Source organism: Scyliorhinus torazame, chromosome 12 (assembly GCF_047496885.1).
Source record: "Scyliorhinus torazame isolate Kashiwa2021f chromosome 12, sScyTor2.1, whole genome shotgun sequence".
Classification (NCBI taxonomy): Eukaryota; Metazoa; Chordata; class Chondrichthyes; order Carcharhiniformes; family Scyliorhinidae; genus Scyliorhinus; species Scyliorhinus torazame.
The window spans coordinates 183,788,864-183,908,209 of NC_092718.1; the positions used below are offsets into that span (position 1 = coordinate 183,788,864).

Consider the following 119,346-nt stretch of genomic DNA (forward strand, 5'->3'; position numbering starts at 1 on the left):
TGCATCCTTATTTGCATGGCACAATTAATAAAGCCACGCCTCGAACTGCATTGTTCCCGAATAATAGATTGTTCATCAGGCTTTGTCCTGCCCTGAAGTGCTCTCCAGTAGATTCAGCTGTAAGATCCTGGCCTGTTTGTGTCTCAGGCTCTCTCTTCCTTACTACAAAATGACCCATCTACAATACTTCACACAGTCTTGTTTCTTGCTTGCTGGCAGCTAGAAAATGGAGGAATCGCTCTGCCATGATTTTGCGCCGAGAGTACTTGACGTCCGAGTGCATGACTTGCTCTCTGCCGCTGTTTCTGGCGGGAAGACTGCATTAATTTTTTAAAATATCTTTTTTCTGGTGGGAAGACTGCCTTAATTTTAAAAAAAAATACCTAGTTCTGGGACCTGCTGAGCCTACAGGCTTGCGGACTGCTAGATCTTGCTGAGGGGACAGGCATAGCGGGATGGCCGGCATGCTTGAAAGCCGGTTATGACCGTTGGACAGTCCTGCGATCAGGAACACCGCAGCCGATTGCTCCATGACCCTCCTGACACCCACCCACCGGTCGTAACCCTGAGTTTGAAAATGACCCGGGCTAGGGTACTGCCCCCACCCAAATATAGCATGTACAATATTACACTTGGTGCACAATGGAAGGAATGCTGCACCGTTGGAGGGGGAGGTCTTTCAGCTAAAAGTTTAATCCTACTTAAGTGGATGTAAACAACAACAAAATTGAATAGTGACCTATTTGTAATGTTAATAACCAGGGAATATAGGTTTAAATTAATGGTGGAAGGATTGGAGGAAAGTTGTTTGTTTTCTTTTTGGGTGGTGAGTGAGATGGTAACGGAGGCAAAAACCTCCACATTTCTTTTTAAAAAGCTCTTGGATATCCACTTAATCTTACAGGGCTGCAGATCAAGAGCTAGAAGGTGGGATTAGACCGGGGTAACATTTTTTTCTGCTGGAAGGACACCGATGAAAGACCTGTGTTACAAATGTCAAAAGAAACTGTCATGAAAGCTCTTGATCTTGCACTCGTTAGGATAAATTTCAATGATTGGCAGTGCAGTAGCATTGTGGATAGCACAATTGCTTCACAGCTCCAGGGTCCCAGGTTGATTCCAGCTTGGTCACTGTCTGCGGAATCTGCACATCCTCCCTGTGTGTGGGTGGGTTTCCTCCGGGTGCTCCGGTTTCTTCCCACAGTCCAAAGATGTGCAGGTTATGTTGGATTGGCCATGATAAATTGCCCTTGGTGTCCAAAATTGCCCTTAGTGTTGGGTGTGGTTACTGGGTTATGGGGATAGGGTGGAGGCGTTGACCTTGGGTAGCATGCTCTTTCCAGAGCCGGTGCAGACTCAATGGGCTGAATGGCCTCCTGCACTGTAAATTCTATGATCATCTAGACTCTGGTTGAAGGCATTGGTGTGGGAAATGTCCCATGGAAACATTGTCCCCTGAGCTGAAGAGGGAGGTGGGATGAGGTCTTGCAACAAGAATTCAGGAAGTTGGGTAGTAGATTAAAAAGCAGGACCTCTGATTGTAATCTCTGGATTGTTCCCAATGCTACTGCTGGCGAATACCGAAGTAGAATAGCGCAGATGAATGCGTGGCTTAAGAGTTGGTGCAGGGAGGAGGATTTCAGATTCATGGACCGTTTCTGGGGAAGATGGGACCTGTACAAGCGGGACAGTCTACATCTGAACCAGAGTAGAACTTAATATCCTGGCAGATTTGCTAGTGATGGGAGGAGTTTAAACTAATTCAGCAGGGGGAGGAGACAAATTTAGCAGCATAGGGACACCGCATAACACAGAAAAGCATCGAGTTAGAGGGGATACAGTGTAGTAAGTTTCAAGGGAGTAAGGTGAGGCTGGATAGTGTCTAATGCCAGGTCAAACAGATGCATTGAGGGTGAGGATGACACATGGAATTGTGATACAGTAACCATCACAGACGAGGTTGAGGGGCAGGATTGACATCTCCACATTTCGGGATCTAGAATCTTCAGGCAACATATAGTGGGTAAAACAGGAGGAAGCATTGCATTATTAATTAGGCTGTCAGTTATTGCAGCAAGGAGTGATACCTTGAGGGGGATGTCAAATGAAGCGTGGGTATATCTTAGAAATAGAAAGCCACATTGCTAGGTGTTTTATTACAGACCCCCAGATAGCAGGAAATTGCGCAAAATGTGTACGATTCCGAGGTGTAAAAATTATAGGGTGATTATATTAGGTAATTTCAACTTTCCCAACATTAATTGGGTTATTCACTGTTAAGGGCTTAGATGGAGTGGAGTTCTTAAAATGTACAGGAGACCCTTTACCTCATATGTTGAGGATCCAACAAGGGACAGTGCAGTGCTGGACCTATATCTGGGAAATGAAGCCAGACAGGTGGTTGGTGTTGGGGGAGAATGTTGGTGATGGCGATGCCAACATGGTACAATTTTAAGTTTGTTATGGACAAGTTGCAAAAAAAGGTTGGGCATTTTTTTTTTGGTTGGGGAGGGAGAGGGAGAGGGGAGGGAGAGAGGGAGAGAGGGGAGGGAGAGAGGGAGAGGGGAGGAGAGAGGGAGAGAGGGAGAGGGGAGGGAGAGAGGGAGAGGGGAGGGAGAGAGAGGGGGAGGGAGAGGGAGAGGGGAGGGAGAGGGAGAGAGGGGAGGGAGAGGGAGAGGGGAGGGAGAGGAGAGAGGGGAGGGAGAGGGAGAGGGGGGGGAGGGAGAGAGGGGGGGGGAGGGAGAGGGGGGGGGGAGGGAGAGAGGGGGGGGGGAGGGAGAGAGGGGGGGGGAGGGAGAGAGAGGAGAGGGGGGGGAGGGAGAGAGAGGAGAGGGGGGGGGAGGGAGAGAGAGGAGAGGGGGGGGGGAGGGAGAGAGGGAGAGGGGGGGAGGGGGGGGGGGGAGAAAGGAAAGAGTGGATTTTAGTAAAACAAGGCAGGATCGGGCCAAAATAGACTGGAAAGAGTTACTTGTGGGGAAATCTGCGGGTGCGGGGGCGGGGGGATCAAAAAGGAAATGGTGAGGTGTAACAAACCCAGAGAACCATGGATGACCAAAGACATTCAGGATACGATAAGAAGGAAAAGAGGCTTTTCGCAAGTGGGGAGCAAATCAACAGGAGCATTAATGGAGCACAATGTGCAGGATGGCGTTTTAAGAAGCAATTAGGAGAGGAAAGGGGATATGAGAAAGCTCTGGCTGGTAAAAGTAGACAAAGTCCCAGGTAGTCTAGAAGTATATCAATTGGAAGAGGATAACCAAGAAAACAGTAGGGCCCAAAGGGGAAATCTGTGGTGGAGCCAGAGGACATTGGTAGGGTGTTGAATAAATATTTTGTATCTGTCCTGCCCAAGAGAATGAGGTAGATATAGAACTCTGGGGGAGAGAGACTAGTTTATGAGAAAATTGGCATAGGAGTGACTAGGTGTTGGCAGGCTTAAAAGTGGACAAATCTCCAGGTTGGGATGAATTGTGTCCTAGGATGCTGTGGGAAGCAAGGGAGGGAATTGCAGGGGTCTGACCCAACTTTTAACTGGGGAGGTGTCAGAACTGGAGACTAGCTAATGTGGTCCCACTATTTAATAAAGATAGAAATAAGCCACGAAATTACAGACCAGTGAGTCACACGCTGAGGAACAAAGGGACTTTGGCGTGTTTGTCCATAGATCTCTGAAGACAGGCAGGTTAAGGGTGGTGAAAATGCATATGGGACACTTGCCTTTATCAATCGAGGCATAAATACAAAAGGGGGGAGGTCATGTGAGGGGTGATCTGATCAAGGTGTACAAGATTGAGGGGCATGGACAGCGTAGATGGGGGGCAACTGTTCCTCTTAGTTGAAGGGTCAGTTACGAGGAGACCCAAGTTCAAGGTCCGGTTTAGGTGGGGATTTGAGGAAAATCTTTTTACCCAGAGGGTAGTGATGCTCTGGAATGCACTGCCTGGGATGGTGATAGAGGTGAGTTGCCTCATCCTTTAAAAATATACCTGGATGAGCACTTAGCACATAACATCCAAGGCTATGAGCCCAGTGCTGGCAAATGGGATTAGGTAGGCAGGTCAAGTGTTTCTCGGGAGTCGGTGGAGACTATGGGTTGAAGGGCCTCTTCTGTGCTGTGTTAGTCTGTGATTCTGAGCTTCAGTTAAAAGACAATGCTGGACCTGTTCTTTTTGTTTACGGAGCACAGGTGTGTGTGTGTAACTTCGAGGATGTATAAACGAAGTGCTGCCTAATCACATCTGACGTTCAACCCTGTGTTCTGAGCTTTGCAAGCACTGGCTGTTTAAGTGTGGTCCATATTCTAGCAAACCACCAAAAGGATGTGCTATGAGCACTGGTGAGTGTGCAACTTCTAGGATGTGCTGCTTCATCTGCCTGTTGGGACATGAGGCCTACATACCTATACCAGCACTGAAATTCATACACTCTTGTTTGTGTGGTAGGCAGATGTCTTTTTGTATTAACTGCAGCATTCTGTTGGTGCAAGATACCACTTGTGTTGCTGCTGCATAGTAACAGTGTGAAATGGCTAGCTTCATCCTTCGCTCAAATCTTTTGAGATATCTTAGCCTTCTAGGGTAATCTACGACTGGACACTTTTGTGACCGTGGATTTTGCACGATACAAGGCAAGTAGTTATCTGATCAGTTTGGCTGTTTGAAAGCAAGTTACAAAAACATTTATGTTCTATCTTATCTATGACTGGTTCTACATAATATGAATTGGTTAAATGAGTGGCTTTAACCAGTTCAGAATTTTACAGGTACACTGAAGGATTCCTTCATCTGATTATGATACAAGATGGGTGTATCAAGTTTCTTCAGGTGGCTGCTCGAGGTTAATCAAATTCCAATTGAATTATGCCAGCCACAATATGATGTAATACACTTTTGTAAAAGGCCAGCATTGATCCTGTCTGCTGAAATCCAATTGGGATCTCCACACTAGCACAGCTCCCCTGGTGGCTGTAACCGATGAGCCTGATGCACTGATCCATGTTGGTGAAGGGCATTGATAAAACTACTGGATAGCATGAAGATGTTTCCCATTTGCTGCTAAAGGGCTGAATATCACTTGATAAAATGTATGAGCCTGCAAGGAAATTCTCCTGGAACTTAAAAGCAGTGTCCATGTGCTTGCTCAACATTGCTAGCCCATTCGCTCAATATTGCTGGTCCATTCGCTACAAAAGGAGCCATTCATCACTATCATGGCAATCTACATGTGCTACTGTTATCTGAATCTATTGAACTTATGAATATAGCAACTTTGCACGGTTGAGTTCAGCTTTAACAACCCAATGTATATGGTGTTGCCACAGGCTCCCCCAAGTCCAGCCCTACCTTTTGTTGGTTTCCACAAGAAACAATCTTTGATGGCATGCTCACTAACTGTACTTGGAAGATACATGTCCAATTTTAGAAGACAGCAGGCAAATAAAACTCTTGCTTTTTTTGTATATTAAAAAATTCTTTACAATGTAGATTTTCCCCCCCCAGACACGACTTGCTGCCTGGGGCAAATCAGCTCCAAACGCCAATGGTCATGGTGATCTCAGTTTAAAAACCTATGAATTGATCTTGATGTTTGTAAGTCTACTTACTAATTTTGATCTGACCTCAAATGTTTGTAAACGTACTTGCTAATTTTGATCTTTGCTAATAAAGTATCGGCCTTGCTTGGTAATAAAATACTTCACACCCCGGATTCCTTTTATCAAGAGCCCTGGTGGTTTCATTACTAGCAGAATATGCTGCTAATGAAAATGAGACTATTTGCAGAAAACCATTTTAATTTTATAGTAAGCATTGTTTTACTGTGCAGTAGGAGTGGAGTCGCTTTTACACATTTAGGTTCCAAACATTTACATTTTAAAATTTTTTGAAATGTCATGTATTTTATGCTGTCTTGCAAATTTTTACTCAAGCCATTTGATTTTATTTTCTGTACTGAAACAACAATTTTTGAAGTTTATTGCTTTGCGAGGTGGGGGCATAGGATTGGTGTAATTGGTCAGTCTATAGGGGAAAACTTCAATCAAAATGTCAGTTATTCACTGCTATGCTGCAATCACTGGAAAATGGAGGTTGGATAAGTAATGATGTAAGATTCCAGGTCAATTATAATTAGACTGATTTGGGAGAGTGTGGTAAACCACTGTTGCACCAATATTAGGTGATGTATGGTAGGACCTGTACTACAGGTATGACAGTAGTCCCTGCCTGCTGGCTCCACCCAGTAGGCGGAGTATAAATGTGTGTCCTCCATGCACCAGCCATTTTGCCAGTTGCTGTGGGAGGACACACATCTTAGAGTAATAAAGCCTCAGTTGTATTCAACTCTCGTCTTTGTACAATTGATCGTGCATCAATTTATTGCTCTAAGATTTTCAGAAGATAGACCTCTGTATCAAGCCAGATCGCCTGCAGCTGGATCCGCAATCAAGCGACGCCAAAAAGGACTTTCAGCACTGGCTAGCTTGTTTCGAGGTTACATCAGCTCGGCGCCAAGCCCTGTTCCGGAGGCTCAGAAAATACTGATACTGTACTCTAGGTTGAGCTCCAACGTCTTTCCGCTAATCCAGGACGCGCCAAACTGACGCTACTCAAAGAAAATTACGCCCGGAAGACGAACACACTCTTCGCCAGGCATTACTCGCCACTCGCTCTCCACTCTCTGGTGAGTCCATAGAAGACTTCTGGCCCTAATCCCACTAATCCGGGACTGTGACTGTCAGGCCATTACGGCCACGGAACATTCAAACCTCCTTCTGCGGGACGCTTTTGTTACGGGGATTGGGTCGGACATCATGCCAGCGACTTCTAGAGGGGGCCACGCTCGATCTCACAGAGACAAAAGCTAGTGCTCTCTGACGGTCACCTCGTGCAATATCCAGGCCTACACCCCCAGCCGCGCGGCCCACCCCTCCTACGCATCGTGGACCCCACAGACGGCTGCCCCAGTGGGGGCCTTACTCAGCCAATATGCCTGCGCCACACGCCAGCCAGCGAACCCCCGGGGTCCCCGATGTTACTTTTGCGGGCAGCAGGAACACCCGGGCCAATGCTGCCTGGCCCGCACTGCCTTCTTTAAGGCTTGCGGTAAGAAGGGGCACTTCGCCACGGTGTGCCAGGCCCGCGCAGACGCCGCTATCGCCCCCACCCCCCTCGTTTACGGCCCATGGGCGTGGCCATCTTTTTCAACCCCCGCCACGTGCGGCCCATGGGCGCCGCCATTTTGTCCTCCACAAGATCTTCAGTTGCCGCCATCTTGTCTCCCCCACGGCACATGGGCACCACCAGCGTTCCAGGATCTGTGCCCCCCGGGCATCCCATCATCCGACACCAGCGACGACCAACCACGACTCGCCTCCGTGACCATCAACCAGTCTCGTCCGCACAACCTGGCTACCGCATCGACCAGCGTCAAAATCGATGGACACGTGACCTCTTACCTGCTGGACTCCGGGAGCACCGAAAGCTTCATCCACCCGGATACGGTAAGGCGCTGCTCCCTCGCGGTACACCCCGCCACTCAAAGAATCTCCCTGGCCTCCGGATCCCATTGCGTGGCGGTCCGGGGGTACTGTACGGTCACACTCACGGTCCAGGGCGTAGAATTCAGCGGCTTCCGCCTCTACGTCTTCCCTAATAGCTGCGCTGCCCTACTAGGCCTCGATTTCCAGTGTAACCTCCAGAGCCTAACCCTGAAATTTGGCGGGCCCATACCACCCATTACTGTGTGCGGCCTCGCGACCCTAAAGGTCGATCCACCTTCCCTCTTCGCAAATCTAACCCCGGATTGCAAATCCGTCGCCACCAGGAGCAGATGGTACAGCACCCAGGACAGGACCTTCATCAGGTCCGAGGTCCAGCGGCTGCTTCGCGAAGGCATCATCGAGGCCAGCAACAGCCCCTGGAGAGCCCAAGTGGTAGTAGTTAAAACTGGGGAAAAACATAGAATGGTCGTGGACTACAGCCAGACCATCAATCGGTACACGCAGCTCGACGCGTACCCCCTCCCACGCATATCTGATTTGGTCAATCAGATTGCACAGTACCGGGTCTTCTCAACGGTAGACCTCAAATCCACCTACCACCAGCTCCCCATCCGTAAAGCGGACCGTCCATACACTACCTTCGAGGCAGACGGTCGCCTCTATCACTTCCTCACGGTTCCCTTCGGCATTACGCACATCAGGGCCCCGGACCGGTTGAATCTCTAACTGGTCCACTGGACTTCAAAAGACATTTTCTTTCTCACAAAAATTGTACATGTAAAATTCAGTTGTTGTATATAATTCTCTACCACCCCCGCCAGACTCAATTTTAACAGGGGGTGAATGTGGTAAACCACTGCTGCACCTATATTAGGTGATGTATGGTAGGACCTGTACTACAGGTACGGCGGTAGTCCCTGCCTGCTGGCTCCGCCCCATAGGCGGAGTATAAATATGTGTGCCCTCCGTGCAGCAGCCATTTCGCCAGCTGCTGTGGGAGGCCACACATCTTAGAGCAATAAAGCCTCAGTTGTATTCAGCTCTCGTCTTTGTGCAATTGATCGTGCATCAGAGAGCTGATCTTAAAAGGGTTCAGACTATCTATACACCATACTGGGTACAAGATTGTTGTCACAGAATATTAAGTTAATTTAAAATAAATACAAAAACTGGATACTTAACAAAATGCAATGATATTACACTCTGGAGCATAGCCAGTTCACTATGGTGCTGTCTCTTGCTGTAGTCTATCTTCTTCGAGAAGCACATTGGAAGGTCCCAAGAGATCTTTCTTTATACTCGTACAGACCCAGTCCATGTGCATGATCAGTGCTGTTCCTGTGTTCTCATTGGTTCAGGAATAGTGCCAGAAGATTGGAGGATAGCAAATGTTGTCCCCTTGTTCAAGAAGGGGAGTAGAGACAACCCTGGTAACTATAGACCAGTGAGCCTTACTTCTGTTGTGGGCAAAATTTGGAAAGGTTTATGAGAGATAGGATGTATAATCATCTGGAAAGGAATAATTTGATTAGAGATAGTCAACACGGTTTTGTGAAGGGTAGGTTGTGCCTCACAAACCTTATTGAGTTCTTTGAGAAGGTGACCAAACAGGTGGATGAGGGTAAAGCAGTTGATGTGTATATGGATTTCAGTAAAGCGTCTGATAAGGTTCCCCATGGTAGGCTACTGCAGAAAATACGGAGGCATGGGAATCAGGGTGATTTAGCAATTTGGATCAGAAATTGGCTAGCTGGAAGAAGACAAAGGGTGGTGGTTGATGGGAAATATTCAGACTGGAGTCCAGTTACTAGTGGTGTCCCACAAGGATCTGTTTTGGGGCCACTGCTGTTTGTCATTTTTATAAATGACCTGGAGGAGGGCGTAGAAGGATGGATGAGTAAATTTGCAGATGACACTAAAGTCGGTGGAGTTGTGGACAGTGCGGAAGGATGTTGCAGGTTACAGAGGGACATAGATAAGCTGCAGCGCTGGGCTGAGAGGTGGCAAATGGAGTTTAATGCAGAAAAGTGTGAGGTGATTCATTTTGGAAGGAATAACAGGAAGACAGAGTACTGGGCTAATGGTAAGATTCTTGGCAGTGTGGATGAGCAGAGAGATCTCGGTGTCCATGTAGATAGATCCCTGAAAGTTGCCACCCAGGTTGAGAGGGTTGTTAAGAAGGCATACGGTGTGTTAGCTTTTATTGGTAGAGGGATTGAGTTTCAGAGCCATGAGGTCATGTTGCAGCTGTACAAAACTGGTGCGGCCGCATTTGGAGTATTGCGTGCAATTCTGGTCGCCCTATTATAGGAAGGATGTGGAAGCATTGGAAAGGGTGCAGAGGAGATTTACCAGAATGTTGCCTGGTATGGAGGGAAGATCTTGTGAGGAAAGGCTGAGGGACTTGAGGCTGTTTTCATTAGAGAGAAGAAGGTTAAGAAGTGACTTAATTGAGGCATACAAGATGACCAGAGGATTGGATAGGGTGGACAGTGAAAGCCTTTTTCCTCGGATAGTGATGTCTAGCACGAGGGGACATAGCTTTAAATTGAGGGGAGATAGATATAAGACAGATGTCAGAGGTAGGTTCTTTACTCGGAGAGTTGTAAGGGCATGGAATGCCCTGCCTGCAACAGTAGTGGACTCACCAACATTAAGGGCATTTAAATGGTCATTGGATAAACATATGGATGATAATGGAATAGTGTAGATGGGCTTTAGAGTGGTTTCACAGGTCGGCGCAACATCGAGGGCTGAAGGGCCTGTACTGCGCTTCTGTGTTCCATGTTCTATGATCAGTCTCCGAGTGATCTCCTGATGTCACTTCCTTTTATCTCCTGACAGATTCCCTAAGGAACTAGATATCCAAGGTGTCCTCATAGTTTTTAAAAAAATGTTATTTCACTACGTGTTCTGGTTTCTTCTACGATAACAGGGTGCCTCGACATATTTTTGGTATTTGCTTATTTGAGATGAGAGACTCTAGATGTCAATGAATAAATGATTCATTTCTGGGTCCATCACGCCAAATATCTGTGGGGGTTTCCATTAAGACAGGTGCTTATCAATGTTGCTAATGTGTGCTCTCATGGTGACTGCTCGTGCTTGGAGCAAAGCTAATTAAAATGGCATAACGTGACACACAGTCTTGACCTGATTCAGAGATTGAAAGTCATTACTTCATAACTGAAATCTAAACAAAAAAATACCTATTAGTGCATGGGGAAAGTGTGTTACAGCTAAAATTGCAGGGGTACGTAAACTTGTTATACATTTTGAAAGAAAATAATTACTTTATTTTAAGGTTGCACATTAGAACGGAAATACAGCTTGCACCAGCCATGGATCATGTGTATTTTCATTTGTCAGATGAGAATGCCTCTTATAATGTAATAGTATCTACATTGACCATGATTACACAAAATGTACTAGCTTCTGCTATGGCCTGGGCCTCCTTTTCGACTGAGGAGTGGCGGATTTCGGAAGCATGGAGTGTACGAGAGAAGAAGGCCACTGGTCTGCCCGCTTGGTTGAGGGTGGCCACCAGAGCTACATCGGACACCTTGCTCTCGACCTGGAAGGGGAGGGACTCGTCAATGGCGTGCATCGTGGCCTTTGCAATGTCTGCTTTGATGCAGCTGAAGGCCTGGCGGGCCTCTATCGACAGGGAAAAAGCTGTGGATTGGATCAGGGGACGGGCCTTGTCCGCATAGTTGGGGACCCATTGGGCGTAGTAGCTAAAAAAGCGTAGGCAACTTTTCAGGGCCTTGGAGCAGTGAGGGAGGGGAAACTCCATAAGGGGGCGCTTGCGTTCAGGGTCGGGGCCTATAACTCCATTTCGCACTACGTAGCCGAGGATGGCTAGGCGGTCGGTGCTAAACACGCATTTATCCTTGTTGTATGTAAGGTTAAGGATTTTAGCGGTCTGGAGAAATTTTCGGAGGTTGGTGTCGTGGTCCTGCTGGTTATGGCTGCAGATGGTGACATTATTGAGATACGGGAATGATGACCATCCTATGCTTCTCTCCGGTCTTTACAACCACTACTTGGGCTCTCCAGGGCCTGTTACTGGCTTCAATGACCCCTTCCCTCAGTAGCCTTTGGACCTCTGACCTAATAAAGATCCGGTCCTGGGCACTGTAGCGTCTGCTCCTGGTGGTGACGGGTTTGCAATCCGGGGTGAGGTTCGCAAACAGGGAAGGCGGGTCGACCTTAAGGGTCGCGAGGCCGCAGACAGTAAGGGGGGGGTATAGGGCCGCCGAATTTGAAGGTCCGACTTTGAAGGTTACACTGGAAGTCTAAACCCATGAGTGTAGCTGCGCAGAGGTGGGGGAAGGACGTAGAGACGGAAATATTTGAACTCCCTTCCCTGGACTGTGAGGTTTGCTACACAAAACCCCTTTATCTTCACTGAGTGTGAACCGGAAGCCAGGGAGATTTTTTGATTAATGGGGTGGATGAGGAGAGAAGAGCGCCTTACCGTGTCAGGGTGTATGAAGCTCTCCATGCTCCCAGAGTCGATTAGGCAGGACGGGCCGTGCCCGTTGATGAATACGGTCGTCGTAGCAGTTGAGAGTGTTCGAGGCCGAGACTGATCCAGAGTCACCGAGGCTAATCGCAGCAGTTGAGAGTTCTCTTCGGGCAGTGAGTGGTCAGCCGAGCTGGGGTCCTGGAGGTTCATCCAAGATGGCGGCTCCCACTGGTCGCACATGGCTGGGGGTGCACAAAATGGCGACGCCCATCCCTCCAACGTGGGGTCCGCGGAACAAGATGGCGGCGACCGGGGTCCGCACATGGCCCTGGTATATGAAGATGGCGGCGACCACCGCGTGGGGCCCGTGGAGAAGTTTGTGGTTGTGGTCCACATTCGCCGCCGGAGACCGCGGCAACTGCACGGGCCTGGCATACCCCCACGAAATGGCCCTTTTTGCCACATCCCTTGCAGGTGGATGCCCGGGCCGGGCAGCGTGGTGGAGGTGCTTGGCCTGCCCGCAAAAGTAACAGCGGGGCCCCTCGGGGTTGCCAGGCCGCCTTGCAGCGCAGGCCTGTGGGGGAATGGGGGAAGTCTCGGGGTCGGCCACGGAGGGGTTCCACGCTGTGGATGTAAGCGCGGGCGTTCCTGGAGGCCACACCCAGGGAGCCTGCAAGGGCCCGTGCCTCCGAGACCCAGGGTGTCCTTTTCTCACAGACGCTGGCGGATTTGTGAAGATAGCATACCTGCCACGAAAGCGTCCCGGCTTAAGAGTTCCGTGTGTTCGCTCGCCGAAACTTGCGGGCAGCTGCAGCTTCTTCCCAACACCAGGAGTGCACGGTAGAAATCCTCCACCAATTCCCCAGGGGTTTGTCGCCTTGTTCCAAGCAGGTGCCGGGCGTAGACCTGGTTTACCGGGCGAATATAGTGTCCTTTTAGCACCTCTATTGCTGCATCGAAGTCTTCCGCTTCCTCGATGTGGGTGTAAATCTCTGGGCTCACCCTTGAGTGCAGGACGTGCAGTTTCTGCTCTCCCTTGGGTGCTTTGTCGGCCGTCTCGAGATACCCTTTAAAGCATGCCAGCCAGTGCTTAAAGATTGCCGCTGAGTTCGCCGCGTGGGGGCTAATTTGCAGACACTCCGGCTTGATTCAGAGCTCCATCCTTTCTTCTTAAATGAAAAAACTAGCTTATTAAATTAATGCACGAACAATGACCACTAAAGTGAGGTTGTAGTCCTACTGAAGGCTTTAATAAGCTAGATGTTTCCCCCAGCAGCTCAGGTACAGAATGAAGGCTGCTGGGGCGGCACTGGTTCTTATACCCCGCCTAGCAGGGCGGAGCTATCATACATTTGGATCCCAGGATCATCCAGCAGCAGCCGCCGACCGAGGAAGTGAGGGAAACGCGGCGGTCTGCAGGTTAGACTGAAGCAACGTGGTTTCAAGACCCCTCTCCCCAGCATACTCCTGGCAAACGTCCAAGCGATTGAAAACAAGCTGGATGAACTTAACTCCAAACTTACCTCTCAGAGGGAAGTAAGAGACTGCTGTGTGCTCTGATTCACAGAGACATGGCTCACCCCCCGCCTCACCGGACTGTGCCATACAACCTGAAGGCTTCTCAATTCACCGGGCGGACCGCACGGCATCATCAGGCAAAGCGAAGGGTGGAGGGGTTTGCCTCCTCATCTACTCCTCCTGGTGCTTGGATGTGGCGACTCTGGCGACCTACTGCTCCCCAGACCTGGAATACCTGACAGTGAAGTGCCGCCCATATTATCTTCCACGTGAGTTCACTTCAGCCATTATCACAGCGGTCTACATCCCACCCCAGGCAGAAGTGAGGAAGGCGCTGGACGAACTATACACAGTAATAAACAACTACGAAACAGAACACCCGGAGGCATTGTTCATCGTGGCCGGAGACTTCAACAAGGCCAACCACAAGAGTGTACTGCCAAAATTCCACCAGCACATCTCCTGTCCCACCAGGGGCGACAACACTCTTGACCACTGCTACTCAAAACTCAAAGGTGCCTACCGTTCCATCCCCTGACCGCACTTTGGGAAATCAGACCATAAGACGGTGCTCCTTCTCCCGGCATACAAGCAGAAACTCAAGCGGGAGAATCCAGCTAAGAAGGTTGTGCAGTGCTGGTCCGAGGAGACAGAAGAGCTCTTACGTGACTGCTTAGAGACAGTGGACTGGTCCATATTTAAGAACTCAGCGACCAACTTAAATGAGTATGCCACCACCATCACAGACTTCATCAGCAAATGTGTGGACGACTGCGTGCCAAAGAAAGCAGTACGTGCGTTCCCCAACTGGAAACCATGGCTCAATCGTGAGATTGACTCCCTACTGAAGGACAGATCTGAGGTGTTCAAGGCAGACGACCCTGACCTATACAAGAAATCCAGGTACGACCTCCGCAAAGCCATCAGAGATGCCAAGAGAGAATATCAAACCAAGCTATAGGTCCCCACCTGCTTCAAGAAGACCACCATCATACCGGTACCAAAGAAGAACCAGGCAACGTGCCTCAATGACTACCGACCGCGGCCCTGACTTCAGTCGTAATGAAGTGCTTCGAGAGGTTGATCATGAAGCGCATCACCTCCATACTCCCAGAACGCCTTGATCCACTGCAATTCGCACACCACCGCAACCAGTCCACAGCAGACGCCATTTCCCTGGCCCTACACTCATCCCTAGAGCATCTCGAAAACAAGGACTTAGACTCCTATTTATTGACTACAGCTCCCCCTTCAACACCATAAACCCAGCCAAGCTCATATCAAAGCTCCAAAACCTAGGCCAACAGACCACAATCGGTAATAATGAACAACAACACCTCCTCCACAATAGTCCTCAACACCGGCGCCCCGCAAGGCTGCGTACTTAGCCCCCTACTCTACTCCCTGTACACACACGACTGCGTGGCAAAACTTGGTTCCAACTCCATCTCCAAGTTTGCTGACGATACAACCATAGTGGGCCGGTACTCGAATAACTACGAGTCCGAATACAGGAGGGAGATAGAGAATCTAGTGGAGTGGTGTAGCGACAACAATCTCTCCCTCAATGCCAGCAAAACTAAAGAGCTGGTAATTGACTTCAAGAAGCAAAGTACTGTACACACCCCTGTCAGCATCAACGGGGCCGAGGTGGAGAGGGTTAGCAGTTTCAAATTCCTAGGGGTGCACATCTCCAAAAATCTGTCCTGGTCCACCCACGTCGACGCTACCACCAGGAAACTAAGGAAATTTGGCATGTCCACATTAACCCGTACCAACTTTTACAGATGCACCATAGAAAGCATCCTTTCGGGCTGCATCACAGCCTGGTATGGCAACTGCCCGGCCCAGGACCGCAAGGAACTTCAGAGAGTCGTGAACACCGCCCAGTCCATCACACAAACCTGCCTCCCATCCATTTACTCCATCTACACCTCCCGCTGCCTGGGGAAAGCGGGCAGCATGATCAAAAGATCCCTCCCACCCGGCTTACTCACTCTTCCAACTTCTTCCATCGGGCAGGAGATACAGAAGTCTGAGAACACACACGAACAGACTTAAAAACAGCTTCTTCCCCACTGTCACCAGACTCCTAAATGACCCTCTTATGGACTGACCTCATTAACACTACACCCTGTATGCTTCATCCGATGCCAGTGCTTATGTAGTTACATTGTCTATGTTGTGTTGCCCTATTATGTATTTTCTTTTATTCCCTTTTCTTCTCATGTACTTAATGATCTGTTGAGCTGCTGGCAGAAAAATACTTTTCACTGTACCTTGGTACACGTGACATAAACACATCTAATCCAATCCAACATTCTAACCAATAGAAAGCAGTTTCCAATGGCGCTTTAGCCTATCAGGTACCGTAATACCTATAATACCACACACGTTCATGCTGGTTCTCTGTTGCGCGCAGTGGCCTGTTTTGTGGCACTGTTAGGGAGAAGGCCGACAGTGGATCCACGCGCTGTGTGTGTCACCGTGGAAGATGGCGGGGGAAGAAGCTGCCCTGGCATCCGCAGTGAATACCCAAAACTTTAATGCCAGTTTAGTTTCAAGGGCGACGTTGCTGAAAATAAAGCGACGTCTAAAAAGGTAGTTATTTGAATCCAGTGGGCGGCTGAGTTTCTGTGCTGCAATTCATGCAACTCTATATCATCTCTCCACCCCAGCTATTTGTTGCAGCCTCTCGGTGCAATAAGTTTGTAAGGGGCTCGAAGCCATTTAACAGATTGAGTTTTTTTTTTACAAAATACAATAACGTACGCTTTCTTTTCCGGAACCACACATTGTGAAAATAGGCCAACGACACGGGCGTATCTGACCGGAACCCTGCCGCAATTCAGCGTCCACCTGATCGCCGTGGTGGTGGGGGAGGAGGAAAGCAACTGGCGATCAGCGCGCGCCGCGCCGCCTTCTGGCAACTGTCGTCCTTTCCGCGCGGCGATGCCCCCGGAGGACCAGGCGGGGACGGACTACAGATCCCAGCATGCACGGCCCCGTCTCCAGCGGGACTAAGTAGTAGTGGTGGTTGTTGGGGGCGGGGACGGTGGAAGTTGTCTTCCCCCCCCCCCTGAAGGAAGGGGTGTGTAAAGGAACGGGCGGGGGGGGGGGGGGGGGGGGAGATTTATTTCGTCGGATTGCATCTCCCGGTCTTCCTCCAGCCGATCTCTGTGAGCGGACCGAGTGAGGGGGAAGGGAGTGAGTGTGTGTGTAGTGGTGGGGGGGGGGGAGGAGGCGTTTTCTAGGCGACATGGAGCGCTGGAAGGGACGTGTGGCCCTGGTAACCGGAGCCTCGGTGGGGATCGGCGCGGCCATCGCCCGGGCACTGGTTCAACATGGCATGAAGGTGGTGGGCTGTGCCCGCAATGTGGACAAAATCGAGGTAGGAGGGACAGTGTGAGTGAGAGAGAGCAGCCAGGCCCCGCGGTGCTGAACCCACTGCCCCCCCCTTCCCTATACTCGCCACTGTACCCATTCATCTGCAGCTGAGACAAATCATTTCGGTTAGCCCGTCTGTCAGTCTGCAACCATCTTGCTGCCGGCCGGGTTCTCGGGTGCAGCAAACCAGGTTATTTATTTCTGCAGAAACTAAATGGCCAAACGTGGACCGGGGAAGTTCCCCCGCAGCCCTGCTTGGCCCCTGCCGCCAATTTTAACGGAGTGGGGTCAACAATCCTGTGTTTTCAAAACAAAATCTCGTATTGTGTGCGTGTTTTTTTTTGTCTGGCAGATTTCTAACGGAGGAAAGAAAGCTGTCGCCTGGCAGCGTTCCTGCTTTCGTGGAACCTGTTGGTTTTCTCTCTCGCTTTCCCCGTCGATTCACGTTTCACCCCACCCCTCGCCCTCTGTTTCACCGGCTGTTGCTTTCATTAGATTGCTTGGCTTCTCACCCCGGCAACCCGCCCTGCGTCTGAAAGTGGTTTAATTCTGTGCGAGACCTTTCGAAGGCGTTCCAACCCACTTGCAAGCGTTGGGGGAGATGATACATATATTGGTTTGCGTTTGATGGCATTTCTGGTTGGCATAAAATTGCGTAACCTGGGCTGTCCATTTTCAGAGAGTTTTTTTTTTAGCTTGCCATTGGAAAACACAGGGCTATTCGTGACATTATAACGTACCCCGAAGCTAGGAATGCCGATCAACAGTTGTAGATAATGGCGACATTTGTTTGTTTCCTCATGCACTTCAATTTCATTTTATAATTGATCGTCTGCATTGATTTGTTAAGACACATGGGTCGCATCATGAAAGGGCGTTGAGCACTCCGCTGCTATAGTAATAAGTTTAAATTTAATTGCTCTATTACCCTTTTGTCAATTATTTTCCCAGCGCGTCCAATGGCTAATTCTAAAATCTCAGGAGACACTTGCCCTTTTGCCTCATGGAGTTTTGCTCTGCAGTTGGGTCCTGAGAAGCACTCCAAACTGTCGGTTGAAGTGCCTCCTGATTTGTCTTGACTGTCAGACTGAGATCTGTGTACAATATTATGCGAGACATAGATGGAGGACAGATGGGAAAAAACGTTTCCCCTTAGTAGAGGGGTCAAAGATGTAAGGTGCAGGTGATTTTGAGAAGATTTGAGGAAAAATCTTTTCACCCAGAGGATGGTGGGAATCTGGAACTCGCTTCCTGAAGGGGCAGTAAAAGTGGGAACCCTCAGACCATTTAAGAAGCATTTAGATGAGCATTAAAAATGCTATCACCTACAAGGCTATGGACCAAGTGCTGGAAAATGGGATTGTTGCTCTTTTTAGCCTTAGTTTTATTAGCTCTGATTATGTCACCTTTGCTCACGAGTCGCCAGGTATCTTTCTGATACCGCCACGTGGTTCAAGCTCGAGTTATGATTAATAAATCAGCACACCGCTTAGTAAGATTGAAATCAACGGTCATTTATTATGTACAGCAATCAATACTTACACAATAATCCTACTATCTATATCAAAATCTACCACTACTGGCCAATACTTAACTTTAGGAGATGGCCCACCAGGTCAGGGAAACAAATAGTTTATCAAATTGGATCTGGCCTGCGGGATTCAAAAGGCTGATACGGGTCGATGGCTAGGAATCTCTATCCGGTAGCGATCGCTGGAGTCAGACTTACGGTTCTTTGTCGAAGGTTCTTGCGAAGGTTGCGAGCAGGTGAAGAAGGGAGAGAGATCTGAACTTGGCCCCTCACACTATAGGGCCCAGGGGCTTCCCGCCTCTCGGGGCGGCCCTTGACCCCGAGTCCCAAGTGATTGGACTTGTTCCCAATCACTGGGTTCGATATGCTCCAATAATGGGGCGATTCCTCGATCGGGGGGTGGTAGTTCACCTGTCTTTGTTTCGGCCACTGCAGGCGCCGAAAGGTCTGGCCCGGCATTCAATTGCTAATATGTTGCAATTGTTCCCGGGGATAGCCGATTAAACGGCAGATGTCTGTGTTGATGTGCTGCGAATAGTCTTGGGTATCGATCTGGGCCGACTTCCCCAGATCCGAATACGCTTTTGTGTCCTGTTGGCTGCTTTTCCCATCAGCCTTTTCGGTTAGCCATTTTAAATCGGGTTTTGGCCAAATTAATAGGGAATCAGCCATTTTAGGTGGCTACAGATTAAAATAGATAGGTGCGTGATGGCCATGTGGAATCCATAATATCCTGTTCCTTAGTGAAGGACATAAGTTAGTGTGGAAACCATAATATCCTGTTTCTTAGTGAATGACGTAAGTCTGTGGAGACAGGCTAATGGAGATAACGTTCCCAGGAATATGCTTTTCTGTAAACTACTGTAACCTCCAAGGGCAAAGAGGAGATAATTACGTAAAAGAAAGATTGAAAGACCTTGCTTTTCTACTGGTCCATTTGCTATGTTTTCTATTGGCTAGAATTATTGTCCTTTCATTGGCCTAAGATGAAAGTTTAACTGTGATATTATTGGTGTGTGCCATGCAAATGAAGGATTAGACTGCATCTGCAATTCTATTACAGTCAGAATGGTAGCATAGTGGCTTCACAGCGCCAGGGTCCCCGGTTCGATTTCCGGCTGGGTCACTGTGCGGAGTCTGCACGTTCTCCCTGTGTCTGCATGGGTTTACTCCGGGTGTTCCGGTTTCCTCCCACAAGTCCCGAAAGACGTGCAGTTAGGTAATTTGGACATTCTGAATTCTCCCTCTGTGTACCCGAACAGGCGCCGGATGTGGTAACATGGGCTTTTCACAGTAACTTCATTGCAATGTAAGCCTACTTGTGACAATAAAGATTATTATTCTTAGTTAATAAAGCTATAACTGTTTTCGCTTCGCTAGACTCGGGCAGAGTGATGCCGTGAACCTCATTGCGTTGATCTCCTTGTGCACAAGTCAATAAAGATTGACCAAAGAATACTCCCGTGTAAGCCTTGCAATAATTTTGACACCGACACGATGGGCCAAAGGACCTTTTTCTGTGCTCTCAGACACTGACTTTATGGCAGTTATATTAAGAGTTGAAGAAGCAGTATCTTGCCACAGGTAGTTTTCTTGTTTATAACTCAGTGTTTCAGAATTATTGAGTGATTAAATGTCTCTTTCGTTGTACCAATAGAAGCTATAACGTGACTGCTACCGAAAAAGAGCTCTCCAGTATCGTGTATTGTAAAAATTCAAGCTTCCATTTAGAGGTCAGGGGCCGTTGTATTTTGCTGCTCGACGTTTTGCTTGTTGAGTTCGTACTAATCACAACCAGGAGTCAGGGTTAGAGATCAGCATTGTGTATACACAAATATACTAATTCTCAGAATTGATCTCTGTTGCTTATTGGTTTCATATTGGGTGGACTTTCAAAGACTGCTCTGATCTCTATCTGAGTAACTGGTGGATTATTTTAACAGCTGGGGAGCATTTCAGCTTTAATTTGAGAAGTGTCAGTTTTTGTTAAGCTGCTTTTTAAAAAAATTAAATGAAACGCCTGGCAGCGTTCCTGCTTTCGTGGAACCTGTTTGTTTACTCTCTCTCTTTCCCTGTCGATTCACGTTTCACCCCACCCCTCGCCCTCTGGTTCACCGGCTGTTGCTTTCATTAGATTGCTTGGCTTCTCACCCCGGCAACCCGCCCTGCGTCTGAAAGTTGTTTAATTCTGTGCGAGACCTTTCAAAGGCGTTCCAACCCACTTGCAAGCATTGGGGGAGATGATACATATATTTGTTTGCGTTTGATGGCATTTCTGGTTGGCATAAAATTGCGTAACCTGGGCTATCCATTTTCAGAGAGTTTTATTTTTAGCTTGCCATTGGAAAACACAGGGCTATTCGTGACATTATAACGTACCCCGAAGCTAGGAATGCCGATCAACAGTTGTAGATAATGGCGGCAACATTTGTCTGTTTCCTCATGCACTTCAATTTCATTTTATAATTGATCGTCTGCATTGATTTGTTAAGACACATGGGTCGCATCATGAAGGGGCGTTGAGCACTCCGCTGCTATAGTAATAAGTTTAAATTTAATTGCTCTATTACCCTTTTGCCAATTATTTTCCCAGCGCGTCCAATGGCTAATTCTAAAATCTCAGGAGACACTTGCCCTTTTGCCTCATGGAAACACTGCTCTGCAGTTGGGTCCTGAGAAGCACTCCAAACTGTCGGTTGAAGTGCCTCCTGATTTGTCTTGACTGTCAGACCTGAGATCTGTGTACAATATTATGCGAGACATAGATGGAGGACAGATTGGAAAAAACTTTTCCCCTTAGTAGAGGGGTCAAAGATGTAAGGTGCAGGTGATTTTGAGAAGATTTGAGGAAAAATCTTTTCACCCAAAGGATGGTGGGAATCTGGAACTCGCTTTCTGAGGGGGCAGTAAAAGTGGGAACCCTCAGAACATTTAAGAAGCATTTAGATGAGCATTAAAAATGCTATCGCCTACAAGGTTATGGACCAAGTGCTGGAAAATGGGATTAGAATAGATAGGTGCGTGATGGCTATGTGGAATCCATAATATCCTGTTCCTTAGTGAAGGACATAAGTAAGTGTGGAAACCATAATATCCTGTTTCTTAGTGAATGACGTAAGTCTGTGGAGACAGGCTAATGGAAATAACTTTCCCAGGAATATGCTTTTCTGTAAACTACTGTAACCTCCAAGGGCAAAGAGGAGATAATTGCGTAACCATTTGCTATGTTTTCTATTGGCTAGAATTACTGTCCTTTCATTGGCCTAAGATGAAAGTTTTGGTGTGTGCCATGCAAATGAAGGATTAGACTGCATCTGCAATTCTATTACAGTCAGAACGGTAGCATAGTGGCTTCACAGCGCCAGGGTCCCCGGTTCGATTTCCGGCTGGGTCACTGTGCGTAGTCTGCACGTTCTCCCTGTGTCTGCATGGGTGTTCCGGTTTCCTCCCACAAGTCCCGAAAGACGTGCAGTTAGGTAATTTGGACATTCTGATATTCTCCCTCTGTGTACCCGAACAGGCGCCGGATGTGGTAACATGGGCTTTTCACAGTAACTTCATTGCAATGTAAGCCTACTTGTGACAATGAAGATTATTATTCTTAGTTAATAAAGCTATAACTGTTTTCGCTTCACTGGACTCGGGCAGAGTGATGCCGTGAACCTCATTGCGTTGATCTCCTTGTGCACAAGTCAATAAAGATTGACCAAAGAATACTCCCGTGTAAGCCTTGCAATAATTTTGACACCGACATGATGGGCCAAAGGGCCTTTTTCTGTGCTCTCAGACACTGACTTTATGGCAGTTATATTAAGAGTTGAAGAAGCAGTATCTTGCCACAGGTAGTTTTCTTGTTTATAACTCAGTGTTTCAGAATTATTGAGTGATTAAATGTCTCTTTCGTTGTACCAATAGAAGCTATAACGTGACTGCTACCGAAAAAGAGCTCTCCAGTATCGTGTATTGTAAAAATTCAAGCTTCCATTTAGAGGTCAGGGGCCGTTGTATTTTGCTGCTCGACGTTTTGCTTGTTGAGTTCGTACTAATCACAACCAGGAGTCAGGGTTAGAGATCAGCATTGTGTATACACAAATATACTAATTCTCAGAATTGATCTCTGTTGCTTATTGGTTTCATATTGGGTGGACTTTCAAAGACTGCTCTGATCTCTATTTGAGTAACTGGTGGATTATTTTAACAGCTGGGGAGCTTTAATTTGAGAAGTGTAAGTTTTTGTTAAGCTGCTTTTAAAAAAAAAAAAAAAAATTAAATGAAAGGAATTCCTTCATTGAGCAAGTAATTGAATGATACAGTCTCGTCTATGTCTAGTAAAGTACCTGTGCTTCTACATGAAGTGGGGGGTGGAGAAGTATTGCCTATAAAGGCCTTCAGGGTGTCCATCTCAAAGACAGCAATGTGGCAAATTCTCGCAGCAAGTGGTGCTCAGTCCTGCTACATTATCTGCTAGACCCAAGTATTGCGTGCAGAAGACAGCATATTTAAGTATTATCGCAAGGTTGAGACTACCTGATGATAGTGTACTGGATGGATAATCCAAGATTGGCATGCCAATTTGCTCACCTGTGCCAAACCCTCCTAAGCTTACAGCATTGAGCTTTGTGCATTTCCATACCATAAAACTGCAGCAATTCAAGATGCAACCTGCAGTTGAAAATCTTATCAAATGCTTCTATTCCACGGCATACCAGATGTCTTAACAGAACTTGGCTGCATAATGCCTAGTTGTCTGATTGGTATGTATGATGAATGCACATCTGTTACTATCAATGTACTCCTTCAGCTTGCAATGTCCCATGACAAGTTTTCTGCTTGCATACCAAGGTAGCACATTGTAAAATATACAAAACATTTCTGGTAAACCTATATTGATTGTTACTTCACTTTGCTCGGTGCACTTAATTCATTAGATTAAATTGCAAACAGATCAGCTCTGACTACATTTCTTTTTGTTAATGATGAACCCCCCCTTGCCCGTCGAATGTTGAAATCACATTCTTTGTGCAAATCAAGTTCATTATTCAACCGTGTTTGTAAGGATAACTAATACTGAATAATTTAATGATTTTTAACCAATAGTACATTGATTTAAAAATTGTACTGATAGACTGATTCATCCTCTTATTTCAATGTGTCCTTTGCCAGGAACATTCATTTTTCAAACTGTCCAGTTTGTAGTTGGGGCTGCAAAAATGGATGCAGGTTGACAAAACAAATTTCGGTTGATTTATGGATTTTAGAATCAAACAGAGGCAGATTATCTTTGCTACATCCAAATATTTTGATTTCCCAAAGTGCTCATGATCTTTTAATTTAAAATTTTTCAAGATGGTTGTAATCTTGAAGTGTTAGAAATGTAATGGCAGACTAACTGATTTCAATTTGTGTTCATTTATGTTCTGTGACCAAATGTGACATTTACAAGCTTCAATTTCATGTTGTAGTTACTTATTTGCAAGATGTGAAGTTCTGCAATCCACATTGCATGAGGGATGTGATAGCACTGGAAAAGGTGCAGTGGAGGAGATGAAGAGGGGACATGATTGAAATATATAAAATTATGAAGGGCATAGATAAGAGTGGACAGGAATCACCCCTTGATGGAGTGATTCCTGAGCATAGATTTAAGGCAAGGGGCAGGAGGTTTAGAGGGGATGTGAGGATTATCTTTTTCACCCCGAGGGTGATGGGAGTCTGGAACGTATTGTCTGAACGGGTGGTAGAGGTAGAGACCTTCATAACACCTATGAAGTATTTAATAATCTTTATTGTCACAAGTAGGCTTACATTAACACTGCAATGAAGTTAATGTGAAAAGCCCCTAGTCACCACATTCCGGCACCTGTTCGGGTACACGGAGTGAGAATTCAGAATGTCCAAATTACCTAACAGTACGTCTTTCGGGACTTGTGGGAGGAAACCCACGCAGACACGGGCCACGCAGACACGGGGAGAACGTGTAAACTCCGCACATACAGTGACCCAAGCCAGGAATGGAACCTGGGACTCCTGGAGCTGTGAAGCAACAGTGCTACCAACTGTGCTACCATGCTGCCCATTTAGATATGCACTTACAATGTCAAGACATAAGGCTATGGGTCAAGTGCTGGAAAATGATATTAGAATAGTTAGTTGGTTGTTTTTGACCAGTGGAAACGTGATGGGCCGAATGGCCTTTTCTGTGCTGTAGACCTCTGTGGCTCTGTTTTCTATTCCATGCTGGGGCTGGTTTAGCACAGAGCTAAATTTTCTGGCTTTTAAAGCAGACCAAGGCAGGCCAGCAGCACAGTTCAATTCCTGTACCAGTCTCCCCGAACAGGCACCGGAATGTGGCGACTTGGGGCTTTTCACAGTAACTTCATTTGAAGCCTACTTGTGACAATAAGCGATTTTCATTTCATTCAAACCCCCAGGCAAAGTTCCTGCAATCACTAGTGCACTGTAGGTTTCAGAGTGAACTTCCAACACAGTATTTGAGAATACCTAGAATATATACATATATATATATATATATATATTTAAAAGCACCCACTGCAGTTACTGGTCCTGGCTAGTTTGAATTTCAGCCAGGCAGAAACCTGTTTCCACTTATTGCCTTCTGCCTGACTAGACATTTTATCTGACCTGTTTAGAAGAGAAATGTGAGAGAAATGCCTGGACATGTGCAAAATGATCTGCTGAAAGTTAGAAATCTTAATATTTTAATGAACATGGAAGAAATAATCAATTGTTTTAACATTAAAATTAAATTCAGTATCCAGGGGGCCAACAGACCTCCAGCCCTCCCCACCCCAAACAGCTGGCAAACATGATTTGCATTCCAGGTCGTGTCAGTCAGACCAACCAGTTTGCTCTGTCCAGAGTTTCTCTCCTTGCTCTAGAAACAGTCATACCCCAACTCTCTGTTCATTCTGGCAGTTTGGCATTGTTAAGCTGAAATTGCTTTGCATTCGCTCAGTGGAAGTACACTTTTGCATTGAGTATATGATAGGTACATAGTCTTCAAGATCCTGACAATCTTTAATTCAAGGGCTTCAGACAGAATTAAAGACTTGTATTTTTGATATGCTTACTTTTGGAGTTCAATTTGCGTATTGTGATGTGCAATACTGAATGGATCCGCAGACCTGCTTGGCACATAATATGGCATAGTTGGGGGAAGGACTGTCCATGTGTGGGTGAAAGAAAGGCTTGTATTTATACAGCACCTTTTAAAGAAATCTAATGCTTCATAGCCATTGCATTAACTTTTGTAGTGTAGTAATGTAGGAAAGGTGGTGGACATCTTGTGCACAGCAAGCTCCCATAAACAGTAATGTCAGAATTACAAGCTAATCACTTTTTATTAGGGATATTGGTCGTGGGATAAATGTTGACCAGGACATATCCGTGCTACTGTTCAAAATAGCGTCCTGCAATATTTTATGTCCACCTGAGGAGACGGGTAGGGTCTCAGTTTAAAGTCTAATCAAAAAGATGCACCTCTTGACAGTTCTGGGTGTTTCAGCCTAGATTGCATGCTTAAATTTCCAAAGTTAGTTTTGTATGTTCTACTTTCTGACCTGGAGCTGAGGGTGTCTTAAACTGAACCACAGCTCAGAACTTTAGAGATGGCACATTTCCAATTCAGCCAGAGTCAGTAGTAACAGCCAAAGTTGGACAGTGCCACAGCAGTGGTGTTTAGAGGGGTCTTGAGTGGTTGATGCTGTAGAGAGGTGATGGAGGATGAAGATGGACAGTGCATTATGGCGGCAGTCAAGAAGAATGGATGGTCTTGGTGCAGCAACCTAATTACAAGGATTAAAAATCATTTATCAAGTTGCGTGGAGATGATGTACTTGAGAGCAAGTGCTGGAAATAAGATAGTATTCTTCGACAATCATCCCACAAAATTGTAATATGCTAAAGACACTAAATTGCAAGTTTGCTCTTGTTCTAACTCTGACTACAAAAAGTTCATTTTTTGTTCAACAGTAAACATTGCTCTGAAAATCATAAACCTATTCACAATGTAACTACGCTGCCAAAGTTTATACAATGATAGTGACCTTGTGCATCACTGTTACGATCCCAGTTGATATAACTGGACAGGAAGATCCCTGAATGGAACCCTGGCTCAAAAAATCATAACTTTTATTTTTTTTACAAAATGTGGAGGGGGGAACCGTTCCGTAATAATTTTTTTTTTCTTGTGTTAAAACTATTAAACATGGAAAATTTGGATGATACAATAAGCCTTTACTCCCCCCCCCACCTTAGCTTAGCAATTACACACCGGTTTTAGGATGAACACGGATTACAAAGTATATCTTAATCTACAATGGTCTCATTAACAAACAGCCTCTTCTAAGCACACAAGATGATTGTGGACAAATACATATTCCATTCTGAACCCCAAGTGAATGTTTGTGGATGCCCCCTCGGAATTCTCCCCAGGTGATGGGGAGCACGGTAGCATAGTGATTAGCACAATTGCTTCACAGCTCCAGGGTCCCAGGTTTGATTCCCGGCTTGGATCACTGTCTGTGCGGAGTCTGCACATTCTCCCCGTGTGTGCGTAGGTTTCCTCCAAAGATGTACAGGTTAGGTGGATTGTCCATGCTAAATTGCCCTTAGTGTCCAAAATTGCCCTTGGTGTTGGACTGGGTTATGGGGATAGGGTGGTGGTATGGGCTTGGGTAGGATGCTCTTTCCAAGAACCGGTGCAGACTCGATGGGCCAAATGGCCTCCTTCCGCAGTGTTGATTCTATGATTGTCATGTGAGAATTTCCTAACTCCACTCCCAAAAACGCACTTTTAAAATCTTCTCATTATGCTTTCCCTTTTTTTGTAATCCAGAACAGGTTTTCCAAATGATACGTTTAAACAAAGCTTCAGCTCCACTTTTAACAGCAAATCCAGTCTAAAATTTTACACCAACCCCATTAAGATTTCTTATCTTGGCTACTGTGCAAACTGCTCACAATTGCTTTAAGTTTTGATTCCCAGACTGTACTAAAATGGTATCAGACATTTTATTTACCTTTGAAGGCTGTCAGACTTTAAATCTGGTTACTGCAATTGTCTTTTTTAATTCCGAATGCTTTCCTTGAATTCTTCTGACCAATACCTTGGTCTCTGTTCACTTAACTCCAGTCACCTTAAACATTCTTTCTCTCCTAATTCCCTGGTTATCTGGACTGTAACTTGTACTTTAGGAAGCCTGCCTCTTTGCAGCTCCCATCTTGTCCATTCTTACTTCTGGCAGAATTGAGAAATATTCACTCCCTGAGGTTGTGTCTTTAACTGTCCACAAATTCAGCTAAAACTAAAACTTAAAAAAGTTTTTTAATCCTTACAAGGGCCTCCAGTTGCTTTGCAGCCCTTACTAGTTCCTGGTTAGCACTGTTGCTTGACAGCACAAGGGTCTCGGGTTCAATTCCTGGCTTGGGTCACTGTCTGTGTAGAGTCTACACGTTCTCCCTGTGTCTGCGTGGGTTTCTTCCGGGTGCTCCGGTTTCCTCCCACAAGTCCCAAAAGATGGGTTGTTAGGTAATTTGGACATTCTGAACTCTCCCTCTGTGTACCCGAACAGGTGCCGGAATGTGGCGACTAGGGGCTTTTCACAGTAACTTCATTGCAGTGTTAATTTAAGCCTACTTATGGCAATAAAGATTATTATATTGATCTTCACGTCATACTCCTCTTTCAGCACAATTAGATCATAGTTGGAATTGAAACAAACACCTTTGTCCAACATTAATCTAACTATAGATTTTACCCTTCCAGGCACGAAAACATTAAATTAAGCCCACATAAAACTATACATTATTTCTAATGCTATCAATACAAATATAAATTTCTTAAAATTATCTTTGTTTTTCTAACATCGCACAAATTTGCATCAAAGAGCGACAATAGTGAATAAGGAATTAACTATGATAATGGCATCTGTCTGTTACTGATTTGTATTTTTTTATATGAATTGGAGAAATTTTTGATTCTGTTTTCCAGATTCTTGATCTTTAATACCTCTCTCTAATCTAAATGAAAGTATCTGGTTCATCAGTTGAGTTGAGCAGTGACCTTTCACCTCTCGGATCATGATTCAAACCCAGTTAAGAAAATGGATGAGCGTCTCCTCTGACTGCTACCTATGAAGTTCTATGTTTGAGAAATCTCAGTCTGGTAGTTTGCGCGCGCATATGTTTTGACACCCTTTCACCTGGAAGTAGTACAGCACGAGAACTTTGTAATTTCGTTAAAATATCTATAGAATTTGTAATTGGCTTTCCAAATGTGTGAAAGGTACTTTTACGAGTTTGCATCAATTGTAAATGGATTAATTGTTGCTGTCTTGAATAATAAGAAACACTGGTGACCCTTGATCGGGCAACAGTGAAAGGAAGTTTAGATACAAAAATGTCATGTGGCCAGATACAAAGAGCTGCAGAAGAGGGAGGAATTGAGAAGGCACATCTGTGTGCGCGCATGCTGCTGCATCTCTGCACTGAGTGATATTTGGTTGTATATGAGGTATCTTTGTTGTATTGACTGTTTACTGCGAAACTTACTTTTATTGGAGTATAATTTGCCTCTTAATATTTGTCTGTTAATTCCTGTTTAATTTGCATTGGTTCTGATTCATGTTAAAGTTAAAAATGAAATCTTGTTTGTAATTTCTTCATTTGGGGTTATTCAGTCAGTTTGGTTATTCATTGTGGCAAGGTCTAATTTTTAAAAAGCAGTAAAATTGGCAAAGTGACTAGTATGAGAAATAAAAGTCACACTGGTGACTGCATTAAGGTGCTACTCCTGACTTTGAGGCATGGTAGAGGGACCTTTTTATTCCAAATCTGGCTGTGCTCAACCTGGCTGTCACTTGGAGCCTGAAATGGAGATAATTCCTTCGCTTAGCTTAGTGCAAACATTCTTGAAATTCAGCTCACAAAAATATGTCCCAATCATCATAGCAAGAAATCTGCAGTGAGTGGAGGTATTATAGTTTTTCTTTTTTTTTTAATAAATATTTTATTGAAAATTTTTGTCAACCAACACAGTACATTGTGCATCCTTTACACAACATTATAACAATACAGATAATAATGACCTTTTTTATTTAAACAAGAACAAAAAAAAACAACAACAAATAAATAAATATTAAATAACAAAAATAAAAACTAGCCCTAATTGGCAACTGCCTTGTCTCAGGCCCCCCCCCCCCCCCAAGTCCTGGGCTGCTGCTGCTGCCTTCTTTTTCCCCCATCTATCTTTCCGCAAGATATTCGACGAACGGTTGCCACCGCCTGGTGAACCCTTGAGCCGACCCCCTTAGGACGAACTTAATCCGCTCTAACTTTATGAACCCCGCCATATCATTTATCCAGGTCTCCACCCCCGGGGGCTTGGCTTCTTTCCACATTAGCAATATCCTGCGCCGGGCTACTAGGGACGCAAAGGCCAAAACATCGGCCTCTCTCGCCTCCTGCACTCCCGGCTCTTGTGCAACCCCAAATATAGCCAACCCCCAGCTTGGTTCGACCCGGACTCCTACTACTTTCGAAAGCACCTTTGTCACCCCCATCCAAAACCCCTGTAGTGCCGGGCATGACCAAAACATATGGGTATGATTCGCTGGGCTTCTCGAGCACCTCGCACACCTATCCTCCACCCCAAAAAATTTACTGAGCCGTGTTCCAGTCATATGTGCCCTGTGTAATACCTTAAACTGAATCAGGCTTAGCCTGGCGCACGAGGACGACGAGTTTACCCTGTTTAGGGCATCTGCCCACAGCCCCTCCTCGATCTCCTCCCCTAGCTCTTCTTCCCATTTCACTTTTAGTTCGTCCACCATAGTCTCCCCTTCGTCCCTCATTTCCCTATATATATCCGACACCTTACCATCCCCCACCCATTTCTTTGAGATGACTCTGTCCTGCACCTCTTGTGTCGGGAGCTGCGGGAATTCCCTCACCTGTTGCCTCGCAAAAGCCCTCAATTGCATGTACCTGAATGCATTCCCTTGGGGCAACCCATATTTCTCGGTCAGCGCTCCCAGACTCGCGAACTTCCCATCCACAAATAGATCTTTCAATTGCGTTATTCCTGCTCTTTGCCACATTCCATATCCCCCATCCATTCCCCCCGGGGCAAACCTATGGTTGTTTCTTATTGGGGACCCCCCCAATGCTCCGGTCTTTCCCCTATGTCGTCTCCACTGTCCCCAAATCTTCAGTGTAGCTACCACCACCGGACTCGTGGTATAGTTCCTTGGTGAGAACGGCAATGGGGCTGTCACCATAGCCTGCAGGCTGGTCCCCCTACAGGACGCCCTCTCTAATCTCTTCCACGCCGCTCCTTCCTCCTCTCCCATCCACTTACTCACCATTGAAATATTAGCGGCCCAATAATACTCACTTAGGCTCGGTAGTGCCAGCCCCCCCCCTATCCCTACTACGCTGTAAGAATCCCTTCCTCACTCTCGGAGTCTTCCCGGCCCAAACAAAACCCATGATACTCTTTTCTATCCTTTTGAAAAAAAGCCTTCGTGATCACCACCGGGAGGCACTGAAACACAAAGAGGAATCTCGGGAGGACCACCATCTTAACCGCCTGCACCCTCCCTGCCATTGACAATGCTACCATATCCCATCTCTTGAAATCTTCCTCCATCTGTTCCACCAACCGCGTCAAACTTAGCCTGTGCAATGTGCCCCAATTCTTAGCTATCTGGATCCCCAGGTAACGAAAGTCTCTTGTTACCTTCCTCAACGGTAGGTCTTCTATTTCTCTACTCTGCTCCCCTGGATGCACCACAAACAGCTCACTCTTCCCCATGTTCAATTTATACCCTGAAAAATCCCCAAACTCCCCAACTATCCGCATTATTTCTGACATCCCCTCCGCTGGATCCGCCACATATAGTAGCAGATCATCCGCATATAAAGATACCCGGTGTTCTTCTCCTCCCCTAAGTATTCCCCTCCATCTCTTGGAACCTCTCAGTGCTATCGCCAGGGGCTCAATCGCCAGTGCAAACAGTAATGGGGACAGAGGACATCCCTGCCTTGTCCCTCTATGGAGCCGAAAATATGCCGATCCCCGTCCATTCGTGACCACACTCGCCACTGGGGCCCTATACAACAGCTGCACCCATCTAACATACCCCTCTCCAAAACCAAATCTCCTCAACACCTCCCACAGATAATCCCATTCCACTCTATCAAATGCTTTCTCGGCATCCATCGCCACTACTATCTCCGTTTCACCCTCTGGTGGGGCCATCATCATTACCCCTAACAGCCTCCGTATATTCGTGTTCAGCTGTCTCCCCTTCACAAACCCAGTTTGGTCCTCATGAACCACCCCCGGGACACATTTCTCTATTCTCATTGCCATTACCTTGGCCAGGACCTTGGCATCCACATTTAGGAGGGAAATTGGTCTGTAGGACCCGCATTGTAGCGGATCCTTTTCCTTCTTTAAGAGAAGCGATATCGTTGCTTCTGACATAGTCGGGGGCAGTTGTCCCCTTTCCTTTGCCTCGTTAAAGGTCCTCGTCAGTAGCGGGGCGAGCAAGTCCAAATATTTTCTGTAAAATTCAACTGGGAATCCGTCCGGTCCCGGGGCCTTTCCCGTCTGCATGTTCCTAATTCCTTTCACCACTTCTTCTACCGTGATCTGTGCTCCCAGTCCCACCCTTTCCTGCTCTTCCACCTTGGGAATTTCCAGCCGATCCAAAAAATCCATCATTCTCTCCCTCCCATCCGGGGGTTGAGCTTCATACAATTTTTTATAAAATGTCTTGAACACTTCATTCACTCTCTCCGCTCCCCGCTCCGTCTCTCCTTCCTCGTCCCTCACCCCCCATATTTCCCTCGCTGCTCCCCTTTTCCTCAATTGGTGTGCCAGCAATCTGCTCGCCTTCTCTCCATATTCATACTGTACACCCTGCGCCTTCCTCCATTGTGCCTCTGCAGTGCCTGTAGTCAGCAAGTCAAATTCCACATGCAGCCTTTGCCTTTCCCTGTACAGTCCCTCCTCCGGTGCTTCCGCATATTGTCTGTCCACCCTCAAAAGTTCTTGCAGCAACCGCTCCCGTTCCTTACTCTCCTGCTTCCCTTTATGTGTCCTTATTGATATCAGCTCCCCCCTCACCACCGCCTTCAACGCCTCCCAGACCACTCCCACCTGAACCTCCCCATTGTCATTGAGTTCCAAGTACTTTTCAATGCATCCCCTCACCCTTAGGCACACCCCCTCATCTGCCATTAGTCCCATGTCCATTCTCCAGGGTGGGCGCCCTCTTGTTTCCTCCCCTATCTCCAAGTCTACCCAGTGTGGGGCATGATCCGAAATGGCTATAGCCGTATATTCCGTTCCCCTCACCCTCGGGATCAATGCCCTACCCAACACAAAAAAGTCTATGCGTGAATAGACTTTATGGACATAGGAGAAAAACGAGAACTCCTTACTCCTAGGTCTACTGAATCTCCACGGGTCCACCCCTCCCATCTGCTCCATAAAATCCTTAAGCACCTTGGCTGCTGCCGACCTCCTACCAGTCCTGGACTTCGACCTATCCAGCCTTGGTTCCAGCACCGTGTTAAAGTCTCCCCCCATTATCAGCTTTCCCGTCTCTAGGTCCGGGATGCGTCCTAGCATTCGCCTCATAAAGTTGGCATCGTCCCAGTTCGGGGCATACACGTTTACCAAAACCACCATCTCTCCCTGTAATTTGCCACTCACCATCACGTATCTGCCCCCGTTATCCGCCACTATAGTCTTTGCCTCGAACATTACCCGCTTCCCCACTAATATAGCCACCCCCCTGTTTTTCGCATCCAGCCCCGAATGGAACACCTGCCCCACCCATCCTTTGCGCAGCCTAACCTGGTCTATCAGTTTCAGGTGCGTTTCCTGTAACATAACCACATCTGCTTTAAGTTCCTTAAGGTGTGCAAGTACTCGTGCCCTCTTTATCGGCCCGTTAAGCCCCCTCACGTTCCACGTGATCAGCCGAGTTGGGGGGCTTCCCACCCCCCCCCCCCCCCCCCCCCCCCCCTTGCCGGTTAGCCATCATCTTTTTCCAGCTTCTCACCCAGTTCCCACGTAGCTGTATCTCTCCCAGGCGGTGCCCCCCCGCCCATCCTTTCCCGTACCCACTCCCCCCTTTCCCCAGCAGCAGCAACCCAGTAATTCCCCCCTTCCCCCCCCCCCCCCCCCCCCGCTAGACCCCCCGCTAGCGTAATTACTCCCCCCATGTTGCTCCCAGAAGTCAGCAAACTCTGGCTGACCTCGGCTTCCCCCCGTGATCACGGCTCGCACCGTGCGACGCCCCCTCCTTCCTGCTTCTCTATTCCCGCCATAATTATCATAGCGCGGGAACCAAGCCCGCGCCTCTCCCTCGGCCCCGCCTCCCATGGCCAACGCCCCATCTCCTCTCCCTCCCCACCTCCCCCCATCACCACCTGTGGGAGAAAGAAAAGTTACCATACCGCAGGATTAAAACATAAAACCCCTCTTCGCCCCCCCCCCCCCATTCGCCCCACCACTTTGTCCAAACGTTCATTTTCATAATCCACTCATTCCAATTTTTCTTCTACAATAAATGTCCACGCTTCATCCGCCGTCTCAAAGTAGTGGTGCCTCCCTTGATATGTGACCCACAGTCTTGCCGGTTGCAGCATTCCAAATTTTATCTTCTTTTTGTGAAGTACCGCTTTGGCCCGATTAAAGCTCGCCCTCCTTCTCGCCACCTCCGCACTCCAATCTTGATAAACGTGGATCACCGCGTTCTCCCATTTACTGCACCGAGTTTTCTTCGCCCATCTAAGGACCATTTCTCTATCCTTAAAACGGAGGAATCTCACCACTATGGCTCTGGGAGTTTCTCCTGCTCTCGATCCTCGCACCATCACTCGGTATGCTCCCTCCACCTCCAACGGGCCCGTCGGGGCCTCCGCTCCCATTAACGAGTGCAGCATCGTGCTCACATATGCCCCGACGTCCGCCCCCTCCACACCTTCAGGAAGGCCAAGAATCCTCAAGTTGTTCCTCCTTGCGTTGTTTTCCAGTGCCTCCAACCTCTCCACACATCGTTTCTGGTGTGCCTCCTGTATCTCCGACTTCACCACCAGGCCCTGTATATCGTTCTCATTCTCTGCTGCTTTCGCCTTCACGACCCGAAGCTCCTGCTCCTGGGTCTTTTGTTCCTCTTTCAGCCCTTCAATCGCCTGTAATATCGGGGCCAACAACTCTTTCTTCATTTCCTTTTTTATCTCCTCCACGCAGCGTTTCAAGAACTCTTGTTGTTCAGGGCCCCATATGAAACTGCCACCTTCCGACGCCATCTTGGTTTCTGCTTGCCTTCCTTGCCGTTGTTCCAAAGGATCCGCTGCAATCCGGCCACTTTCCTCTCCTTTTTCCATCCGTGTCCAGGGGGAACACCCTTCTGGTTTACCGCACGGTGTTTTTAGCCGTTAAAATTGCCGTTGGGGCTCCTATCAAGAGCCCAAAAGTCCGTTCCACCGGGAGCTGCCGAAACGTGCGACTTAGCTGGTCATCGCCTCACCCGGAAGTCATAGTTTTTCAATTTCTACCGGAATAAGTATTTTAAAAATACATCTTAGAGTATCCAATTATTTTTTGTTCTAATTAAGGGGCAATTTAGTGTGGCCAATCCATATACCCTGCACATCTTTTGAGTTGTGGGGGTGAGACCCAAGCAGACATGGGGAGAATGTGCAAACTCCACATGGACAGTGACCTGGGGCTGGGATCGAACCTGGGGGCTCGGTGTCCTGAGGCAGCAGTGCTAATCACTATGCCGCCATGGATCAGTATTGTCCTTTTCCAGTGACTCGCAAAGTTGAATATTGATCCCTGTTTGTTAAGGAGAGTGCTGTCAATGCATCGTGTGGTAGTATTAAAACATACTGACCAAAATGTTCCCTCTCCATTCCTAATCTGTAAGATGATTGCAGTTGGTTTCTGTGTACTAAAACTGTGAAGGATAAAATCACCCAGAGCTCCTGTTTTTGATTGCTGTTCTGTAAACCCTTTTGGAGTGAGCATTAGAAGACATCTGGTGAAGGCAGGAACAAGCTACTTGTCAAGCTATGATCAAAAAAGCCTGCCAACATTCAATATGTGGGTTTTCACCTGAATGACCGAGGTACTTGAAAGCATCAAGGACTGTGGTTGAATAGAGTCAAGAGATCAAGGAGAAAAGATGCCAAGTTCATATTTTTATATCTCCATACATGTGACTGTTCAAACTATCAAACCCGTGTTATTTTTTCTCCCTCTGTACAATTTCTGATCCAAATGTAAAATGTTGTGTTTTGATAAAAAGCAAATGGTGAATCTGCCAAATATAAGCAGGCAGCAGATGTTTTATGTAGAACATAGGTTTTATTTTCTTCAACTAAATTGGTTAGTTTAATTGATTTCAAGTGCCAATTGTCCAGAGTTTATGAAAATACTGTTTGAGAAACAGCTTCTTTATAAACTGGGAATTTACAACCACTCGACTGCTTGTAGGTTAGGTTTCAGTATACCTTTATTCCTTTGGAAAATATGATGTTTAAACTTTTGTTGAATTAATAAATAAATTGTTTGGGGGAGGTGCACCTTTCTCATTCTTTCCTTATGGGATTAAATAATGAAGATAAAGTCTGCTGTGTCTGTCACTGGGCCACATGTTTCCTGAGAGGTCATGTTAGACCACAGATTTATAGGAGTGCAGAAGCCACAGCTTCTTGACGCTTACAAATAAAGCTCTTTATCCCAGTCCCTGGTGAATGAGTAAAGACAAAACTGGCCACAAATCGGCTCTAAACAATTTGTTTGCAAAGGCAATGACAATGTTTGGTGTGAGAAGTGCAATTTCTGGTGTCGGGGATAGCATATTGGCAATATGAAGATTGGATCAACAATAGAAGATTGGCTAGTTAACATGAAACAGATGGTAGGCATCTGGTTGATAAGATTTAACACGTGATCTGCCACACAGATCAGTGCTGGGGCCTCAACTTTTTACATTTTGTATGAATTGCTTGGTTGAAGGGACTGAAGGTGTGGTTGCTAAATTTGCTGATAACACAAAGATAGCTAGGAAAGTAAGATGTGAAGAGGTCATAAGGGGGCGACAGGCATGGATAGGTTGAGAGTGGGCAGTGACCTGGCAAATGGCGAACAATGTGGGCAAATGTAAAATTGCCCATTTTGACAGGAAAAATAAAAACAGCAGCATGCTAAATGAGGAGAGATGGCAGAGCATTGAGACTTAGAGGGATCGGGTGTCTTGGTGCTTGAATCTTGGTGTCTTGATGCAGGTACAGCAAGTGATTAGGAAAGCGAATAGAATTATTTATTGCGAGGGGAATTGTGTACAAAAAATAGGAAGGTCATTCTTCAGTTATACAAGGCACTAGTGAGACCACATTTAGAGCATTGTGTACAGTATTGGTCTCATTATTTAAGGAAGAATGTAAATGCATCGGACGCAGTTTACTAGATTAATACTTGGTCTTATGAGGGCGGCACGATAGCACAGTGGTTAGCACTGTTGCTTCACAGCACCAGGGACCCAGGTTGGGTCACTGTCTATGTGGAGTCTGCACGTTCTCCCCGTGTCTGTGGGTTTCCTCCAGGTGCTCCGGTTTCCTCCCACAAGTTCCGAAAGACGTGCTTGTGAGGTGAATTGGACAATCTGAATTCTCCCTCCGTGTACCCGGACAGGCAGCGAAGTGTGGTGACTAGGAGATTTTCACAGTAACTTCATTGCCGTGTTAATGTAAGCCTACTTGTGACACTAATAAAGATTATTATTGTGAAGAAAGGCTGGACAGGCTAGGCTGATATCTGCTGGAGTTTGAGATTAAGAGGGACTTGATTGAAACCTACAAGATCCTGAGGGGTCTTGATAAGGTGGATGTGGGGAGGATGTTTCCTCAAGTGGGAAAACCTAGAACTAGGGGTCACTGTTTAAAAGTAAGATGTTGCCCATTTGGGACAGATGAGGAGAATTTTTTTCTCTGAAGGCTGTGAGTATTTGAAACTCCTTTCCTGAAAAGGCAGTGGAAGCAGTCTTTGAATATTTTTAAGGCAGAGGTAGATAGATTTTTGATAAGCAAGGGGGTGAGAGGTTATTGGGGAAGATGGGAATGTAGAGTTGAGGTTACAATCCGATCAGCCACGATCTCATTGAATAGCGAAGCAGGCTCGAATGGCTAAGTGGCCTACTCCTGCCCCAATTCGTATGTTTGTATGTTCACACCAATGTAATTGCACTTTTTTCATTCTGTCTCTATTCACCACTTCATCTTGTGTGGAAGTTGAATTTGACCATGAACCGATAAATAATTCTATCTTGACTGACATCCTACACATTTATGAACACAAAAGTCACTAGCATAATATTACAAGTATGTCTAAAGTATGCATCTTTAATACAGTAACATCTCATTAAACAGATAGCGAGTGAAAATAATATGCTTTGGTGCATTCCAAGCAACATAGTGAGCCAAAGCATCTCCATTCACAGTCACTAATTAGACAGCAAAATAGCTTCCAAAGTGTTTTTTATTACCACTGGCAGCATGGAGATGGTTGCTGTGTTTTGATCACCTAGTAACTGGATTAAATTTTTTGTAAGGAAACTTTCAGCAATTTCCTTGTGTAAATATTCTGATGTTGACTAACTGCTCCACTGTACAGTTGCTGAAGGATTTATTTTCAATATAATATGCTTGCATTACATAACATCACAGTAATCAATAGCTGTCGGTTGATGCAACTGGTGTGAATTCCCTTCATCTGCTAGTAGTGTCCATTTCATAGCTTGAGTGCGGTGTGTCATCTAGTCTTTCCAGGCAGACTCTTTACCCTTTCACTAAAGTTTATTATTGAGAGAAGGATGTAGAGAGGTGGAAGGATGGTGCTGCTTGCTAATGTGTATCATAGGATGCCTAGAACAATAATTCCAACACCTAATTTCTCTGGGTATCAAATTACTGATCTTGGCTGTGCTGCCAAAGGCTGGTGTCCATGAAAAATTAGACATTTCCCCACAATGAAGGAAGAAAAATCACCAGATGAGCCATCTTGACTGATGCTAGCACCTGGATGAGATTCAGCAGGTGCTGTTGAAATAATTCTGTAATAGATCATTTCCCGTTGTCTTGCCTGTAGAGTGCAGAACTAAAGAGAAAGGGAAAAATAGAAACATAATATTTAAAATGAAAAGCCTCAAATGCTTGAAACTTAAAATACTGTAAATATGATTCTTTAAATGGATGGCATCTGGTGCACTGCTGCCTCACAGCACCAGGGACTCAGGTTCAATTCCGGCCTTGGATGACTGAGTGTGCACGTTCTCACTCTGTCTCCATGGGTTTCCTCTGGTTTCCTCCCAAATGCAATCTCCGTATAGGGAAAGAAAACCATACTCGTTGCAACCCAAAGCAAACTGATTAAAATGTATATAAGTATTTTATTTCTTGCATAAGAAAACACTAGGGGCTGGTTTAGCACAGTGGGCTAAACGGCTGGCTTGTAATGTAGAACAAGGCCAGCAGCACTGGTTCAATTCCCGTACCGGCCTCCCCGAACAGGTGCCGGAATGTAGCGACCAGGGGCTTTTCACAGTAACTTCTTTGAAGCCTACTTGTGACAATAAATGATTATTATTATGTTGCCTGAGGGGAGTGGGAAGATGTACAGGTTAAGTGGTTACCAAAATAGGGCAGGGGAGTGGGTCCAGGTAGGATGCTCTTTCAGAGAGTCAGTGCTGACCCAATGGACCAACTGGCCTCCTGCATTGTAGGGATTATGTAGAACATTATAAAAGTTAATAAGTGAACGAGTTGAACATGGGTGGAAAATATAATTCTCATACAGTGTTTTGTATTCTTAAAGTAGACATGGAGCACTAAATTGCTCGTAATCTTAATGTTTGTTAAAAGGGGACATTAAATGTCACAGTAGTCACCTTATAATTACATTTTTACACCTCAGAACCATTGGGGAAAAGGCTGCTTGGGAGCAAGAACTTTCTGTATCACAGTCTGAAGCAAAAGTCAGCTTTCAGACTGTTTCACTTCGTTTTCAATTACCAGCAACAACCTGCATTTATGTAGCACCTTTAACATTTTGAAACATAAAGAGCATCACAAGCATTATAAAGCAGCATTTAGTACTCAACCACTCGCGATATTAGGGCAGATGACAAGCTTGGTTAGAAGTAGTGTTTAAGGAGTGTCTTTTATGGAGGAAAGAGATTTAGAGAGGAAGTGTGAGAATTTGGGCTTAGGCAATTGAAGGTGTCAATGTTGGAGTAATTGAAATTGGAAATACTCAAGAGGTTGTGGGATTAGAAGGGATTACAGAAATAGGGAGCGGTGATGCCATGGAGAGATTTGAAAACCAGAATAGGAATTTTAAAATAGAGGCATTTGCTTGACTGGGGTTAAGTGTAGATTACTGAGCATGAGGGTGATGGGTAGGTACAGACATGGGCAACAGGATTTTGAATGGCAACAAGTATAGAGGATGGACTGGCCAAGGCAGGCCAGCCAGGAGTGCTTTGAAATAGTCATTTAACAAAGGCTTGAATGAGGGTTTCAGCATCAGATGGGCTGATGCAGGGGTGTAGTTGTGCGAGACTATGGAAACGGACAGTCTTGGCCATGGTGTAGATATGTGGATGGAAGCTCGGCTTGGGGTCAAATATGATGTCATGGTTATACACATGGTGAAAGAGCTTCATAGTCCATCAAAAATAATTTACAAGTAATTGCGAAAGAATAACTACTTCTAAAATGCAACCTCTATATAGGGAAAGAAAACCATATCTCGTTGCAAACCAAAGCAAACTGATTAAAATGGATATAAATTTAAAAAAAAAAATTAATTTACCGTACCCAATTATGTTTTTCCGATTAAGGGGCAATTTTTTTGAACCATGGCCAGTCCATCTACCCTGTACATCTTTGGGTTGTGGGGGAGAATGTGCAAACTCTACACGCACAGTGACCTGGGGTCAGGATTGAACCTGGGTCCTTGTTGCCGTGAGGCAGCAGTGCTAACCACGGTGCCGCCCGGGAACAAGTATTTTATTTATTGTAAGAAGAAACATGTTGCCTGAGGAGGGGGTGGGAAGATTTAAAAAGATAGCTAACGCCAGAAATTACTTGTATTGGAAGCAGTTCAGAGAAGGTTCACTGGACTGAATCCTGGGGTGAAGGGGTTGTCTTATCAGAAAAGATTGAGTAGGTTGGCCTGTACTCGCTGAAGTTGAGAAGGATGAGAGGTGATCTCATTGAAACGTGTGTAAAGTCCTGAGGGGGATTGATAGGGTGGATGGAAGGTGGATGTTTCCTCTTGTGGAGAAATTTAGAACTGGGGCATGGTTTAAAAATAAGGGGTTTCCCATTTAAGATGATGTATGGATGAATTTCTTCTTTGAGACTTAAGTCTTTCAAATTAACTTCCAATTAGAGCAGTGTAGGCTGAGACATTGAATATATTCCAGGCTGAATGAGATAGATTTTTGATTGACAGAAGAGTCAAGGATCATGGGCACAGCAGGGCCAGGGTGCTAAACCATGGATCATTGTGCTTCTGTTGGCTCCAGGCCTCTTATCCTTCCCCGTCTCATCCTCCAGGTGGCCAGAATTGATAACCCTGGTCACAGTGGGGTTGAACTATTTCATATAGGTTTTGCAAAATGTTGTCCTCCATGCCTCTATTATAAAACCCATTGAAAGCTCAGGTTTCAGCACAGAGTACTTACGCTTTGTCAGACAATTACACACAACCTGGTTGTTATTATGCAACCAGCTCTGTTTCTTTGAACCTGGGCTTATCCAATATCCAGACAGCAACATCCAAAAGAATTGGGCACTACAAACAACTATCCCATGTACAAATGAGAATATCTTGAACTAACAATGACTCCTATATTCACTTCCAAGTTTTAAAAAGGCAAAACATCTAATAAATTAGACCAACTAATTCATCTGTAATTAAGGGCGGCATGGTGGTGCAGTGGTTAGCACTGCTGCCTCAAGCACCAGGGACCCGGGTTCAATTCCGGCCTCGGGTGACTGTGTGGAGTTTGCACTTTGTTTCTCCCTGTAACTGTTGGTTCCTCTTGAGTGCTCCAGTTCTTCCCACAGTCCAAAGACGTGCAGGTTAGGTGGATTGGCCATGCTAAATTGTCAAAGGGTTGGGTGGGGTTACTGGGTTACAGGCATAGGGTGCAGGTGTGGGCTTAGGTAGGGTGCTCTTTCCAGGGGTCAGTGCAGACTCAATAGGCCGATTGGCCTCTTTCTGCACTGTAGAAATTCTATGAACAACGAGTAGGAGTAGGCCACTCAGCCCATCGAGCCTGCTCCACCATTCAATCAGATCATGACTGATCTGATTGTAATGTCAATTTCACATTTCCACTGACTCAGATAACCTTTCACCCCCTTGCTAATCAAAAATCTATCTGCCTCGGTGTTAAAAATTCAAGGACTCTCTCTCCGTGCTTTTGAGAAAAAGAAAATTCTCCTCATAAATGCGTGTCCAGTGATCTCTACTTCTAGATTCAACCACAAGAGCAAACATCCTTTCGTGATTTCTAACAACACAAGTGAACTTTGTTAAAGAAGAATTGCACTTTGCATTAAATAATAAAATGCCCCTTAGTGTCCAAAAGGTTGGGTGGGGTTGCTGGGTTATGGGGATAGGGTGGAAGTTAAGTGGGGTGCTCTTTCCAAGGACCGGTGCAGACTCTATGGGCCAAATGGTCTCCTGCACTGTAAATTCTATGAAATGATTTCTTACTTTAAATTGAAACAAACTGCAGTTAGAAATAACTAGCGTACGATAGGATCACAAATCCAGGAAACCTGAAATATAAGCAGAAAATGCTTGGGATACCCAGCAGCTGGGAAGCATCTGTGGAGCGAAAAATGGAGTCAATGCTTCAGACCCTTAAGGTTTATGATCTGCACTGGTTCTGCTGAAGGGTCACTGGCTTCTGTTTCTTTCTTCACAGATGATGCCAGACATGCTGAACATTTCCAACACTTCTCATTTCTATTGGAGCAAAAATAACCCCTTCTGTCAGACCTCCAAAAAGCTATTCAACTCATTGTGAGCTTCTCATTCTCCTTTAGAAAGAAACCCAGCAGCAGCTGCCTGAAATCTGGTTTTGCGCAACATTAAACATGAATTTCAAAACAAAAAATTAAGATATGAAGAAAACATAAATAACTTGCTGAGCAAAAGAAAAATGTCAAGGCAATAAATTGATTTTTTAAAAAATTAATAAAAATTAGCATTCAAAGGTGCCAGGCAGCAGAGCTAGCAGGAGGGAAGGGCAGGGTGTCTGTTTGTCACCGCACCGAGCAACCTTCATGTTCAGCCCATTTTCAGTCTCTGGGTGCTCCTACTCTGTTAATGTGACTTGGAGATTATTATCACTGAGGAGGAGTTCAGGATGGCTTTTGAGGTGACAAAATGTGCTTGCTCTCTGCCCTGTCCAACACACTATCTTCATAATCCAACCGCCATCCTCCCTGGCCCTCTCTGTCATCTTGATGGCGTTGGAGGGCAAGGGCATGACTACGGGTGAACTGCATCATCCTGGATGTCAAAACAAATGGCTGCAGAGGCTTGGGCTCTCGATCTAGGACATTCAGATATTGAGCGTTTAAACTTTGTCCTGGGGTGATTTCCCAATGTGTGCTTGTGTACGAGGACATCGAGGTGTGAGGTGGCCACTTGAAAGAAGGGAGTGGCGCTGCCGGCAAAGGCAAACGATGCGAGTTGAGCTTCGGCCTCCTGAAGGCATGGGCACCGAAGCTTTGCAACCATCTCTGCCCCTGCTTTGGGGATGAGCAGTAAAGTGGAGTTAAGGCCACAATTGGATCAGCCATGACCTTATTGAATGTTGGAGCAGGCTCAATGGGTAAGCTTTTTAGTTTTTGTTGAGGTAACGTAAGAGCAGTTGGAGCCAGGTCACTGAGAGGTGAACAGCTCTTGACTCTGCCAGGAGAAGCTGAACAGGGCAAGGGAGTTGCAAAGATACAGGCTTCCTCCGGAACAAGATACAGTTCAGATAACCAGGGGATTGGGACAGAGAATGTCTAAGAAGTCTGGACTTAAGTGAACAGAGACCAAAGTATTGTTCAGAAGAACTCGCGGAAGAGTATACAAGGTGTTCTGAGTTAAAGAGACAATTGCAGTAACCAGATTTGATGTGAGACAGCAGACATCAGAGGTAGATGAAGCGCTTGATGTCATGTTAATACTATCTGAGAATCCAGAGTTAAAGCAATTTGCAGAAGTTAGGTGGATTGACCATGCCAAATTGCCCCTTAGTGTCCAGGGTTGTGCAGGTTAGTTGGGGTTACGCAGTTGCAGTGATAGGGCAGGTAACCCCAACTAACCCGCACAACCCTGGACACTAAGGGGCAATTTGGCATGGTCAATCCACCTAACCTGCACCCCTTTGGACCGGAGCACCCGGAGGAAACTCACGCAGATACTTGGAGAACGTGCATACTCCACACGGTCACCCAAGGCTGGAATTTAACCCAGGTCACTGGTGCTGTGAGGCAGCAGTGCTAATCACTGTGCTACCATGCTACCCCATGTGGCAATCGCTTGGGGGGGATTCTGAGAAGAAAAAACACTGACATTGACTTTTATTCAAGCAGAGTGTGCATTTGACCATAGTCATCTTGTGTGCTTAAAAGGGACTTTTTGTGTTAATGAGACCATTGTAGCTCAGTGTTGCGACCCACGGGTGGGTCGTGATGCGTGTCAGGAGGGTTGCGGAGCGATTGGTCGCACGTTCCCGATCGCGGGAGAAACACCCAATGGCCGCGACCGGCTTTTCAGAGAATTCTGGCTGTGACTGGCCTTTAAATACAAACAATGCAGTGTTCCCGCCAGACACTGCGGCGGAGAGCAGGCCATGTGCCCGGCACGTACACTGACATCACGCGCACTCTATGTCTGTGCTTTGCAGCAAAATCACTGAGGAGAGATTCTTCCATTTTCTAGCTGCCAGCAAACCAGCAGCAGCACAGTGTGAAGAACTGAAGATGGATCATTTTGTAATAAGGAAGAGCAGGCCAGAGACCGAAAGAGGCTAGTCTTCTGGAGAGAGCTTTTCCCGAGAGTCCACAGGAGGACAAAGCAGTGCTGGTGTGAGCTGTATACAGAGCTCCTGGGCCTCGAGTGAACAACCCATTAAGAAGAAACTGAAATCGGGAACAAAGCAGTATAAATTTCTTATGGTGTGGCTTTGTTAATTTGTGCCAGTGCAAATCGGGATGCAAAGGCCATATGTGTTATATGCAGGGAAGTACTGGCAAATGAAAGTTCAAAACTTCAAAGGCATTTACATACTAAGCATGGCGAGTTCGAGGACAAACCTCTTGATTTTTTTCAAAAGGTGCAGTGAGAACGGAAATTATTAGCAGAAATGCACCATTGAATGACGAAGCAAGTGAGATAGTGAGGACCAAGCAGGCTCACCTATCTCATTAAAGGTATACAATAATGGTGTGTCGTGACGTTTGGCCTGCGTGGGTCGCAAAGGTCGGTTGGCTGGTAAAAATGAGTCCAGGGAAACAAAATTGAAAAACACTACCTTAGGTTATGGCCCTGGAACAACAGGGTGGTTGTGTTGTAGTACCCCCAATCTGCAGCCAAGAAGGCAGACCACCCCCTCCCAGGTAATGTCACTTCTAAATTTGACACTACTTGTACAGAAAGGAAGTCTAAGAATTTTTATATCCCTCTCTGCAAGGAACTATGCAGTCCCTGATATAGGGTGCACTGAGTAGTCTGGCCAGATTACAGTCCAAGACATAAACGCAAATGCCAACGTTTCAAAGAATAGCACATTGGTGAATTCATTTAATGCTGTGTTGCATTTTCTTAATGGGTATCCTTTTTAATGTGAGATGTTTTATCTTGCTGTAGTAAATGAAACATCAAACTTTGTACTGATACAAAGCCTTAATGCTTCAAAATATACATAAAATGCCATCGGGTATTTTAAATGTTCACTACAACTATTATCAGGAATGAGGTTCTAATGATGGGGCTGAAGGTTGAGAGCTGATAGAGATTTTCAGAATTGACTGGTTTTGAGAAGGTGGATAGTGAAACATGTTGACGTATATTGACAGGGCAATGGTAAAGACTTCGAATGAAGATTGGATGAATAAAAGGGGAAATTAGAAGAAATATTTTTACTGTGAAGCGTTATTGATCATGGGATGTGTTATGTATTAGGTGGTATATTGGTATATATTATATTGGGGCTGCAGTCTTTTTGAAGTGAGTCACTTGAGCATTGGTGACATCATCAGTCAGGTGTACAGGTTTTAGGCCCAGTCTTGTATTTAAACCTGTGAGAGTACACAGCACAAAATAATAAAACCTACCTGTTGAGTTACTGCAATCCACGAGTTCCATGTCCTTTGGTTCTGACTGCAGCTTAGTAAATGGCCCATACCAGAACAACTGGCGATGAGGGTGAATTTCGACAGCCAGCATAGAGAGAGAGAGAGAGCATTTTATTTTTTAATTTACTCACCCACGTACCCCAACTTCAACTAACAAGAGGAACTGCACCTGGCTTCAGCACCCGGTAAGAAAGAGCGAGGAGAAGGACGGCAGATTAATTTGCTCACTAACAAAACAATAAAAAACGGCTGACCAATTTGGTGCCATTGGATCTTTTGAACAATTGGAAGGCTTACACTGAAAGATGCAACTGTAATATTACGGCAAATAAAATTGCAGATGAATTGGTGTTCCTCAGCACCATAAGCCGCAAAGCCTTTAATTTGCTCCGAAGCCTGCTCCAGCTGGACAAACCTGGAGACAAAACATACCAGGAATTAGTTGCTATTTTGGAGGACCATATTCCCCCAAACCCGTACTAATCGCTGAGAGGTTCAAAATCCACAAGAGGAATCAATTGGAAGGGGAATTTGTGGCTCAATTCATCGCGACCCCTAAGCGCCTCGCAGAACACTGCGAGTTTTGAAATGATGCTTTAAGAGACAAACTTGGGTGCGATCTGCGAAATGAGACCATTCAATGACTGAGAAAAATGCTATGTCTATGGAATTAGCTGCCAAAGAAGCTACACAGCTAGGGGCCAGCACCTGATACATAAAATGGCAAATATGCAAAAGAAACCCGCGCAGCAGCTGGAGTATCACAGGTGTAGCGGATCTGGACACTCTGAAACTGCTGGTACAGGAGGCCCAGTGCAAGACTGTAACCGAGTAGGCCACATTGCTCATTCTGAGCCAGGTAATGGACCTGTTCCTGAAAGGGAAGGCCGGGTAGGAACCATCGGATTTGAAGCCATATATGCCCCGGTGATGGGAGTTGTCGGTTCAGAATGACTGCTTACTATGAGGGATGCGGGTGATTATTCCTCCGAAGTTGAGATACATAGTGCTGGAGTGATTTCACTAGGAGCATCCAGGGGTGGTGAGGATGAAGGAGCTCACCAGGAACTGTTTCTGATGGCCGGGTTAGGATGTTCAGATGAGGAAAAAGCCGGTTTGGGCCGTGCTTCCACCAAAATCAGGAATGCACTGTCATTGTCGTCGTTACACCTCTGGCAATGGCCCATGATGCTGTGGCTAAGTGTCCACATTTATTTTTGCCGTGACCCTTAAGTGTCAAATGCTGGTGATGGTGGTTAATGCCCATTCCAAGTGGATGAGGTGGCGCTAATGGAAGTGTTCTTCAGCTGACCTGATCATTGCGAAACTGGATGAAGTGTTTGTCAGGTTCGGAAACCCTGAACAGATTGTTAGCGACAATGGTTCCTTACACAGGAATTCATGGACTACATGGAATGGAATGACATTTGGTACATTAAGTCGACACCTTATCATCCCTCAACCAATGGTCTTGCAGAACCACTTGCCCACTCACTGAAAGCTTCAATGGGGAAGGGGGGTCACTAGTTTGCCATATCAATTACTTCCTGGCCATGTACTGAAACACACCTCATGACATGACCCAGAACTCACCATGCTGTTATGAAGGAAGCTGCGAACCACGTGTGGCAGTGTTTTTCAAACTTTTTTTCCGGGGACCCATTTTTACCAACCGGCCAACCTTTGGGACCCACGCCGGCCGACCTTCGGGACCCACCATTTTCTGTTACATTGTTTGCTGCTGACAAAATGGAGGACAATCGCGCCAAAAGCACGTGACGTCGACATTCGGGGGGCGTGATCTGCTCTCTGCCTCCCTTCAGGCAGGAAGATGACATTGTATATTAAAAAATCAACTTCTGCTTCTCCGATTGCGCAAACCTACCTTGGCTAATAAATGGAAGGGTTCCAGATGCCTTCTTAACCACCTTAACAACTTGTCCTGCTACCTTCAGAGATCTGTGGACATTCACTCCAAGGTCCCTCCCTTCCTCTACACTTCTCAGTATCGTCCCATTTATTGTGTAATTCTTTGCCTTGCTTGACCTCCCCAAATGCATCACCTCACACTTCCCTGGGTTGTATTCCATTTGCTGCTTTTCTGTCCACCAGGATAGACCAGTAGCTGCTTCATATTTTGAAAGACACGAGGGATAAAGTATTTGCTCCTGTATCAATTTGCATTTCATTCAATTCCGAGTTGTGGGCTGGTTGGCTGGCCAGAATGTTCTTTTGTTTCTCCACTTGTTTTCTCTCCCGTATGAATAGTGCCTTATGCTCAATTGTGTTCCGAATGAAGCAAAAATGTGGACATGGGCTGGTTGGCCGAATGTGTTGGTATAATGAAATTTGCTTATTGTCACAAGTAGGCTTCAAATGAAGATACTGTGAAAAGCCCCCAGCCGCCACATTCCGGCACCTATTCGGGGAGGCTGGTACGGGAATTGAACTGTGCTGCTGGCCTGCCTTGATCTGTTTTAAGAGCCAATGATTAGTGTGCTAAACCAGCCAATGTCATTCAGTATAACACAGGACTTGGCTACTTAGGTGCTGGTAGCTCAGTCGGTTTTGGGATCAGAAATAGAAAAGAAATTCATAACAGAATTAGAAAAAAAGTATGTTCACATTTTGCCTTCAAATGCTAGCTGATCAGTTTTCCTTATTGGAGCGGTGCGCCCGCATTTTTTAATATGTTCGTGGCTGTCATTTTGAAGGCCACTTGAAGCCGGCATTGTTAAAAGCCGGTTGCTGCGGCTGTTGCGCACAAATTTGCGCAATCGGGAGCGTCGCGACCCCGATGGCCTCCTGCTACCTGAAGAAACTCACAAGATTGTCGAAAGGAACTAATTAGCCCAGATGTCCAGAAGGGAAATCAACTCTAAGAAGCATTGTTTATGTCTTGGTGAGCAAATACTGGCCTGGAGCTACAACACGACTGACAACTGGGTACCTCTGGGAACATACCTCTGGGAACTGGGAACATACCTCTTCATTCACCTGAGGAAGGAGCAGCGCTCCGAAAGCTAGTGACATCAAAACAAACCTGTTGGACTTTAACCTGGTGTTGTAAGACTTCGAACTGGGCACCTGCCACCGCTTTGGCCCAGACAGTTCCCATATTTAACGGTCAAGACCAGGGACGAGATTGTGTGGCAATTGGCAGGCTGACCAGCTTCTTTGGTTCCGACTGCAGCCTAGTAAATGGTCCAGCACAGAACAATGCTTCATCATGAGTGGCTTTTAAGGCGGTGCTTATAATCTAAAATAGCATTGATAATTATTTGAATGACCAAGAGTAAACTTGGTGGAGCAGTTCGTTACACACTGGCCTTTCATCACTGAGACTGTCCTGGTTGATACTTTTTGTCCGTTTAAAGGGAGATGAACTAATCTTTTTTAATACCAAAGTTAACTAAGGTTAGACTCTGTAGTTTCATGTTGGTGGAATATTTCCTTTTCAAAAATACCAGTTTGGATCAGTTACAGGCAAATTTAGACAGGTCAACCTGCCCAGCTGGTATGAACTGGTATCCATTAAAATTCAGAGCAGTCTCTTACACACATGCGCGCACACCGACACACACAGAACGTAGCTCTGTGTATGGCACTACATGACATTTGTTTATGCATTAATAGCAGGCTGTAGTAAGTAATTCAATAAATGTCTTAAGAAAATTCCTCAATCTATACCTTTGCTTCAGAAACAAATATTTGCAGAGTGTGATCTCATACAAACAAGCCATTATTTATAAATATATTTTTTCCATGTCGATATCAGATGACCTTTGTTGCCACGCTGACTTCATACTTTGTCACCCGACCTGATGCACAAAAAATCTGATTGGTGTGCCCACTTGTTAAAAATGGATTTTCAGCTCTATAGTTGGATGGTTGTTGTAATCTTTATTAGTGTCACAAGTAGGCTTACATTAACACTGCAATGAAGTTACTGTGAAAATCTCCTAGTCGCCATACTACGGCGCCTGTTTGGGCCTGAGAGCGAATTCTGAATGTCCAATTTGATGACTCCTAACACCTCTGATGTTATTTGATGGAATCATGCCTGTGAAGGGACAGAAATAGTACAATGTGACAATTCTGTTTGGGAACTTTAATATTTCAACATTTAATTAGATAACTGAAATGTAAAGTTTTTTTTATTTTGTAGATTTTTTTATTAGTAGAGTGAATATTGGAACAATTTTGCACCTCGAGCCTTTTGGCCATTCTATCAAATCAGGCTCGTTAACAAGCAGGAGTCCATCGCTTTTCCGGCCGCAGACCCAAACAGCAAGCCGGCCCAACAATATAGCCCCCCCAAGATCGCACGTGCCTGCCGATCTGAGGCCCCCGATCGGAACCCTGGCCGTCCTGGAGGCCCCCACCCTGGTGACGGATCCCCCGCCCCCCACCAGGGCGGCCGCGGCAGCTGCCACTCTGAGTGCCTGCCGGGTGGAACCTTGTTAGAGCCACGCCGGCGGGAACTCGGCCAGCTGCCGGCGGAGAATCGCCACGGGGGCCTCTTTCAATAGCCTCTGACCGGCGCCGCGTCGACCATGCTCACGCGACTGGCGGCGATTCTCCGGTCCGTGGACAATCTCTAAAAGGCATCTGACCCGATCGTGGGTCTGACGCCCCATTCTCCGCCCCCGCGCCGAGTGCGATTCCGGCACGGAGGCTCGGAGAATCCCGCCCCTTTCTCCAGAGATGGCAAAAGTGGAGTCTTTGAATATATTTAAGGCAGAAGTAGATGGACTTTAAAAAATATATGTTTTTATTCAGAAAATATTTCATTATAACATAGTAAAACCACAACACATAACAAATACTCCCAATCCCACCCCGCAAAACAAAATCAAAACTTAGCCAACTCAAAAGAAAACGGCTGACAGTGACTAGCTCCTCGAAATAGGAAATGACTTGCTGCCAACCCGAGTAGAAGTTTTCTATTTACCTCCCTCATGATGTACTTGACCTTATTCTCGAAGTACAAAAACTCAAATGTCATTCAACCAGGGTGAGGCACTGGACGGAGCCGGAGTCCTCTACCCAAACAGAACTCCCTTCCGGGCTATCAGTGAGGCGAAGCAAAGGTGAGGGCATCCCCCACCCTCCCACCACCACCATCTGCAGCTCCAGCGAGTCTGAGACCCCGAAAATGGCTACCAGCGTACATGGGCAGCGTGATAGCACTGTGGCTTCACAGCGCCTGGGTCCAAAGTTTGATTCCGCGCTGGGTCACTGTCTGTGCGGAGTCTGCACGTTCTCCCCGTGTCTGCGTGGGTTTGCTCCGGTTTCCTCCCACAGTCCAAAGACGTGCAGGTTAGGTTGATAGGCCATACTAAATTGCCCTTAAGTGTCCAAAAAGGTTAGGAGGGGTTATTGGGTTATGGGGATAGCGTGGAAGTGAGGGCTTAAGTGGGTCGGTGCAGACTCGATGGGCCGAATGGCCTCTTTCTGCACTGTATGTACTATGTATCTATGTAAGACATCAGTTCAATCCCAAGAATCTCTGATGTGGTGTTGAAGAATGCAACCCACAAGTTTGGGACATGATCAGAATATGTGCATATGTTTCGCCGGCCCCTGAGAACATCAATTGTACTGGTCCTCCACCCAGGGAAAAACCCACTCATTGATTCCTGGTCAAACTGAATCAAGCTGAACCTAGCACACGTGGAGTTGACTCCGTGAAGAGCCTCACACCACACTCCCATTGAAAACTAGGCTCAGTTTCCCCCCTCCCAATTTTTTTACCTCCTCTAACGCAGCCTGCTCTGTCGTCACGATCCAACCATAAATATCAGATCTTTCCCTCCCCCAACTCAGTTATCAAAAGGACCCTATCCAAAAGAGAGGACAAGGGTGCCAGGGTAAAGGAAGGAATCTCCTTGTGCAAGAAGTCGTGGACCTGAAAAAAACTAAATGTGTTATCCTTCAGGAGTTGAATTTATCCAACAGTTCCTCAAAGCAGTCAAACTTCCCCTCCATAAACATGTACCCGAGCCCCTCCCTCCCCCATGACCTGAACGACCAGTCCAAACCCGCCAGCACACAAATGATTTCCGCAGATTGGGACTGACATCGACATGGAGCCCAGTTTAAAATGTTGCCTTAACCTCCTCCAAATCTTCAGTGGCCACCACTATCGGACTTGAAGTAAATTCTGTGGGGGCAAACGGAAGTAGAGCAGTAGCCAAGGCCCTCAAACTGGTCCCTCTTAAAGAGCTTGTCTCCATCCGCCCCAATTTGGACTTTGGATCCTTAAGCCACCCCTGTACTTTTTTCAATGTTCATAACCCAATAATAAAATAACAGATTAGTCATTGCTAGACCCCCCAACTGCCTCTCCCTCTGCAGAAATGTCCTAAGAATCCATGGGGTCTTGCCCGCCTAAATAAAGGAAGATATCATCTTATTACCCTCTACAAAGAAAGATTTGGGGAGAAAAATGGGGAGACACTGAAACAAAATTAAAAATCTCGGGAGGATATTCATTGATACCGCCTGAACCCTGCCCACCAAGAATTGCGGGAGGTTATCCCACCTCTTCAAGTCTGACTTAACCCCATTCACCAGGCTAGCAAAGTTCAATCTATGGAGCGAGGCCCCGTCATGGGCCACCCGATTCCCAGATAATGAAAGCTTAACTTGGCCAAGCGAAATTTATAGAGGCCTCAAAAGCAGCATTTTTTTTAATTTTATTTCAAATTTTTTTTATTGAAGGCATTTTCAATATAAACATCCCACCCTAAAGAAAAATAAAACAAAACCCACCCCCTCCCTAGCTGACAACTCCATACTCCTTAAAGAAGTCGATGAACAGCTTCCACCACGAGAAGAGCCCCTCCTCAGTGCCTCGAATGGTGACCGTGATCTTCTCCAGATGCAGGAACTCTGCCAAATCACTCACGCATTCCTCCAACAGCTCCATGTCCCGCCAATAAAATGAGCTATCAGGTAGGCAAAGGCCAACACACTGACCTCTCTCCCTAACTACTCCCGGATCTTCTGACACTACTACCCCCAGACTCGGGGCTACCTCTACTCCCAAAATCTTTGACATTATGTCTGACATTTCCTAACAAGACGCCCTCAACCTCGGAAGTACCCAAAACATAGCCCCCCCCCCCCCCCCCCCCCCCCCCCCCGCTCAACACCCTCACTTATCCACCGCTGGAAAGAAGCAACTCATCCTGGACGCTGTCATATGGGCCCTGGACACCACCTTAAATTGGATGAGGCCTGGTCTTGCGCACAACGAGGATGTATTCGCCCTCCGAAGAGCTTCACCTCATACTCCGGCCCTGACACAACTCCTGCTCCCACTTGCGCCTAACCTCCTTCATTCTTCCTCTTCATCAACTCCCTATATATATCTGCAACCTTGCCCTCCCCTATATCCTCGGACAGAGCTTAACCTGCAACAGTGGGGGCAGCAGCATCGGAAACTACGGCATCTCCTTTCTCATGAAGTCTATAACCTGCAGATATCTGAACCCATTCCCCATTGGCAACTGATATGTCACCTCCAGACCTGCAAAGTTCCCTCCCACAAACCAATCCCTAAAATGTTTTATCCCCACTTGCTTTCAATCCCCAGAATCTTCCATCCATAACCGCTGGTGCAAACCTATGGTTATCACAAATCGGCATCCATACAGACTTGCTTCCAATCCAAAGTGTTGCTGACACTGGTTCCAAATCCTCAGTGCTGATATCACCACTGAGCCTGTAGAGTAGAGTAAAGGGGCTGGTTTAGCACACTGGGCTAAATTGCTGGCTTTTAAAGCAGCCCAAGGCAGGCCAACAGCACGGTTCGATTCCCATAACAGCCTCCCCGAACAGGTGCCGGAATGTGGCGACTAGGGGCTTTTCACAGTAACTTCATTTGAAGCCTACTTGTGACAATAAGCGATTTTCATTTTCATTTTCATTTCATTTCATTTTCAGAGTACCTGACTGGTGGGAAGGGAAGAAGCGCCAACAATGGTGCCTCCAGGCTGGTCCCCTTGCTCGAGGCCAACTCCACTTGCCCCCCACACCGACCGCTCCTCCACTGACCATTTCCTAACCATTACAATATTAGTTGCTTAGTAGTAGTTCAACAAGCTCGGCAACGCTAATCAAAAGCAGCATTGACCTTCGCTGGCGCTAACAGGCTATTGGCCTCCCCACATTGATAAAAAGTCCTTTTCGAGCGTCGCAGCTGGCGCACGGCTTGGCCCGTTGAGAGCAGCTCAAATTCCACTTGCTTATTCTCTCTGAAAAGTGAAGTTCTAATCTTGTCTGACCATTTCCACAAGCCCATTGTCAAATACTTCACACTGCACTTGATGACAGTGTGGCCACAGTAGACTGTGACTGAAACTTTTAAGCTGTATTATGCAGCAAACAAGTTTGACATTTGGTAAATGCCACTGCTTCAATCCAACTCTAGTACTTGCAGAGGTTATTGCACAGAAAAAATGAACTAAACTGTGTGGATTACAGAGATGTTAGATTAGTGGTGTCTGGGACATTTTATGAAATTAAACTGGTAAATGAACTTTGGAATTGTACTTTGGGAGCAGACTTAAATAAAGCAGTTTTACTTAATTGTTTTTTGAAAGATTTTTTTCAATATACTTTGCCGGTGTGAAAATGGTTATGTGTCAGAAATTGAGAATCCATTTGTTACCTTCAGTTACATCTAGTCCTGATGTTCAGCTCTAGATTGGATACTTCCTCATGAAAAGATACTGCAGCTTCGTAAATGGAAAATGCTTGACGTCTAAGTGGATTTTGTTCACTTCAGCTGAGGCTGATTGAATTGGAGCACATGCGATTGTGGTTATTGCTACATTTTTGTCAATAGTAACCACATTGTGTTGAAAGCCGATGACTTGCAATGTCAATTTTATTTAATTATTCAGCATAAATAAATGTGAAAATTTGACCGGTGTCTAGCTGAACCAGTAAATATGAATTAATGAGGGCATCTAAAAGTGAGGTACTTGAGGTGCGTTTTTATTTCAGTTTGATTTGAAAGGAATTGAAAATACATTAATGATTGGTATTTTGGTCTGTAATTGAGATTTCATTGCAAGGCCTCCAAGTTCTCTAACACTTACAAATTAAATTAAAATCTTCTTGGTTTCAGTAGTATAATGGTGTTGCGGAAGATTTATCAGAAATTAAAATGTGCTTAGCCTGAAATTACACATGAGAGAAGAACCAATCCATAGTAGGGGCTGGTTTAGCACAGTGGGCTAAACAGCTGACTTGTAATGCAGAACAAGGAAGCAGCGCAAGTTCAATTCCCGTACCGGCCTCCCTGAACAGGAGATGGAATGTGGCGACTAGCGGCTTTTCACAGTAACTTCATTGAAGCCTACTTGTGACAATAAGCTATTATTATTTATTTGCTTAAATCTTTACTTTTTTGCAATTTACGAAAGAAGTTGAAACTGTGCTGTGTGCAGAATGTAACTTTACTGGTGAGTGGCTTGGAGCTAAGGCAGTGCAGTAAACTTTCATAACAGTTTTAAAATATCATTACTAGACCAGTAAAAAGATGGTTTCCAGATTTGAGTATCATCCTTGTATTGTGTGGTAACTATAGCTGATTATTCAATTTGGATATTGTTTGGGGAATAGGGGAAGTCTTGCATTGTTCAGGTATTGTAGATATATTTTATAGATATATTTTGGAATACGGTGTACATTCTATAGAAACTAATGTTTAATAATTCATACATCTTAATTGCGTGAGAGTTGAGCCATCCTGTTTGTGTGTATTTGTCTTTAATTTAATAAATAGTCTTTAATAAATTGTTACATAACAACTGGGCTATTTATTCTCACAGGGGTTTCACTTGTCTCCTCGCACCAAACAAAAGAAAACTATACACCCTCACGAACCCATGTTGCAAGTTGAGATACCCGTGCAGATGACAAAAGCGTGCTTTCTGTCACAGCTAGAAAGGTATAATCATAAAACAACAGGTGGGCTTCCTAAACTGGATACATGATGTCTACACTACTTGCAAAGAAGTGTACTCAAAAGTTCTTGATGAGCTCAATTTTCAGGGTTTGAATAGTTTATTTTTGGCGTTTCTTTCCTGCCAATAATTATGTAAGCAGAACTTTGCGCACATTTTGTTTTAAGCAAATATTCAGTAATTCTCTTGTCTCTGTCAGCAGTTTGTTTTTCAGCTAATGTAAAAATTTGGTACTATTTGAGTTGGTATGTTCCTATTCAAATTGAAATTAGCTTTGCCATTTCGGATAAAGGAATGTTGTGCTCGAGGAACCTGGCACATGAGGAAAGTGCCAGAACGTAAACTCTGTGGTCCTAGCATTGATCCACAGATGAAATGATTATGAGTTAAAAGGTTTAGGCCATAGTATTGTATCAGCTAATCCATGTTCTCTTGAATGTGGCTTGTTAACCGGTGCTGAATTTCCCTGTTAGTTCCATTTTTGGTCTGTTACGCTGACCAGCTTTACCTTCCCTACCCTGCTGCCTACCAGTAAATGCTGGGGAATTAATAAGGGCACAGAAATACCTTAAATTCCTCTGGCCTAGGAATGGAAAATAGAGCTGGGAAATACGATGAAATGTGTTGGATGAGGGCAGGATCAAATTCCATGTGATCTTCTTTCATTATCCCTACACACTCTGAATAAATTTCCTTGTCTAAGAATTTTTGGTATTTGTATGGTATTTGGCACTATTTTACAGTGGTCTATTCATGTTTAAAGCTTTGTGCCTAGTACTGAGAATGTCTTCAGTACTGTGTGTATTTATCCCTACTCTCTAAAAGGTGCATCTGTAAAGATGGAAACAGATGGTGACATGTAAAGAATGATCACAGTGGGCACATTAATCTGGCAAGGAAATTGGGTGGATGTCAAGTTGTGAGATATATATATCTCACAACTTATGTATTTTGTATAAGATGAATGCCTGAAAGCATGCTTATTATAAATTCCTCTTTATAATAGTCAGCAATTGTTACCTAAAAGCTGTATGCAGAATATGATCACATGGGTTACTAAATTTGGATTCAGAAATGGAGCTGAAATATAGGTTGCAACATGTATACTTCTTGACTATCTTCGTCCCTATCTGCTCTTTGTGCGGTTAAGTTTTAATATAAATCTCCATTTTGATGATGTGATGCAGCTTGTAAAAGGCATTCAATACTCTGAGGACTTTGAACATCTGAAGTCTGGTGACTTGCTCCTTGTAAATTACTCACAGCACCATGTGTAACTATTGATTGTGATTTATGTTTGCTTTTAGTTCAGTGTGTGCAGTTATTAGTGTGTGTGTATGAGCTAATAATAGATTGCATGTCTGCACTGTAAATTGAGCAAATCACTTTTTCACACATTTAGTGCGATCACTGACTAGTCTTTAAATTAAGGAGTTTGGCCTGAATAATTGTCTTGAGGGCTCAGGAGCTTTAAAGATGTAGTCATAATGATAATAATGTGATTTGGCTTGTGGTAAATTTAACCCCCAAAATCTTTCGATGCATTTTTGTATGTGTACATATAGTATGCATACATTTGTAAAGCTGTTGGCAAAAGAAGAAAAGGCTTTGCTACATCTGTATTATTAAGGTACATTGATTGGCTGCTGAGATCTCAACACAAAAAAAGTGATTATGATAAAGATGAAAGAAAATATGCTGTATGACTGCTTTTCAGGTTGATATTTTTTCCTCTGCTGTTGTTGCAATTCGGAAATGTTTATAAATAATTGCTGACCTCCAGGAGAGTCTGCTTATTCGGCAATTACTCGCTAACAAGTACAATTGTCCACCTAAGAAACTCCGTGTCACTTGGGTGGGTCCTTGCATGGCTGATGAGCCCAATCCTAGAGCCGCATCTCCGCCTGCACACTTGGCAGGTATTTCCGGGACATGAGATTGGTCCTTTGACTCTATCACCAGTGTTCCTTTTCTGGATCTTCTCTTGCCATTGGGTGTTCTTGAGGGATTATGTTCCTTCAATCAGAAGGTTGCTCCAAATTGATCTCTTCTGAGTGTCTCCCAGGTACTGAAGTTGATGTTGCACTTCTTGCATTTCACATCTTGAGGGCATTTCACATCTTGAGGGTATCTTTGAAGCACTTCCTTTGTCCTCCTTTTGCCTGGGAGCTTTCCTTGAGTTGGACGAAGATTTGCTTTGGTAGTCGGGACTCTGGCAATTCCCAAATCCTTCCTTTCCAATGGTTCCTTTCCAGAGTTGTAAGTCCTTTCCAACCCTTAGGTTGAAGTCCCCAAGGAGGATGATATCTTCCCTAGGAATGTTGGAGAGTATAGTGTCCAGGGTGGAATAGAAGCCTTCTTTGGACACATCATTGGCATCTAGGGTTAGGAATAGGTATTCACGCTTGTTGCCTGCTGGATCTTGACAAGTTGTAGATGGAGAGTCACATGGCATTCGTTGATGCCGATAGGGAGTTCCAAGGGTCTGTTGCCTAGTTCTTTCTTGATGGTGAATCTAATTCCATGCATCCTGGACTGATCCTTGGGTTTTCCTCCAGAAGAAGGTGAACCCCGCTGTCGTCTCTCTCCTACTCTTTGTGTCCCTTGCCGGGCAGCGGCATCAATTTTGAAGTGCCTGAGTTTAAGCGCAACAAGGGCAGTTGTGTGATGCTCTTATCATAACTATCTTAAAGTACCTGAGATGAAGTATCTGAAAGCAATTGCCAGACTGTTTTCTGTTTGTTGCCACAGGTACATTGCCGAGATCTGTAGACAAAGATTTGTAGACACAGTACACACTCAAAAAGGTATTTATGATACAACAAGCCTGAATCTAGGCTAACAAGGCGCACAAAGACCCAATAATGTAACATTTGCAATATAATGGAAAAATAATCCAAACAACAGCCATCCTTACACAAATAGTTGATGTCTTAATATCTATTTTAAATGGCTGAATCTAATACTGGCTGAATCAGCTGGAGGTTATTTGTTTACAGAAGAGTATGCTAAACGGAACTTTTGCTAAGGATCTGCAGCAAGAGCAAACAATAGAGGTAAATCCTGATTGCAAAATCAGAGAGCTGTTTTGGCGGTGACCAAGCTGGATCATTGGTCTAGATAAGATCGTTGAAATTGATCAATTGGAAAATATTGACAATAATCCCAACTGTTATTGAAGGGTAGGAACAGTTTCTCACTATATTTACCCCACCCATACTCCTCAGGATCTTGAATACTTCTATCAAGTCTCTTAGCCATTTTTTTCTCCAAGGAAAATGGTCTCAACCTCTCCAATCTATCCTCATAGCTACAGTTCTTTATCCCTGGAATCTCCTCTGTACTCACTCCAAAGGTCCATATTGACGGCAGCACGGTGACACGGTCATTAGCACTGTCTGTGTGGAGTTTGTGCGTTCTCCCTGTGCCTGTGTGAGTTTCCGCCAGGTGCTCTGGTTTCCTCCACAGTCCAAAGATGTGCAGGCTAAGTGGATTGGCCATGCTAAATTGCCCCTTGGTGTCCAACAGATTAGGTGGGGTTATTTGTTTAGGGGGATATGGTGAGGGTGTGGGCCTTGGTAGGGGGATCTTTCAGACAGTTGGTGCCGAATGGCTTCCTACTGCACTGTAGTGATTCTATGATTTCTCCTCTAGAACTGGACACAGTCCTCCAGAAGAGGCCCAACATGTATCTTATACAAAGTTCAACATGATCTCCTTACTCTTTTATTCAATGCCTGATATAAATCGGATTTTCTGGTTAGCTATAGATTAGGTAGATAAAAGGTTTAATTAAGAAATCATTAAGAGTAATTGTCTAAATCATATTAACCATGAGAGTGAGAAAAGCTGACTAGCTGGGAAGTAATCAGATAAGACTTAAAATGTTCATATTTTGCAAGTTGTTCAAGCCTGGTCAGAATCCAAGGCCAACAAAAGACTTCACTGTAGGCAGATGCCTTCCCAGGCCTGGACTAGATCGGTTTCAATGTTAACAGTCAGTCATAGTCATAATAACTTTTTGAAAACTGTGTTAATCTAATTAATGTTAGAGGCATAATTGGCAAGCCAGGGTATGGAAAATTACAAAATCACACCAAGACATTTATCTCTTAAATTGACAGACAGACAGTTTGGTCGAATTGAGTGAATTATAAATTAGTTTTAAAGCTGTAAAGAAGGCAACACTTTAAGATAAGGATCGCCTTAAAAATCATTTGTTGGGATGGAAAAAATCCGGAATCAATCTATCACTTTCTGAAACCTATGTCTTGCTGCTGCTTTTGCTATCGCCATTTTTCTTTTTTAAATCAATCCGTAATTTTGTACTGTGTATTATGAAGGTGGCCCAGTTGCTTAGCCACCATCTCTTCTGTATATTTGATTGCAACTCACTTGACTCAGATGCCATTCTTATCCCATTGAAGTTGGCTTTATCCCTGCGCTGGATTGCTCCATCACTTAAATCTTATCATACAATGATCACTGTTCCTTAAATGCTCTCCCACTGTCATGTTAGGGCGAGGTGGTGGCACAGTGGTATTGTCGCTTGCCGAGTAATCCAGAGACCCATGGTAATGCTCTGAGGACCTGGGTTCAAATCCTACCATGACGGATAGTGGAATTTAAAAGTCAATAAAGCATCTGGAATTAAAAGTCAAATTATGACCATGAAACCATTGTTGATTGTCGTGAAAACACAACTTGTTCACTGATGTCCTTTAGGGAAGGAAACCTGCTGTCCTTACCTGGTCTGGCCTACATGTGACTCCAGACCCAAAGCAATGTGGTTGACTCTTAAATGCCCTCTGAAATGGCCCAGCAAACCACAGTTGTATTCAACTGTTCGAAAAGAAACAGAATGAAACCAGATGGACCACCCGGCATCTACCTAGGCACAGGCAACGACAATGGCACACCCAGCCCTGTCGACCCTGCAAAGTCCTCCTTACTAACATCATATGCCAAAGTTGGGAGAGCTGTCTCACAGACTAGTCAAGCAACAGCCAGCAGAGGAGGTGAAAGAGTGTATATAGTCACTGTTGGGATCCATCCAACATTGACTCTGGACTCTTGAAGTCTCTTAGCACCAGGTCAAACATGGGCAAAGAAACGTCCTGTTTATTACCACAGACACCTCCATGTTGAACATCACTTTGAGCAGACATTGAGGGTGGCAAGGTGGCAAAATGTACTCTGGGTGGGGGACTACAATGCCCATAACCAAGAGTGTCTTGGTCGTACCACCACAGACCGAGCTGGCTGGGTCATAAAGGACATAACTGCTAGACTGGGAACTAACAAGATGGAAAAACATACTTAAATTTTTTTTTTTAGAATACCCAATTCATCCCCCCCGCAATTTTAAGGGGCAATTTAGCGTGGCCAATCCACCTACCTTGCACATCTTTGGATTGTGGGTGCGAAACTCATGCAAACACGGGGAGAATGTGCAAACTCCACATGGACAGTGACCCAGAGCCGGGATCGAACCTGGGACCCCGGCGCCGTGAGGCAGCAGAGTTAACCCACTGCGCTACCGTGCTGCCCGGAAAAACATACTTGACCTCATCTTCACCAAGCTGCCTGTCGCAGATGCATCTGTTCATGACCGTATCGGTAAGAGTGACCACCGCACATTCTTCATATTGACACGTGTTGTGTAGCACCACCACTGTGCTAAATGGGATAGACTTTGAACAGATCTAGAAACTCATGACTGGGCATCCGTGTGGCTCTGTGGGCCATCAGCAGAAGTGTACTCGGACCACAATCTGTAACCTCATGGCCCGGTATATCCCCCACACTACAATTACCACCGAGCTGGAGGATCAACTTTGGCTCAATGAAGAATGCAGGAGGGCATGTCAGGAGCAACAACAGGCTACCCTAAAAATGAGATGTCAACCTGGTGCAGCTACAATACAAGACTATTTGCATGCCAAAGAGCATAAGCAGCAAGTAATAGACCAAGCAAAGCAATCCAAAGTATCAAATCTAAATCCTGCATTCCTGCCACATCCAGCCATGAACATAGAACATAGAAAATACAGCACAGAACAGGCCCTTCGGCCCACGATGTTGTGCCGAACCTTTGTCCTAGATTAATCATAGATTATCATTGAATTTACAGTGCAGAAGGAGGCCATTCGGCCCTTTGAGTCTGCACCGGCTCTTGGAAAGAGCACCATACCCAAACTCAACACCTCCACCCAACACCAAGGGCAATTTGGACATTAAGGGCAATTTATCATTGGCCAATTCACCTAACCCGCACATCTTTGGACTGTGGGAGGAAACCGGAGCACCCGGAGGAAACCCACGCAGACACGGGGAGGACGTGCAGACTCCGCACAGACAGTGACCCAAGCCGGAATCGAACCTGGGACCCTGGAGCTGTGAAGCAATTGTGCTATCCACAATGCTACCGTGCTGCCCTTGAGAACAAATAAATCTACACTATATCATTTTACCGTAATCCATGTACCTGTCCAATAGCTGCTTGAAGGTCCCTAATATTTCCGACTCAACTACTTCCACAGGCAGTGCATTCCATGCCCCCAGTACTCTCTGGGTAAAGAACCTACCTCTGATATCCCTCCTATATCTTCCACCTTTCACCTTAAATTTATGTCCCCTTGTAATGGTTTGTTCCACCCGGGGAAAAAGTCTCTGACTGTCTACTCTATCTATTCCCCTGATCATCTTATAAACCTCTATCAAGTCGCCCCTCATCCTTCTCCGTTCTAATGAGAAAAGGCCTAGCACCCTCAACCTTTCCTCGTAAGACCTACTCTCCTTTCCAGGCAACATCCTGGTAAATCTTCTTTGCACCTTTTCCAAAGCTTCCACATCCTTCCTAAAATGAGGCGACCAAAACTGTACACAATACTCCAAATGTGGCCTTACCAAAGTTTTGTACAGCTGCATCATCACCTCACGGCTCTTAAATTCAATCCCTCTGTTAATGAACGCGAGCACACCATAGGCCTTCTGCACAGCTCTATCCACTTGAGTGGCAACTTTCAAAGATGTATGAACATAGACCCCAAGATCTCTCTGCTCCTCCACATTGCCAAGAACTCTACCGTTAACCCTGTATTCCGCATTCATATTTGTCCTTCCAAAATGGACAACCTCACACTTTTCAGGGTTAAACTCCATCTGCCACTTCTCAGCCCAGCACTGCATCCTATCTATGTCTCTTTGCAGCCGACAACAGCCCTCCTTACTATCCACAACTCCACCAATCTTCGTATCGTCTGCAAATTTACTGACCCACCCTTCAACTCCCTCATCCAAGTAATTAATGAAAATCACAAACAGCAGAGGACCCAGAACTGATCCCTGCGGTACGCCACTGGTAACTGGGATCCAGGCTGAATATTTGCCATCCCCCACCACTCTCTAACTTCTATCGGTTAGCCAGTTCGTTATCCAACTAGCCAAATTTCCCACTATCCCATGCCTCCTTATTTTCTGCATAAGCCTACCATGGGGAACTTTATCAAATGCCTTACTAAAATCCATGTACACTACATCCACTGCTTTACCTTCATCCACTTGCTTGGTCACCTCCTCAAAGAATTCAATAAGATTTGTAAGGCAAGACCTACCCCTCACAAATCCGTGCTGACTATCCCTAATCAAGCAGTGTCTTTCCAGATGCTCAGAAATCCTATCCTTCAGTACCCTTTCCATTACTTTGCCTACCACCGAAGTAAGACTAACTGGCCTGTAATTCCCAGGGTTATCCCTAGTCCCTTTTTTGAACAGGGGCACGACATTCGCCACTCTCCAATCCCCTGGTACCACCCCTGTTGACAGTGAGGACGAAAAGATCATTGCCAACGGCTCTGCAATTTCATCTCTTGCTTCCCATAGAATCCTTGGATATATCCCGTCAGGCCCGTAGGGACTTGTCTATCCTCAAGTTTTTCAAAATGCCCAACACATCTTCCTTCCTAACAAGTATTTCCTCGAGCTTACCAATCTGTTTCACACTGTCCTCTCCAACAATACCGCCCCTCTCATTTGTAAATACAGAAGAAAAGTACTCGTTCAAGACCTCTCCTATCTCTTCAGACTCAATACACAATCTCCCGCTACTGTCCTTGATCGGACCTACCCTCGCTCTAGTCATTCTCATATTTCTCACATATGTGTAAAAGGCCTTGGGGTTTTCCTTGATCCTACCCGCCAAAGATTGTTCATGCCCTCTCTTAGCTCTCCTAATCCCTTTCTTCAGTTCCCTCCTGGCTATCTTGTATCCCTCCAATGCCCTGTCTGAACCTTGTTTCCTCAGCCTTACATAAGTCACCTTTTTCCTCGTTAACAAGACATTCAACCTCTCTTGTCAACCATGGTTCCCTCACTCGACCATCTCTTCCCTGCCTGACAGGGACATACATGATTGATGGTGGACAATTAAACAACTCACTGGAAGAGGAAGCTCCACAAATATCCTCATACTCAGTAAGAGGGGAGCCCAGCAACCAGTGCAAAAGATAAAGCTGAAGCATTCGCAACAATCTGCAGCCAGAAGTGCTGAGTCAGTGATCCATCTCGGCTTCCTCCAGAGGTCCCCAGCAGCACCGTAATGGAAGGGATCATCAGCAGCGCTGCCAAACAGCACTTACTCAGCAATAACCTGCTCACGGACGCTCAGGTTGAGTTCTGGCAGGGCCATTCAGCTCCTGATCTCATTGCAGCATTGATTCAAACATGGGCAAAAGAGGAGAAGTGAGGTGAGTGTCTGTGCTTGACATCCAGTCAACATTTGACTGAGTATGGCAACCAAGGGGCCCCAGCAAAACTGGAATCAACAGGAATCGGGGGGGGAAATCCCGCTGCCTGTTGGAGTCTTACCTGGAACAAATGAAGATAGTTGTGGTAGTTGGACATCAATCATCTCAGCACCAGGACATCACTGCAGGTGTTCCTCAGCGTGATGTCCTAGGCCCAACCATATTCAGTTGCTTCATCAATGACCTTTCTTCCATCATAAGGTCAGAAGTGGGTGGTTCGGTACGATTCGTAACTCCTCAGATACTGAAGCAGTCCATATTCAAATGCAGCAAAACCTGGACAATATCCAGGCTTGGGCCGTCAAGTGGCAAGTAACATTTGTGCCATGTGCTACACAAGTGCCTGGCAATGACCTCCAACAAGAGTGGATCTAATCAACCCCCCTTGACATTCAGTGGCAGAAAGTGCTGAATCCGCCACTATCACCCGGCGGCATGGAGAGACAGTGGTTAGCACTGCTGCCTCACAGCTCCAGGCACCCAGGTTCGATTCCGGCCTCGGGTGACACATTCTCCCTATGTTTGCATGGATTTCCTCTGGGTGTACTGGTTTCCTCCCACAGTCCAAAGAAGTGCAGGTTAGGTGGATTGGCCATGCTAAATTGCCCCTTAGTGTCCAAGAGAATAGGTAGGGTTGCGGGGATAGGGTGGAGGCGTGGGCTTGAGTAGGGTGCTCTTTCAAGGGACCAGTGCAAACTCAATGGGCCGAAGGGCCTCCTGCACTGTAGGGATTCTATGATTCTATCAACATTGTGGGGGTTACCATTGACCAGAAACTGAACTGGACTAGTCGTATAAATACTGTGGCTACAAGAGCAGAGCAAATGCTAGTAACTGCGCAACAAGTAACTCAACTTGTTAGAAATGGAGAAAATTAAGATTTTTAAAAATGAAATTGGGATAAAATGAGGGCAGTAATCTGAAGGGATTTTGATATGATACTTAGCATTCTAGTGAGAAAAGAAAGCATTTATCAATGTGACTAGGAGAAAACAATGGGATGTAGAAAAAGTAACTTTAAAATGGAGAAATAAGGGAATTGGCACTTGCATTGTTGCTAATTTGCAATTGTCTCTTAATTTGGCTCTGTTTAATTCAAGAGTCGCCAGGTATCTTTCGATACCGCCACAAGGTTCAAAACTGAATCTTGATCAAAGACTCGATATACCAGTTAGTAAGTTCAAAAGCAATGTTCATTTATTTACACACAGTCAAATCTACTCATGCATAAAACTCTACAACCTTCACTAGCACTAAAAGCCTTCGGGTGCTCACTCAGTCAGAGGAACAATGGCCGTTGCTCGGTTCTGAGGCTGCTGGGTTGAGCTGTTTACAGGATAGCAACTAGGAGCGTCTATCTCGTAGCGTGCGTTGACTTGGAACTTACTTGGTCTGGCGTAGCTTTGGCAGGTCTCAATAAGAGACCTTGGCTGAGAGCCAAGGCCAAGAGAGTGATTCTCTGTTGGGGAATCCTTTTTATACTCAAAAGGGCTTCGCACGTTTTTGAACGGGCCTTGAACTTGGCCCCAATTAATTGGGCCGATTCCCAATCGTCCTTATCGATTTTCCTCCAATAGAGGGTTGGGTTTCCTGGTTACTAGGCGTGTCCTAGATGGCCGTTGGTCTGCTTTGTTTTAGTCTCCTCTGGCGCCGGGCGGGTGTCTGTCTTAGCATTGTTTACCTAAATGTTGCCTTTTGTTCCCGGGGATGGCTCATTAGTATGTATATGGTTCTGCAGTACCGGTCTTGTCTGAGAGCTACAGCTGTAATCAACAGGCAGACCTTGCACCTGCTTGCTTTTTCGGTATTGTCCAATTTTCCCTGCATTCTTTGCAAAGTGTCCATTTTGTAATCGGGACGTGGCCATCCCAGATGGCTACAGTATCCTAAACGCCAGTTCCACAGGGTGGGTAACACTAACAGGGGAAGAATTACATATCCATAGCACAATAAGTCGAGAAAGGGCCATAGTAGAGGCAACTCCCTTCACAGCCACACCCAGCTTCAGAGAACTGTCTCCCCTGAAAACCAAGTTATAGCTAAAAGGGCAGACAGTTAAAGCTCAAACCTCTAATCAAGAAGATTATAGCAGTGATGTTATCTACAAGATCACCAAGGTTCCTTTGGCAGCACCTTCCAAACCCATGACTACTATCAACTAGAAGGACAAGAGCAGCAGATATCTGGGGACACCACCACTTGGAAGTTCCCCTCCAAGTCACTCACCATCCTGACTTGGAAATATATCGCCATTCCTTCACTGTCACTGGGTCAAAATTCTAGAAATCTCTCCCGAATAGCACTGTGTACCTATACCTCAGGGACTGTAACTCACCACCTCCTTCTCAAGGACATCTAAGGATGGGTAATAAATGCTGCTCTGGCCAGCAACACCCACATTCCCTAAATTAATTTAAACAAAGTCAATCTACTTGGGCCAACCCATTTCCTAGAACCAGATCCACCAGTGCCTGCCCTCTCTTTGGACCGGGAACCTACTGCAAACATAATCCTGTTGTCTTACATTATTTTCTGACTGAGAACTAGTAAATGTGAAGACTCCAATTGATTTGGCAGTCTTCAGTAAATTCAGCTAATAATTTCCTCATGCTGTTTGCTATGGCTTGTTTAAATTTTTGTACCTCAAGAATTGACTGACCTATGATTCATTAAACAAATAATCACAGGTTATGTCCAGAGGTATGTTGATTTCTTCCTTAAGCCTACAGTCTGAAAATCATTTTGAACCATGACAGCAAATGTTATACAAATTATGCTGGGACAATTTTTAAAAAAATACCAGCTAGCTGGATTGATGTGTTTGTGCAAATCACAGAGTGCTATTTTATATCTATGGCTAAAATGTTTGAAGTACAGAAGTAATATATTTTACACAATATGTTGATGAGTGTGCTGCCAGAGGAAACCCAACCATTTGTTCTTTAGTCTGCCCGCCTAAAATTGGAGAGTTTCAGCAATCTCGCCTGTATATATTTTAGCTCTTAGTTTGTGTGATGTATTGGCAATGATGCACTTTATGGTGAATATTTTAATGATCTGTTATTGAGACTCTTCCCCACTTTCAAATAGTCTTTGTTTTCAAGATTAATACCTTTTACAATTTGGCTCCCATCCATTTTGTCAGGGAATTGTATGAAAGTAAGATGGATTGAACAACTCAGCCATAAGTCTGGTAGGGTTATCCAATAGCTGCTACAGCTCTTGTCTGTTGCCTAGTTCCAAATTCCATATTTGTAACAGGAAATAGTATGTAATGTGCTGTTAGGGATCTATAAATGCATGGGGGCAAAGGTTAGATTGAAACTGTCGCAAGTTGTTTGTCTCACCAGGATGTAACCTGAAGCATTAACATAGAATTACCTACTATTGCAAGTACATTTTTGATTTAAAAGCTCTATATACCGTCTCTCGTTCTTAGCAGGAATCTGCATGAGTGGACAGCCTTCGAGAGCTCATTCTCTATCCCATATTTAGAGATGAGCTGCAAGGTAAAATAATGCAATACGTGGGTTAAAGAGAACCACCTTTTGATATTTATTTCTGGTTTGTCCTTTAAATCATCTGTTCATGACCCCAAATTGTGCATTTGACAATATTAAACTAATGCACTGCCATGAATTGGCTGGTTTCCAGAGCTGATTACGACTTTGCTATGCTGCTGTTTCTATCTTGGGTGGTAAATTGTTTAATTACTTCCTGCACTTGTCCGTGATAATTTGGGTGAAATGCACCTTCACCGCACCTCACTCCACCCCTCCCAACCCCTTCACCACGCACACAATTGAGCTACTGCAAAATACTAAGAATTTAAAACGTCAATAGAGGTGAGACAACTCCAGATTAAAAATCTTTCAAAAAATAATGGATATTGTGTGTTTATTAAAAGCTGCAGTTTTCTTTTGTGTTCTCAATTCATAGCTAAGTTGTAAAATTGTTGAACTCATGGGTCATTCACCATTTCCAATGACTGAAAATAGTGCAGAATAGAGAGGGAAAGAAGAAAAGGTTTTAAAGAATCATTCGTGTCATGGGGAGAAAAGACACCTGGAAGAACCAAATGTCAGACAACATGAATGATGTTTGTGTTATGCGTTGCACACACATAGACCAGCATTTAAAAAATTGTTTCCGTGAATCTTTCTGCTTTTAAATTAGACCAATCTAAATATGATTTCTTCAATTAAATTGCAATGATGCGTTGGTAAACCCAGTGAAATGCACAGTTGAAACTTTATTTTAGGACTGTTGAATAGTATATTTGTTCTACTTGAAATATATTTTATATAAATATTGAAGATTCATGTTTTCACAATCCAATTTAAAGAGATCCCTAAACTGAATTAACTGCATTAAATTGTAGAGGACTATTGTAGCTGGTAAATGAGAGCGGCTGTGTATTGCTGGATCGTTCTATGATGTTAGGAGTTGCTTTCAGCCCTGCAGTTGTTGTTGGTCTCTGTCTAGCTGCTTCATAAGTGAGACATCATGTGATCATCACCCCATGTCTGAAGCTGTCGTAGTGAGTGTTGCAAATCATAGATGAGCTAGTGTATTTCATTACTGTTGGGTCCCTAAGGCTTTCAAAGTGCAAATGCCCTGTAGAATGATGCAAATTACAGCACTGGAATGATTAATAAATGCTATCTCGAAACAGCGTGACATGTATTTCCACAGCTATTGTCTCCTTGGCTTATTACAGGCTGTCTCAATCTAGAATTTATTTTGAGAAATCATTTCATATATGCAAACCAGCTCCTAATGTGCCACTCAGACTAAATCCTTTTGCTCTCTCTAGAAACATTATTTGGGGGGTCGATGTACCAATATTTATTGCACACCGGTGCATTACTTATAGTACAAGGAGGACCTAGAAATAAAATTATCCTGGAACTGGTTTATAGAAATTTTTTTAAATTGTTTGTTAGCAATATTCTACAAAACCTCACCTTCAAAGTTATATCATTTAGATGTAGTTTCATGGACACAGATAACTTTCTAGTCTTTTGGCCGTGCCCATTGTCTAAACCACAAATAGGTAGCCTGTTTGACCACTGCAGGCATACTTTATATTTGCAGGTGCACATTTTTACGATTGAATTGCTATGTAGTGATAAAGACTGTAATCCTGGTTGTTTCTACCCCTCCTTCCTCCATCCCAGGTCACTGAGTCAAATTTTCATACTTGTAAGCTTTTGCCTTAGTTGAGACAAGCTAGCTCATTGCAAGCTCTGGATCGATTCTGAGACCTACCGGTCTAAGTGGCTCAGTACCACACGCTGCATTTAATTTATCCTTTGAGACATTGTATTTGCACTAATATCGATGAGAGATGAAACATAGCACATAGCAACATAGAAAATAGAACCAGGAGTAGGCCATTCGACCCTTTAAGCCTGCTCTACCATTCTACCATGTCTGATCTATCTCGGGGTTTTTCCAAACTGGGGGTCGCGACCCGTGGGTGGGTCACGGGTGGGTGTCGGGAGGGTTGCGGAGTGATTGGTCACGGCGTTCCGGATTGTGGGAGAAGCATCCAACAGCTGTGACTGGCTTTTAAGAATCCTGGCCGCAACCGGCTCTTAAGTTGAGAATGCCAGCCGTCACCAGCCTTTGAATGCAAACAATGCAGTCTTCCCGCCAGAAGCGGCAGCAGAGAGCAGGTCATCCTCCCGGCAACGACACATAAGTCACACACCCTGTACATCCATGCTTTTGGTGCAAAATCACGGAGCAGAGATCCTCCATTTTCTAGCTGCAAGCAAGGACTGTGAAGAATTGATGATGGATCATTTTGTTATAAGGAAGAGAAGGCTAGAGACTCAAACAGGCTGGGATCGCTCAAGTGAATCTGCCGGAGAGAACTGCACAGGAGAGTCCACAGCAGGATAAAGCAGTGCTCGTGTGAGCTGTATACAGAGCTCCAGGGCCTCTGCTGAACAGCCTACTAAGAAGAAACTTGAATCGAGAACAAAGCAGTGTAAAGATTTTTTGAGGTATGGCTTTGTTAATTTGTGCCCATGCAAATCAGGATGGAAAGCCCATGTATGTTATATGCAGGGAAGTATTGGCAAATGCTAACTATGTCTTGCCTTTCAATTCTAAATGAACTAAACCTCAAATTACAAGGGAAGGATGATGATTGTTTTCGGCATTGTGATAAATAGATGCTTTTCAAAAGTCATTGAAAGTTTGGCAAATGTGAGTACAAAGCTGAAACTACTGCATATTCCCCACACTGCTACGACATATCGAAGAAAACGGTGTTCGTAAAGGAACTGTCAATAGACTGGCAAGCCTTATTCAGTCATATCTGGCTGTGCTGATCAACAGTTTTTGTCACTACTTTCCAGAGAAGTTTCAGAGTTTGAAAAAGAGGTGGGTGAGTTTGAGACCCCAGAGTCATTTATCAACTTACAGCTGACTCCAAATGAAGAGACTGAACTTCAGCACCTCACCTGTGACAGCACACTAGAAACACCACAAGTCCATGAGGCTGGTAGCATTCTGGAGGAGTGCCTCTGAGGAGTACCCAGTGCTGAGTTAAACAAGCATTTTGTTTCTATTGCCCTTCATAACGACCCACATGTGCGAGGTTAGATTTTCCGCCCTCGCAAAGATGATGACGGCACAAAGGAACCGGCTGAAGTCGGCATTTGATATGCGTCTTGTCCTCTCCTCCTGTGAACCTGATTGGAGTGAGATCGTGAGGACCAAACAGGCTCACCTGTTGCATTAAAGGTAAGCGAAAATGGTGTGCCGCTAAGGGCAGTCAGTTGGTAAAAGTGGGTCCCGGGAAAAAATGTTTGAAAAACACTGAACTATCTCAATACCTTCATCTTTAGTCATTTGATTTTGGCCTCCACAGCCTCCTGTGGTAGAGAATCCCACAGATTCACCAGCCTCTGAGTGACAATGTTCCTCCTCATCTCAGTTCTCAATGGCCTACCCCGTATCCTGAAACTGTGATTCCTTGTTCTAGATGCCCCCCACTCTACCCCCACGCGTCACTACTAATTACTGCTTGCCACTTCGAAAAAGACCTATTTATTTCTACTCTCCATTTCCTGTATGCTAACCAATTCTCAATCTATGCCAATATATTGCCTCCATACCCATGCGCTTTAATTTTGCACAATAACCTCTTGTATGGGAGTTTATCAAAAGCTATCTGAAAATCCAAATACACCACATCCAACCGTTCAACTTTATCTATTCTACTAGTTAAGTCCTCAAAACCCCAGTAGGTTTGTCATAAATTTATGTTTGTCTAATCCTGTTGATATTTTCTAAGTGTCCTGTTATAGCATCCTTTATAATAGACTCAAGCATTTTCCCTACTGCGCTGTTAGGCTAACTGGTCTGTAATTCCCTGTTTTCTCCCTCTCCCATTTTTTAAATAGTGGGGTTACATTGTTACCGACCAATCTACCGGGACTGTTCCAGAATTTTTACAGAATTTTGGAAGCTGACAACCAATGCATCCACTATTTCCATGGCCCCAATCTTAGTACCTTGAGATGTAGATTGTCAAGCCCTGGGGGATTTATTGGCTTTCCACTAATTTCTCCAGCACTTTTTTCTGATAATACTAATTTCCCTCAATTCCTTCTTCTCACTAGACCTTTGATTACTTAGCATTTCTGGGAAGTTATTTGTGTCTTCTACCATGACGACAGAACTAAAGTAGTTGTTTAATTGCTCTGCCATTTTGTTGTTCCCTATTATAAATTCTCCTGTTTTTGAATGTAAGGGACCTACATCTTTCTTCACTAATCTTTTTCCATTTATATACTTATAGAAGCTTTTACAGTCCACTTTTATGTTACTTGCAAGTTTGCTCTCAAACTCTATTTTCCCCTCTGAATCAATCCCTTTGCCCTCCTTTGCTGAGTACTGAACTTTTCCTAATGCTCAGGCTTGCCACCTTTTCTGGCAAATTTATATGACTCCTCTTTGAATCTAATACTATCCTTTAAATTTATTTTGTAACCCATGGTCGGGTCACCTTTCTTGTGTTTTTGCTCCAGAAAGGAATATATATAACTGTTACAATGCACATTCGTTCTTTAAATATTAGCCGTTGCTTATCCACTGTCATGCTTTTAATGAAGTTCCCCAATCTATTTTAGCTAATTCATGCCTCATAACTTTTGTAGTTTCCTTTATTTAGATTTGGGACCCTGACATCCGGTGACAGCATGTTAGGAGGAGGTCGTGTATTAGGTAGCTCTCGCCAGGGTACTCATTTTTGTGGCCCTTCGTGTCTCAGAGGCTTTGCATCGAGCCTCAGCAGGAAGGTGGGGGCAGTTGGTGAGGCAGTCAGGGCTGCCCCGATCACGACAGATATGCTAACGGAGGTAGTGTCCATCGAGTTCAAAAAGCAGTTTGAGAAGATATTGAGAGGCAGTGCAGGGTGATGCTCAACACTCTGCGTAAGTCGATTGAGGAGGTGCTGGGTTCGTTCGTTAGACGTTGGAGATGGAGGCTGTAAAGGAACATGGTGAAGTGTTGAAAGAGATGGAGGAGGCTTTGACCAAATCGCCTCTTTGGAGGCTGAGGTTACAGTGGTGGCAGAAAAGAACAAAAATTGGAGGGCAAAGTTAAGGCAGATGTTCGGTAAGATGGTGGGGGAGGGTGCTCTGGCATTCCCTCCAGAGTTGGATAGAGCCCATCGAACACTCCGGCAGCAGCCTCGGGCAAACATGCCACCACGAGAGGTGATAACCAGATTCCACAGCTTCCAGGACAAGGAGCAGGTCTTGAAGTAGGCCAAGGAGAATCGTGACTTGAAATTGGAAGGAAGCCATGTTAGAATATATCAGAGTACGTCGATGCGAAGCTGGCGAAGAAGCCTTTAATTTTTTTTTTCTCTTTTTAAATAAATTTAGTGTACTCAATTAATTTTTTCCAATTAAGGGGCAATTTAACATAGCCAATCCACCTAGCCTGCACATCTTTTGGTTGTGGTGGTGAAACCCACGCAAACATGGGGAGAATGTGTGCAAACTCCACACGGACAGTGACCCAGAGCCGGGATCGAACCTGGGACCTCGGTGCCATGAGGCAGCAGTGCTAACCACTGCACCACCGTACTGCCCACCCGGCCGGCCTTTCATAAGGCCAAAGCGGTTTTATACAAGAATGGAGTGAGGGTTGGAGTGATGTACCCTGCGAGGCTACATGTTAACCTCTGGTAAAAGGACCATTACTTTGGAGGAGGCAGAAGCGTTTGTTTCAGAGCATGGACTGGGGTTGAGTTAAACGGGTCCTGTGTGGACATGTATGGTTGTTTACAGGATGGGGTTTTGGGGTATTTTGTATGTAATTGTTGTTATTTCGCTGCTTTCTGGGGGTTGGGATGGGGTTGTTTTATACAAGTTGTACAGTGGGGGGATGAGAGGGTAACTGTTTTGTGCGGTATTGTTTGAGGCAATATTTCTCATGTTTGGAAATATATCGCTCCCCATGGGCATGTATTTTTGGAAGGGGTGCTGAGATTTTTTTGTCATATTTTGGTAGCCGGGACTGGTCGGGGCACTTCTTTTCGGCCCTGGGGAGGGACTATCTCGCTGGCATTGTAGATTTAGCTGGTGAACGGGAGCGAGGTGGAGGGAGGGGCTGTGGCCTATAGGACCAGTTTTAGTAGTTTGTTGAGCCTAGTGCTTTTGTTTGGTTAGGGGGTTGGGTTGGTTAGGGTAGTACTGGTCTCTGGAATAAGATCAATATGGATGTTTGGGTGGGGTTTGATTCAGGGGAGGGGGTTATTTTTCAGACACTGACCATGGGGTTGTATTTGTTTTATTCTGTGGGCTGGTTTGGTGGCCATCTTGGGTGGGCCTTAAGCCTCCATGGATAGGCATTTGAGAATCCTTTGCGGTGGAAATGGCTGACTGAGTGTTAAGTGGGGGGTTGGGAGACCCCAATTCGGTTGATCACCTGGAATGGAAGGGATTGTGAGGTGCAATAAAATGGCCAAGAGTTTTCTCTCACCGAAAGAGTCTGAGGGCTGATGTGGTGTTTTCGCAGGACACTCATCTGTGGGTGAGGGATCAGGCCAGGTTGCGGAAAGAGTGGGTGAGCCAGGCTTTTCACTTGAGCTTTGATAGTAGGGCTCAGTGTTGGGGAGGGGGGGGGGGGGGGGGCAATTTTAATAACCAAGCAGGTTCACTTTTTGATGGACAAGCTGGTGACAGACACGTATGATAGGCACGTGATGGTTACAGGGTTATTGGCATTAGGTGAGTGGTATTAGTGAACATATATGCTACAGCATTTATTCAGGAGCTGTTGCTTGCCATTCTGGATTTGGATACACACCAACTGATTTTTTTTTTTGTGGGGGGGGGGGGAGTTGAATTACTTGTTAGATGGACTGTTCGTTGGCGCTCTTGGGGGTGGTGAAGACGCTGTTGGCGTTTGTGGAGCAGTTGGGCGGTTCTGGAGTCAAGTCCCATTCAGCGCTCAACATGGAGTTTGAATGTAGGATTATTGGTGGACGTAGGGTTTTTTGGGCGCATGTCCAAGACCATTGGTGAGGATGTGGAATTCAATAACAATGGTTCGGTCTTGCCCTCCATGCTTTGGGAGGCCTTGAAGGTGGTGATTAGAGTAGCAATTATATTGTACAAGGTGCATATGGAGAGGGAGGAAAGGGCGGAACGGCAGAGGTTGGTCGATGAGATCTTGGGAAGTGGGGCACGGATACTTGTGCAATCCTACCTTGAAGCTTCTGATGAGCAGGAAAATGCTACAGACACAGTTTGATCTGTTGGCAGTGAGACAGTTGCGGCGGTTGAGGGGGACTTGTATGAGTATGGGGTGAAGGCCAGCCGTTTGTTAGCTCGTCAGCTGAGGTAGCAGGCGGCTTCCCGATAGATTATTCAGGTTGGACATTCGAGTGGGAGTTTGGTTTCCATTCAGAGATAGTTAGCGCAGCCTTTGAGGCTTTTTATAAGAATCCTTATAAATCGGAGCCCTCTGTAGGGGGATGGACATGTCGACTTTTTTAGGCAGATTGGAACTTCCAGTGGTAGGGGATGAGAGATAAGAGTTGGAGGCCCCATAGTTCCTGAGGAGCTTTTGACTAGTTTTGAGTAGATGCAGATGGGTAAAGCACCTGGGCCTGATGGGTTTCCAGTCGAATTTTATGAGATGTTTGCAGATCAGTTTGTTCTGTTGTTGATAGACATGTTCAACCACTCTCTGTCCCTGGGGTCCTTGTGTGCTACACTCTTGCAAGCCTCCATTTCACTACTGTTGAAAAAGGATAAGGAGGGCAGCACGGTGGCACAGTGGGTTAGCCCTGCTGCCTCACGGCACCGAGGTCCCAGGTTCGATCCCGGCTCTGGGTCAGTGTCCATGTGGAGTTTGCACATTCTCCCCATGTTTGCATGGGTTTCGCCCCCACAACCCAAAAGATGTGCAGGGTAGGTAGATTGACCATGCTAAATTGCCCCTTTAATTGGAAAAAATGAATTGGGTACTCTAAATTTATTAAGGAAAAAAAAAGAAAAAGGATAAGGACCCAATGGAGTGTGGGTTATACCGGCCTATCTCGCTACAACATGTGAATACCAAGATACTGGCTAAGGTATTGGCGGTAAAGCTGGAATCTTGTCTTCCCGAGGTGATTGTGGAGGGTCAGACAGGTTTTGTCAAGGAATGGTGATTGTCAGCCAACATCCAGAGGCTGTTGAACTGTTTCTCTCCCTGTCTGAGGAGCTTGCGCTCGAGGCGATAGTGTCTTAGATGCTGAGAAGGCATTTGAAAGGATGGGGTGGAGATGCCTGGAGAAGTTTGGTCTTGGGTCAAAATTGATTTCATGGGTACGGTTGTTATATGGGGCCCCCTTGGCTAGCATTCACGCTAATATCTTGAGTTTGGGGTACTTTCATTTGAAAAGGGGGACCAGACACGAGTGGCCGATGTCTCCCCTCTTATTTGCGTTAGCGATTGAGCCATTGCGTTGAGGGCTTCAGGTAAGTGGAAGGGTATAAGGAGGGGAGGGATGGAGCACAAGGTATCCCTATATACTGATGATTTTTTGCTTCATGTCACGCATCCGGTCCCCACTATGGGTGGCTATTGAGGAACTTTGGTTCATTTTCAGGCTACAGAGTGAATGTTTTCTGGTTAACCCCTTGGGGAGGGGAGCCAACTTGGGGGTGTTGCCTTTTCATTTGGCCAGCTCTAGCTTCACGTATTTGAGAATCCGGGTGGCCCACGATTGGGCCCAGTTGCATAAATTGAATTTTGCAAGACTGGTGGACAAGGTTAAATCCAATCTGCAAAAATTGGACAATCTTCCTTTGTCCCTGGTGGGCAGAGTCCAATCTGCCAAAATTAATATTCTTCCTAGATTTTTGTTTTGATTTCAATGTCTTCCTATCATTCTCCCTAAAGCTTTATTTGGGAGCGTCAGTAGATTGATTTCATCTTTTACATCTGCAGGCAAGACTCCAAGTGGTTCTTCAAAGGGATAGGCAATTGGGGCGGCCTAGCATTATCAAATTTGCTTCATTATTATAATTGGGTGGCCAATGTTGAGAAGGTGCTGGGGTGGTGCAGTGACCGAGATTCTGTATGGGAGCAGATGGAGGCGAGATCATGTGGAGGGGTCAAGCTTGCTTGGGTGCGTGGGGACTGCCGTGCTTCCGTGTTTTCACGGTACACCCAGTGGTCATAGCTACTTTGAGGATATGGGGACAATTCAGGCAGCATTCTAAGCTTGGAGCCATGTCGAGGCTAGTCCCTATCTATGCCAATCATTTATTTGAGCCATCGAGATTGGATGCAATGTTTGGGGTGTGAGAAGAGAAGGGGCTGGAGAGGTTCGGGGATCTATTTATAGAGAGACGGTTTGCCAGCTTGGAGGAATTGATGGCGAAGCTGGAGCTGGGAGGGACAAATTTGTTCAGGTGCCTCCAGATAAGGAATTCTGTGCATGTGGCCTTCCCAGCATTTCCTGAGGCGGGCATCTCTGTTGGAAAGGATAATTTTGCTGGCGGGGTTGGAAGATGTCTGGCATTTATGGGCGAGTTGTGTTTGAGGACTCCGGTTTGGCGGATGGAGTGAAGATGGTGTGGGAGAGAGAGCTGGGGCTTATGTAGATGATGAGGCCCTTCGCAGGATGAACTCTACGCCTTCATGTGCATGGCTTGGTGGTGCACAGGGCGCACCTGACCAGAACTAGGTTGTGGTTTTTTTCCCTGAGGTACAAGACTGGTGCGAGCGATGTTCCGGGGGGCTGACCAATCATACACACATGTTCTGGTCTTGCCCCAAATTGGTAAGCTTTTGGGTCGTCTTCTTCAACGCCATGTCAGCAATTCTGAATATTGAGTTGGAGCTTTGTCCTTTATTAATAATAATAATATTTATTATTGTCACAAGTAGGTTTCCATTAACACTGTAATGAAGTTACTGTAAAAATCCCCTCGTCTCCACACTCCGGCGCCTGTTCGGGTACACTGAGGGCGAATTCAGAATGTCCAAATTACCTAACAGCACGTCTTTAGGGACCTGTGTGAGGAAACCGGAGCACCCGGAGGCAACCCACGCAGACACGGGGAGAACGTGTAGATTCCACACACACACTGACCCAACCCAGGAATCAAACCTGCGACCCTGGTGCTGTGCTAACCACTGTGCTACCATGCCTCCCATTTCGTGATAATTTCTGGGGTATCGGACCTGCCAAGGCTGCAGATGGGAGTGTAGACAGATGTCCTTGCCTTCGCATTGCTGATTGCCTGGAGGCGAGTTCTGCTGGGGTTGAGTTTCCTCAGGAAACTAAGGAAATTTGGCATGTCCACATTAACCCTTAACAACTTTTACAGATGCACCATAGAAAATATCCTATCGGGCTGCATCACAGCCTGGTATGGCAACTGCTCGACCCAGGACCGCAAGAAACTTCAGAGAGTCGTGAACACCGCCCAGTCCATCGCACGAACCTGCCTCCCATCCATTTACTCCATCTACACCTCCCGCTGCCTGGGGAAAGCGGGCAGCATGATCAAAGATCCCTCCCACCCGGCTTACTCACTCTTCCAACTTCTTCCATCGGGCAGGAGATACAGAAGTCTGAGAACACGCACGAACAGACTCAAAAACAACTTCTTCCCCACTGTCACCAGACTCCTAAATGACCCTCTTATGGACTGACCTCATTAACACTACACCCTGTATGCTTCATCCGATGCCAGTGCTTATGTAGTTGCATTATATATGTTGTGTTGCCCTATTATGTATTTTCTTTTATTCCCTTTTCTTCTCATGTACTTAATGATCTGTTGAGCTGCTCGCAGAAAAATACTTTTCACTGTACCTCGGTACACGTGACAATAAACAAATCCAATCCAATCCAATCTAATCCCTTCTTCGCGCAGCATCTCGGTATGGTTGGGGGACCTAATGGAATTCTTGTAGCTGGAGAAAGTCAAGTACACCGTCAGGGAATCAGTTGAAGGATTCTACCAGAGATGGCAGCCATTCATTATCCAGAATTAATCACCATCAGTCGCTGGGCTGGTGGGGGGATGTATTGTTTTTAGCGCGGTTTGTTGTAGTTTTTTATCTTGGTGGATGGGTGGGTATTTGGTGGGGGTTTTTGCTATGTACGTTTTGCATGCCATCTACTATGGGGAATGTGAGTTTTGATGTAAACTCTATTGTAAAAATGGAAAGCTTCATTAAAATTATTTAAAAAGAAAGACTTTAGGACCCTAGTTTCAGAATGGACTTTCAACTTTCCATCCTAATGAAGAATTCCATCATGTTATGGTCACTGTTCCTTAATGGACCACGCACAACAAGATTATTAATTAACCCCTTCTCATTGCATAATATCAACTCTAGGATGTTCCCTCGTTGGTTCCTCAACATACTGGTCTACAAAACCATCTTGTACACACTTGTCTTCATCTGCCACTATATTGTTGCCAATTTGATTTGCCCAATCAATATGTAGATTAAAGCCATCCATGATTACTAGAGCACCCATGAAGTGATAAGACTTGTGTATGTAGAAACATTTAGATGAGCATTAAAAATGCTATTGCCTACAAGGCTATGGACCAAGTGCTGGAACATGGGATTAGAAGAGATAACTGTGATGGCCAGTGCAGACATGATGGGCCAAATGTCCTCTTTCTGTGCTGTAAGACTCTATGACTCTAAATGCCAATATGTCTGAACTGGTATAAATTTCCCTCAGAATGGAAGCATTGCCTCATACCTGGAGTTGAGCAAGTTAAATTGACTCTCCAATGTGTTGATGAATGAGTACTGTATTTTTGGAGTTGGGGCCCTTGTTGTTAAAGCAATTGCTGCCTGTTCCAATGGTTGAGCTGAATTGCTGAAGATCTCATGCACTATTTAAAGAGCGAAGGCTGTTTTCGACCCTCACCCAAGAGCATCAAAAATAGATCAACTCATAATTCATCCTGTTACTGTTTGTGGGATCCTGCTGTAAGGAATATAGTTGCCATGTTTGACTATATATTAGTCACTGTGCTTTGTTAATTGCATTTGGCAGACTTTCAAAAGTGATACGGTGTTGTAAAAGGTCAAACTTTATATAACAGAATCATGAAATGTAATTCTCCGTGAGCTGTAAGCACAGGTCTATGCTTGTGGTCCCATGCTTAACCATTTCCTTTTTCTTCTTGCAGAAACTAGCAGCGGAATGCGAGAGTGCTGGCTATGCAGGTACCTTGGTCCCATACAAGTGCGACCTAACCAGCGAGGAGGAGATTCTCTCCATGTTTTCTGCCATCAAGACACTGCATCAGGGTGTGGATGTGTGTATCAACAATGCAGGTCTGGCCCATCCTGAGCCACTGTTATCGGGAAGGACAGAACTTTGGAGGAACATGATTGATGTAAGTGTTAATAACTGAGAAGGGCTGTAAAGAAACTTCATTGGCACTGAAAAGTTGTTGTGAGCAACTTTTCTGATCGGAAAGAATATCTCTAGCATGCTGTTATTGTAAAATCCACGTTAACTGTGATCCCGATGTAGGATTGTTTTGTAACATTGAAAGGCAGCCCCCCCTTCCACTTTATGGCAGAATTTTTATTGAATTCTTATTGAACCATGGATGTGGTACATAGGAACATACAAATTAGGAGCAGGAAATTCAGCCTGCTCCCCCATTTGTTAAGATCAAGACCGATCTGATTATACTTTCAATTCTACTTTCCTGTTTACTCCCTAATAACCTTTGCCTCCCTTGTCAATCAATAATCTAATTTACATAGCTTTGAAACGATTCAATGACCCTTGCCTCCACTGTTCTCAAGGGAAGAGACTTCCACAAACCACCGATCTTCTGGAGAGAAAAGATCTCCCCCTCTCTGTTTTAAATCGAAGATGCTTGAGTTCCATAGCTGAAGCCTCTCATAAGGGGAAACACCCTGTCATTTTCCACCTGTCAAGCCCCCTCAAAATCTTGTCTGTTTTAACAAGATCGCCGTTCATTCTTCTGAACTCGAATGAATACAGGCCCAACTTTCCAACATTCCCTTGGAAGATAACCCTTTAATCCAGGAATCAGTCCGGTTTTCTGAACTGCTTCAAATGCAATTCCATCCTTCCTTAAGTAAGGAGACCAATACTGTACTAAGTACTCCAGATGTGTCCTCATCAATGCTCTGTGCAACTGTAGCAAAACTTCTCTACTTTTATATTCCATTCATCTTGAAATAAACAGCAACTTTCCATTTGTCTTGCTAACCATTTGCTGTACCTGCATATACTAACTTTGTGATTTACGTACCAGTACTCTTAATTCCTCAATACTGCAGAGTGCTGCAATCTCTCTCTATTTAAATGACATGCTGCTTTTTTTATTCTTCCTTCCAAAGTGGACAAGTTTACATTTTCCCACATAATACTGCATTTGCCAAGTTTTTAAGACTCACTTAACCTATCTATGTCCCTTCTCAGAAATGTTGAGGTATATTCCCTTGAAGGGGGAAGATAGACAAATAAATCTAGAACACCCTGGATCAAGAGAGATAAAAGTGACGTGAAAAGGAAAAACGTGTGTATGACAGATGTCAGGTAGAAAATACAATAGAGAATCAGGCTGAATATAGAAGGACCAGAAGGGAAGTGAAAAAACTAATCCGAAAAGCAAGGAGGGAGCATGAAAAGAAACTGGCAATTAACATTTAAAAAAAAAAAAGTAATTCCCAAGGTCTAAAAGCATGTAAATAATAAGTGGTAAAAGAATGAGTAAGGTTGATTAGGGATATTAAAAAAACCAGGAAACTTGCACATGGTGGCAAGAAAAGTGTCATAGGTATTATATCTGCCTTTACAAAAGAGGATGCTACCCAGGCCAAGGTAAGAGAGGAGATCATTGGGATAGTCGACGAATTTACAATTGCCAAGGAGGAGGTGTTGAAAAGGCTATCTTTACTTAAAATAGATACAATATCAGGACTGGATGCGATGCATCCAAGAATACTGAGGGAGGTGAGAGTGGAAATTTCAGAGGCTGTGGTGATAATCTTCCAGTCTTCCTCAAACATTGAGCGGTACCGGAGGACTGGAAAGTTGTTAATGTTATACTCTTGTTCAAAAAAAGGGGAGCAAGGATCATGCTGGCAACTACAGAATTCAGTGGGAGGGAAACTTCTGGAAACTATAGTTCAGGACAAAATCAGTAGTCACTTAGACAGGTGCATGATAATTAAGAAAAGCCAACATGGATCGATTAAGAGCAATAATTTTTAACTAACCTGGAGTTTTCTGAGGTGATAATGGCGAAGATTTATTAGGGCAATGCTATTGATGTGGCGGTATATGGATTTTCAAAAGGTATTTGGTACAGTGCCACACCACAGATTTTTCAGCAAAACTCTAGTTCATGGAATAAAAGGCAAAATAGGCACATGGGGGAAAAACAATTGACACTACAGGAAACAGAGCATGGTGATAAATAGTTGTTTGCATTCCAGACTCCCACCACCCTCTGAGTGAAAATTTCTTTCCTCAGATCCTCACTAAACCTCCTGCCCTCACCTTAAAATGATGACCCTCATTTTGACTCTTCAGCTAAGGGGAACAGCTGGTTCTTGTCCATACCCCTCATCATATACACCCCAATCAGGTCCCCCACTCAGCCTTCTCTGTTCTAAAGAAACCACCCCGAGCCTATCCAGTCTCTCTTTATAGCCTCTCTTCATAGCTCAAATGCTCCATCCCAGGCAACATCCTGGTGAATCTCCTCTGCACCCTCTGCTGTGCAATCACATTATTCCTGTACTGTTAAAAAGCAGTTAGACAGTTACATGGGAAGAGTGGGCAGAGAGGGATATGGGCCAAATGCAGGCAAGTTGGACTAACTTTGTGATAGAAACAGGGTGGCATGGACAAGCTGGGCCGAAGGGCCTGTTTCCATGCTGTAAACATCTCTCTGAGGCACCCAGAACTGCACACAATACTCCAGCTGTGATCTAATCAAAGTTTTGTACAGCTCCAACATAACCTCCCTGCTCTTATCTAAGCCACAACTGATAAAGTCATGTCCTGTGTGCTATCTTAACTACCCTATTAACCTGTTGCTGCCGTCAGGGATCAGTGAACAAGTATCCCAAGATCCCTCTGTTCCTTTGAGATTCATGGTGTCCTGCCATTCGTTGAGTACTCCCTTGAATTGTAACTCCTTCCAAAGTACACCACCTCACACGGTTCAGGGTTAAATTAAGTTTGGTATAACATTGCAGTACTGGTCATGAACCTTCAATGATTCATGTGTTTTCATACCTGGATCTTTTTCCAGCTAGAATGTTTTCTGAACTAAATACTGGGCATGAGCTCTACACAAATGCATATCATTGCATTGATATATATTAAATTACACATTTCAGATGTGGGCCCCATCACACATGCATCTGATTGTAATCATCCAAGTTCCTAACACTTGTACAGATTTTTGCATCATTTGGGAATTTGTGGGAAATTCTCCAAATCATTTATCTCAAATAATGTAAAGAGCCACAGTCTGAAAATTGACTGCTGTGTATCTCCAGTTAGTGATGTTTTCCAACCCAAGAAGTGCTTACCACTTCCACAAAACCCTACCTTAATAATCAGTTTATTATCTAACACCTTGTCAAAACCATCTGAGTCTGAGTGCCATAGTCAGAGGAAGCAGCATATTTATTTCTTCAGTTATGTTTGTTGGGATTAATGTTGGATTTGAAATCTTCACAGTTCGTTAAATCTCCTCTGTTGGTTGTGAATTGTACAAGTAGATATTGAGTGGCACATGTCAAGTCTGCTTATAGGAACAACTGATGAAATTGAACTGAAAGATACTTACGGCAAACTTTACATTTGTTACATTTGGATTGAAGACCTGTAGTCAATTTTGTTAGGAGTAAGAGAACCAGGAAAATATTAGAATATGTATGTGAACTTTTGTGGAAGAGTCAACATAGGCCACGGTGTTCCAGATTAGCTGAAGTTGACCTCGGGGGTGATGTTGAAACTCTTCAATGAGACCTTCAGGGTTCCCATAAAGTATTTTTTCTGGCCTCTGAACTCTTGCTGTCAATTTTGGCAGGCATTCTAGAGACATATGCTGCCCATCCTCGCTAAGTTCTCTTTAGGAGAGGCTGAACGCTAGGCATGGTGGACTGGGAGGAAATCTCGGTATCAGGAAACTTGTGTTGCCATCTGATTCTGAGTAGTTTCCTCAAACAGGTCAAATGAAAGTGGTATAGCTTGTTTGTATGTCTGGAGTAAACTGTTCATGTCTCGATACACAAGCTTCCTTACTCACCAATGTGGAGACACACGGCTACCTGCACCTGCTTTGCCTGCTTTTCAAGGCGGTTTCCTAGGGTGTATCCGCTGTTGCATGCAAACAACTACCTGGAACCACAGGTGAGAGCTGGATGCTGGTAAGGACCAATGAAAGGTGAACCAGTCTGAAGAGTGTTACAAGTTTCCCCCTTTTTCAGAGATACTACCCCTCCTAGATGCACCCAAATAATGTTGAATAATGCTCCAGTGAAGCACTTTAGCAGGTTTCACTGTGTTACTAACCAAGGTTCGATGCAGGTTTTGCATAATTTACCTACTTTTCAATTTTATTTCTCTAGAAATAAAGACTAGCGCTTGGTTTGCTCTTTTTATGGCCAACTTAGCAAGACATTGGTATGGAGACACTGGGGAGGGTGCAGAGAAAATTTATAAGACAATATCAGAAATCCATGGGTACACATCGGGAAAGCTTTGGCACGCTGTGTCTCTTCGCTCTTGAAAACAAAGCCTGAGTTGTGACCTAATAGAGGTCTTTAAAATAATGAAGGGTTTGGATAGAGTGGATACAGAGAGAATGTTTCCTCTTATGGGGAGGAGGATAACTAGAGTCCACCAATATAGGATAGTCACCAAGAAATCTAGTGGGGAATTCAGCAGAAACTTCTTTGTTTTTTAAAAATAAATTTAAGAGTATCCAATTATTCTTTTTCCAATTAAGGGGCAATTTAGCATGGCCAATCCACCGACCCTGGACATCTTTGGGTTGTGGGGATGAGACACACGCAGATACGGGGAGAATCTGCAAACTCCACAGACAGTGATCCAGGGTTGGGATTGAACCTGGGACCTCGAAGCAGCAGTGCTAACCACTGCGCCACCATGCTGCACTAGAAGAAACTTCAGAGGGTGGTGGTGGATGGAAAATTTTCAGACTGGAGACCAGTTACCAGCGGTGTACCACAGGGATCAGTGCTGGGTCCTCTGCTATTTGTGATTTTTATCAATGACTGGGAGGAGGGGGCTGAAGGGTGGGTCAATAAATTTGCTGATAACACCAAGATTGGTGGAGTAGTGGATGAGGTGGAGGGCTGTTGTAGGCTGCAAAGAGACATTGATAGGATGCAGAGCTGGGCCGATAAATGGCAGATGGAGTTTAGCCCTGATAAGTGCGAGGTGATTCATTTTGGTAGAAAAAATTTGAATGCGGATTACAGGGTCAACGGCAGGGTTCTGAGGAATGTGGAGGAACAGAGAGATCTTGGGGTTCATGTCCACAGATCTCTGAAGGTTGCCACTCAAGTGGATAGAGCCGTGAAGAAGAGTGTTAAAGTTTATTAACAGGGGGCTTGAGTTTAAGAGCCGCGGGGTTATGCTGCAACTATACATGACCCTGGTGAGACCACATTTGGAGTATTGTGTGCAGTTCTGGTCACCTCATTATAGGAAGGATGTGGAAGCATTGCAAAGGGTGCAAAGGAGATTTACCAGGATGCTGCCTGGTTTGCAGGATAGGTCTTATGAGGAAAGGTTGAGGGAGCTAGGGCTTTTCTCTTTGGAGCGGAGGAGGATGAGAGGCAACTTAATAGAGGTTTATAAGATAATGAGGGGGATAGATAGAGTGGACGTTCCAAGACTATTTCCTCGGGTGGATGTAGCTGTTACAAGGGGGCATAACTATAAGATTCAGGGTGGGAGATATAGGAGGGATGTCCGAGGTAGGTTCTTTACTCAGAGAGTGGTTAGGGTGTGGAATGGACTGCCTGCTGTGATAGTGGAGTCGGACACTTTAGGAACTTTCAAGCGTTTATTGGTTAGGCACATGGAGCACACCAGAATGACAGGGAGCTTGATCTTGGTTTCGGACAATGCTCGGCACAACATCGAGGGCCGAAGGGCCTGTTCTGTGCTGTACTGTTCTATGTTCTTTACACAGTGAGTGGTGATAATCTTGATTAGTGCCACAAGTAGGCTTACATTAACACTGCAATGAAGTCACTGTGAAAAGCCCCGAGTCACCACATTCTGGCGCCTTTTCGAGTACACGGAGAGAGAATTCAGAATGTTCAAATTACCTAACAGCACGTCTTACCGGACTTGTAGGAGGAAACCCACGCAGACACAGGGAGAACATGCAGACTCCGCACAGACAGTGACCCAAGCCGGGAATCAAACCTGGGACCCTGGCGCTGTGAAGCAATAGTGATAACCACTGTACTACTGTGCCATCCATTGGTTAATCATGATTTCCCTTTCACAAAAACTATGTTGACTGCCTGATTACTTTGAACTTATCCAAGTGCCCTGCTATAACTTTAATAATAGCTTCTAACATTTTTGCCAAAACAGATGTAGGGCTAACTGGCCTGTTGTTTCCCGCTTTCTGTCTCCTTCCCTTTTTTGAATAATGGCGTTACATTTGCCATCTTCCAATCTAATGAGACCTTTCCTGAATCTAGGGAGTTTTATAAAATTAACCAATGCATCAATTATCTCATTTGCCACTTTTAGGATGAAGTCTATCAAGACCCAGGCTCTAACTAGCCTGCGTCTCCAACAATTTATTCAGAACCACTTATCTGGTGATTGTAATTACCCTGAGTTCCTCCCCGCCTTCCATTTCCTGGTTTATAGCTGCTTCTGGGATGTTACTTGTATCCTCCAGAGTGAAGACTGATGCCGAATACCTGTTTCATACATCATTTGCTTCCTGTGTAGCTCATCAGTCTTAATGAATAAAACTTGGTACACAAGGATTGACTGAGGTACATTGTAATATGTACAGATGATACAGAACGCATTTCCTGTTTATTGGCTTTCATTTTATTTATTACTTGCCCATTAGACATTCTTCAATACTTTGGATTTTAAATCCAGAGGCATAAAAACCTTAAAATGCAAACTGAATAGGGGCAATACAATTTGAGCAGAAAATATTAATTTAGCAAGAAACTGGTGCTTGAATTATTTAACTGGGATTTATTCAGTGTGAACAGATCAAAAATCTGTTGGGTTGTAATTCCTGTTCAGTATGCACTAACTGTGCTTAAGTAAAATTGTTATGAATTTCTACAGCACATGTCTGTTGCCATGGTTTCAGTGTACAATGAGGTTGTGCTAGTTGTAAGGAGCAAAATTATGCCGTTCAGTTATGATGCTTTAACATTGTAGCAACAAATGACTTTCACTTGAAACGTTTAAGTAAACTAAAGTCAGGCATTTATGTGAGGGATCGTGAAAATTTGTGTAATTTATGGCTTCGTCCATTGGGGAGTTTTCCACTCGTGACCATTGACCTTTACACGAAGGCTCCTTAATGCCATACTCTGTCTAATGCTGCCATGGTATTGAGCCCTGTTGCCCTAACGTAAGAAAATAAGAAATAGGAGTACAAATGTGCCATTTGTCCCTTTTGAGCTGCCCCACCATTGAATAACAATGACCATAACTCCACTTTCCTGCCTGACCCCCATAAACATTTGACTTCCTTGTAGAATAAAAAGCCTTAAATATAATCCATGTCACAGCGTCCACTGCTCTCCGGGGAAGTGAATCCCAAAGATTCACAGCCTTCTGAGAGAAGGAATTGCATCTCACCTCCATCTTAAATAAGAGAACCATTATTTTGAAACTGTGTGTCTGCCAATTACAGATTCCTCCATGAGAGGCGATATGCTCTCTGCATCTACTCTGTCAAGCCCCCTCCAATCTTTTTTTAAAAAATGTTTTTATTTTCCATTTTCACATTTTCCTTCAAAATCTACACCCCACCCACAGATCCCATCCTCCCACCGCCCCAAACAACAGCCCGCCTGTCAATATATGCATCCAATAAAACAAACCCTCCCACGGTGGCAACAAAAAACAAAGGAGAAAAAGAAAAAGGAGTCCGGGACCGCCCATGGTCACCATTGACCTATAGAGTCCACTCCCCCCCCCCCCCCCCCCCCCCCACCACCACCACACACACACACACACTCAATGCCATCCAACCTCTGAAAGAGTACCGTACATAAAACCCAAGAGTTGTACACACACCCCCAGTCTCCAACTCCTCCCGTCCACTGCCTCTTGTAAAACTCCTCCCCCCAACCTCGGTTCCTTCCCCCCAACTTTCCACCCTGGCTAGACCACTCGGACCCTGTTCTGCCAGGCTCCGATGGCCACAACCCCTCCCCCCACCTCACTCCTGTTCACTGGCCGGCTTAAACCGGCCAGCGTGGAGGCCCCCGCCCGTGTCCCTTTCCCCCTTGCCCGGCCCTAGGAAAGCCCAGAAATCCCCTTTTAGCACACAAATCCCGCATATCCACCTACACCCCAAAGAGCCCTCATTTCGAGTGAAAGTCCCATCACTTCCCTTGTCCAAATATATACAACATTGGCTCCTTTAGCCCATTAACCCACATGCAGTGAAACAAAAAAAGAAGAAAATACAGTCAGTCATGAGGTCACATCGGCAATTTCTCAGTTCTGCCACAGTCCTTCTGCCTTTGCAAACTCCTCCGCTGCTTCCGCCGTTCCAAACTAAAAGTCCCTGAGCTTGTAAGTCACCCTCAGCTTCGCTGGATATACAATGCCGCACTGCACCTTGCTAATGTACAGTGCCCTCTTCACCTGGTTGACGGCAGCCCGCCTCCTCGCCAGCTCCACCGTAAAGTCCTGGTATACACGTATACCAGCTCCAGCCCACTGCACCACCCGCTTCTGCTTGACCCAGCTCAGGACCTTCTCCTTCACACTGTACCTACGGAAGCACAGAGTCACTACCCTTGGCGGCTCACTCGCCATTGGTACAGGCCTCCACGACCGATGAGCCCGATCCGGTTCATATCGGGAGGGATCCTCCCCCAATAGTTTCGCCAGCATCGCGGCAAAATACTCAATCGGCCTCGGTGCTCCTTCGGGCAGCCCCACAATCCTCAAATTCTGTTGCCTGGATCTGTTTTCCAGGTCTTCCATTTTTCCTCGCAGATCCTTGTTAATGTCCATCACCTTCCGCATCTCCTTCCCCATCAAGGCAAGTTGATCACCGTGCTGCAATAATGTCTCCTCCACTTCCTTCAGCGCCTCCCCTTGCTCTCGCACCTCCGCCACTGCGCTCGCCACCGCCGTCATCACCGGGGAAATCGCCTCCTCCACCAGCGCACTCAAAACCTCTCTCATCTCCTTCCTCATTGTCTCCATGTATCTTGTAAACTGCCTTTCGAATTCCGCAGCCATCACCTTAGTTATTTCTTCAGCCGTAAGCAATGCGGCCTCCACTGGTGCTCCAGCCTCCATTTTCCTTGGTGACCCCGCGGTGACCTTCCCACTCCCCGACGGACCTTCAGCTGTTTTCTTCACGGACAATTTTTTGCTTACCCTCGACATTCTACTTCACTGTGCCTTTACTGTTTCTTCCTGCTTTTGCCGCCTCCGTGGACCCTGGGACCGGGCTTAAAGCCCCGAAAATGCCGTTCCCGAACGGGAGCCCTCCATTGTGCGGCCGCCTCCCTCCCGCCGTCACCGGAAGTCCCAAGCCCCCTCCAATCTTGTGTTTCAATAAGATCACCTCTCATTCTTCTAAACCCCAATGAGTAGGCTCGATCTTTCTCAAGACAACCCTCTCATTGAACAAATCCCTCTAATTGAATCAATCTTTTGAACCTTTGGTGGAGGTGGTGGAGCAGGCTCGAAGGATTGAATAGCCTATTCCTCCTAGCTTGAATAATTGTATGCATGTTCTCTAAACTGCCTTCAATGCAAGTGTATCTCTCCTGAAATAAGGAAACCCAAACCATATGCAGTACTCCAGGTATGTTCATTGTAGCAAGACTTCCCTACTGTTATGCTCATCTGATTTGCAATAAAGGCAAACATTCCATCTGCCCTTGTACCTGCATGTTAACATTTGGTGATTCAAGTACAAGGACACCCAGATGCCGCTGTACCAAGCATTCTGCAGTCACGCTCCATTAATTAATGATATGCTTTTCTATTCTTTTGCCATTGTGAACAACCTTTCACTTCCCCCACATAATCTTCCATCTACCAAATATTTGCTTACTCACTTAACCTAGCCATCCCTTGCAGACTTTGGGTTCTTCTCTCAAATTACTTTCCTACCCATTTTTGTATGCTCAGCAAATTTAACTGCAATACACTTGGTCCCTTCATCTGAAACATTAGTGCACATTGTAAATAGTTGAGGCCTCAGCATTGATCCCTTTGACATTCTGCTAGTTAGTTTGTCAACCTGAAAATGGCACATTTATACTGACTCTGTTTTTTGCTAGTTCGACAACCTTTTGTTCATGCTAATGTATTGTCCTCAACTCCGTTAGCCCTTATCTGGTGTATTAGCCTTCCTTGTGTAGGATGAGAGTGCTCAGCAGAGAAAGGGTTAATATGAGACAGGAGAACAGTATCACCCACGTAGGGTCAAATAATAGTAGATTGGGGACAACCTCCTGTTCATGCTAATATATTGCCCTCAACTCCATTAGCCCTTATCTTGCATATTAGCCTTCCTTATGTAGGATGAGGGTGCTCAGCAGAGCAAGGGTTAATAGGAGACAGGAGAACAGTACCATCCACATAGAGAGTCAAATAATAGTAGATTGGGTTGCATAGGGCCTGAAAGGAACCGGCATGGAGCCAGCATACGTGTAGGGCAGTATGTTGGACATGTACATAATTGGTGAACAATAAATGATTTTATGTTTAACCATTCGAGCCTTCACACCACTCCGTGAAACCAAACAATCTTTACAACAACATGTGGCACTTTTTCAAATGTCTTTTGGAAATGCAAATACACTCCATGTACTGGTTCCCCTTTATCTATCTACCCTGTTACATCCTCAAAGATTTCTAAGAAATATGTCAAATCCCATTTCCCTTTTATGAAACCATATTGACTCTGCTCCATTTTATTATGATTTTCTAAATGTCCTGCTACATTTATCTTAATAATACATTCCGGAACTTTCCCAATGGCAGTTGTCCTTCAGATTTAGGTATTTTGTTTGAACCAAGGCTATAACTAGATCTGGAACTGAGTGAGTCTGATGAAACCCAAACTAAGCCACAGTGAGTAGATGATTGATGACTAAGTGCCACTTGATAGTACTGTTGACTTCTTTCATCACTTTGCTCACAATTGCAAAAAGCTGATAGGATGGCAAATGACCAGGGTGCATCCAACCATTTTGTCAACAGGAAGTACTCTACTAATTGTACATACATATTGGTATTGTGGCCACCACTGGATTGGTTAGCTAAGAGCATGGCTGGTTCTGGTGCATTTGATCTTCAGCACTATAGCCAGGTCATTATCAGGGCACATATCCGTAGCGAGTGCACTCAGCTGTTACCTTTTCTTTTTCTTTTTTAAATAAATTTAGAGTACTCAATTCATTTTTTCCAATTAAGTGGCAGTTTAGCGTGGCCAATCCACCTAACCTGCACATCTTTAGGTTGTGGGGGTGAAACCCACTCAGCTGTTACCTGACTGGATAATCACTGGATTTGATAATCTGAAGATTGGCATCTCTAACAATAGAATGCAAGGAACAGGCTGTGAAGAACCATTCACTTCTGTTGCCACTGATTATAAATACTTCAGACTTGACTTGTCTTTTGCACGCATGCTAGGCTCAGCCATCATTGCGGATTGGGGAATGTTCATGGAGCCACCATGGAACTTGTTAGTTGCTCAATTATCAATCATCATTCATTACTGGATGGGCAGGGCTACAGAGCTTTGTCCACTTCACACTCACGATCCATTGGTTATGGTATCTCTCATCTCCATCTATTGCATACTGCTTTTGGCATTTAAATGAATAATGTCCTGTGTTGTAACTTGACCAGATTGGCATCTCAATGTCTGATGTTGCTCCCATAGGACTGTTCTGTCATTCTCGTTGAACCAGAGTTGGTCGATTGGCTTGATGGTGATCATTGAAATTTGAAGCATGAGAGGGAGTCCATTTGGTCCATCATGTCTGAAGGGCATGCACCTGGGGGCCTCTGAATGTTACACAATTCTGCTGCTGCTGAGAAGCCACAGCTGATCATGGATGCCTAGAATTGAGCTGTTGGCACATTGGTAATGCCATGCAACATGACCTGGAACTCCAAGGACTGTGCAGTTGTTATTTCTCCCAATACTGTCATGGACAGATGAATCTGGGACAAGATTGGTGAGGACGAGGTGAGGTAGTTACTCCCTTGTGTTAGTTCTCTCATCACCTGCCACAAACCCAGCCTGGCAGCAATTGTCCTTCTGGACTCACCACCTCAGCATTGTTGGTGGTGCTATCAAACCATCCTTGGTGGAGAACTTTTGAAGTTACTCATCCAGAGAATATTCTGCGCATGTTATTCCATATTATTTTTAGCACACAAAATTCCCCTGCACGTGGAAATATCTCCCATGTCTACCTAGCAACCCTTCCATAATCTTAAATACATCTATCATGTTTTTCTTTTCAAGAGAAAATCATGTTTTTCTTTTCAAGAGAAAATCACCCAATGTGTTCAGTCTTTCCTTTTATCACTGGTAAATCTTGTTTGCACTTACTCCAGCATCTGAATATCCATTTTACAATATAGAGACCAAGAGATATTCATGGTACTCTAGTGTAGATTCACTGTGCAGCTATACAAGTTTAACTTACATTTTCTGCTTTTCAGTTTCCCCTTAAAATGAACCTCGGTGTTTTGTTTGCTTTTTATTGCCTTATTAACCTGTCACTATTTTTAGTGATTTGTACCTCCACCCTTAGTGCATCTTCAAAATTGGAGTTCAACATGGAAAAGTATCAAAAACAGAAAATACTGGACAATCTCAGCAGGTCTGACAGCATCTGTGGAGAGAGTCTGGATGACTCTGTCATTTGACAGGTGGCTGTCAGACCTGCTGAGATTGTCCAGTAATTTCTGTTTTTGTTTCAGATTCCAGCATCCGCAGTAATTTGCTTTTATGGAAAAGTATCAATTCACCAGCTGGAGGAGGGTGGCACGAAGTGATCAGAAAATGTTTTCCTTATCCATACTGGGCCCAAAGCCATGAGACGTCTTGGGTCTGGAGTTGATGGTGAGGGTAACCAGAGCTACTACTTCCCAATTGTTTGCCACTGTACCTCACCTCTGATCAGTCTATTCTTTCAGTGGAATTTACACACCCAGTAATCGATTTACACACCCAGTAATCGTGATGGAGGCGTCTGGAACATTGACAGAATCATACCCATAAGTATAAGGCTGATGTTTGACTATTCAATGGGGCAGCTCTCCCAAGTTTTAATATTTTGTTTTAATAAAAGTTTAGCCGGTAAAATAGGTTAGCAATTTTACACCACACCCCCGAGGTGGGATCTCAATACTAACGATGATGATTCCAGTGACCGTAATACTCGGTGTTTAAAGCTTTAAAAATAACCAGTTGTTAATCAATAAAAAAGCTTTGTAATCTATCAAATTGTTTTTAGATGACTGTAAGTTATGACATTTCTGGTAGATTTTACCAAAGAAACTTCAACTGTGAACCTGTAGAAGGTCATCTGTAAGGGTGATGAACTTATGTCTCCCATCTTTGTTTCAGGTTAACGTGATAGCAGTGTCTATCTGCACCCGAGAGGCCTACCAATCAATGAAAGAGCGGAATGTTGATGATGGACACATTATTAACATAAATAGGTAAGAGAATTAAATTAAATGCAAAGTAGTACAGATGCTGGAAATCTGAACCCAAAAGTGTTGGAAATACCGTCATGCCTGGCAGCTACAGTGGAGGGAGAAACTTTGTTCACGTTTTGAGTTGAATATGACTCTTAAGTAGAAGAACTTTTCTGAGGAAGTGTCATATTCAAGGGAATTCAATTGTTGAATAACATCATGTTTCTTCTTCTCCCTTTTATTTTATAACCACCTCTCATGGTGCCCATTTAATAGTGATATAAACCTTGTGGTTGATGTGCGCAGCCTGAGTGGTAAGCAGCCCAAAAATCAAACCTTCAGCTTTAAAGCAGCATTGAGCAAAAAAAATGCCCTTTCCAGAATATGAAGTCCTTTTTCAGAATTTATTGAGTCCGTGAAAGTGATAGCATATGTAAAGTAATGTTGGTCCAAACGATCCCCGATTAAATCCTGCGAAGAATACGATATTCAGACCCATCAATTTTATTGCCACTGCTGAAGAGGATTCCAAAACCACCGTTTCATGTTATTAAGATGAAAGCATAGTACTGTCAAACTTTGTCCTACTAAATATGTACGTTCTCCTGTTTCAAGTTTTTAAAAAAACAATGTGTATGCAATCTGTGCCGGCCAAATAACACCTGATGCACAGCGGCTGGTTGCTATTTACTTATTAGAAGATGCTTTCACTGTTGAATGTTTATGTAACAATTTTTTTAAAAACGGGATGCATGCTGAGAGTGTGCTCTGTAGATCTCAAGCTAAAGTGAGGGTGATTTAAGGGGGGAGGGAGGGGGGAGAACAGGGCGTGATTCTCCATTTCTGACATTAAGTGTTGACGCTGACGCAGAATTCGTGGACTTTCACAACTGCAAAACTGGATCGATTCAGCAACTGTGGAGGTGTACGCACCGGCGCCACGTTGAATACAATCAATTCCAATGAAAAACGGGGCGGGATTCATCGGGCCCGTGATTTATACTCAGGAGGCTGACAAGCTGCAACCGCATATGCATGCTTCACTCCCCACACATACTCAACCCAGCCAAACAAAAATTGCACTGTATGCACTGGAACGCACCCATACAGCTGATGAGTTGGCGTGGGCCAGAGGGCACCAAGGGGGGGGTGGCCTGGGGGAACACCTAATCGACCGATGGCCCTAAGTTCACAATGGACTGTTAGCGGCGCGTGTAGCTGCATGGGTGCCTTGACGGCTGCGGCAATGGTGTTCCGTGCCCGTCCATTCCGACCCCACAGCCCACCTCCTGGCCACTCCCTGCTACTCCCCCCGGCCCTGGCAGAAGCTCTCCGGCCAGCGGCACAACTGTCAGCAAACTATGGCGATGTGGGACACTTTCCATACCCCCCTCTCTCCCTTAGGAGCCACAATGCCGGTTTCACGATTTTTAAAAGCACAAGTGAACTGTGCCGTAAAGAACCTGGCCCATCGGAGGCGGAGCATCTTGGAGGCCCCGGAGAATACTGGGTCGGGCCCACTAATGACATGCAAACTGTGTTTACATGTCCGGACCGCATTGACGCTACTGTCGAGGTGACGAAGAATTGTGATTTGGCGCCAAACGGGCATCCGCTGCGATTTTAGCGTCGGAACCTATACTCTGCCCAATCACATTTCGCGATTTCGGCGTCAGCCAATGGAGAATCCCGCCCATGGTGTTTAATGATCATCTCCGAAGAAGGTAGTAGTACTATGCCTCAACCACCCCGATTTATATCATAATCATAGAATTTACAGTGCAGAAGGAGGCCATTCTTCCAATAAATTGCTGCAATTCATGGCTATGTAATCGTTTTTCAGTCTTTTCTGGCACCAGCTGACTTAACTTTCCCTTCGAGGTTGTAGCAGGAATAATACCTCATGGCATCTATAATAGTGACTAGGTTAAGTAAAAGCAGCTAACTTTTAAAAGTATTTTTGCCCTCATATTGCTTTTTTTCATTTGAAAATTGAGCCAAATATTTACAAACCCTCCCACCATTATTATTCACTTTTGTCTTAAAAATCAGAACACTAAGTACTCCAATGGGTAAAACACACTGGGAAGACCTGCACAGAGAAACCAGGCAGCTAGATAATTAAAAAACAACCAATAGCATACCCAAACAGTCTTATAGTTCCCATCTTTTTTTCTGGACGGGTAGCTACCTATTTGAACCGGCCTTCTATAATTATGCGAGTTGGGGTTTGATGACCCCATTCAACCTCTCCCAATTTCCACTGGCTGCAGTTTTAGCTCCAAACTAAGTGTGGAAATGGCACCAGCTTCCCGAATCAGGCTGGACCAAGTCAGAGTTGAATGGCATTGTGAAGAGTTCCTGAGAGGTTGCAGTCTCCTCTAGATATCTGCGCGCTTTCAATTCTGCCCTCTGGCAACCCTAATTTTAATCATTCAATTATTGGAGGCACTCCAGTACCATGTCCTAAGGACTAAAATTCAACCCTCCTGAACTTCTTTTGCCTCTCGAGCTCTCTTTCCTCCTTTGAAACTGTCCTTAAAGCCTATCTTATGATCAAGTCTGCCCGACCTTCTCCTTTCTTTGCCTTGGTGTAACGTTCTGTGCGAGAATGTTCATGTTAAGCACCTTGAGGCAATTTGCTATATTAAAGATGCGACATAAATACAGTTGTTCTTGTTACTACATTCATTATCGAGAGTAAAAAGATTTTAAATGATTAAATGCCAAGGCTCAGCTGGTGGTGCAAAGCAAAATTACAATCCATTCACTCTCCAGTTCGCCTCACAACTATATGTAAAGAAAGTATTTCTTCCTTAATCTGTGAATGATGGTCTTGTTGTTGACTCATAAAATAATTCATTGAGTTGTTGGTTTATTATTAATTAGACTGCAGATCTCTATACCGAAAGACCAGAAATGAATAATTCTGTGGTGATGAAGCCTTGCGAGTGTGGCATTTTTTTGACCTTCAAAGATGAGCGTGTATGTACCTAATGTACCCGGATTGTTACTCAGGTTGATTTATTGCAGAAGGTATTTCCAGACCTGTGGCTATGAGCAATAAAATGAAGTGGTTTAGCCTAATGGGAAAGGTCAGCTGCCGTTGAAGTCTCAATGTGCTGTTTTATTTTAAAGTCTGACATTGTACAATAGCAAGGAGCAAAATTCATGCTCGTCATTGCTGTGAATTATTACTTAAAATAATCCATTTCATGCCAGATATTCGAAGAGTGTTTGTTACTTTTTAACTGTTCATTGAATCATCCTCCAATCTCGTTTTTCTTTTTCTTGGTTCTTGATGTATTGTGAACCGTCTTTCTTCCACCTCCGACAAAAGAGTCTTATTTTTGCATTGTTCGTGTATCAAACTGTGCTGAGGTATGAGGAGTATTACCATGTGAGTCATTGACTTGAACGAATACGGTCTCCTTTTGAATTGCACATTCGGAGGGCCAGTGCAGACGTGTTGGGCCGAATGGCCTCTTCCTCCACTGTAACAATTCTGTGATATATTTAAATGAAGAATTTAAGAACAACTGGAGTCTTAGTGTACAAGCCTGTGATCTAAAGCTGTACATTCCAGTTATGGATGCTGGCAAGAGAATCTGAATCTGTGTGCCAAAATGGGACTGTCACTTGTCTTCTTAAAACCAATCTGTCCTCTCTATAAATCTATGCAACAATATAACTGGTGCTTAGTAATTTCGAGGCAGCATGCAGTTTAAATATTTATATCTCACGCCCACACGACCGCTCATAAAACTCCTACATCACCAAGTGTTTAAACTGTACTTCCTGTGAGGAAACAACCCACTGTGAAATGTTTGTGGAAAGTGCTATTATTTAGTGCCCAGTGCCAAATTAATAGTTTTGCATTTGAAATAAGTTTATAAAAATAGCAAGCAAGCAGCTAAATGGCTGCAATTTAAAGGTTAGTCCAGAGACTCTCTTGAAAACACGGAACTCTACTTGGCCACAATTCCTACCAAAATCCCAACTATATTTTATCAATCTCGGGAGACTGTCCATTCTGCCTGAGGAATAGCCAATAGAATCTAATCAAATCTGCACAAACCTGACTTACTGTGACTGTTGTGGTGTTGCCAATTCCATATCGTTCTCGCAGGTTATCCACAGGTGTTGCTGCATTATAATTTACTAGGGCTATGTATGCTACTGTTGCTTATAAATCTTTAAACATTCACAAAAGAGAGAACTTTGGGCTCCATTCCTTCAAAGACACATGTCTATTTTGTAGCACATATAGTTTTTTCCTTTTTATTCTCCCTTCTTTTAAAACCTTTTAGAAAGACAGTGGAATGTTACAGGAAAATAGCCCGTCTGAAGATGCTCGTCAACCAGCTGGTTTTGTTTTGTAAATGTAATTGCGCCAATTCTCATTTGCACACCTTACATTCCATGGAATAAAGCCATTATACATTTGTGTAGGTACGTATATGTCTCCAGGTCCTGTCTATGAGCTTTATTTGGCACCTTGCATGCTGTTGCAGACCTGACACCATTTCTTCTCCCCTCTTCTGCCATTTTAGTATGAGTGGCCACCGAGTGGTCCCAGGCTCAGCCACCCATTTCTACGCAGCTACAAAGTTTGCAGTAACTGCCCTGACTGAGGGGTTAAGGCACGAGCTCCGAGAAACCAAGACGCACATAAGAGTTACGGTAAGAATTGCACATGTCGTCATTAAAGGAGAGGACTCTCGTCAATCATGTAAACTTAACCCAATGATCGGTTAGTAAATACAGGCTGAACCTGGGAGCCTCCTGGTCTGTTTAACAAAATACTATGCAACTCAACACATTTAATGACTCACCCATTTGCTTCCCAGTTGTTTGAAGTCTGTCTGTGGTGGCCCTGGTCATTCTGGGGCAGCACGGTAGCATTGTGGTTAGTACAGTTGCTTCATAGCTCCAGGGTCCCAGGTTCGATTCCGGCTTGGGTCACTGTCTGTGCAGAGTCTGCACGGTCTCCCCGTGTGTGCGTGGGTTTCCTCGGGGTGCTCCGGTTTCCTCCCACAGTCCAAGGATGTGCAGGTTAGGTGGATTGGCCATGCTAAATTGCCCTTAGTGTCCAAAAAGGTTGGGTGGGGTTACGGGGATAGGGTGAAGGTGTGAGCTTGGGTAGGGTGCTCTTTCCAAGGCTGGTGCAGGCTCGATGGGCCGAATGGCCTCCGAATGGCAGTGAGTTCTCCCAGTGAGCCAGAGAAGACACAGCCAGAGTGAGACAGCAAAGAGTGAGTTTGGGAATTTTAATCTAGGTGGGAATTGAATCCAATCAAATTGGTAAGGCAGCTCCTTTTAAATTTCAGGAGTTTAAATTAATTTAAATTAATCTAGAATTGTGCAGTGTAGGTTAACGAGGGCTGCCCCACCCACTCACATAACTGGTTGGCAGTTGAGTGTCAGTCACTTTAATCTACTTTGATCTAAAAGCAGGTGGGGGAGGGGTGTCAACTCAGGCCAGTTTAAAAAGAGCAACTTGTAACTCACTCCCAGTGAGTTCTCCAGTGAGCCAGAGAAGACACAGCCAGAGTGAGACAGCAAAGAGTGAGTTTGGGAATTTGAATCTAGGTGGGAATTCAAAGCTGGGTGGGGAGGAGGTGCTTTTTATCCCTGGTAAGTGACTGGTAAGTAGTATTTCTTTTCATTGTCTAATTAAAAGTTTTTTTTGTTGTTTTTTGGAATTGTAGTTGTATAAGTTAACCTAAGGTTTAAGACATGGCAGGAGATCTCAGACCCATGTCATGCTCCTCGTGTGCGATGTGGGAGCTCAGGGACACGTCCACTGTCCCTGGCTCCTTCACGTGCAAGACGTGTGTCTAGTTGCAGCTCCTGTTAGACCACTTGACGGCTCTGGAGCTGCGGATGGACTCACTTTGGAGCATCCGCGATGCTGAGGACGCGTGGATAGCACGTTTAGCGAGTTGGTCACACCGCAGGTGAAAGGTACTGAGGGAGATAGAAAGTGGGTGACCAAAAGACAGCAAGAGTAGGAAGGCAGTGCAGGTGTCCCCTGCGGTCATCTCCCTGCAAAACAGATATACCCTTTGGATACTGTGGAGGGAGATGGCTCAACAGGGGAAGGCAGCAGCAGCCAAGTTCATGGCACCGTGGCTGGCTCTGCTGCGCAGCTGGGCAGGAAGAAGAGTGGCAGGGCTATAGTGATAGGGGACTCAATCGTAAGGGGAATAGACAGGCGGTTCTGCGGACGCAATCGAGACTCCAGGATGGTATGTTGCCTCCCTGGTACAAGGTTCAAGGATGTCTTGGAGCGGCTGCAGGACATTCTGGGAGGGGAGGGTGAACAGCCAGCTGTCGTGGTGCACATAGGCACTGACGATATAGGTAAAAAAACGGGACGAGGGCCTACAAGCTGAATTCCGGGAGTTAGGAGTTAAACTTAAAAAGTAGGACCTCAAAGGTAGTAATCTCAGGATTGCTACCAGTGCCACGAGCTAGTCATAGTTGGAATGTCAAGATAGATAGGATTAATGCGTGGCTCGAGAGATGGTGCAAGAGGGAGGGATTCAAATTCCTGGGGCATTGGAACCGGTCCTGGGGGAGGTGAGACCAGTACAAACCGGACGGTCTGCACCTGGGCAGGACTGGAACCAATGTCCAGTGGGGGGGGGGGGTTTGCGGGAGCTGTTGGGGAGGGTTTAAACTAATGTGGCAGGGGGATGGGAACCGATGCAGGAAGTTGAAAGGTAGTAAAACAGGGACAGAAACAAAAGGCAGTAAGGGGAAACTGTGAGGCAGAGAAGCCATAGTCAAAAATCAAAAAGGGCGACAGTACAAGGTACAGTGACTGAGGGGAGCTCAGTGAATAGGACCAGTAATACTAAAAGGAATAAAACGAGAAGTAAAAACATTAATGGTAAGCAACACGGCAGGTTGTTACATGAAGATATGGGTTCAACGACAAGGAAAATTAGGAGAAAAGTTAAGAGGAAATATAACTTGGGAGAGGTTACTGATCGAGGTGTTAAGATTCAGAACAGAGGTAAAAAACAAAAAGCCAACATAAGTGTACTTTACCTTAATGCTCGTAGTATTCGGAATAAGGTAAATGAGTTGATGGCGCAAATCATCGTGAATGACTGATTTAGTGGCCATTACTGAAACATGGTTAAAGGATGGTCACGACTGGGAGTTAAATATCCAAGGGTATCAAACTATTCGGAAGGACCGAGTGGATGGTAAGGGAGGTGGTGTAGCTCTGTTATTTAAGGATGACATCCGGGCAATAGTAAGGGCTGACATCGGTGCTATGGAGGATAAGGTTGAATCCATTTGGGTGGAAATCAGGAATAGTAAGGCGAAAAAGTCACTGATAGGAGTAGTCTATAGGCCAACAAATAGTAACATTATGGTGGGGCAGGCAATAAACAAAGAAATAACGGATCGGTCTTCACAGTGGAAGACACAAATAACATGCCAGTGACTGATAGAAATGAGGCTATGACAGGTGAGGACCTTGAGAGGATTGTTATCACTAAGGAGGTAGTGATGGGCAAGCTAATGGGACTAAAGGTAGACAAGTCTCCTGGCCCTGATGGAATGCATCCCAGAGTGCTAAAAGAGATTGCTAGGGAAATTGCAAATGCACTAGTGATAATTTACCAAAATTCACCAGACTCTGGGGTGGTCCCGGCGGATTGGAAATTAGCAAACGTGACACCACTGTTTAAAAAAGGAGGTCGGCAGAAAGCGGGTAATTATAGGCCAGTGAGCTTAACGTCGGTAGTAGGGAAGGTGCTGGAATCTATCATCAAGGAAGAAATAGCGAGGCATCTGGATGGAAATTGTCCCATTGGGCAGGCGCAGCATGGGTTCATAAAGGGCAAGTCGTGCCTAACTAATTTAGTGGAATTTTTTGAGGACATTACCAGTGCAGTAGATAATGGGGAGCCAATGGATGTGGCATATCTGGATTTCCAGAAAGCCTTTGACAAGGTGCCACACAAAAGGTTGCTGCATAAGATAAAGATGCATGGCATTAAGGGTAAAGTAGTAGCATGGATAGAGGATTGGTTAATTAATAGAAAGCAAAGAGTGGGGATTAATGGGTGTTTCTCTGGTTGGCAATCAGTAGCTAGTGGTGTCCCTCCGGGATCAGTGTTGGGCCCACAATTGTTCACAATTTACATCGATGATTTGGAGTTGGGGACCAAGGGCAATGTGTCCAAGTTTGCAGACGACACTTAAGATGAGTGGGAAAGCAAAAAGTGCAGAGGATACTGGAAGTCTGCAGAGGGATTTGGATAGGCTAAGTGAATGGGCTAGGATCTGGCAGATGGAATACAATGTTGACAAATGTGAGGTTATCCATCTTGGTAGGTATAACAGCAAAAGTAATTATTATTTAAATGATAAAATATTAAAACATGCTGCTGTGCAGAGAGACCTGGCTGTGCTTGTGCATGAGTCGCAAAAAGTTGGTTTACAGGTGATTAAGAAGGCGAATGGAATTTTGTCCTTCATTGCTAGAGGGATGGAGTTTAAGACTCGGGAGGTTATGCTACAATTGTATAAGGTGTTAGTGAGGCCACACCAGGAGTATTGTGTTCAGTTTTGGTTTCCTTACTTGAGAAAGGACGTACTGGCACTGGAGGGTGTGCAGAGGAGATTCACTAAGTTAATCCCAGAGCTGAAGGGGTTGGATTACGAGGAGAGGTTGAGTAGATTGGGACTGTACTCGTTGGAATTTAGAAGGATGAGGGGGGATCTTATAGAAACATATAAAATTATGAAGGGAATAGATAGGATAGATGCGGGCAGGTTGTTTCCACTGGCGGTTGAAAACAGAACTAGGGGGCATAGCCTCAAAATAAGGGGAAGTAGATTTAGGACTGAGTTTAGGAGGAACTTCTTCACCCAAAGGGTTGTGAATCTATGGAATTCCTTACCCAGTGAAGCAGTTGAGGCTCATTCATTAAATGTTTTTAAGATAAAGATAGATAGTTTTTTGAGGAATAAAGGGATTAAGGGTTATGGTGTTCGGGCCGGAAAGTGGAGCTGAGTCCACAAAAGATCAGCCATGATCTCATTGAATGACGGAGCAGGCTCGAGGGGCCAGATGGCCTACTCCTGCTCCTAGTTCTTATGTTCTGCACTATAGATTCTATGATTCTATTTATCCATAAACCTTTAAGTTATCCTCCGTAATATTATAATTTTAAAATTGTTCTCTTCAACATGTTCACTTTTATTGAGGTGCTCATGATGAAAATAATTTAAAATTAAGATCAGCCATGATCATACTGAATGCGGAGCAGGTTTACTCTTTCCCCTATCTCTTGTGTTCATGTAATGGGCATTAAAGAAAATATCAATTCTTATCTGTATTTCTGAAGATTTGTGGGAGTTGAGTTTAATCACCAAGAAAAGGAGTGTTGGGTGTGGATGAGGAGTTAAAAGTATGAACATTTTGTAGCCCATCCTTTTCCGATTCAAATGGGGGGGGGGGGGGGGGTGGTGTGGAGGCAGGACTCTCAAAAGGTGGATAAACCAGGAAAACCCTTTAAGAAGACAGCGTGTTGACCTGTTTGGTTTTAAAAAAATGTTAAATCCATTTTCACCAGGTTATCTGGGACTCATAAAATCAGCTAATAAATGGAGGCAAGACATGCTCGTCCATCAGATGAATGCATTCACAGCACAGCTTCTGATTCCAGGAGAAACAGGAGTCTTTTCTGCAAGCATACCAATTCCCTCACTGCGATTGGCTGATCAGCCCACAATCCTCCACCTGCCTACCAACCACTCCCCCTGTCCCCATGGCTATGATCTCTTTATTTTCCCTGGCTCTGCACCTTTGATCCCTGATCTCTTCTGTTTTATTTCCTTCCCATCCCAACCTATTCTCCTGGCCCCTCTCTGCTCAGGGCCTTGATCTTTTTCCTGAACCACCCAACCCTACCCCACTGAACCACAATCTCTCCCTCCTCCTTCTTCTCCTTTGTTGTGACCTGTTACTGCAGGCTTTCCTGCCTGACAGCCTCTCTCTCTCACCATAAATATCAGGGTGTAGTAGCCGTCAGTGTACTAGTGGTGTACTAGTGGTGAGTGAGCCCTCCAGAGGTGAGTGAGCCCCACTAAAGGTGGTGAGCCCTCCAGCTGTTCCACCTATGTCTGTGTTCTTTATAGAACATAGAACATACAGTGCAGAAGGAGGCCATTCGGCCTATCGTGTCTGCACCGACCCACTTAAGCCCTCACTTCCACCCTATCCCCATAACCTAATAACCCCTCCTAACCTTTTTGGTCACTAAGGGCAATTTATCATGGCGAATCCACCTAACCTGCACGTCTTTGGAGTATGGGAGCACCCGGAGGAAACCCACGCAGACAGGGGGAGAACGTGCAGACTCCGCACAGACAGTGACGTGGGGAATCGAACCTGGGACCCTGGCGCTGTGAAGCCACAGAACTATCCACTTGTGCTGCCCAAAGTGTGCAAGAAGACTTCTTGTTTGTCAACTCTATTTGCTTAAGGAGAAAGGAAAATCCAGTGGGATTTTTTTTTTTTGTGTAGCATTCTCCTTTTCACAGAAGAAAATTATAGTTTTTTGTTTTTTTAAGTCACTTTTCTTGCTAGGATATGTACCCAGGGATAGACTCTTCACCCCTGCCAAGTTTTTAAAAAAATGTTTTTATTCTCCATTTTCACATTTTCCTTCAAAATTTACACCCCACCCACAAACAGTAAACGGTAACAATCACAAAATCAATCCCTTAACAATACCAACGATCCCATCCTCCCACCACCCTAAACAACGGCCCACCTGTCAATATATGCATCCAATAAAACAAACCCTCCCACGGTGGCAACAAAAAAACAAAGGAGAAAAAGGAATCCGGGACCGCCCATGGTCACCATTGACCTATAGAGTCCACTCCCACTCTTCTTCCCCCCCCCCCCCCCCCCCACCCACCACACTCAACGCCCTCCAACCTCTGAAAGAGTACCGTACATGATACCCAAGAGTTATACACCCCCCCCCCCCCCCCAGTCTCCAACTCCTCCCGTCCACTGCCTCTCGTAAATCTCCTCCTCCCAACCTCGGTTCCTTCCCCCCAACTTTCCACCCCGGCTAGACCACTCGGACCCTGTTCTGCCAGGCTCCGATGGTCGCAGTCCCTCTCTTTCCCCCCCCACCCCACCTCACTCCCGTTCACTGGCTGGCTTAAACCGGCCAGCGTGGAGGCCCCGCCCGGGTCCCTTTCACCCTTGTCCGACCCTAGGAAAGCCCAGAAATCCCCTTTCAGCACACAAACCCCGCATATCCACCTACACCCCAAAGAGCCCTCATTTCGAGTGAAAGTCCCATCACTTCCCTTGTCCAAATATATACAACATTGGCTCCTTTAGCCCATACACCCGTACGCAGTGAAACAAAAAAGAAGAAAATACAGTCATGACGTTACATCGGCACATGGCCATTTCTCAGTTCTGCCACAGTCCTTCTGCCTTTGCAAAGTCCTCCGCTGCTTCCGCCGTTCCAAAATAAAAGTCCCTGAGCTTGTAAGTCACCCTCAGCTTCGCTGGATATACAATGCCGCACTGCACCTTGCTAATGTACAGTGCCCTCTTCACCTGGTTGAAGGCAGCCCGCCTCCTCGCCAGCTCCACCGTAAAGTTCTGGTATACACGTATACCAGCTCCAGCCCACTGCACCACCCGCTTCTGCTTGGCCCAGCTCAGGACCTTCTCCTTCACACTGTACCTAAGGAAGCACAGAGTCACTACCCTTGGCGTCTCACTCGCCTTTGGTACAGGCCTCCACGACCGATGAGCCCGATCCAGTTCATATTGGGAGAGATCCCAATAGTTTTGCCAGCATCGCGGCAAAATACTCAGTCAGCCTCGGTCCTTCAACTCCTTCGGGCAGCCCCACAATCCTCAAATTCTGTCGCCTGGATCTGTTTTCCAGGTCTTCCATTTTTCCTCGCAGATCCTTGTTAATGTCCATCACCTTCCGCATATCCTTCCCCATCGAGGCAAGTTGATTACCGTGCTGCAATACCGTCTCCTCCACTTCCTTCAGCGCCTCCCCTTGCTCTCGCACCTCCGCCACTGCGCTCGCCACCGCCTTCGTCACCGGGGAAATCGCCTCCTCCACCAGCACACTCAAAACCTCTCTCATCTCCTTCCTCATTGTCTCCATGTATTATGTAAACTGCCTTTCGAATTCTGCAGCCATCACCTTAGTTATTTCTTCAGCCGTAAACAATGTGGCCTCCCCTGGTGCTCCAGCCTCCATTTTCCTTGGTGACCTTTCCACTCCCCAATGGACCTTCAGCTGTTTTCCTTACGGACGTTCTTTTGCTCACCCTCGCCATTCTTCTTCACTGTGCCTTCACTCTGCCGCCTCTGTGCCTTCTCCCTGCTTTTGCCGCCTCCGTGGACCCTGAGACCGGGCTTAAAGCCCCGAAAATGCCATTCCCGAACGGGAGCCCTCCATTGTGTGGCCGCCTCCCGCCCGCCGTCACCGGAAGTCTCACCCCTGCCAAGTTATCCTGGTACCATTACAGAGAAAGTTCTAGTTTTACGACCTTGCGTGACCCATGCAGTTTGCTTCGCTGATTATGCTCCTATTAAGCACCTTGGAATGTTTCATTACATTATAGGTTCTATATAAATGCATGTTGATGTTTTTGTAGTAAATTTGCTTTGTGTCCTTTAAAGTCTGTATCTCCAGGATTGGTGGAAACAGAATTTGCATTTAGGCTTTATAACACTGACCCAGAAAAAGCTGCCGCAACATACGAGAACCTTAAGGTATGGAAGCCAAACTGCTGTGCAAGTACATTCTTGTTATGTCTTTGTTGTTAACTCTATGATCATCCTTTAAGTGTTTGAGGCCTAAAAGGGGATTGTTTAAACACTGATACATGGCATGAGGTAACCTGAAAACATGGGAAGGAGGAGAGAAACAAAGCATAACCTTAATGAAATGCTGCATGTAACTCGATGAATCTTTCACTCCTATCCATGTGACATCTGAAATGATGAAGAAAATTTTCTTTACTGAGAGGGGTGAGAAAATTGAACCTTCTACCACATGGAGCAGTTGGAACAAATAGCATTGGTACATTTAAGGTGAGGCTTGAAGCGTCCATAAGGGAAAAATGAATAGAGAGATATGGGCCAGAGTGGGAAGAGGTAATTAAAATGAAAGGAAGCTCTATGGAGATTAATCACAGGCATGGAACAACTGGGCACAATAGAAACTACAGCAAAAAAAGACTGTAGATTAATCAGCATGCACTTTGACTTGAATCAATTATTTTGGTTTGCATAATTTACCATCATTTCCTGTCTGTCATGTTCTAGCATATTATGAACTTTCATTCAATATTTTAAAATTTTGAATGCAGTCTATTAAAATGGCCACAGCAAATCATGTGGTCCTTGGCAACCTGAACTCTGGACAGTCCAAAGTCTCAAACAAACACCTAATTAAATATGAACATTCAAAGCATTCCGGGGAATTTGCATATCCTTTTGTTTAAGGATGGACAATCAACAAAACCTCTAAAGCATTCCAGCTGGCTCGTCTTTCTATTCCACCATGGACAAAAGGAACAACAAAATGGCACCGAGTGGCAATCAGCAGCGATCCCATTTCACCACCTTGTGGTTAGAATTTACCATTTGTTAATTATAATCAAATAATAAAGACTCTTGGTATTATAACTGATGAACTGGATTCTTCCTGCTGTTTCTAAATGTTCCCGGGAAAGGCAAGAAAGTCCACAATGCTATAAGAAAATGTTTAGTGCTCGGCCTACTGGTTTCCCTAAGTTTAGGAAATATGTCTATCAACAAAGCACCCTAACTCGTGGTGAATCGAAGAGCTAAAGTGATTTGGTGATTAAAGATTCAAGTAGTGTTTGAACCTGGAACCCATATCTGGCCCATATTGAGGGATTTTATCTTGCCCAGCTTAAACTGGAACCATTTGTAAAATATATTGCAATTTCTTATCAACAAGAAGGCTCAGATAGCTATCTTTCATACTCAGCAAAACCAGATCCCCAAAAAAATCTAAGGATTATTAAACTTTACGGCACAAAAGAGGCTGTTTAGTCTGTCAAGCTTGGGCTAGCCTTTTGCTGGAGCAATCCAAAACTTGCCCTGCTGTCTCCTCCGAACCCTGTATCACCACCTGCTTCCAAAGTTTATCCACTTTTCCTTCAAAAGAGACTACACTTTTAGCACCGTACAAAACCATACTCAGTACTAACTGTATTTTTGTCTTCTATTTGGTTGCATTTCTAACTTTATTTACAACCTGTCATCATCTTCTTAGTGTCTGAAGGCAGAGGATTTGGCCAGTGCTGTTGTTTACATCTTGAGTGCACCCCTTCATGTTCAGGCAAGTAGCAATCCATCATCGGCTACTGGTGAATATTCTATTGCACAACTAGTTTCAATGAGAATCCTTTCCTTGATTTCTCAATCCTTCCGTCCATTTATTTTTAAACTGCAGTTGCACTTTTATGGAACATTTAATGCAGGAAATGCCTCAAGATGATTCACAGGAGAAGCCCATGCAGAACCATAATATAAATCTGGGAAAATGGCCGAAAGCATAGTTGAAAGGATACGTTTTGAGCAGACTTTTAAAACTATAAGGAAGTTTGAAGAATAGAGCTGTTACAGCTGAGGGCTGCTACAGAAGACAAAGCAATGAGCAGAGCATCAAAGGAGACCAGGGTTGAAAGGTTGGATAGATGCCTGGAGGACTCAAATTGGGGCAAGACTATGTTGGACTTGTAAGTAAAGGTGAAACAGTCGAATTTGTGTTAAGGGACAGGAAGCCAATGCAGTTCAATGAGAATAGAGCACAAGAGTATGAGGCTAGGGTATTGAGTTTTAAGCAAGACGTACATAAAAGTTTGGTGCTTTCAGTCTGTTGTGTCTGTAAAATCTCAAATACTTCGAACAGTTTATTAACCAAACATTTTGCCCAAGTACCTTTTATAGAACAAAGGACAAGGCACGTGTATAAATCAAATAATTTTATTCAATAAACAGTAAATTACCCTTAAATTAAGTACCCTTAAATTGTCCCACTAATAACAGCTCCCGATTCTTAATATTACCTGTACCAATGAACTGAGTCACACTAGGTGTCTGATTCTCTGTCTCAATTTCCCCCGGGTTTCTTACACGAAAGTGGGTCTCGCAGCTTCCTTCTGCCACTGGTCAGTCGCCTGGATTACCTCTGCATGGGTGGCGGTGGCATAGTAATCCAGAGACCCAGAATACTGCGCTGGGTTCCCAGATACAAATCCTGCAGATAGTGAAATTTGAATTCAATAAAAATCTGGAATTACAAGTCTAGCTATGAAACCATTGTCGACTGTCGTAAAAACCCATCTGGTTCACTAATGTCCTTTAGGGAAGGAAATACGCCATCCTTATCTGATCTGGCCTATATGTAACTCTAGACCCACAGCAAAGTGGTTGGCTCTTAACTGCTCCTCAAAGGAAACTAGGGGTGGGCAATAAATGCTGGCGACACCCATGTCCCATGAACAAATTAAAAAAAAAAAAAAAAAAGATATTTGCTGCTGGGAGTTCCAGGGGTTCGATTCCTATATCACTCCTCGTACCTTTCCAGAATGTTCTCCGGCTCCCAGCCAATGAGGTCACACGATGGGAGTGGGGAGTGGCACCAAGCAATGGAGTTACTAATGGCCACCCAGCAGGACATTCCGGCTCCAATCCCTGGTACGTTGGACGTAACCTTGTCTACACAAAACAATCGATCTATGAATAAAGCTGATTATCTCTTGATGGATGAGTGATTTACTCAACCAAATGAATAAAGCCAATTGCCTCTTGATGGGTGATTGTTAAGGCAGGTCCAGACATGTCCTTGCAGCTTGTCTGAGTTTCTGTGTATTCAAAGTTGGTGAAATTCAAATTCCCATCAGGCTGTTTGTTGCAGCTGGCTGTGGTTTTATTTAAAATGTCCAATTTTCAAATTAAAGTATCCAATTTTCGGGCCTAATTCGTAGGCTGCTGTACGTTTTACCACAAGTGATATATTGGAGAATGCTATGGTATTTTCCATGATATTGAAATGGCAAAATGGTGGTGTAGTCGATGCTGCTTGTTGACAGAGACCCTGCTCAATTAATTGGATTAGAAAGGCACAATAAAGACACCTGAATTTAGTGCAACTATGCTTTATTCAAAAGAGCTTGCTTAATCATGATTTCTGAGAACATAGTACAGAGATGACTCAGATTCACCACTGAGATCTAGATATTACCCGCACTAGTGAAGATGGCTGGCCAGGCTATGATCATTCGGTGTGGACATCTTCTCCGAGCTCAAGGCTCCTCTTCTGCGATGGTTGATGCCACGGATTCCCAAGATGTCGCTGACTATGTGTTCTGATTTCCATTTTGTCCAGGTTCTGCTAGTGCTGAGACATGAGAGATATATATACACAGACAGTCACACAGGCCTGAGTCTCATCAAGACTTAAACTCATTAATAGAAATAAACAGATACTCCTATTTCACCAGGGTGATTTGATCAAGATCCGTTGTTCTCTAAAACACTCATGTCTGACCAGTTATTAGCCAATTATGGAGTCTGAGGGCCTCTTTGTTTATCGTTCTTCCTGTTGCAAAGTTGATCCCTACTGTCTCCAAGTTAGTTACATATTCATAACATGGTCTTTTTATGCTGTAATCGGGTGATCATAAAGTTCTGTTTAGCGATACTGAGTTTTTATGCTGACAGCCAATATTGATTCTGGCCAGGGCCTTATTTGGTAGTTCATGTTTTTGGCCGATATGTCTTTTTCCCTCTGCCAGTCTGTCTCCAGTACCCACATACTGGTCAAGTGATAGAGCTGCAATGTCATTGGCATACACTTGGAAGATAAAGGTATATTGTCACCAAAGGGCAACATGTAAAAGAGGAAAAGTCAAAAGCCAAGGATGCAACCGTGGAGTAAAGGTGAATGGAATGCTTAGATTTGTATTTAGAGGATAGAAGAATACAAGTGAGCAGTTCTGGGCAACACATTATAAGGATACATTTTGGCTTTAGATTTAATAGAAAGAAGCTTGAACTCCAATGATAAATTATGAGAGATTATACAAGCATTGGTTGTATTCCCTGAATGTTTAGAAGGTTGTGAAGCAGTTTGAGTGAAAAGTTTCTAGATATTAAGAGGAGCAGATAGAGAGTAACTATTTCCACTGATCGGTAAAAATTACCGAGCCAGACCTTGCAGAAGTGAAATTAGGAAACACTACTGCTTACAAGGAGTGTAGAAGTTTTAAACTACCTTCTGCAAACAGTAATTGAAGCCAAATCACTTGTTAATTTTAAGCCTGAGATTGATAGATTTTATATTATCCAAAGTTATGTGATATGGGGCAATGGCAGGTACATGGAATTAGGTTGCAGATTAATCCTTGATCTCCTTGAAGGATGGTAAAGGCTCGGGGGGGTTACATGGCTTATTCCTGTCCAATGTTCCTAACTAGGTATGTGTCAGTAGAGAAAAAGTTGAAACCCAAAGTGGGATCACATAAGGATAAGTGCCAGGATCATAACTTTTATTTACAATTTAAACTTCCAAATCAAAAACACAGGGCGGGATTCTCCGACCCCGCGCCAGGTCAGAGAATCGCCGGGGGGGGCGGGGGCGTGAATCCACAGTCGGCGCGGCGCCCGTCGGGAGCCGCTCAATGCGGCCCCCCCCCCCCCCCAGCGATTCTCCGCGCTCGAAGAGACGAATGACCGCCGAGTTTGGCCGAGTCCCGCCAACGCCGTTCGCGTGTGGTCCTAACCGGCGGGACCTCGGCATTCGGCCGTCCTGGTGTGGGGGAGGGGGGATCCGACTCCGGGGGGGGGGGGGCCTCCACGTTGGCCAGGCCCGCGATTGGGGTCTACCGATTGGTGGGCGGGCTTGTCCCGGGGGGGTCCTATGTTCCTCTGCGCCGGGCCTCTGTAGGGCTCCGCCATGTTGCCCGGGGCCGGCGCGGAGAAGGCAAAACTCGCGGCGGCCATGGTACACATGCGCGAACTCGTGCCGGCTGTGGCGTGCATGCGTGAACTCGTGCCGGCCATGGCGTGCATGCACGGACCCATGGCAGCTATGCTGGCGCCCGTATCGGCAACTGGAGCTGCGTGAAGTGCTCCAGTGCCGTGCTGGCCCCCTCTGCGGCGCAGGACCACTTCTCCTAGGGGCCAGATGACGCAGTCGTAAAACGCTCTGGCGTTGACGACAGCATCAACACTTAGCCCCAGGATCGGAGAACCCCACCCACAATTTCTAAATTTGAGGATGACACCTAATTAGCAGGGGTAATTAACATTGCGAACTGCAACAACTTACAAAGAATTGAATAAGCTTGACAAATGAATTTCAACATACAAATAAGTGTGAGGTATTACATTTTGGGAAGTAAAATAAATCTTGGAAAATTAACATTTGGATGAGGTAAAGGAACAATGCAACTCAGGAATTCAAAATACACAAATCATTGAAAACTGCAATGTTGGCCAATGAGGCCATGACAAAAGCAACCTAAGTACCACGGTTTATTTCTGTAAAGGCAGAATTTAAAAATAGAGAAGTTATGCTAAACTTGTATCGAATCTTGACTAGACCACACTTGGAATATTGTGAACGGTTCTCGTTCCCATATTATGAAAAAGTTCAGAGCCACTGGAGATTTACTTGCATGATACCAGAACTGGAAGATTATACCTGTCAGGAAAGGGTGAACAGCCTTGGTTCTCTCTCCTGAAGAGAAGGCTGAGGGGTGACCTTATAGAGTTCTTTTAAAATTTTAAAGGTTTATATAAAAGTAGACACAGAGAATGTTTTCAGCAGAGCTAGAAGCCATCCGTAAAAAACGGTCACCAAGGGATCAAATGGAGAATTCAGAAAAAAGGTTTTGAATTTGGACTATGGTAAGAATATGAAAACTTCTGCAAAGAGAATAGTCCCAAGACATTTAAATGGATGCTAGATAAGTGCACAAGGGAGAAGGAATGCTGAGTGAGAAAGGATGGGAGGGAGGCTCTCATGGGGCATAACTGTCACGACTGGTTGGGCTGAATCGCTTGCTTTGGTACTGTATATTCTATGTAACTTGGTTTTTCAAAAAATTGTATAAAATTAAGTTTATTAGCAGCACTTTAAATGGTCAGATTTCTCACCTGTGTCACACCATCTTACAGGGAAAGCAGCCAATGGATTAGTGGCAGCTGTCTTTGGTCCACATGGCCATTTGCTTTTGGCTGTCCAAGCATGTGTTTCACTTTTATTATTTATATTGCCACATTCCACTGGTTTCCTCATTCTGCTACATGCATCCTACCCTTGCCCCTCAGAATGTCCTTGTCACATATTTCATACAGATAATTTGCAAAGGATGTATTCTACTTACCTATGTGGAATATTTCCCTGCCCCACCCCATAATATGGAGCACCATTCTTCATATTTAGTGCCTTCATTGCTGCTCAATGTCGTTTCTGGTGGCACAATGGTTTAGCACTGCTGCCTCTCAGCTCCAGGGTTCTTCCAGGTGCTCCGGTTTCCTCCCAAAGTCCAAAGAGGTGCAGGTTAGGTGGATTGGCCATGCTAATTTGCCCCTTAGTGTCCAAAGAGCTAGGTGAGGTTACGAGGATCGTGTGGAGGTGTGGGCTTAAGCTTAAGTAGGCTGCTCCCTCCAAGGGCCGGTGCAGACTCAGTGGGCCGGATGGCCTCCTGCACAGTAGGGATTCTACAATAACATTTCCAAAATTGCTATTGCTTCTTTCCTCAGATTAAAAAAATTCTGCCGCCCTATTATATACGTTGGCATAAAAGTGGAGTGCAGTTTAGTATTAACCAAGCTGTATGAAACTCCCAGCATCTACTTTGTGAATAATTTAAAAGTATGCATTAGATTTATTTAACTGACTACTGATTCTGCTTTGGCTTCAGATTGGAGACATTCAGATGAGGCCTACAGAGCAGCGGACATAGCAAACAAGGAAGGAGTAGCCACAGCTGTCAATCGGCAAAATAGGTTACGGCATGAGACCTCTGCTGGACAGTTTTAAAAACAAAAATGTGATGCTAAGGGTTGTGTAACATCCCATTTCATTTGGCCCCGCCTAACTGGTAGAATTCACCTTTCATACTCTCCAAGGAAATGTTGTGTGCCTGCATTGAGAGATCTACTGCAGTAGCAGAACATGTTAGAATTATTTTATGTGAAGGCAAACCTTTTAACTTTATTTTATGTCTCTTGCTTCTGACTGCTGCAGATCATTTTAGTGCCAACTGTAGCAGTAAAGGTGCAAAAAAAATATGATGGATGATTGTGCTGCATATATCTATGTGGAGAAAATGATTCTTGAACGCCTGGCTTTCCATCTTTTTGGACATTTGTTTTATGTTGAACCAAGCTGACAGTTATGTGACTACTTGTAGGTGTGCATATCTGTTGATCTCCGCTCTGGTTTGCACTGATAATCCATTGGTACCGTCGGGTGAAAATGTTAACTGTTTTGAAAGGATTATTTTACGGGGTGTAATTGATAACTGATTGTAATAAGTAACCAGTCTCATTGCTACATAGTGATGATATTAATTACTTCTAATATGTTTTCATTGCTGCTTCATTATGGATTAGAATAATATTATGGACCAGGAAAAATAGGTTTATCTAGTTTTTATATGTAATTTTTTAAAAAAGGAAAAGCCTAAATCACAATGTTAACAGGGCACTCAATGGGATCCAAAACAAATCAAAGATTCCTCTTTTTTTTTTTTTTTTGATTCTCTTTACTAATTTAATTTAAATTTTTACTATTCCACTATTTTTTTTTCTAAGTTCCTTGTACAGAGGAAGGCCTAGCAATAATGATTGCATCTAGTGGCTTAGTGAAGGACATTCGCCCATTGCCTTCTATGATCACCATCAACTTGTTTAAAACGAAAAGACTTCTCAAGCGGTTTAATGCTATTGAATTCTAGACCAACTGGGCTTCAGTAGTGTTGGTTGTCACCTAAATGTAATTCTTCAATTTGCCTACTGAAAATTCCTGCTATTAGGTTTCCTTTATAATTTCAACAATGCTGTTAGAATGGGATATGTACAACTAACACCATAAAGATTTGCCACTGAGGAATGTGTCATTCTGAAATTTATAGTATCTCTACTCTCTTCCACTTGAAGCCATATCTTGTTCATTATCTAGGGATGTTCAAGTTTTGCTGTGAGATTGCAGTAAGGTGGCTCTTTGAAGGTGATGTCACCTTGGAATATACCACAACAGGCAAATAAAGCCACACCAACTTGAAACATTAACTTTGTCTCACTCTCCACCGATACTGCCAGATTTGCTGAGCATTTCCAGCATTATTTGTTTTTATATTAAATAAAGCCACATTCGTAGTAACTAAATACTACATAGCATGCTCAACTAACCCAGAATACTGTATAATAGCTGAGTGCACATCTGCAATGTTGGGTTATAAACATTTGTAGCCTTGTCTGTGGTGACGTATTTCCAAGTGACATCATCTTTATTTCAAAGGGGCTAGCTACCATATGGCAGTATAACAGTAAAACCTAAATGGTCGAATGCAAACTTGTTTGGGACATCAGCTGTTTTCCAGAAATGCTTGACACCCAGAAATGTGTTATCTGATAATCCAGATGCCAATTTACTTCACAGTTCACTTATCTCTAATGAATAAAAATAAGAAAGGAAGTACACATTTTAAAAATACTTCTTTCTCCGAAAAAATGAGCAACTTGTAATGATCGTGTTTTCACTCCCCACATGTGAGGAAATTGCAATGGTTTTAATGATGTGACTTAATTAAAGCTGTGCCAAGTCCCATTAACTCCAATAAGACAAAAATGACAAGTTTGTGTTTTGGGAACACCATTTTCTTTCCAGTTTTGACAATATGACCGTATCAGGGTTTCACACTGTGGCATTGCCACTTTAACAGTGAAAGCCAACAGATAGAGAGCATGCTCAATGTAATTTTTATAAATGGGGAATGAGCTGCTCTAAGACAATTCTGTAAGGTGACACCTGGTTCATGTCTCGGTTTTAATTGGTGTCAAATGGCCTGAAAGCCACTATCAGACTACTCGTGGGCAGCATGGTAGCACAGTGGTTAGCAATGTTGCTTCACAGCTCCAGAGTTCCAGTTTCAATTCCTGGCTTGGTTCACTGTCTGTGCGGAGTCTGCACGTTCTCCCTGTGTCTGCGTGGGTTTCCTCTGGGCGCTCAGGTTTCCTCCCACAGTCCAAAGATGTGCAGGTTAGGTGGATTGGCCATGCTAAATTGCCCTTAGTGTCCAAAAAGGTTAGGTGGGGTTACTGGGATGGGGTGGAGGTGTGGGCTTAAGTGGGGCACTCTTTCCAAGGGCCGGTGCAGAGTCGATGCGCCGAATGGCCCCCTTCTGCACTGTAAATTCTGATTCTAGCTCTTAAACTTTAAGTAAATCATCTTGTACTTTGCAGACTTAGCTTCACGTATAATTCATGTACAAGATTACGACACAAGATTTTGCCTTATCCTACATGATTAGTAATTTTATTCTTTTGATATAAAATTGATAAATTTAAAGAAAGGGGATATGTGTGATAAACCTTTGGCCACTCTTCACTGAAGTGTGCTACAGATTTCCCAGTTCAAGTTGCTGACATTCTGTTCTTTTCCCCTGCAACTCTGTTTGGTATTTGTATATTTTCCTTGTACCCTCATCTCCTCTTCTAAGGCGGGGTGGAGGAGGGCAGAGAAAGCTAAAGAAGAAAGGGAAAATCTGCTCCGGCTCCTTATACTGATCATTACCCTGCTGCTCTTGTTGATAAATGCATGCGTGTGAAAGCCAGGTGAGGACTGGAATGGTTGTTGATTGACTAAGATTGGGCAGCACGGTAGCATTGTGGATACCACAGTCCAAAGATGTGCAGGTTAGGTGGATTGGGCATGATAAATTGCCCTTAGTGTTGGGTGGGGTTACTGGGTTATGGGGATAGAGTGGAGGTGTCGACCGTGGGTGGGGTGCTCTTTCCAAGAGTCGGTGCAGACTCGATGGGCCGAATGGCCTCCTTCTGCACTGTAAATTCTATGAAAACTATAAGATACCATCACTTGTGTAGAGTATTGTCGACTGTCCTCTGCTACCTGTCCAAGTGAGCATTCCACAAAGGCTGTTTGATCACCATCCAATTGTCGTTTTATGTTTAACGTGCTCTTCCCCACACATCCAAATTGTAGAGCACCTGGTGCAAGCTTTGGCATCCCAGTTGGTATTTCTGGTTTTCACATTAATATTGTAGGAAGATTGCTGAATTCTGTATAATTGTTGGTAGCCACTCTAATATCTGCTGACACATTCTGTGCGGTGTTCCTAAATAGTAGACATATAAATGTTGAATCAGTAAGAAATTGAATAACTATGAAGATTGAGTACCTAAAGCTAATTGAAGCACAATGACCTAACCATATTAGATCCCCTTCACATATAAGCACATGCTGTTCCCAACTACCCAAACTCCAAGCATGCTTCCAAGTTATCAAGAGTCAGAAAATATGTTCCACCAATGTGCTGAACTATATTAACTGTCCCTGTTTTATTTAAGTGCCCTGTGTCAAAAAAATCTGTATGTATTCTTCTCTGAATAATAAAATAAAAATAATAATTAAGTGGTTCATATGAAGACTAATTTCTGATGTATTGTCTCCTTGGAAAGTAATCATTGTAAAATTCAGCACAGATGCTGCAGAATTTACTGTGATCCTTTTTATTTCTGTGGCTGTTACAATCTAAGACGAAAGCCACACTTTGCGGTCCAACATAGCTGTGAAGTCTTTTTATTATCCATCAACTGTGAGTCAGGGCCACCTCCTTAGCTATGATACATTCTCAGATGGCATCATTGTACAACTTGATATGTTACTCTGTACAAGATATTTTGATTTGATAGTTGATGGAATCCAATGCATAAAGCGGGAAGAAATGTTGAAGGGCTCTGGCTTATAATTTGGCACTGTTGTCCAAAACAGTACTAGGTGGTTAAATGTTTTGTCTCATTACATGTGTGACTGCTGATTTTTGATGAATGGACACACAAAGGTTCTTTAATTCAGAGATTGGATTTAATGTCAAGCATTGCGGCTAGAAATGTCATGTTCATTGTGCTTTTTCCAAATCAGTTTTGGCTGCGGAAGTTATGTCATCACTTCTAAGTGACCTAATTCATTTGTGTGTCATGGTTACTGCATTTTCAAAGTCAAATGTCATGTATATTCAGGATATCTTTGTATATAAAGGCTGGAGTTGACCCTTTGGTGTTACAAGGGCTATCTCTGTTATGAGCAAACAGTTTAACTTATTGGTAATATGCACAGTTTGTATTCAGTCTTACTGAAAGAGTGCCCCAAGAGCAAACTTTTACCCAGAGCCATTCCAAAACACACAAGTACTATCTGCAAAGTGGCAGGTTCTGACTGAAAGCTACATTTTTCTCCCCAGAGAAACAGGCAGGTTATCTCTCCAGATCGTCTGACACTTGGTCAAAAAAAGGAGGGAGAGGGTGTGTTTTATCCTGTCATTTGAGGGGCAGGACCAAAAGACGTCTGCAAGCCCTCTTCCATACGGATCAGCGTGCCAATTTTAAATGGTACCTCAATGTCGAAAACCCCTCTTGCATTAGAGTCTTCTGTCTCTGTCTCTCTTTCCTCTTCCTCCCCCCCCCCCCCAAACTAATGCATGAATCCTACTCGCCCCACCATGACCGTGGCAGTGCCAGGGGAGAGCCTGGAAACATTGCATTCTGGGATCTCACCAGCATAAATCCCACTATGGGTCTCTCGAGAGTGACCAGCCATAACAGGATTTGTGACTGCAGGAACAGAGCCAGAAAATCTCTCCCCCCACGCAAAGTTTTATGCAATTTTCCTGTTCACAGATAAAAGTGCTTAATTTAATTTATTCTATTTGCTGCATCTTTTTATAATGTTTAAATAAAATATTTGCCACAAAGCATATCTATTAATCAGTGTCCTGAGCCAGAAGTGACCTCCTAAACCGCATATATAATAATAATCTTCTTTCTTTTTTTAAAATTTAGAGTATCCAATTTATTTTTTCCAATTAAGGGGCAATTTAACGTAGC

At 44.7% G+C, this 119,346-nt stretch overlaps 1 protein-coding gene across 3 annotated transcripts; it reads left to right on the forward strand.

The window, feature by feature from the left end:
- Nucleotides 1-16,598: 16,598 nt before the first annotated feature.
- On the forward strand, nt 16,599-117,882 carry dhrs11a (dehydrogenase/reductase 11a). Of its 3 annotated transcripts, XM_072469483.1 has the most exons (7): nt 16,701-16,878; nt 80,371-80,580; nt 94,066-94,160; nt 98,693-98,822; nt 106,852-106,944; nt 108,479-108,544; nt 114,141-117,882. In XM_072469483.1, exons 1-7 carry the CDS (start codon nt 16,747-16,749, stop codon nt 114,180-114,182), a joined length of 768 nt encoding a protein of 255 aa, XP_072325584.1. In that variant the 5' UTR covers nt 16,701-16,746; the 3' UTR covers nt 114,183-117,882. The 3 variants fall into 3 exon arrangements, with proteins under 3 accessions (XP_072325585.1, XP_072325583.1, XP_072325584.1); XM_072469484.1 differs by lacking the exon at nt 108,479-108,544 and having other exon boundaries at nt 16,599-16,878; XM_072469482.1 differs by lacking the exons at nt 108,479-108,544; nt 114,141-117,882 and adding an exon at nt 107,680-107,866 and having other exon boundaries at nt 16,599-16,878.
- The last annotated feature ends 1,464 nt before the right edge of the window (nt 117,883-119,346 follow it).

What these genes read in the sequence shown, in the direction of transcription:
- dhrs11a (XM_072469482.1), top strand. Translation starts at nt 16,747, where the DNA reads ATGGAGCGCTGGAAGGGACGTGTGGCCCTGGTAACCGGAGCCTCGGTG. An exon ending in GCAATGTGGACAAAATCGAG is followed by an intron (nt 16,879 to 80,370) that starts GTAGGAGGGACA and finishes TTCTTCTTGCAG; the next exon opens with AAACTAGCAGCGGAATGCGA. An exon ending in TTTGGAGGAACATGATTGAT is followed by an intron (nt 80,581 to 94,065) that starts GTAAGTGTTAAT and finishes TCTTTGTTTCAG; the next exon opens with GTTAACGTGATAGCAGTGTC.